Source organism: Mauremys mutica, chromosome 9, assembly GCF_020497125.1.
Source record: "Mauremys mutica isolate MM-2020 ecotype Southern chromosome 9, ASM2049712v1, whole genome shotgun sequence".
NCBI classification, from domain to species: domain Eukaryota; kingdom Metazoa; phylum Chordata; order Testudines; family Geoemydidae; genus Mauremys; species Mauremys mutica.
Genome location: NC_059080.1, coordinates 42,408,763 through 42,530,643, shown reverse-complemented (window position 1 = coordinate 42,530,643; position 121,881 = coordinate 42,408,763). Strand labels below are relative to the sequence as shown.

The 121,881-nt window shown below is 50.5% G+C and overlaps 2 protein-coding genes across 2 annotated transcripts; one reads left to right on the top strand and one right to left on the bottom strand.

Moving 5' to 3' along the window:
• Positions 1-47,948: 47,948 nt before the first annotated feature.
• Positions 47,949-82,330, top strand: SASH3 (SAM and SH3 domain containing 3). The gene is made up of 9 exons (XM_045029833.1): positions 47,949-48,084; positions 51,025-51,260; positions 67,204-67,299; positions 68,050-68,199; positions 70,255-70,396; positions 71,933-72,096; positions 73,771-73,977; positions 79,017-79,167; positions 79,806-82,330. Exons 2-9 carry the CDS (start codon positions 51,204-51,206, stop codon positions 79,991-79,993), a joined length of 1,155 nt encoding a protein of 384 aa, XP_044885768.1. The 5' UTR covers positions 47,949-48,084; positions 51,025-51,203; the 3' UTR covers positions 79,994-82,330.
• A 702-nt stretch (positions 82,331-83,032) lies between these two features.
• ZDHHC9 (zinc finger DHHC-type palmitoyltransferase 9) lies at positions 83,033-121,511 on the bottom strand. The gene is made up of 10 exons (XM_045029834.1): positions 121,390-121,511; positions 118,449-118,714; positions 93,933-94,093; positions 93,169-93,327; positions 88,391-88,528; positions 88,185-88,233; positions 87,781-87,883; positions 87,103-87,206; positions 86,686-86,848; positions 83,033-85,050 (listed from the first exon to the last, which is right to left on the bottom strand). The coding sequence occupies exons 2-10, from the start codon at positions 118,613-118,615 to the stop codon at positions 84,946-84,948; spliced, it is 1,149 nt and encodes a 382-aa protein (XP_044885769.1). The 5' UTR covers positions 118,616-118,714; positions 121,390-121,511; the 3' UTR covers positions 83,033-84,945.
• Positions 121,512-121,881: the final 370 nt, after the last annotated feature.

Here is a 121,881-nt window from a genome sequence, read left to right as displayed (position 1 = left end):
TCCATCACTCTGTCCCTGTATTTGACATAGGGTGTTATGGTAGCTTTGTCATGGAGTCCCCGGGCGATGCTCTGGAACTGCTCCCCACAAAGCCAGTCAGGACTTTGGGGAGCCTCCTCTCCCTTGGAGCAGACTGTCTTCAGGGCAAGAAGCTCACATGGCTTCACCTCCTGGGTCTGACCTTGGAGCATTCAGCATATGCCCCTCCGTGCGCTTCCCACAGGGAGTCCACCCAGGTGGGGTTCTGGGGAAGCCAGAGGGTCCTGCACCCCCACTTCGCAGTCAGACATGACTCTCAGCCAGCCAGTAAAACAGAGGTTTATTAGATGACAGGAACACCGTCTAAAACAGAGCTTGTAGGTACAGAGAACGAGATCCCTCAGCCAGGTCCATGCTGGGGCCCAGTGAGCCAGACAACCCTCACTTCCCATCCCCAGCCAGCTCCAAACTGAAACCCCCTCCAGCCCCTCCTTTCTGGCCTTTGTCTCTTTCCCAGGCCAGCAGGTCACCTGATCTCTTTGTTCACCTTTAGCTGTCCCCTTGCAAGGGGGGAAGGGCCCTTGCCATTTATTGCTAGGAGACAGATTGTCAGCCACACTGGAGACTTTTAATGCATAGGGGAAACTGAGACACATACACAGTACTCAGAGGAAACATTAAGAACAGTCCCACTTTGTCACAAGCTTTAAGCCAGCTTTGCACTTCAGGGCCTCATACTCCATGGCCTCACATCTTGTGCACAGTGGGCGTGAATGCTCCCATCCTGATGATAGTGATTGACACCCACTTTGCACTACTGCAAATTACCAGGGTAATGGAAAATCAGGTCCCATGTATTCTGAGAAAGTGCAGGGTCCTTCCTGGCCCTGATGTAAATTAGAGAAGCCTCAGGGCTGCTCTCACACACAGTTCTCCCTGGCCATGCCCCGATCTACCCTCTGAAACAGGCCTGGGATCAGGGCGGCAGAGATCCCATAGGCCAGTGCCATGCCAGTGGGCACTCCCCAGTGCATGGGGAATCCCAGAAGCCTCTTTCTGTTTCCACCCAGTTTAATGTCCCTTATGTTTCTAAAGTGGCAGCTGGGGATGTGGGGGCAGAGTACCCCTGAAAACCAGGCCCCTGACATGGACTTTGGCTATAGCACTGTTGTAGCCCTTTTAAAGCAGGCCAGGGATCCCAGCTCCCTGTAAATAATGCTGGGAGCCTAAAGGCACACGAGGAAGCAGGGAGACCCACCTGCCCCACAGCTTGCTGCCCTGACCTGGCCTCTCCTGCCTGGGTGGCTGTTTCCTTGACTCCCCACTAATTATTTCACACACATTAGAGATGGGTGGGGGCAGTTCATTGAAAGATGGAGCAACACCCCCCCCCATGTAATCTTTTCTTAAAAACTCATGATTTGGGGGGCCAATCTCATGATTTTTGATCTCTTGAGAGTGGCAAAGCTGATGGGTTGCAGTGGGAGGGGCAGGGGAGAGCATGGCATGTGTGAGGGGGAGCAGCGTAGAGGGGGTGGGCTTGCGGATGCCAGCAGAGAGGGAAGGACAGCGGAGATGGGAAGAAGGGGACTAATAGAGCAAGGGGGAAGTTACCCCCCTGAAGATGTTGGGCCAGTTTCTATGCTGCCCCTCTCAGAGCCAGGCATCTTTGTGCCTCCCAGATGCCATGCTGCTCAAGGGACTGGCGTGGCACCTGGCATAGGTCAAATCAGCCCCAGAGAAGCAGGTGGCAGGGTCACATGGATAGGACACTGGACTGGGAGTCAGGGTTTCTTCCTGGCTCTGCTGCTGAGCCTTGGGCAAGTCACTTCTCCTCCTTGGTTTCCCTTATAATAATTGGAGATATACCAATCTCCTAGAACTGGAAGGGACCTTGAAAGGTCATTGAGTCCAGCCCCCTGCCTTCACTAGCAGGACCAAGTACTGATTTTTGCCTCAGATCCCTAAGTGGCCCCCTTGAGGACTGGGCTCACAACTTTGGGTTTAGCAGGCCAATGCTCAAACCACTGAGCTATCCCTCCCCCTTGCAAAACTTGCAGTATAAAGAAACCTGAGGGTGCAGGGAGCCATGTGAACGAGTGCAATCTGAATGCCCCTTGGCAAGGCCTCATGGCAAGGTGTGTTTTCCTGTATTTATCCATTCCTTCTCTTCTAGTTCCTTTACAGTCTACCTCATTGTTAACATACAATGCCACACCACCTTTACGGCTGTCTGTACCGAGCAACACACACCCTTCAATACCTGTGCTCCAGTCATCACTACTAGTTCACCATGTTTCGTTCTCCCTCTATATGACATACCAGGGCACAATCCAGGCTGGGGAGCAGGGGCTGTGTCCCCCTGCCCTGCAACCGTGGGTGCCTTCCAATGCCTTGTTGAAGTAGCTCCCGCCAGGGCCGCTCCAGCCAGCTACAGTCTGGCTCTCACCAGCCTTGGTTACACTGCAGGGTGACCCCTGCACACCCCCAGCCCTGCATCTCCCCCCAGAGATGTATGTCCTGTATCGCCCAGCCCTCAGCTCGAGGGTGCAGAAGGAATGATATGCCAGCTTATTATCTTAAATAGAGTTACCCAGACACTTCAGCTGGAGCACACTGGATTAGATAAAGCAATAAAAACAGGTCTATCAACTACCAAGAGCTAGACTTTGAGTGAGTACAAGCAATGAGGCATAAAAGTTAGAAATGGTTACAAGAAAAATAAAGATAAATTGCTTACTGGGGCCTAAATTAAGCTATATTAGAGTCAAGCAAAATTTCTCACCACATGCTTCCAGCACAGTTACTGACCAAACTTCAGGTCAGGAGCCCACCCCCGCCACTCAGAGTCCAACTGCTGTTTTTCTAGGTATGATGCCAGAGAGACAGGGACACACACGGGGCGGGGGAGGTTGCCTTGGGCTGTTTGCCCCTTCTTTTTATATCATAGAGGTAGCCGTTTAGTCTGGTTCTGTAAAAGCAGCAAAGAATCCTGTGGCACCTTATAGACCAGGGGTCTCAAACTCAAATGACCCCGAGGGCCGCATGAGGACTAGTGCATTGGCCCGAGGGCCGCATCACTGACACGCCCCCTTGCTGCCCCTGGCCCCACCCCCAATCCACCCCTTCCATGAGGCCCCGCCCCTGCCCTGTCTCTTCTCCACCTCCTCCCCTAAGCGCGCGGCTCCCCGCTCCTCCCCCGTCCCTCCTGGAAAGTGCTAAGCGCCACCAACAGCTGTTTGGTGGCTTGGCGGCGGGAAGCGCCTGGAGGTAGGCAGAAAAAAAAATGAAGAGTAATATAGTAGTATAGTATTAAAATATAGTATGCTATTAAAAGTCAATTTATTAACTTTTTTATTAACTTCTTTAACTGTAATGTGAAACGTCAGTGCTAATTTTGACAGTCATTTCATTTTTGGCCACTTAGCTGGCAGCGTTTTGCATCAACCAGAGCATCAATATTAGGTTTGATATCCTGAGACGAAACCAATCTCAGTGTTGCTTGCAAATGTTCATCAGTGAGCCTTGACCTTAACACAGATTTGTTAATCTTCATGGAAGAGAAAAACTGTTCACATATATATGTACTTCCAAACATTGCCATTATCCTTGCAGAAGCAGAGAATAACATGGGAAATCTTTCTTGTGAAAGAAACCTGTAGAATTCTGGAATTCCAACATCTGTATACTTCTGCTTCAAAATCGTGTCACACTGAAGCTCCACTAACTCCATCTGCATTTCCTCTGCAACACTGTCAATTTCAACAGCAAATGGTGTGGAAAAAAGTTGAAAATGTGGTTCAAGTGCCTTGAAATCTTTAAACCGCACATCAAACTGTTGGTGTAAGTTAGAAATGATCTCTGCATATTCTTTCAAGGATTTGGGTTCAACTTTTCCTAAGGAATTCAGAGTTGAGAAATGGACCAAATTGCCAGCAGTCAGCTGTTTCCCCCATAAAGTAAGCTTGACTTTGAATGACTTAATACTGTCATACATCTGTGTTATCACCTGTTTTCTACCCTGAAGTTTCAAGTTCAGTGCATTCAGGTGATCAGTTACATCTGTTAGAAAAGCAAGGTTGCAGATAAAAGTGGAATCAGCAAGCTGTGGAACCTCCTTGTTTTTCATTTTCATGAAGGAATCAATCTCCTCTTTAAGTGCAAAAAAACGCTTCAAAACATTTCCACGACTCAGCCATCTAACTTGAGTGTGATACAGAAGTTCCCCATATTCACTGTCCATACTTGCTAGAAAAGAAGTGAACTGTCTGTGATTCAGCCCTCGTGCACGTATAAAATTAACAGTTTTAACAACTACATCCATAACTTCTTTCATTTGTAGACTTTTACTACACAGGGCTTCTTGGTGCAAAATACAATGTATACTGGTGAAGCTAATTCCTGGTATATTGAGGCTGTTCAGTTTGGTCTTCAATAATCCAACCACACCAATGTTTTCAGAGCACATTGATGGCGCACCGTCCGTAGCCAAAGATACGAGTTTGTTCCATGGCAGCGCAGCTTTTTCAATGCACTCTTCCAATCCTTGAAATATGTCACGTCCCGTTGTGGTACCCTTCAGTGGCATTAAGTCTAGCAATTCTTCAGTTATATTCAAATTGCAGTCCACACCTCTAATGAACACTGCACACTGTGCGGTATCTGATACATCTGTACTCTCATCAAGAGCAATTGAAAATGCTTCAAAGTCTTTTGCCATTTGAATCAATTGTTTTTGCACATTATCAGCTAAATCCTTTATCCTGCAGGCAACTGTATTTGCAGACAAGCTTATGCCTTCAAAAACTTTCTTCCTATCAGGACATAAAATTTCACTGGCCTTCATAAGACATTCTTTTATGAATAAGCCTTCTGTAAAAGGTCGCGATGATTTAGCTATCATTTCGCTTATCACAAAACTTGCTCTTACTGAATCTTCGCTAGACTTGTTAATCCCTGAAAATAAATTTCTTTGCTTGGCAAATGCTGCTTTAAGTTGCTGAACTTTTTCCTCTCGGATTTTTCCGGTGAATGCATCATATTTTTCACAGTGCATCGTGTCATAGTGCCGACGCACGTTATACTCCTTGGGAACAGCAATCGTTTGCTGACAAATAAGGCATTGAATTTTATCTTTTACCTCTGTGAAAAAATATAAATTCTCCCATTTGTCTTGGAAAACTCTCTTTTCTTCCATGAGTGTTCTTTTTTTTGACGAAGTCATTTCCAAGCTGTTTTAATAAATATATACACTCAGTAATGCACCTCACTCAAAGGACAAAACACGCACTTAGATTTACTGCCTAAGGCTCTGGGAGGGAGTTTGGGTGGGGGAGGGGGTTTGGAGTACAGGCCCTGGGCTGGAGTTTGGGTGGGGGAGGGGGTCTGGAGTGCAGGCTCTGTGCTCGGTGCAGGCTCCAGGCTGCGGCAGGGGATGGGGATGCAGGCTTTGGGACGGAGTTTGGGGATAGGAGGGGGTGCAGGGGTGAGGGCTGTGGGGCTGAGGGTGAGGGGTTTGAGGCATTGGAGAGGCTCGGGGCATTGGAGAGTCTCAGGACTAGGGCAGAAGGGCAGGGGAAGGGCAGCCTGCCCTGGCCCTAGTGAAGGGGGGCTCTAGGACCCTGCGGCAGCAGGTGATGCCGGAAGCTGGCATAGCAGAGGAGTGGAGTCAGCGTGAGCTCCCGGGCAGGCTCCCGGGCGGTGAGGGGGCAGCAAGTGGGGGCCGGGAGACACTGGGGGGAGGTGCGTGGGGGTGGCAGGTGGGGCCAGGGGAGAGACCCGGCCCCAAACATTGGGGAGCAGCGCACGGGGAGCTTAGGCACAGAAAATAACTCGGGGAGGGGGGCGGGGGTGAGGGGAGTTTGGCGGTGACGGGAAGTAACTGGGGGAGCTCCCGGGCCGCCCAGAGGATTCCGGGGGCCCGGGGTCTTCGGCGGCGGGGGGCCCTTCCGTTCCGGGACCCGCCGCCAAAGTGCCCCAAAGACCTGCGGCGGGGGGGGTCCCCGCCGCGGGTCTTTGGGGCACTTAGGCGGCGGGTCCCGGAACGGAAGGGGCCCCCCGCCGCCGAAGACCGGGCTGCGCTTCGGCGGCGGCGGCAAGTCCCTCTTTTCCCCACCCCGGCCGGTCCCGCTTCCCACCCCGGCCCCGGCCGGTCTCGCTTCCCTCCCCCACCCCCCGGCCCGGCCCGGCCCCGGCGGGTCTCGCTTCCCTTCCCCCCCCCCCGGCCCGGCCCCGGCGGGTCCCGCTTCCCTTCCCCCGGCCCGGCCCCGGCGGGTCCCGCTTCCCTCCCCCACCCCCCGGCCCGGCCCGGCCCCGGCGGGTCTCGCTTCCCTTCCCCCCCCCCACGGCCCGGCCCCGGCGGCTCCCGCTTCCCACCCAGGCCCCGGCCCGGCCCCGGCGGCTCCCGCTTTCCCCCCCCCCTTACCCGAGCGCGTCTCCGTCCGAGCGCCTGAGCTTCGTCCCGCTCAGAGCCGCGTGGTGAGGGGGCGGGGCTGTGAGCTCCACGCCGAGCGCAGCGCTCAGCCCAGAGCTCCCAGCCCCGCCCCCTCCCCACGTGGCTCGGATTGGGGCGGGGCTCAGGCGCTCGGACGGAGACGCGCTCGGGTAAGGGGGGAGGGAAAGCGGGAGCCGCCGGGGCCGGCTCAGGCGCTCGGACGGAGACGCGCTCGGGTAAGGGGGGGGGGAGAAGCGGGAGCCGCCGGGGCCGGGGCCGGCTCAGGCGCTCGGACGGAGACGCGCTCGGGTAAGGGGGGGGGGGAGAAGCGGGAGCCGCCGGGGCCGGCTCAGGCGCTCGGACGGAGACGCGCTCGGGTAAGGGGGGGGGGGAGAAGCGGGAGCCGCCGGGGCCGGCTCAGGCGCTCGGACGGAGCTCCAGGAGAGGGGCGGAGGCGGGAGCCTCCGCTTTTCTCTTGGGGGCCCGGGGCAAATTGCCCCCTTTGCCCCCCCCCCCCCCGGGCGGCCCTGGGGAGCTCCGCGGGCCGCAGGGAAGAGCTCCGCGGGCCGCATGTTTGAGACCCCTGTTATAGACTAATAGACGTTTTGCAGCATGAGCTTTCGTGGGTGAATGCCCACTTCGTCGGATGCAAGAGTGGAAATTTCCAGGGGCAGGTAAATATAAGCAAGCAAGAAGCAAGCTAGAGATAACGAGGTTAGATCAATCAGGGAGGATGAGGCCCTGTTCTAGCAGTTGAGGTGTGAAAACCAAGGGAGGAGAAACTGGTTCTGTAGTTGGCAAGCCATTCACAGTCTTTGTTTAATCCTAAACTGATGGTGTCAAACATCAGTCTGTCCTATCTCAGGGACTCTCCTTCTGCCCTGCCACCCCCACCAACATGATACAGTTCTGCGGCGATCTGGAAGCCTACTTTCGCCGTCTCCGACTCAAAGAATACTTTCAGGACAACACTGAACAGTGCACTGATACACAGTTACCCTCCCACCAACAGCACAAGAAGAAGAACTCCACATGGACTCCTCCTGAGGGTCAAAATGACAGTCTGGACCTATACATTGATTGCTTCCGCCGACGTGCACAGGCAGAAATTGTAGAAAAACCACATCGCTTGCCTCACAACCTAAGTCGTGCAGAACGCAATGCCATCCACAGCCTCAGAAACCATCCTGACATTATAATCAAAGAGGCTGATAAAGGAGGTGCTGTTGTCATCATGAACAGGTCTGACTACCAAAAGGAGGCTGCCAGACAACTCTCCAATACCAAATTTTACAGGCTACTTCCCTCAGATCCCACTGAGGAATACACTAAGAAACTGCACCATCTACTCAGGACACTCCCTACACTAACACCAGAACAAATCAACATACCCCCTAGAACCCTGACCAGGGTTATTCTATCTACTACCCAAGATCCACAAACCCGGAAATCCTGGACACCCCATCATCTCGGGCATTGGAACTCTCACTGAAGGACTGTCTGGATATGTGGACTCTCTGCTCAGACCCTACGCCACCAGCACTTCCAGCTATCTCTGTGACACTACTGATTTCCTGAGGAAACTACAATGCATTGGTGACCTTCCAGAAAACACCATCCTAGCCACCATGGATGTAGAGGCTCTCTACACAAACATCCCACACACTGATGGAATACAAGCTGTCAGGAACAGTATCCCTGATGATGCCACAGCACAACTGGTTGCTGAGCTCTGTGCCTTTATCATCACACACAACTATTTCAAATTTGATGACAATATATATCTCCAGATCAGTGGCACCGCTATGGGCACCCGCATGGCCCCACAATATGCCAATATTTTTATGGCCGACCTGGAACAACGCTTCCTCAGCTCCCGTCCACTCACACCCCTTCTCTACCTACGCTACATTGATGACATCTTCATCATCTGGACCCATGGGAAGGAGACTCTGGAAAAATTCCACCACGATTTCAACAGCTTCCACCCCTTCATCAACCTCAGCCTGGACCAATCTACACGGGAGGTCCACTTCCTAGACACCACGGTGCTAATAAGTGATGGTCACATTAACACCACCCTATACCGAAAACCTACCGACCGCTATGCCTACCTTCATGCCTCCAGCTTCCATCCCGGACACACCACAAGATCCATTGTCTACAGCCAAGCACTGAGGTACAACCGTATCTGCTCTAACCCCGCAGACAGAGACCAACACCTAGAAAATCTCCACCAAGCATTCTCAAAACTACAGTACCCGCACGAGGAAATAAGGAAACAGATCAACAGAGCCAGACGTGTACCCAGAAGCCTCCTACTGCAAGACAAACCCAAGAAAGAAACCAACAGGACTCCACTGGCCATCACATACAGTCCCCAGCTAAAGCCCCTCCAACGCATCATCAGGGATCTACAACCCATCCTGGACAATGATCCCACACTTTCACAGGCCTTGGGTGGCAGGCCAGTCATCGCCCACAGACAACCTGCCAACCTGAAGCATATTCTCACCAGTAACTGCACACCGCACCATAGTAACTCTAGCTCAGGAACCAATCCATGCAACAAACCTCGATGCCAACTCTGCCCACATATCTACACCAGCAACACCATCACAGGACCTAACCAGATCAGCCACACCATCACCGGTTCATTCACCTGCACATCCACCAATGTAATATATGCCATCATATGCCAGCAATGCCCTTCCGCTATGTACATCGGCCAAACTGGACAGCCTCTAAGGAAAAGGATAAATGGACACAAATCAGATATTAGGAATGGCAATATACAAAAACCTGTAGGAGAACACTTCAACCTCCCTGGCCACACAATAGCAGATATTAAGGTGGCCATCCTCCAGCAAAAAAACTTTAGGACCAGACTTCTATGAGAAACTGCTGAGCTTCAGTTCATTTGCAAATTTGACACCATCAGTTTAGGATTAAACAAAGACTGTGAATGGCTTGCCAACTACAGAACCAGTTTCTCCTCCCTTGGTTTTCACACCTCAACTGCTAGAACAGGGCCTCATCCTCCCTGATTGATCTAACCTCGTTATCTCTAGCTTGCTTCTTGCTTGCTTATATTTACCTGCCCCTGGAAATTTCCACTCTTGCATCCGACGAAGTGGGCATTCACCCACGAAAGCTCATGCTGCAAAACGTCTGTTAGTCTATAAGGTGCCACAGGATTCTTTGCTGCTTCTTTTTATAGTTTCAGTCCCCCCTCTTGAAAACCATTTTCATCTGGGCACTAGGAGACAAAGTCCGTGTGGAAGGATGTTCCCTGCTGTTTCTTCTTCACCTGTTTGAGCTGCCTTTGTTTTCCCTTCCTGCTTCCTGACTCTGTTTACTGCTTGCATGCAAATTAAGGCAAACACACTCCTTTGTTCAAAACAAACAAACCTCTTCTGCTTGGCCAGGGTAGTGGGATTTGAAACATATGTTAACACCATACAGGGGAATCTTATAACTTTACATACAGTGTTGTCACACATTTTATCAGGACAATACTGACCAGCAAATTATGAGTTGTCAAATGATTCCTTACTAGGCATACCTTGTACAAAGATTACAATAGTCCACAGGGTGTGAATAAAGGAGTATTCTGTCACACTAGAATATCTAATTTCACTTCAATGTGATGTGGCCATAAAAAAGGCTAATGCAACTCTAGGATGCATCAGGCGAGGTATTTCCAGTAGAGACAGGGAAGTGTTAGTACCATTATACAAGGCACAGGTAAGCCCTCATCTGGAATAGTGTGTGCAGTTCTGATCTCATGTTGAAGGAAGATGAATTCAAACTGGAACATGCAGAGAAGGGCTCCTAGAATGATCCAAGGAATGAAAAACCTACCTTATGAGAGGAGGTTCAAAGAACTTGACTTGTTTAGCCTTACAAAATGGCATGATAATCCCTCTGATGTATTTATAGAGAACAAACACTAGAGAGGGAGAAGGGGTATTTACGTTAAGGGCCAATGCTGGATATAAACTGGCCATCAACAGGTTTAGGCTAGAAATTAGAGGAAAGGTTCTAACCTTCAGAGGAGTGAAGTTCTGCAACAGCCTTCCAAGGGGAGCAGCAGGGGCATAGGCGCCAACTCCGTGGGTGCTCTGGGGCTGGAACACCCACAGAAAAAATATAGTGGGTGCTCAGCACCCACCAGCAGCCAACCACCGATCAGCTGTTCAGCGGGCTCCACCGATCAGCTCCTCCCCCTTCCAGCACCTCTGTGACTGGGGTCCCAGTGGGGGCCAGCTGTAGTCATTCAATTAGGGTGAACTGCAAAGAATGGGGCAGACAATCCCCCAAAAGCTGGTGGATATTCCAATACCTAGATTTACCAAGCCAGCATAAAACAGCTTCTTTATTACCTTATTGGTTACTCAGAAGTCCAAACAACACAGTTCCCTTAAAGTGATCCAGCCTGAGGCCTCCATACAGGTACCCACGTCAAATATGATGAAAATGTCTTATTTCATCATATAAAAGAAAAGGTTCTACCAATCCCAAAGGATTAGACACAGTACCTCACAGATAGAGCCCTCACCCCCCATGCCCCCACACCCCTGCCCTCCCCCTGAGCCCCTCCCACACCCCAAACCCCTCATCCCCAGCCCCAGCCAGAGCCCTCATCCCCCTGCATCCTAACCATCTGCCCCAACCCTGAGCCCGCCCCGCATTATAGACCCCTCATCCCCAGCCCCACCCCACAGCCCTCACCCTACACCCCAGCCCTCTGCCATAGCCTTGAGCCCCCTCCCACACCCCAAACCTCTCATTCCCAGCCCCACCCCACAGCCCTCACCCCCTACACCCCTACCCTCACCCTGAGCCCCTCTTACACCCCAAACCTCTCATCCCCAGCCCCACCCCAAACCCAGCCCCACCCCTGCACCCCCTCCCCCCACACCCCTTCCCATCCCCAAACTCCCTCCCACTGCCTGCACCTTGCACCCCTCCTGCACCCCATACCTCCTCCCCCACCCAAACTCCCAGAGCCTTGGGCAGGTGGGGGGCAGAGTTTTTTTGGGGGGCAGAGTTTGGGCAGGGGTGGGTTCTGGGCACCACCAAAATTTCTACAAACCTGCCGCCCATGGTCACACCTCCAATGTGAGACTGGTGTGGAAGGGTGAAATTAGAGCTCCTGGATACACGTTAAGTACCTTCCAACATAGATAATGAGTTGTATTTATATTGAATTCTTTGTAAGGCCAAATTATTGATGCATGCTTTTGCCTCTGCCAAAAACTTAGTCCACACTTTGTGAAACACTTAAGTGATTCCAGGGTTTGGTCTATGTGTTAACATAGCCATTAACATTCTTCAGAGAGCACTTACTCTGGCATTCAGCCATAAAGGTGTTGTACCTGAGTTTCCCTTTGTGCACAGCAGTTCAAGCTTGTAGTGGCTTTTCTGCTGTGGAAAGTTTTAGAAATATGTCTATGCATTAGCTGTGAAACCTCAACATCATTAGGCTTTTTAATACAAAGTGTGTTTTTGTTAAACCAAACAGCAAAATTATAAGGGTTTCTATTATGTACCACTCTTAACTTGTTCAAGGACTTTTCCAAAAGACCATTCACATTGTACATTTTAACAGTTCTTGGTATCAGCAACAAGTTAGTTACAATAATTAGCACTAACATTGTCAGTCCTATCACATGTGTACATTTAAAATTATTTTTGTCATGCCAAGCCTTTGGTTTAGACAAATCATTCTTTAGGTCAGGTTGTTCAATATCCCTTTTGAATCTTTGTAACTTTTTATTGACCTCAGGGTCTTCCTTAACATAGGCTTTCAGTTTAACCTCTTCCTTGGTGTTTTGGTATTTTAGGGTTAATCTGTGGCTTTTCTTTGCAAAGTTTAATCCTTCCCTTCCTCCTTGTCCAGTAGGGTCAAAATCTGAACTCTTTTGTGTAACAGAATTCACTGGCTGGCTGTGTCCTTTTTGCTAACAGCTACAGACAAGTCTTTCTCCCCCCCAGTCAGTCAGGTAATTTTGCATTAACACAAACACAAGCTTGTTTACTAGTTTTCAGATCCTCAAGCTTTACCAATTCCAAGGCTGGACTCTGTCTTAAAGAGATACCATCCATTTTCACTACCATGTTAGACTCAAGGTTCTTTTACCCTTCCATTACCAACCTCTGCTTCCACATGGAATCAGATGTCAAGTCCACTAAGCGACTACAAGTCATATCCAAAATATCTAGAGATGAAAGTTTGTCTGCACTCCCCTGCATTCTTGTAACCGAGTAACCAGTAACCTGATCTTTCCTCATTACCTGAGTCACAGACTGCTTACTTAAAGAATCAACATGGAGACATTCATCTTCCAACAACATTGTCTCCCCAACAAGCTGGTTAAGCTTATAGGGCTGTTTAAATTCCCTAACAATTTTTATTTCATTTGAAACCTTATCAAAGCTATCCACACTGGGTCTTTCTAAAGCAAAGTCAGTGGATCTAGACACCTCAGAAAGACTCTGGTAGTTAGGAACTTGAAGAAGTCTTCCAAACAAACTCTTGCTTTCTCTACACAGTGATTCACCCTGAGTTATCAAATCACTTCCACACCCATCAGTTGCAGCAAACTGCTTGGAAAAACTACCCTGAAGATTTTTCACATAAATTCTTCCCTTACCCTTTTCACCCAGGGCTTGCTCTAAAGGAACATTTTCCTGAGTAACAACAGACTCTTTCTGGGTTTCACTTAAATCCAGAATCACCTCTGTCCCATCAGGAGGCTTTTCATAAACCCCCCTTTCAGGTAAACTGCTAGACTTCTTGATTAGAAGTATTCTCTTTCTTGTTACAAGTTTTCACACTGTCAGTGGGTAACACAGTCAAATCACCTTCATGCTTTCCTTGTGCCCTGGCTATATCACATCACCCTGATCAGATAAGGTTGTCATATCTTTACCCAGCAACATACTAGCAACAGGCAAAATAGAAGCACCAGAATAGCTTGGTCTCTGGGAGCTATTTATGACATTAACTGGACGCAACCTAGTTACAATGTCATCATCCCTAGCAGACACAAATTTAGAACCACTTCCTTCCTGGGCTTTAGCTGTATCCAGAATCAACTCTGGGTCAACTGATAAATTTTCAACCATCATAGGCTCTACAAACAGAAAAGAGGTGGAGAAATATTCCCCTTTAATAGACACACAGCTTGGGATATCCTTTCTTTTGTCCCAGCACACATGCCTATTCACAGACATCTGCTTGCAGATTGGGGTAGCTCTCTTCATAGGCAAATCTGTTAGGGCTTTAACCTGATCACCAACTTTAATCTGCTTTAGAGAAACATTTCCCTGAGCCCTATCTAATGCCAGATTCACTTCTGAGATACCAGACAGGCACTCAGAAATTTCTTCCACATATACACTGCTTCTTTGCACAGATAAACAGCTATCTTCCTCATACAAACATTTGGAGAAACCCTCCATAGGCAAATCCTTGCCCCTAGTAGACATAGGTTCAGGATTATTTCTTTCCTGTGACTGGTTTATGTCATCAACTTGACTGAACAAAGTTTTAATATCATCCCAATCAAAAGATCCTTAGGCAATAACTTCCTTACACCCGCTATAACTTTATGTTTAACACCATTCCATTCAAGATGGATTCTGGCTAAAGGCACACTTACAGCAAAGTAAACTCAGAGAGGATTGTGACATTCCCTTCTGGTGTTATCCGGACCAGTGATCTGCTAGGTCACTCCAGTCCTTGACTCCGGGAGCCAGCCTTACCCTGCTCTGCTGTGAGAACCCTCATTCCTGGGCTGTTCACACATAGCCTCTGGCATGTAAGCTGCTCCCAACTATTTGCAACCGAATGACACTAGCCAACATCTCCAGTCCCAGACACAACTCTAGGAACCTCCATCTTGCAGTGTCCAGTTATGCCTGCTGGACGCTGCAAGCTTATATAAGTTCATCAATTTAACAAAGAAATTGATATGTACCAGGCTTGTTATCCCAAGGGGAGTCTCTGACATGCTTCATACCAAATGCACTGCTTCAGGTAGAATAAACAAACAGATTTATTAACTACAAAGATAGATTTTAAGTGATTATAAGTCAAAGCATAACAAGTCGGATTTGGTCAAATGAAATAAAAGCAAAATGCATTCTCAGCTGATCTTAACACTTTCAGTGCCCTTACAAACTTAGATGCTTCCCACCACAGGCTGGCTGGTTGCTCTTCAACCAGGCTCTCCCTTTTGATCAGCGCTTCAGTCGCTTGGTGGTGGTGTCTGTAGATGGAGGTGGAAGAGAAAGAGCGAGCATGGCGAACGTGTCTCCCTTTTATCATGTTCTTTCTTCCCTCTTGGCTTCCCCCCCGCCCCTTCAGAGTCAGGTGAGCATTACCTCATCGCAGTCTCAAATTGAACAAAGGAAAGGGGGTGACTCACTCAAGAGTCCAACAGATCTTTTTGTTGCTGCCTAGGCCAGCGTCCTTTGTTCCTGTGAGGCTGGGCTGGGTTTGTCCCATACATGCCCTGATGAGGTGTGAACTGCCTCTCTGCTCTTGAAGAGTTTTTGCCTGGGTTTATTTTAAGCCATGAAGACACATTTTCAGCCTCATAACTATCTAAATGAAATTATAACCTATAGCATTCTATAACATTACTATAACAACAATTACTATAACAACAATGCTCACAAGCCTTCTGAAGACACCCAACATGACAAACTTTGCATTGGATACCACACAATCATTTTACAAGGATGAACATGGGGGTCCTGGGTGTTCCCACGAGGTACAGAGCATCACAAGGATTAAAATATTCACACTCTGATTTAGTAAGTAATCTGCCTCTTTGACAAAATCTTCTTTAACAAGAGGGATGTTAGAAGCTGTAATTTGCCCTAAACAGCTTTTACCATTGACTTTTACATTCTCTGCACAAGTTATGACAGGGGTCGGCAACCTTTCAGAAGTGCTGTGCCGAGTCTTCATTTATTCACTCTAATTTAAGGTTTCATGTGCCAGTAATACATTTTAACATTTTTAGAAGGGCTCTTTCTATAAGTCTATAATATATAACTAAAGTATTGTTGTATGTAAAGTAAATAAGGTTTTTTAAATGTTTAAGAAGCTTCATTTAAAATTAAATGAAAATGCAGAGCCCCCCGGACCGGTGGACAGGACCCGGGCAGTGTGAGTGCCACTGAAAATCAGCTTGTGTGCCACCTTTGGCACACTTGTCATAGGTTGCCTACCACTGAGTTATGGGGTTACCTTCACCTGAGCTCACAGTAAAAGTATTTACATAACAGGTGGCAGTGTTGGGGTAAATTTGGTTACACACAGACAACTGCTTAGAATCAAACAACATACTAACGTTACAAACTGGACAGATTTGATCCCCATCTTTACTGTTGAGAGGAGCTAGTTTTTCAGGATGATACAGTTCCTGTTGTTCCTTTATTCTCTTGAGTTGGAGCTTGTCCGTCCACTTTTGCCTTAGCTTCTCGTTCCTGCAATTGAATATGTGCCATTTTTTGTTCATGTTCAAAACACATGCATTCTCTTTCAGCAGCTTCTCCTTCCATATCAGCTATTTTTTGCTTTTGTTCAAGTTCTAGCTGCTGATTTCTCACTGCAAGCATTTTCGCTGGGTCTGCTTCCTTACCACTGGCAATTAACTGATTTTTCAGTTCCTGCTCTGGGGCCTTTTTCCTAAAAGACAACCTCTTCTGTGAGCACAATTCTTCCAGGCTTTTTCTGTCAGGATCTTGATTGTGGGTCACTCACTGTAACTGATTTTTAAACCTTAAACTCTCCAATATCAAAATTAAATTTTGACAAGCATGTGGTTCTGATACAAAAACACAATTAACTTGTGGTAATGTGTATCCAAGCACAACTATGCTACTGTGACTGAGGTCCTAGTGGGGAGTCAGTTGTGGTCACTCAATTAGGGTGAACTGCAAAGAATGGGAAAGACAAACCCCAAAAAGCTGGTGGATATTCCAATACCTAGATTTACCAAGCCAGCATAAAACAGCTTCTTTATTACCTTACTGGTTACTCAGAAGTCCAAACAACACAGTTCCCTTAAAGTGATCCAGCCTGAGGCCTCCATCCAGATACCCACGTCAAATATGATGAAAATTTCTGTAAATCTTATTTATCATATAAGAGAAAAGGTTCTACCAATTCCAAAGGATTGGAAACAGTACCTCCCAGGTTAATGAATGTTTCAGATCTTACCCAAATACACACTGCAGCCAATTCTTATTAACAAAACTAAATTGTATTAAAAAACAAAAGAGAGAGTATGGTTAAAATATCAATATACAGACAGACAGGAGTTCAGTTCATTGAGGTTCAGATTCATAGCAGAGGTGGTGAGCTTCGTAGTTGCAGTTCCTTTAGTTCCTTTAGAATTCAGTTCATAGGTTATAGTCCAATGTCCAAATCTCATATTCAGGGCGTACCCGCATAACTTGGACCTCAGTCTTGCGACTCAAACATCCCCTGATGAAGTCAAAGCAGATCTGAGATGACAGAATCAGGACCCAAGCATCTTTTATACAATTTCATGTCTTTTGACAAGTTGGAATTCCTCAGGGAACAAAAGGTAATTAGGATGACTTTGAAGGAGGTCTATCACCAGTACTTAGCTATATGAATTAACATAAGCCCATTTGCTTGTTCCTCCACCATTCACAGTACATTTCAAAGAGAGATGAAATTTAATACTGAAAAGTGCAAGGTCATGCATTTAGGGAGTAATAATAAGAATTTTGGTTATAAATTGGGGACACATAAGTTGGAAGTAACAGAGGAGGAGAAAGACCTCAGAGTATTGGTTGATCACAGGATGACTATGGGTATGTCTACACTATGAAATTAGGTCAAATTTATAGAAGTCGGTTTTTCAGAAATCATTTTTATACAGTCAATTGTGTGTGTCCCCACCAAAAATGCTCTAAGTGGATTAAGTCGGCAGACTGCGTCCACAGTACCGAGGCTAGCGTCGACTTCCGGAGCATTGCACTGTGGATAGCTGTGAGTAGCTATCCCACAGTTCCCGCAATTTCTGCTGCTCATTGGGATTCTTGGTTCAGATCCCAATGCCTGATGGGGCAAAAACAGTGTTGCGGGTGGTTCTGGGTAAATGTTGTCAGGCCCCCCCTCTCCCTCCCTCCCTCCATGAAAGCAACGGCAGACAATCATTTTGCGCCTTTTTTCCTGGGTTACCTGTGCAGACGCCATACCATGGCAAGCATGGAACCCGCACAGCTGACCGTCACCGTAAGTCTTCTGGGTGCTGGCAGACGTGGGACTGCATTGCTACACAGCAGCAGCTCATTGCCTTTTGGCAGCAGACAGTGCCTTATGATTAGTAGCCAGTGTTGTCATATTCCTGGGTGCTCTTTTAACTGATCTCGGTGAGAGGTGCCTGGGAAAATGGCAGACGTGGGACTGGATTGCTACACAGCAGAAGCTTCTTGCCTTTTGGCAGCACACGGTGCATTATGACTGGTAGTTGTTGTTGTTGTATTCCTGGGTGCTCTTTTAACCAACCTTGGTGAGGTCAGTCACAGGCGCCTGGGCAGACTCCTTCTGCTGAGCACCCAGGAGATGACAATGGCTAGCAGTCGTAATCAGTGATGAGCTGCCAAAATATTAACAACCGGTTCCCTCCTCCTCACCTCATGAGGGGGTCGTGCCCCCCCGGGGGGTCATGCCCCATCCAACCCCCCCATGTTTTTTGACACCCCCGCCCCGTGACCCATGACCCATCCCCCCCTTCCCTGTCCCCTAACTGCCCTTTGCAGCCCCATCCAACCCCTCCTCTCATTCTTGATGGCCCCCCAGGACCCCTGCTCCATCCAACCACCCCTTCTCTCTGTCCCTGAGTGCCCCCACCACCTCATCCACCCCCTGTTCCTTCCTGACTGCCCCCCGGGATCCTTGCCCCCATTCAATCCCCCTGTTCCCTGCCCTCTGACCGCCCTGACCCCTATCCACCCCTCCACAACCCACCGAACACCCCCTCCCTGCTCCCTGCCCCCTTACCACACTGCCTGGGTCCGGGACCGGATCCGCTCCGCCAGGACCTCGACTGGCGCCGCGGTGCCTGACTCCCTGGGCCGGGCCGGGCCGGCACCGGGGCCGGAGCCGCAGCCACGGGGCCCGACTCCCTGGGCTGGGCCGGGCCAGCACCGGGGCCGGAGCCACAGCCGCAGCCGCAGGGCCCGACTCCCCGGGCTGGGCCGGGCCGGCACTGGGGCCGGAGCTGCGGGGCCCGACTCCCTGGGTCGGGCCAGCACCGGGGCCGGAGCTGCGGGTCCCGACTCCCTGGGTCGGGCCGGCACCGGGGCTGGAGCCGGGCCAGCACCGGGGCCGGAGCCGCACCCGCGGGGCCCGACTCCCCGGGCTGGGCTGGCACCGGGGCTGGAGCTGTGGGGCCCGACTCCCCTGGCCGGGCCGGCACCGGGGCTGGAGCCGCGGGGCCCGACTCCCCGGGCTGGGCCAGCACCGGGGCTGGAGCCGCGGGGCCCGAATCCCCAGGCCGGGCCAGGCCGGAGCCGCTCGGCCGGCACCGGGGCCAGAGCCGCAGGTTCCGAGCTGGGCCGGGTCCGAGCCGTGCAGGCGGGACCAGCCCGAGCCAGGGGTGCTTGGCTGGGACCAGGCTGGGGTGCTCGGCCGGGGCCAGGGGGAGCCATCCCGCCCCCCCACCCTGCGCCCGGCTTACCTGCCTGCTGCTTTTTTCAGGCTTCCCGTGAACATTTGATTCGCGGGAAGCAGGGGAAGGTGAGGAGAAGGAAGGCGGAGCATTCAGGGGAGAGGGGGAGGTGAGCTGTGGCCGGGGGCCGGGTGGACAGCCTTTGTTAAGTTTAAAAGCTTTTTAGAACCAGTTGTCCTGGAACAACCGGTTCTAAAAAGGCTTCTAAATTTAACAACCGGTTCTTGCGAACCGGTGCGAACCGGCTGGAGCTCACCACTGGTCGTAATGCAGCATCTTCTGCTGAGCACCCAGGAGATGACAATGGCTAGCAGTCAAACTGCACCATCTGCTGCTACCCTAAAGATGTAAAAGATAGATGGAGTGGATCAAAACAAGAAATAGACCCGATTTGTTTTGTATTCATTTGCTTCCTCCCACTCTCAATGAAATCAACAGCCTGCTAAACCCAGGGTTTTGAGTTCGATCCTTGAGGGGGCTATTCTGTGTGTGACAGTTGTTTGTGTTTCTTCTTGATGCAAAGCCATCCCCTTTGTGGACTGTAATTCCCTGTAAGCCATGTCGTCAGTCAACCCTCCCTCCGTCAGAGCAGACAATCGTTTCACACCTTTTTTCAGCCCAGATGCCATAGCACTGGGATCATGGAGCCCACTGAGATCACCACGGCAATTATGAGCACTGTAAACACTACACACAGTATCCTGGAGTATATGCAGAACCAGAACCTGCCGAAGCAAAACCAGGCGAGGAGGCGACGGCAGCGCGGTGACAAGACTGATGAGGACATAGACATGGACACAGACTTTTCACAAAGTACAGGCCCTGGCAATGTGCACATCATGGTGTTAATGGGGCAGGTTCATGCCATGGAACGCCGATTCTGGGCCTGGGAAACAAGCACAGACTGGTGGGACTGCATAGCATTACAGGTCTGGGATGATTCCCAGTGGCTGTGAAACTTTCGCATGCGTAAGGGCACTTTCATGGAACTTTGTGACTTGCTTTCCCCTGCCCTGAAGCATCAGAATACCAAGATGAGAGCAGCCCTCACAGTTGAGAAGCGAGTGGCAATAGCCCTCTGGAAGTTTGCAACACCAGACAGCTACCGGTCAGTCAGGAATCAATTTGGAGTGGGCAAATCGACTGTGGGGGCTGCTGTGATCCAAGTAGCCCACACAATAAAAGATCTGCTGATATCAAGGGTAGTGACTCTGGGAAATGTGCAGGTCAGAGTCGATGGCTTTGCTGCAATGGGATTCCCTAACTGTGGTGGGGCGATAGACGGAACCCATATCCCTATCTTGGGACCGGAGCACCAAGGCAGCCAGTACATAAACCACAAGGGGTACTTTTCAATGCTGCTGCAAGCACTGGTGCGATCACAAGGGACGTTTCACCAACATCAATGTGGGATGGCTGGGAAAGGTACATGACACTAGTGTCTTCAGGAACTCTGGTCTTTTCAAAAGCTGCAGGAAGGGACTTTCTTCCCAGACCAGAAAATAACTGTTGGGGATGTTCAAATGCCCATAGTTATTCTTGGGGTTTCAGCCTACCCCTTACTGCCATGGCTCATGAAGCCATATACAGGCAGCCTGGACAGTAGTCAGGAGCTGTTCAACTGTAGGCTGAGCAAGTGCAGAATGGTGGTAGAATGTGCATTTGGACGTTTAAAAGCATGCTGGTGCAGTTTACTGACTCAGATAGACCTCAGTGGAACCATTGTTATTACTGCTCGCTGTGCGCTCCACAATCTCTGTGAGAGTAAGGGGGAGACATTTATGGTGGGGTGGGAGGTTGAGGCAAATCGCCTGGCCACTGATTACACGCAGCCAGACACCAGGGCGGTTAGAAGAGCAGGACGCGCTGTGCATCAGAGAAGCTTTGAAAACCAGTTTCATGACTGGCCAGGCTACGGTGTGAACTTTCTGTTTGTTTCTCCTTGATGAACACCCCCCCACCACCGTGGTTCTCTCTACTTCCCTGTAAGCTAAACACCCTTCCCTCCCCCCTTCGATCACCGCTTGCATAGGCAATAAAGTCGTTGTTGCTTCACATTCACACATTCTTTATTAATTCATCACACAAATGGGGGGCTAACTGCCAAGGTAGCCTGGGACAGGTGGGGGCGGAGGGAAGCGCAGTGTGGGGTGGGGGAGGAGGGAAGGACAAGGCCACACCGCATTTTAAAACTTACTTAAAAACTTTAAAACTTATTGAAGGCCAGTCTTCTGTTGCATGGGCGATCCTCTGGGGTGGAGTGGTTGGGTGCCCGGAGGCCCCCCCACCGTGTTCTTGGGTGTCTGGGTGAGGAGGCTATGGAACTTGGGGAGGAGGGCAGTTGGTTACACAGGGGCTGTAGCGGCGGTCTGTGCTCCCGCTGCCTTTCCTGCAGCTCAACCATACACTGGAGCATATCAGTTTGATGCTTTATCAGTCGGAGCATCGACTCTTGCCTTCTGTCAGCAAGCTGATGCCACCTATCCTCTTCAGCCCTCCACCTCTCCTCGCGTTCCTGTTGTGCTTTTCTGCACTGTGACATCGTCTGCCTCCACGCATTCTGGTGTGCTCTGTCTGTCTGGGAGGACAGCAGTAGCTCTGAGAACATCTCATCCAAAGTGCGTTTTTTTCACCTTCTAATATTCGCTAGCCTCTGCGAAGGAGAAACATTTGCTGCTGCTGGGGAGAAAGGGAGATTGGTGTTGAAAAAGACACATTTTAGAGAACAATAGGATCACTCTTTCCCGTTAAACCTTGCTGTTCATATTACACAGCACATGTGCTTTTGTTACAAGGTAGCATTTTGCCTCTTATATTGAGGGCCTGCCGGTGTGGTGTGAGAGATCACTCAAGCAGTGCCAGGCAACAGAATTTGGCTTGCAGGCAGCCATGGTAAGCCACAGTCTTTTGGCTTCTTTAACCTTCATAACATGTGGGAATGGTTTCAAACAGCAGTGCCCTCATTTCCCATACCAAGCGGCCGTTGGATTGGCCATTTAAAATGGGTTTGCAATTTAAAAGGAGGGGCTGTGGTTTGCGGGTTAGTGTGCAGCACAAACCCAAATACCCCCCCCACACACACACACACGCTATTCTCTGGGATGATCACTTCACCCTCCCCTTCCCCACCGCATGGCTAACAGTGGGGAACATTTCTGTTCAGCCACAGCCAAACAGCAGAGCAGGAACGGGTACCTCTGAATGTCCCTTTAATAAAAGCACCCTATTTCAACCAGGTGACCATGAATGATATCACTCTCCTGAGGATAACACTAGAGAGAGATAAGGAACGGATGTTGTCTGAATGCCGGCAAACACCGGGATTTGCACTCCATCCCCACACACGTTAACAGACTTTTGCAGTAGCTGGGGCAGATTAATCATTAAACACGCTTACTTTTAAACCATATGTAATATTTACAAAGGTACACTCACCAGAGGTCCCTTCTCCACCTAGAGGGTCCGTGAGTATGCCTTGGGTTGGTTCGGGGGGTACTGGCTCCAGGTCCAGGGTGAGAAACATATCTTGGCTGTTGGGGAAAACAGTTTCTCTGCTTCCTTGCTGTGAGCTATCTTCAATCTCTTCATCATCATCTTCCTTGTCCCCAAAACCCGCTTCCTTGTTGCATGATTCTCCATTGACGGAGTCAAAGCACAGGGTTGGGGTAGTGGTGGCTGCACCCCCTAGCATAGCATGCAGCTCAGCATAGAAGTGGCATGTCTGCAGCTCTGCCCCCAACCTTCCGTTTGCCTCTCTGGTTTTGTGGTAGGCTTGCCTTAGTTCCTTAATTTTCACGCGGCTCTGCTGTGCGTCCCTGTTATGGCCTTTGTCCTTCATGCCCTTTGAGACTTTTTCTAATGTTTTGGTGTTTTGTTTACTGGAACGGAGTTCAGCTAGCACGGATTCGTCTCCCCATATGGCGAGCAGGTCCCATACCTCCTGTTCGGTCCATGCTGGAGCTCTTTTGCGATCCTGGGACTCCATCATGGTTACCTCTGCTGCTGAGATCTGCACTCACCTGCACCTTGCCATGCTGGCCAAACAGGAAATGAGATTCAAAAGTTCGCGAGCCTTTTCCTGTCTACCTGGCCAGTGCATCTGAGTTGAGAGCGCTGTCCAGAACGGTCACAATGGAGCACTCTGGGATAGCTCCCAGAGGCCAATATCATTGAATTGCATCCACACTACCCCAAATTCGACCCGGCAAAGCCAATTTTAGCGCTAATCCCCTCGTCGGAGGTGGAGTAAAGAAATCAATTTAAAGAGCCCTTTAAGTCGAAAAAAAGGGCTTCGCCATGTGGACGTGTCCAGGCTTAAATCGAGGTAACACTGCTAAATTCGACCTAAAATCATAGTGTAGACCAGGCCTATGAGCCGCCAATGTGATATGGCTGTTAAAAAAGCTAATGCGGTCTTGGTATGCATCAGGCGAGGTATTTCCAGTAAAGATAAGGAGGTGTTAGTACCATTATACAAGGCACTGGTGAGACCTCATCTGGAATATTGTGTGCAGTTCTGGTCTCCCATGTTTAAGAAGGATGAATTCAAGCTGGAACAGGTACAGAGAAGGGCTACTAGGATGATCCGAGGAATGGAAAACCTGTCTTATGAAAGGAGACTCAAAGAGCTTGGCTTGTTTAGTCTAACCAAAAGAAGGCTGAAGGGAGATATGATTGATCTTTATAAATATATCAGAGGGATAAATATCAGGGTGGAAGAGGAATTATTTAAGTTTAGTACCAATGTGGACACAAGAACAAATGGATATAAACTGGACACTAGAAAGTTTAGACTTGAAATTAGACGAAGGTTTCTAACCATTAGAGGAGTGAAGTTCTGGAACAGCCTTCCAAGGGGAGTAGTGGAAGCAAAAGTCATATCTGGCTTCAAGACTAAGCTTGATAAGTTTATGGGGTGGGGGATGGTATGATGGGATAGCCTAATTTTGGCAATTAATTCATCTGCGATTATTAGCAGGTAAATATGCCCAGTGGTCTGTGATGGGATGTTAGATGAGGTGGGATCTGAGTTACTACAGAGAATTCTTTCCTGGGTGCTGGCTGGTGAGTCTTGCCCACATGCTCAGGGTTTAACTGATCACCATATTTGGGGTTGGGAAGGAATTTTCCTCCAGGGCAGATTGGCAGAGGCCCTGGAGGTTTTTCACCTTCCTCTGCAGCATGGAGCACAGGTCACTTGCTTGAGGATTCTCTGCACCTTGAGGTCTTTAAACCACAATTTGAGGACTTCAATAACTTAGACATAGGTTAGGGGTTTGTTACAGGAGTGGGTGGGTGAGATTCTGTGGCCTGTATTGTGCAGGAGGTCAGACTAGATGATCATAATGGTCCCTTCTGACCTTAAAGTCTATGAGTCTATGAGTCTATGAGATTAATACTGAGATATCCCGTGTTTACAATTCATTTACATGATAGGATGTTCTTCTGACCTCTGAATTATCAGAATACAGCAAAGACAGAGACTGTTGATTACATTGTCCACTCTACTCATACATATGTAAATACACAAAAACACAAACATTAGCTCCTCACATGTCTTTTGAGGGTTATTTATTTTGCAGGATGTTTACCCCTTGTAGCTATGCAGGTGACCAGACAGCAAATGTGAAAAATCAGGACAGGGGGTGGGGGGGGGTGACCAGATGTCCCGATTTTATAGGGACAGTCCCGATTTTTGGGTCTTTTTCTTATATAGGCTCCTATTACCCCCCGCACCCCCTGTCCTGATTTTTCACATTTGCTGTCTGGTCACCCTAGCGGCATGTGGAACAGGTCACTTGCAGGTTTGAACTAATCATAGAATCATAGAATCTCAGGGTTGGAAGGGACCTCAGGAGGTCATCTAGTCCAACCCCCTGCTCAAAGCAGGACCAAACCCAACTAAATCATCCCAGCCAGGGCTTTGTCAAGCCTGACCTTAAAAACCTCTAAGGAAGGAGATTCCACTACCTCCCTAGGTAACCCATTCCAGTTCTTCACCACCCTACTAGTGAAAAAGTTTTTCCTAATGTCCAACCTAAACCTCCCCCTCTGCAACTTGAGACCATTACTCCCTGTTCTGTCATCTTCTACCACTGAGAACAGTCTAGATCCATCCTCTTTGGAACCCCCTTTCAGGTAGTTGAAAGCAGCTATCAAATCCCCCCTCATTCTTCTCTTCTGCAGACTAAACAATCCCAGTTCCCTCAGCCTCTCCTCATAAGTCATGTGCTCCAGCCCCCTAATCATTTTTGTTGCCCTCCGCTGGACTCTCTCCAATTTATCCACATCCTTCTTGTAGTGTGGGGCCCAAAACTGGACACAATACTCCAAATGAGGCCTCACCAGTGCTGAGTAGAGGGGAATGATCACATCCCTTGATCTGCTGGAAATGCCCCTACTTATACAACCCAAAATGCCATTAGCCTTCTTGGCAACAAGGGCACACTGTTGACTCATATTCAGCTTTTCGTCCACCGTAACCCCTAGGTCCTTTTCTGCAGAACTGCTGCCCAGCCATTCGGTCCCTAGTCTGTAGCAGTGCATGGGATTCTTCCGTCCTAAGTGCAGGACTCTGCACTTGTCCTTGTTGAACCTCATCAGATTTCTTTTGGCCCAATCCTCTAATTTGTCTAGGTCCCTCTGTATCCTAGCCCTACCCTCCAGCGTATCAACCACTCCTCCCAGTTTAGTGTCATCTGCAAACTTGCTAAGGGTGCAGTCCACACCATCCTCCAGATCGTTAATGAAGATATTGAATAAAACCGGCCCCAGCACCGACCCTTGGGGCACTCCACTTGATACCGGCTGCCAACTAGACATGGAACCATTGATCACTACCCGTTGAGCCCGACCATCTAGCCAGTTTTCTATCCACCTTACCGTCCATTCATCCAGCCCATACTTCTTTAACTTGCTGGCAAGAATACTGTGGGAGACTGTATCAAAAGCTTTGCTAAAGTCCAGAAATAGCACATCCACTGCTTTCCCCTCATCCACAGAGCCGGTTATCTCATCATAGAAGGCAATTAGGTTAGTCAGGCATGACTTGCCCTTGGTGAATCCATGCTGACTGTTCCTGAGCACTTTCCCCTCCTTTAAGTGGTTCAGGATGGATTCCTTGAGGACCTGTTCCATGATTTTTCCAGGGACTGAGGTGAGACTGACTGGCCTGTAGTTCCCTGGATCTTCCTTCTTCCCTTTTTAAAAGATGGGCACTACATTAGCTTTTTTCCAGTCATCCGGGACCTCCCCCGATCGCCATGATTTTTCAAAGATAATGGCCAATGGCTCTGCAATCTCATCAGCCAACTCCTTTAGCACCCTCGGATGCAGCGCATCCGGCCCCATGGACTTGTGCTCGTCCAGCTTTCCTAAATAGTCCCGGACTACTTTTTTCTCCACAGAGAGCTGGTCACCTCCTCCCCATACCGTGCTGCAGAGTGCAGCTGTCTGGGAGCTGACCTTGTCTGTGAAGACAGAGGCAAAAAAAGCATTGAGTACACTAGCTTTCTCCACATCCTCTGTCACTAGGTTCCCTCCCTCATTCAGCAAGGGGCCCACACTTTCCTTGACTTTCTTCCTGTTGCTAACATACCTAAAGAAACCCTTCTTGTTACTCCTAACATCTCCGGCTAGCTGCAACTCCAAGTGTGATTTGGCCTTCCTAATTTCACACCTGCATGCCTGAGCAATACTTTTATACTCCTCCCTGGTTATTTGTCCAATCTTCCACTTCTTGTAAGCTGTTTTTTTGTGTTTAAGACGAGCAAGGATTTCACTGTTAAGCCAAGCTGGTCGCCTGCCATATTTACTTTTCTTCCTACACATCGGGATGGTTTGTTCCTGCAACCTCAATAAAGTTTCTTTAAAATACAGCCAGCTTTCCTCGACTCCTTTCCCCGTCATGTTATTCTCCCAGGGGACCTTGCCCATCAGTTCCCTGAGGGAGTCAAAGTCTGCTTTTCTGAAGTCCAGGGTCTCTGTTCTACTGCTTTCCTTTTTTCCTTGTGTCAGGATCCTGAACTCGACCATCTCATGGTCACTGCCTCCCAAGTTCCCATCCACTATTGCTTCCTCTACTATTTCTTCCCTGTTTGTGAGCAGCAGGTCAAGAAGAGCTTTTCCCCTAGTTGGTTCCTCCAGCACTTGCACCAGAAAATTGTCCCCTACACTTTCCAGAAACTTCCTGGATTGTCTGTGCACTGCTGTATTGCTCTCCCAGCAGATATCAGGGTGATTAAAGTTGTTGTGTATTTGGTTGTCATGGTTTTTGTTGCTATGGCAACTGAGTTAGATTATTATGGGTTAGCTCAGCCAGCTTCAGCCGGCTGAGTGAGTTCTCTGAGTCTGTAAATAAAATGGTGGTTTTGTTAGCTGTCTGCTGTCTGGCCTCAAGTGATTTCTTCCTAAACCGGCTGCCTCCAAGGATATAACAAAAGTCACCCATGAGAACCAGGGCCTGTGATCTAGCAACTTCTGTTAGTTGCTGGAAGAAAGCTTCGTCCACCTCATCCCCCTGGTCCGGTGGTCTGTAGCAGACTCCCACCACGACATTACCCTTGTTGTTCATACTTCTAAATTTAATCCAGAGACACTCAGGTTTTTCTGCAGTTTCATACTGGAGCTCTGAGCAGTCATACTGCTCTCTTACATACAACACAACTCCCCCACCTTTTCTGCCCTGCCTGTCCTTCCTGAACAGTTTATATCCATCCATGACAGTACTCCAATCATGTGAGTTATCCCACCAAGTCTCTGTTATTCCAATTACATCATAATTCCCTGACTGTGCCAGGACTTCTAGTTCTCCCTGCTTGTTCCCCAGGCTTCTTGCATTTGTGTATAGGCACTTAAGATAACTCGCTGATTGTCCCGCTTTCTCGGTCTGAGACAGGAATCCTCCCCTCTTGCAGTCTCCTGCTTGTGCTTCCTCCCGGTATCCCACTTCCCCACTTACCTCGGGGCTTTGGTCTCCTTCCCCTGGTGAACCTAGTTTAAAGCCCTCCTCACTAGGTTAGCCAGCCTGCTTGCAAAGATGCTCTTCCCTCTCTTCGTGAGGTGGAGCCCGTCTCTACCAAGCAATCCTTCTTCTTGGAAGACCATCCCATTGTCAAAGAATCCAAACCCTTCTCTCTGACACCATCTGCGTAGCCATTCGTTGATTTCCACGATTCGACGGTCTCTACCCTGGCCTTTTCCTGCCACAGGGAGGATAGACGAGAACACCACTTGCGCCTCAAACTCCTTTATCCTTCTTCCTAGAGCCACGTAGTCTGCAGTGATACGCTCAAGGTCATTCTTGTCAGTATCATTGGTGCCCACGTGGAGAAGAAGGAAGGGGTAGCGATCCGAGGGCTTGATGAGTCTCGGCAGTCTCTCCGTCACATCGTGAATCCTAGCCCCTGGCAAGCAGCACACCTCTCGGTTTTCCCGGTCAGGGCGGCAGATAGATGACTCAGTCCCCCTGAGGAGAGAGTCCCCAACCACCACCACCCTCCTCCTCCTCCTGGGAGTGGTGGTCGTGGAACCCCCATCCCTAGGACGGCGCATCTCATGCCTTCCAATCAGTGGAGTCTCCTTCTGCTCTGTTCCCTCAGATGTATCATCCACTCCACTCTCTGCACTAGTACCTGCGGAGAGAACACGAAAACGGTTGCTCACCTGTATCTGTGTTTCTGGTACATGGACGTTTCTGGTACTCTTTCCTCTTCTGGAAGTCACATGCCGTCAGTTATCCTCGCTGGCCTTCTGTCCCCGCTGCGTAGCCTGCTCTGAATCTTCAGAACATTGTGCCCACTGAAGCTGATCCTGACGTCTATCCAGGAAATCCTCATTTTCTTTTATGGAACGCAGGGTTGATATCCGTTTCTCCAGACCTTGAATCTTCTCCTCCAATATGGAGATCAGTTTGCACTTTGTACAGACATAGTCACTTCTATCCTGTGGAAGGAAGACGAACATGGCGCATCCTGTGCAGGTCACGACGGCAGATCGCTCAGCATCCATGGTCTCTTCCTTCTAAGAGCTCTCTCCAGGCGGACTCCCAGGCAAACTCCTTCTGTTTGCCTCTCTGCTATTCGCTGCTCAGCTGGTTCGCAGCTGACTGCCTTTTTATAACAGTCAGGCCCAGCTGGAACAAAGCACTCCCAAATCAAACTGGTCAAACAAGCAATCAAACAATCAAGCACACAGTCAAACTGCCAAACTGCCCCCCCAACAGACACTCAGATACTCACCAGCGCAGTCCCCCTACTGCAGCACTTAGCGTACCTCTGCTCAGAGGGATCCCAGGCAAACTCCTTCTGTTTGCCTCCTTCTGTTTGCCTCTCTGCTGTTCGCTGCTCAGTTATGTTATTTATATACCATTGGGCATCTGGTAAGTCCCTTCTTTTTCGCCTGAAATTACGGAGGTGTTCTCGTGGGAAGGACCCTAGCACTCGGAATTGTGGGAAGAGTTGGGCGGGATAACAGATACCTGACCAGTTAGCTGGTAATGCAGTATAAGCTTTGGTTCCACAAACCCAATGATGGCCTATTAAGGCCGGGAAGGGTCGATTGCATCCATTTATTACATAGGTGTCTGCAAATGAGGAGTAATATCCTCCAAAGGGAACAGGATAATTCTCCTTACGAGGAGTGGTAGTGTTTGTATGGCATTGAAAGATTGTATTATTTTTACTAAGATTACTGTAAGGGGAACATGAGATTGATTTTTCTGTTTGATCCCAGGTTGAGAAAAAATTCATATCCCCATACCCGGCCCGCCACTCTTTAGTTTTGTTTGAATAATCCCATACACCATTGGCCATGATATGCTGAAGGCAACGGCTTTTTCCCAGATCCAGCCCTGTCCCATTACACACCCAACACCAGTGACCCTTTCCCTCCACCACACTTATCCATTTAGATACACTTATTCCCATTGCTTCCCAAGTGTCATTGCTGTTCCATGTTTTGTTAAACGGACGAGGTCCTCCAGTGAGATCTGGGGAATTGAGTGGGATAGCCAGGACAGGAATACCAGCTTGAGAGTGGGCTGGGATGTGGCTGCAGACCCAGCATTTAGAAATATTAAGGGTCTGAGCTATCCACACTTGCTGCTGGATAAAATAATTGTCATTGTGGGCTCCCCAGACCTTAAGACACCAGCAGCCGAGGAACAGGCACCACCAGAGGTGCATGTTGGAGGCAAGGCCCTTCTGATTCTGACAACCTCAACTGAGGGAACCGCAGTCACGATTTTACATCCACCAGGCAGCAGGCGCTAGGCTCACTACTGCTTCTTTTGGTGGGCCTTGCTTTAGGTTGTCGTCTGCTTCTGGCAACCCTTACGAGAGAGTAGATTGTAAGGTATTGCAGGCTGTTCCTCTACGTCTTCTTCTGGAGTCAAAATTGACTCTGCGCGGTCCTGAGGTGATGATTGGTTCGCCGGGGAGGGTGTCTTCTTACACTGTGAAGCATGTATCCACGCTGCGATGCCAGATAGTTTAACAGCCGTCTGGGTAGTAAGCAGTACCTGATGAGGACCCTTCCACCGGGGTTCCAAGGTGTGTTTTCGATGATGGTGCCATACGTAGACCCAGTCACCTGGCTCGAGGTTGTGGCAAGCGTCGGAGGTGGGTTCCGTCGGCCAGGCGGCTCGAACCTGTGAATGGAAGTGACTTACAGCTTGCATTAATACCTTGCAGTATTGAAGGAGCGTACTGTGAGTCAAGTTCAAGTCTGGGACTGGAGTAATGGTAGCCACAGCTCGCATAGGGCGTCCCATAACAATTTCAAAGGGACTCAGTTTATGCCTTTGGGATGGAGTGGATCGCATTTCCATAAGGGCTAGTGGTAAAGCTGCTGGCCAGCTTAACCCTGTGGAGTCACAAATCTTAGCAAGCTTATTCTTAAGTACACCATTTCGCCTTTCCACAGCACCTGCACTTTGTGGGTGGTAGGGACAGTGCAGCAGGTGTGTGATATGTAATATATGATCCAGGTGTTGAACAATTTGTCCAGTAAAATGTGTACCCCGGTCACTGGACAGAGTGGCAGGAATTCCCTTGGCAGGCATAATATGATTTAACAAACATTTAGCAACAGACAGTGAGTCAGCCTTGTGACAAGGAAAGGCTTCAATCCAACCAGAAAATAAACATACCATAACCAAAATGAATTCATATCGTTGGCACTTAGGCATTTGTACAAAATCAAGTTGCCAATGCAAGAATGGTGCTTGGGGCAGGCCCCGGAATCCCTGAGCCACTTTTACAGGTTTACCAATATTGTGGCTTTGACAAGTGGTACAGGCGGCACAGTGGCGGGCTGCAAAAGAGCTGAAATGGGGGGCCCACCATCCCGCCTTAGTTACAGCAGAGACCATCCCCTCCTTTCCGACATGCGAAACACCGTGTAGCAGGGCGGCCAGAGACGGGTATAGTGAAAAGGGAGCCACAAAAGCACCAGTAGGCGAACGCCAAAGAGAATCAGGATGCAGAGAGTAACCCTGGGCAACCCAGGAGTCTTTTTCGGCTTCTGGGGCAGAATCCTGGAGCAGGGGGAGGTCAGTGAGGGACGGCGGTGGTATAGAAACAGAAAGGGAACCTAGAAATGCATCTGGGGAAGGTTCTATGGCAGCAGCATGTTTAGCAGAGGCATCAGCAAATGCGTTACCCTTAGCAACATCAGTATCTGCCATCGAGTGGCCAGGGCACTTAACAATAGCTAGGGCAGAGGGAAGTAAAACTGCATACAGGAGAGCAGCAATGTAGGGGCTGTTTTTAATGGGGGTACCAGCAGAGGTAAGGAAACCCCGAGCTTGCCACAGGGTGCCAAAGTCATGTACAACCCCAAAAGCATAGCGGGAGTCAGGATAAATGGTGGCGGAGCGTCCCTCCGCCAAAAAGCAGGCACGGGTGAGGGCGACTAATTCGGCAACTTGCGTTGAGGTTACAGAAGGTAAAGGCGCAGCTTCGAGGGTTTCAGAGAGTGACACAACAGCGTATCCTGCAAGGAGACGACCTTGGCTGTTTCGAAAACAGGAACCATCAGTAAACAAAACAAGGTCAGAGTTAGGGAGAGGGTCATCAGAAAGGTCAGGGCGCGGGACAGTGACAGCAGACACAGTTGCAAGGCAGTTGTGGGGATCACCGTCATTAGACAAGGGAAGGAGAGTGGCAGGATTTAACTGAGAACAACGCGTTATGGTGATATACGAAGCCGACAGCAGTAGAAGTTCATACCTGGTAAGGCAAGCGGAGGAGAGGTGGCTTGTGTTACGTTGTAACAGCAGAGTTTCCACAGAGTGAGGGACCATGAGAGTAAGGGGAGAGCGAAGGACAAGGGATTCAGACATTTCGACTAGGCGCGCTGCGGCAGCCACAGCACGCAGGCAGGGGGGTAGGCCTTGGGCCACAGGGTCCAAAGTGGCAGAGAAATAAGCTACTGGGCGGTTCTTTTCTCCGTGCACCTGAGTAAGAACTCCAAGTGCACATCCAGATTGTTCATGGCAGAAAAGGGTAAAAGGCTTAGAATAGTCTGGCAGCCCTAAAGCGGGGGCAGAAGCTAAACCTTGTTTGAGGGAAACAAAGGCAGAGTCTGCTTCAGGGGGCCATGGCATGGGATTAGGCACAGAAAGTCGAGTGAGTTCCTGGAGAGGTTTTACAAGGGAGGCATATTGGGGAATCCATTGCCGGCAAAATCCAGCCATGCCCAAAAATTTTTGGACCTGGCGTGGGGAGCAGGGTCGGGGAAAGCTAAGGATAGCCTGGACATGGGTGGGAGAGAGCATACGGGAACCCTGGGAGAGGAGAAAACCAAGGTATGTGACAGAGGCTTGACAGAGCTGTAGTTTAGAGCGAGAAGCCTTGTGACCTTTGTTTGCTAAGGCAGTAAGGAGCACTAAAGAATCAGTTTTTGAGGCAGATAACGAGGGGGAACAGAGGAGTAGATCATCTACATATTGGACTAGAGTGGACTCGGATGGGAAAACAAGGTCAGCTAGGTCTCGGGCTAATGCCTGGGAAAAATAAGATGGGCTCTCCGTATACCCCTGAGGAAGCGTGGTCCATGTACCGGTATATTGCTGTCCCTTGTAAGAAAAGGCAAAGAGGTACTGGGAGTTAGGGTGAACTGGAACAGAAAAGAAAGCAGAACACAAATCAACAACAGTAAAATGCGTTGCAGCTGGTGGGATAGAAGCCAGAATCGTTGCTGGGTTTGGGACAACAGGAAAGGCGGGTATGACAATACGATTAATGGCTCGGAGGTCCTGAACAAATCGCCATGATTTGCCATCAGCTTTTCGAACTGGGAGGATAGGGGTGTTACAGGGACTGGAGCAGGGAACAATAATGCCTTGCTCCCGCAGGGCAGTTATGACCGGAGCAATGCCAGCCTCTGCCTCAGGGTTTAAAGGGTATTGAGAAAGGCGAGGCAGGGGTTTGGAGGAGTCCACAGTAATGCAGACGGGGTCAGTGTTTAAGCGGCCCACCTCAGAGGGATGGGTTGGCCACAGAGAAGATGGGACCTGCGAAATTAGGTGTTCAAGGGATGGGACCAGTGGGCAACAAGGGACTGGAGTGGAAAGGGAAGTTTCAGACAGCAGGGAGGCTACAGAATCACTCAGAGAGGACTGGGGAATTTGTAAATAGACCCCATCCGGGGAACAGTATATGGTGCAGCCAAGCTTACATAACAGATCCCGACCCAAAAGGTTTACCGGAGTGGAATCAGAGAGAAGGAAGGCATGATCCGCAGAAAGGGGACCAACCTGGACTGGTAGAGGTTTTGAAAGGGGATAAGGGGTTGGGACTCCCGTAATGCCCACAGCGGACACAGTTTTTCCGGAGCAGGGAACCGCAGGCAGATCAGTAGTACGAACTGCAGAGAGCGAAGCTCCCGTATCAACAAGGAAAGGGAGAGAAAGATCATTGATAGTTAACACACACTCACCCGTAGGAGTGAGTGGTAGTAAAGGAGTTAAAATTTCCTGAGGTTCCCCGGCATCCCATCATTGCTGTGAAACAAAGTAAGGCTGGGGACTGACTGGCTGTGCTGGCAGGGGGTCTAGCTGGTTATTTACAGAGTTACCAGGCCGGCTGGGACATTCATTCTTCCAATGTCCGGGCTGTTTACAGTAATTACAAACATCCCCATAACCCGAAAATCCAGTTCCTTGGCCCCTCCCTCGACCACGTCCCGTCCTTGGTATTTTCCCCATCCCTGGAACTGTTTGCCCTGCCCTGAATAATGCTGTATTTGCAGGGCCATTAACTGTTGAGCTGATTGTTCCTCCTTTCCCTTTAAAGTACGTTGGCAGTGCTCTGCCACTGTTTGCAATTTGTCCATGGTTTCAGTCTCCCACCCAACACTTATTCGTTTTAGCATATTGCCAATAGCAGGCAGGAGGCCATTAACAAACGCACTAGCCAGGGCGCCCTGTCCATTTCTACCTAGCTGCTGTATACCAGAATGTTGCAGAAAAATGTCAGTTAGCCGAGTGCGATAGTCACCCGGGTTCTCTCCCTGTCGTTGCTTACAGCCATTTATGACCGTCCAGTTGGTTTTAGGAGTCCATACCTGAGGGATGGCTTCAAATAGATTTTTAGCTCGCTCTTTACACTTTTTCCGGTATTCAGCATTAGGACCAGTGTCTGGTAAGGTAGAGTGGCGGTCAGCAGCGAGCCAATTTGCTGCTGTGAGCCATTTTTCATGCTCACTTGGGGCTGCTACAAGTAGCTTGCACAGCTGCAGGAGGTCTGCCTCAGAGGGTTCATAGGTGTCACATACTAACAAAAATTCCTCTGCGAATTTGGTAGGGTTTTCCCGGGGCTTTGGAAAGCCTTTTACAATCGAAAGGAGCTCTGTGCGAGTCCAGGGTTTATAGCTCCAAGTGGGACCCCCATCTTGGCCCCCAGTATGCAGGATTCGGAGGGGAGCCTGGACATTTTTAAGGCCCAAGCGCGAGCTTTTACGGGGCGGAGCGAGTCCAGAGGAATGGGCCTCGGCAGTACTGGATGATCTGGACGGGTCTGAACTGGAGATCTCTGGGAATTGTTCCTGAGCTGAGAAATCTGGTGACAGTTGTTCCTGAGCTGGGGGCGTGGGTGGCTGTCTATTGATCCGACGCAAGGCTGCCAGGCCAATTAATGCGTCTTCCTCATCATCGTCCCCGGAATCTAGCAAGGGGTTTTCTTCGTCTCTTCCCACCCGGAGACACGATATGAAGGGGGATCTGCTTGGAGAACTGGATAAAGGGGAGCGCTCGGTCTAGTGGTGGGAGAGGAGGTTTCCAATAAAGCTTTTAACTTATCATTTGAATCTTTGAGAGAGGTGAGTTTCGATTCTGTCCATCTACGATTTGCCTCTTCCCACCATTGCATGAAACAGTCAACCTCTCCTTTTGCCAATTTAGTTTTAGATTGGCCGAGTTTGTCTTTTAAGACGTCTACTCGGTCCTTGTCCCAAGATCCTAACAGTGGCCACTGAGTTTTGGGATCTCCCTGAGTTAGCCTAGACCATTTTTCCAGAAATTTACAGGAGTCCGGACCCTTCCTAAAATGCATAAAATGAGCCTGGGTTCCTTTAGGGAACTGTCCCGACTTAGACGTCTGGTTACCCATACAGGAGGACTTTACACACCAATCACACAAGAAGGAAATTCGGGTTCGTCAGAGTGATGCCCAGTGCAACACACAAAAGGAGCCCACAGGCTACTGCCTCAATCGCCCTTGCTTTCACACCAAGGGTTTTACCCAAGGTGCGGTGCGGCTGCGATTGTGCAGATTTCACTCACTCAGACCATGGGGACAGGAACCCCTTGGTCGGCCAATCCCCGGATGGAGACTGCACCCAGACTCAAACACTCCACAGAGAGGACAGATAGACACAGAGACAGGACAGTCCTCAGTCCGGACAAAACACAGATATAATTACCTGACCAGATTCCTGATGCCAGATCCTGGGATCCCTACCAGAACAGAGTGGGAACCAACAGGTTCGATGGGGTAGACTTCACTGTGGTCATGCACCCTTCCGTTCAGAAGGAGGACCGCTTGGGCCAAATGCCCAGGTGCCGGCTGCCACGGTCGTCCCACAAAACGGTCAGGAATCACACAGCCCCAGTGAAGATGGTTGCCATCTCGGTGGAACCTCCAAATTGTAGTGGCCATGCAAGACCCAAACAGTCTTATTTATACAGATAAAAGAGCGGGAATTAAACAAAGGGACAAAGAGAGAAAAACAGCAAAATTCACCTGGGGCATAGCATGCATATCCTACTTCCTTACTAACTCCTATCGATCTAAGGCTAATGCTTCACCAATTGCCCTTAAACGGTGCAATTGTTCTATGTTAATGTCTGTATTCCTGACACCTGGACTCCAGCATTCCAGTGATTTTCCTTAAAGGTACAGACAGCATTTCTTTAATCCTATCTATTTTTGTAATATAATTCATTCTACTTTCACACTGGTTACTCCAGACTGCTACCAATCGGTCACTAACCAGTTCGGAGTGGGAAAGTTGACTGTTGGACTCATGTTGACGGAAATCTGCAGGGCCATTAATCTCATCCTGCTCTGAAAGATCATGACTCTGGGCAACGTGCTTCCCTAACTGCAGAGGGGCAATATATGGTACGCATATTCCAATTCTGGCACCAGACCACCTAGCCACCAAGTACATTAATCGCAAGGTGTATTTCTCAATGGTTCTCCAGTGCTTGTGGATCACCGTGGGTGTTTCACAGACATTAACACAGGCTGGTCTGGAAAGGTGCATCTTTCGGAACACTGTCCTGTTAAGGAAGCTGCAAGCAGGGACTTTTTTCATGGAACAGAAGATAACCATAGGAGAAGTCAAAATGCCCATTGTGATCCTGGGAGATCTTGCCTACCCCTTAATGCTGTGGCTTATGAAGCCATACATGGGGCAACTTGACAGCAGCAAGGAGCAGTTCAACAACAGGCTGAACAAGTGCAGAATGACTGTTGAGTGTGCTTTTGGCCATTTAAAGGCCCGCTGGCGCTGCCTCAGTGGGAAGCTGGACCTGGCCGATATTCCTATGCTTATAGCCGCGTGCTGTATGCTCCATAATATTTGTGACGGGAAGGGTGAAAGCTTCACTCAGAGCTGGACCGCAGAGGCTCAGTGCCTGGAGGCTGAGTTTGAACAGCCAGAGACCACTGCTATTTGAGGGGCGCAGTGCGGGACCATAAGGATCAGGGATGCCTTGAGGCAGCAATTTGAAGCTGAAACCCACTAATATTTGTTGCTATGCTTAGGAGTGCAGTTCTTGTAATGCTAGGAGTTGATTGGTGCAGACGATGCAATATGAAGGATTAACAGTTGTCTGTTGCTTTTCAGGGATCTGTTTGCTTTCAGTTAATAGACTAAAGATTGCTTTCAAACCAACACAATTCTTTTATTAAAAAACAACAACCAGAGGAGAGAGTCTGCTTGGCACTCCATAACATTTAAGAGCCACTCTGTGGCTTCATTCTGGCGTGCTGCGTTCTCCTTTCGGTCCTTCTTCTCGCTGTCCTGCCGATAACAAAGAGGGAGGCTGGGCTCCCAAGGTCATCTCTGTGAAGTTTAAATGTAACATTTTACAGAAGCAGTATTGTTTGCAACACAGAGAACACTGATTCGGTGATTTAAAACATAGCCAGTACTCACACGCCTGTCACTAACTGGCTGACCCCACATGAGCCACAAGACCCCCAAAATGGTGAGTAGCCACAGAGGCAGGGTAAATCACTCTTCCCGGACGCTGCTGTACACTGGGTATGTGGATCTTGGGGAGAGCCAGACTGATAATCATTCCTGTCCCCACACTTTCCACAGGATGTGATCATTATGGAAGATATCTCGCTGCTGAGGGTGAGCAGGGAATCAAGGGAGAGTCTTCTCCAAGGGAAAAAGGACAGGTGTGACTAACTTTTCCTCAGGCAACTGACGTATTCTCCCTTTCCGTTCCCCTTTCCCCCTCCTGGACCTAGATTCCTCTCCCCCCACCATCCCTCCTCTCCTCTCGGTAAGATTGCTGGGGTGGGGAGGGGGAAAGAATAACTGAATTGTATAATCTTCCAACAGGCAAGAGACAGCTGTTACTAACTTTAGACAAAACTATAAAAAAACCTTTTCTTCAACTGTGCCATCCTCAACTGGGGCCTTACTAAACCCATCCCCTTCCTTTCTCCAGTCTGTGTGGCCATGGGACCATCACTGCCAGTCGGACAATAAATGCAGACAAAGGCACAGAGATTGCTTGGTGATCTGTTTTAGAGCCTCTGCCAGATGCATAATAGTGGCTTATCAGAAATTAATAAAAACCATTGATTTATAGCCATGCCTTGCTCATGAGCCATTTAAGGGCTGAAGTGGAGTAGGGGCTGGGCTGAAAACCAAGGATGTAGCACTGGAGGAGTGAGATTGGCAGGTAGGGTACGGGTTCATTGTAATTTACCAGCCTGGAGTTCCAGTTCCTGCTGCAGCTCAATATCCTTGGCTTTGCCAAGGAGGCTTCTGCAACCACTGCTCTGGGCAGAGGTGCAGAATTCCATGCTTCTCATTCTTGGGGTCTTCTGGGGCATCCTCCATGGTCCCTGCTGCCTCCTCACCCTGGTCTTCATCAGCCCCCCACTGGACAATCAGGCCAGTTGGGTTGAGGAGGGGGACATGAGCCATTCCAGGCTCTGTGCTGGGAGCACTTGGCAGCACTCAGTCCAGCTCATCACAGAATGAGCAACTGTTTGAGTCTTTGGCTTTCCTGTGCAGGGCCTCAAGTGTTTGATGCATTTCCAGCATTGGGCTGGAGTCTGCTCCAAGCTTGCCTGCTCCAGCTTCCATGACATTTCCCAGGAGACATGAATGGTCCTGTGACCCCAGGCAAAGTCCTGGAGAACAGTTTACCCCAGCCACATATTATCAGCACCTGGTTGTGGTCAGTGGGCCAAGAGCTGGCCTACCTCATTTGGCTCCTGCAGCAGTGTCACATCTTAAACTGGGGGAAATGGCCAAAGAGAGCAAAGAGATCAGGTTCTGCCCTTCCTAGTGTAACTTCCAAGAAGCTCACCTAGTCCCTGGGGCTTTGTGTGGGTGTAACTCAGGGAGGGGCGCTGTTCCGGGGACGAAGTGGGCAAGGGCAGACTCAAAGTCTTCTTGGCAGCCCGGGGAGGGTGGGGGGGAAGAGGTAAATACACTGCAGGGTAGGGGTACGGTCCAGACAAATTAGAGGATTGGGCCAAAAGAAATCTGATGAGGCTCAACAAGGACAAGTGCAGAGTCCTGCACTTAGGAAGGAAGAATCCCACGTACTGCTACAGGCTGGGGGCCAACTCGCTAAGTGGCAGTTCTGCAGAAAAGGACCTGGGGAATTACAGAATTACAGTGGATGAGAAGCTGGATATGAGTCAGCAGTGTGCCCTTGTTGCCAAGAAGGCTAATGGCATATTGGACTGCATTAGTAGGAGCATTGCCAGCAGATTGAGGGAAGTGATTATTCCCCTCTATTCGGCACTGGTGAGGCCACATCTGGAATATTGCATCCAGTTTTGAGCCCCCCACTACAGAAGGGATGTGGACAAATTGGAGAGAGTCCAGTGGAGGGCACAGAAAATGATTAGGGGGCTGGAGCACATGACTTACGAGGAGAGATGGAGGGAACTGGGGTTATTTAGTCTGCAGAAGAGAAGAGTGAGGGGGGATTTGATAGCATCCTTCAATTACCTAAGGGGGGTTCCAAAGAGGATGGATCTAGGCTGTTCTCAATGGTGGCAGATGACAGAAGAAGGAGCAATGGTCTCAAGTTGCAGTGAGGGAGGTCTAGGTTGGATATTAGGAAACACTATTTCACTAGGAGGGTGGTGAAGCACTGGAATGGGTTACCTAGGGAGGTGATGGAATCTCCATCCTTAGAGGTTTTTAAGGCCCTGTGGTCTCTTCCAACCCTAATCTTCTATGATTCTAGGAGAGACTCTGTTCAGAGCGACCGGGTCCCCTTGGCGTGAGGCGGATTGTAGGGCGCCCGTTTCAGGGAGGGGCAGTGCCTGAGAGAAAGGAGGGTCTAATGACTGACAAGGTCTAATGACTGACAAGGGAAAGCCTGAGAAGAAGAGCTAGCCTGACCAATAGGGAGTGAGATGCCTGCCCTGGGAGCTCTGGAGAGGAGAGAAGTCAGTCTAGAGGAGCTGGAGCCAGCCAGGGAAAGGGCAGGGCTGGCTGTGGAGGCTGGTGACAGGGCTGGCCTTACCATGAGGCGAACTGAGGTGGCAGTCTCAGGAGCCAGACTGGGGGATGGGGGGAGCAGGGGTATTCTTTCTGCTCTAGATGCACAGAGATGGTGGAGTGCTGTGCTGGAGGAAGGAGGGCACAAGAGACATAACAGGCAGGCAGGAGAAAAGGTGAGAGGGAATAACAGAAAGCAGCAGGAGCTGCAGGGAGAGAGAGGAGGAGGAGCCTCTTATGTACCTCTCTAGCACCCCCAGGAGCCTGGACTGATTAACACCAGCTTCTCAGGGAGCTTCCTGTTTCCTGCTGCTTCCCTGAACCCACTTGAGGAGAACAGGCAGTCAACTGAAGTAGTAGGAGCCAGTTAGGCCCTTAAGATGCTGATATCTTCCCTCACTCAGGCCCTGCTACCAGCCTGCTCATTTGTCCCCTTCAATTGAGTGTTGAGAGCCACTATAGCTGGCACAGAATAGCAGTCATGAGTGAAAGAAGAAAACATGCCTCTGGGGCAGCATTCAGAAAAAGAAAGAAAGCAAAGGAAGCTTTTCTATCTAAGCAAGAAGGAGCTCACCTGAGATACATAGACACAAATGTTCACAGTGAGCCTTCTGGCCCCAGTGAGGATGTGAGTGGTGAGGAGATGCCTGATCTTCCAGTTAGTCAGAGTGCAGGTGACCCAGCAGCTACTGCAGCATCCATATCTCCATCTCAAATGGATGTAACCATGCACATTCCTGAAGAATAGTGTAGATCAGAGAAGAGTGTGGTGGAAGCGCAAGAAACAGCTGCTGCTGAGTTTAGTTCCTTAAGTCTAGATGATCCAGGACTGTGGACCCACTTGAGCAGTAGCCTGAGGGACTTCCTTGTACTGCATGGGCCACAGCAAGTGAAAAACTTTGTGTTCCCCAAAGACAATGAAAATAGAAGTTTCCATCCAACACATTACTGGCGTCAAATCCCCAATGGTGACAAAGTGGAGAGGCCATGGCTTATGTACTCAAAAACCCAGAATGCTGCATACTGTTTTTGTTGCAAACTCTTCCAGTCTAATGTTCCAGCCACATTGGGTTCTACAGGAACTGGAAAAATCTGACTAGAAATCTGACATGCCATGAGAAGGCAGCAAATCACCAGAGAGCATTCCATAGGTGGAAAGAGCTTGAGATGAGATTAAAGGCCACCATAGATGATCAGCATCAAGAGAAGATTGCATCAGAATCTCTTTACTGGCAAAATGTTCTGAAAAGGCTCATTGCCACTGTGAGAATTCTTGCTACTCAAAACCTAGCACTGCGTGGCACTTCAGATCAGCTGTGTGTACCAAACAATGGAAACTTCCTTAAAATTGTGGAGCTGATGGCTGAATTTGATGCTATACTCCAGGAGCATCTAAGAAGAGTCACCACCCAAGAAATGTACACACACCACTACCTTGGAAAAACAATTCAAAATGAGATCATAAAGTTACTGGCAACAAAAGTCAAACATAAGATTGTGGCAAATCTGAAGTCAGCAAGATATTACTCTGTTATTCTGGACTGCACACCTGACATCAGCCATACAGAACAAATTACTTTAATGGTGCGTTTTGTAACAACAACTGAACCCAGTGAAAATGTCCATGCAATGGTGGCTGTCAGAGAGCATTTTCTAGAATTTATTGACATTGATGATACTACAGGAGCTGGTATGACAAATGTGCTTCTTAAAAAGCTGGAAGATATGGGAATTGCGATAGCTGACGAGAGGTCAGGGCTACGATAATGGTGCCAACATGAGAGGAAAGAACAGAGGAGTGCAGACACGGATCTGAGAGTTAAACTCTCTAGCTTTTTTTGTCCCATGCAGTTCTAATTCATTGAACTTGGTGGTCTAGTGAGGCTGCTGATTTTTTTAATGTAATTCAAAGCATCTATGTATTTTTCTCTGCATCAAGTCATGAATGGCAAATTTTGAAGCAACATCTGGGAACATTCTCTCTGACACTGAAACCACTGAGTGCCACATGATGGGAAAGTTGAGTGGAGGTGATAAAGCCTATCAAACACCAGATTGGGAAGATAGATGATGCCATAGTTGCCATTATGGAGGATAATGCTATGACATTTGTGGGAGAACAGTGGCAGAGGGAAATGGAATCACCAGAAACATACATAACTTCAAATTTCTGTGTGGCTTGGTGTTGTAGCATGACATAGTGTTTGAAATAAATGTTATAAGCAAGAGACTCCAAGGTGTTGACCTTGATATATCTGGAGCAATGGAACAACTGGACAAAGCAAAGTCATTCCTACAGTCTTACCAGTCAGATGAGGGATTTCAAAACGTTCTGAACAGTGCACAGAAGTTGGCAGAGGAACTTCACACTGAAGCTATTGTCCCACCCATTCAAGAATACAAGAGTCACCGAAGAAGAAGCCATTTTGATTATGAGGCACGGGATAATCCTATAAGAGACCCCAAACAACAATTCAAGGTTGAATTCTTTAACCAGGTGCTAGATTGTGCAATACAGTCAGTTGAAGAATATTTCATGCAGCTCAAGGAACACAGCAGTATATTTGGGATGTTGTATGATATCCCAAAACTCCTCACTATACCTGAAGAAGACCTACACCAGCAATGCAGGGCACTAGAGACAGTGTTGATATATGATGACATGTGCGATATTGATGCAAGTGATTTAGGTGATGAACTGAAAGCCCTTTCAAGATACATTTCAGCAGGATCATCTCCAAAGGCTGTTCTGGAATATATGTGCACAAATAAGATGACCACCCTCTTTCCAAATGTGTTTGTTGCTCTGCACATACTTCTAACACTTCCTGTAACAGTTGCCAGTGGAGAACACAGCTTCTCCAAGCTGAAGTTAATAAAAACACATCTACGCTCCACAATGACACAGGAGAGGCTGGTCAGTCTTGCAACCATCTCAATAGAGCATGAGCTGGCCCAGACTGTGGACCCTCAGGAAGCAGTTCAAATCTTTGCAACCAAGAAGGCACGGAAAGCACCTCTTTGATTAGTCAAACAGATAAAAATGGCAGTTTTTACTATGCAGACAAGAAAAGTTACATTTGCTGTTCAGGCATTTGAAATTTAAGTGTTACTTAAAATTTTTGAACAAGGCATTTTAAGTTGTTAGTTCTCCTTTATTGGGGTAAGTAGCAGAGCAGTACCATGAGAGGAGTAGAACACGAAGAAGGCAGAATTGAGACCTTTCAAAGTTTTGGCCTAAGTGAGGGGACATGGGAGTGTCATTTGAGCTCCCCGTCTCAGGTGTCAAAATGCTGTGGGCCAGCCCTGGCTGGTGAGGCTCAGGCTTGCCTGCAGGGTCCCCCTGAGAACTGGCCTCTGGGGCCCGGCAACAACATCCCTCAGCTTGGGCCTCTCCCTCTTCAAGGCAACTCACAGTTTGTAGAGCTTTGTTGGGAAAACTTCCCTTGCCCAGCCCGGCTGGGTTAGCCCTGCAGCTCCCTAGGTGAGATCAGTCACCACATGGCGAGCTCTGCTCTGGCTGTGAGTGTGTCTGAGCGCTGGGGTGGGAGACTAACACTAAGATTTTAGTAGAGTTTTGTAACCTGCACCCTGAGCCCTGCACTGCTTTGTGGTGTGGGAAAATCCTGACACCAAAAGGAGCCTGACTCCTGCCAAAAGAGATCAGCCCCTCTGCAGTGACTGAGGAGCCCAGAGCCATCTCTGAACCTGAGGATCATTCGCTGAGTTGTGAGTCACCATCCTTCAGTTAGATAGACTGTTTGGGAGACTCCCACACCTCAAACTTTGTCCTCAAGCCAGGGGTGAGGGTTTGGGGATTTTGTTACCTGCTGCCTATTAAACCTGTGAAGGGACTGACCATCTTATCCCACGTGAGTCTATTGTGCTGTACTGAACCCAGTCAGCCATGTCACTAACTGCTGCACATGTAAGGGGACTGTTGGCCCCTTACTAAAACTCAGTGGGGGTGTTTTGGTTGGCTAGCTGCCAGTACCAAAAGGAAGGGGCAGGGTCGATGGGAAATCAGGACCCTGAGACTGACAGTCCCCAAGAACAATGGGGAGAGGCCAATGCTCCAGGTCAGCCTGATTAACAGGGCAGGCAGGCCAATGAGGGAGTCAGGAGGTCAGGGGGGCGGGTCCCATCCTCTGTGGGAGCTGGAATTGCCTGGGTCAGACAGAGTGGGGCCGAGCTAAGGAGAGAGCAGGGCCTCTGAGCTGAGCTGGGGAGCAGAGCTGTGTCAGCCACAGAGAGTCAGAGAAGCAGCCCAGGGAGCAGATCAGTGCTGGGAGCAGAGTCACAGAAGCAGCCCACAGAGCAGACCTGTCCTGTAGCAACCAGAGCCAGAGGGGCCAGAGAAGCAGCCCAGGGAGCTGGGGGCAGAACAGCAGCCATGCTGAGTCAGAGTGGAGCTGGAGCTGAGGCAGAGTGGCACAGGCCCAGCGCAGGGAGATGCCCCAGCCAAGATGCCTGGCAGGCCAGACTTGGAGGGGGATCGTAACCCCAAGAGGGGAGGCTGACGCTGGGAAGAAGGGTCCTGCCACCTGGAGCCTGAAGGCATGTGGCCGCCACCAGAGCTAGCGTCCAACCTTCAGCATCCCTGCAGCACAGCCAGGGCCTGAGAAGGGGCCTGGGACGTGTGAGGAACAGACTGAACTTCCCTTACATTCCAAAGATGCTGGTTGTGATGTTCCCATGCTGCAAAGCGGGGTGATGTGTTTTCCTTTAACCTTTCCTATTTTTTCCTTATTTTTTTAATTGATTGCTGTTTAATAAATTGTATTTGCTTTTAACTGTATGTAATGATCAGTGGGTCAGGGAAGTGTCCAGTGCGGAGAGAGCACCCCGGAGTGAGGACACCCTAGCTCAGCCTTGTTGGGGTTACGAGGACTCTGCCACACAGGAGAGTGGAAGAGGAGCCCCCGAGGTCAGGCAGGCCTCTGGGTAAAGGAAGTGGGAGCAAGGACTCAGATTCTTTCACTAGCCCATTTCACCAGGGTAGTGTATAAGCCAGAAGAGTTCCCCCGAATAGTGCGACCATTCCCCCACTTACACACAGAAGATTCATGGCTACAGGCCATCAAGGGCCCCTACAAAGTGAATGTACCAGTGGGACTCTAATGGTACATTTGCTATATCAGGTCATGTGACTGGGGAACTTCACAGGTATTATTGGTGTGGGCTCCTGAGAGTAGTGTTTTACCCGGTTATATTTTTCTCCTGTTTAATATAACGACTGTGTTGAATATATTGTGTGTGTTGGTTATTTCTTGGGAGTCTGCAACTATCCAGCAAGTTAAGTGGGGGTTACCCTGCGGTCAGAATTTTCCTCCCCAGCTGCCCTGGTGTTGCTGCCAGGAAGGAGCAAGTGGGGTGGAGGTACTGCCACATAAATTCATATGGGAAGAAAATAAGGAAGTTACCCTTTGCGGAGAGGGAGGCAGGATCCAGAAGAACCCGTAAGGAGACTGGCACTAACGGAGATAATTCAGTGGATAGCGGGTGCTACAATGGCCATTCAATCCCTCAATCAGGTGAGTCCCTGGGAGTCTCAACACATGACTGGAGTCGTACCAAGTGACTCCATTGCTAGGCAACCTCACCCCTGCTAAGCAAGGTCCTCTGGGAAGGGACCAGAAGGGACCTTTTGTCTGGACTGATTACATTCCAGTGGTCAGACACTTAAGCTAACACCCCTCCACCACTAACCCTTTGCCACTCACCTCTGGATTCCAGTCCAACAGGAAGGCACACAAACAATGCAGAAGGCAAAGGGGCTGCACATTTGAAATGGAGGTTGCAGTTTAGTAAAAATACATACAGAGAATTCATAATCTCATCCAAGTTTCAGGGATTGTCCAAGCAGATTTCCCAAGTGTTCACAGGTGGGCACAAGGAACTGTACACGGTGCTCTCCTGTGCCACTCACAAGCCCATGCAGTCTTTGGCCCAGTGGTTTCTTACCCCTTGATCCCAGCCATCACTAACCATGCAACACAAAAGGACAGTGATGTGGCATGCCTGCCTTGCTTTGTGATTGTTCCACCCCAGGTGTCAGGAGCCCAACAAGGGCAGTTGGGGCCAAAGGTCAGACCAGGGGCAAACCTGATTCTGGGAGTAGCAGAGGAGTTCATAATCAGGGTCGACACCAAAGTCCAAATCAGGGTTTGGGTCAGGAGGCAAAGTCCTAATCAAGCCAAGGTCAAAGCCAGGAGTTCAAGAGCAGGCATAGTCATGGCTGCTACAGGATAGCCACACAGTTGCCCAGACACTTCCTGGAATACCCTTGGAGTTTATATAGGGAGGGGAGCCAGCCAGGAGACTGCTACCTGTCAGATCCCTTGAAGTGGGACTGCCCCTGGTTAGTGTCCACAGCAGATCATAAGCAGTGGAGCACAAGCTAGTAATAGCTGCCCCTGGATGGCAGCCTGGTGATGTCAGCTGCCTGGCAGTTCTTCTGGCCTGAGTTCTAGACCTGCAGGACCTTATATTACACCCTTCCCCAGGAGGTGTCCCCCTGCTAGCCTATGTTTGTTTGGATGGGCTGCTATGAGATCAGGTACATAGACTTGGGACACAGGCTCCCATGATTATTCTTCTGGGCCATAGCCCTCCCAGTCAACAAGGTACAAGAGGGAGCTGTATCTGATTTTTGAGTCCAGTATCTCATCGACCTCATACTCATCCTTGGCTCCACACCAGAAGAGGCAGTGGTTGAGCCAAGTGAGCGAAGGGGCCGTTGATGTAGGGTTTTAGCAAGGGTACGTGAAACACTGGGTATATTTTGAGGGATCTGGTTAACTGAAGCTTTCTGGTCACTGGGTTGATTACCTGGCTGATGGAATACAGCCAAGGTATCGGTAGTCCAGTTTACAACACAGCCAGTTGGTGTAAAGGTTTTGGGCTGAAAGCCACACTTTTTGCCAGATAGTGAATGCCAGGCCTTCCTGGCACCAGCAGTGGGCACACTGTGTGTAGTCCTCCTTGTCTTTGTCCAAATGAGGCTTGAGTTCTTCTTGGACTTCATGGATCTGCTGTACCCAATTAGCAGCCATGGGATTGGTGGAGATGACAGGTATGGCTAGGTGGAAGCCACAGGTTGCATAGAACAGACTCTGCCCAATGACAATGTGGTTGGTGTTGTAAGCAAACTCTGCTTGGGGTAGGAGGCCTGACCAGTTGTCTTGGTGGAAATTCATGAAGCAGCCCAAGTGTTGTTGTAACACTTTATTTGCTCGTTCCGACCGACTGTCAATTTGTGGGTGACGTGCGATGGATGTGTAAGTGCAGGCCCCAAACAATCGTAGGGGTTCATGCCAAAACTGCAACACAAATTGCGGACCCCAATCAGTTGTGACTTGCTGTGGGAGTCCATGGAGATGGGTGACATGAGTCACCAGGAGCTGGGCCGTTTCTTCCGCACAGGGCAGGTGCGCAATGGGGACGAATTGGACCATTTTTGTCAACTGGTCAACCACAGTGAGGACTAGAATGTGCCCGTTAGAGATGGGAACCTTGGATATGGAGTCTAGGGTAATGGCCATTCAGGGTCTAGATGGGGTTTTGGAAGGCATTAGGATGCTCGGGGGTTTCAAGCGCAGTCTATTGGTGTAGGTGCATGTCTTACAGGAATCAGCATACGAGTGCATGGTCATGCGTATTTGGGGCCACCAGAAGGCGCAGATGGCCAAACAGAAGGTCTTGAGGTGCCCAGATGGCCTGCTAATGGTGAGTCATGACAGAACTGTAGTATCTCTAACTGGGGGGTCCTGGCAGAACATACAAGGGGCCTTTGACACAGAGCAACCCATCCTGGACCTCCAGATAGAGGCATCACTCTTTAAAGGCCACTTTGATGTCTAGAAGCTCCTTATTTAGAATTTCATAATTCTGTTCAGCTGGAGTGAACGTCTGTGAATAGTAGGCACAAGGGTGGAAGTGCTGTTGAGAACCATGCCTTTGAGAGAGTATGGCCCCAATTGCCACATTGGAGGCATCGGTCTCGACAATGAAAAGTCATGCTGGGTCAAGATGGACCAGGATTTAGGCACTGGTAAAGGTCATCTTGAGCTGGTTGAATGTTTATTAGGCCTCCGGAGACCAGATGAAGGTGGTGTTTTTACAGAGAAGCTCTGTAAATCGGGTGATTTGGCCTGACAACCCTGAGATGAAGTGCCTATAAAGATTAGCAAACCCCAGGAAGCACTGCAGCTTCTTGATGTTTTGGGGGGACACCAAGGTCAGTATCGTTTCCACCTTCTTGGGGTCCATTCATAGGCCATCAGGGGACAGGATATAGCCCAGGAACACCATGGACACTGGTCAAAGCTGTACTTTTCCAGCTTTGCATACAGGGCATGTTGACAGAGCCATTCCAAGACCAACCGGACATGCTGGGTATGTTGTTTGGGATCCTCAGAAAAGATGAGGATATTACAGGTAGACTTTACTGGTCTAGTATGCCATGGAAGACCTCATTCGCAAAGTGCTGGAATGTTGCCAGCTCTGGTTCTAACTTTGCCAAATATGGCCAAACGACAGATATGGCCAAACGACACCCTGGCCCCTCGTTGCAGCTCAATTGGGCAGTCATCATCACGGTGTAGTGATAGGGTGTCAGCATTCTTCCTTTTGTACTGGAGAGAAAAGTGCTGGAGTCTAGTCTAGTGACTGTCCCACCTGACCCATGGCCAGGACCACGGGGGCATGTCTTGGTTCTCGGGTTCATCAGACAGTGCAGGTAGGCAGACTTGCTGGCAGAACTTGGAGCAGAAGCTAACTTTGTGCTCATGCCAAAGGATGTGTGGATCATGAGTTGCCAGCCATGAAATGCCAGCAATTTTGGGGAAGTGTGGTGAGCAGATCATTCCAAACTGAAGGACCTCCTGATGGTCCTGAACAGCAACTCCCAGAGGCACCGTCTCCTGTGTCACTGGCACTGATGACAGGAGAGAGCTATTTATAGTCTCCATTAGGTTGGGGACAATCTTCATAGAGGCCGTATCAGCATCTATGAAGTTGTCCGCTGCCCCAGAATCCACCAGTGCCCACTCTGGGGCAATTCAGCAAGGCTCCCCGGAACATGGAGTCAGACCTGGACTTGAAGGTGCAGGAACGGCTCACCATACCTGGCATGCCTTGGTGAGGAGTAGGGGAGCATTATCTTGGGGCTCACCCAGGCCAACCTCCTGTACCGGGCCTGGGCATGGTGATTTCCTGTGCTAGAGTTCAGGATAGCTGTTGGCAAGAGTATGGCCGGACCCTCCACAGTAGAAACACAGCCCATGGCAGTGGTAGCACTCTTTCCTTGGGGTCACATGGTGGCGGGCTCTATCCAGCTACATGGGTTTGGGGTCTGGGTTGAAGACAAGTATTGAGGGGCACCAGCCAGGTGGTAACACGGACCCCTTACTTTCCTCACATTGTTCACTGAGCCTATTGTCAAATGCATATGACAAGGTAGACAAAGGCATTTATGTTGGTCAGGGCCGCCACACGAGCTTAGTCTCCTTGTGTAGTCCCCACTGGAACTGGTAGAGCTGGGCTGCTTCATTGCATTGTGTTGGAGACTAGTCACTAAAAGTAGGCAGCATAAGAGGAGATCCACACCTCAGATGCCAACTTTCATTTTTCCGTGTGGGTGCTCCACCTCTGCTCAACCCTGAGGCCCCGCCTCCATTTTGCCCCTTCCCCCCAGGCCCCACTCTCGCTCTGCCTCTTCCCACCCCTACTCCACCCCTTCTCCCCCGCACCTTCCGTCCACTGCTGAACAACTGATTGGCAAGGCCCTCCGAACAGCTGATTGGCGGGTAGCTGGTGGGTGCTGAGCACAGTTTCCTGGGACACTTTCTGGATTGTCCCTGGGATTTATATAGGGCAGGGAGCCAGTCAAGACCCATGAGGCTGCTGCCTGTCAGACCCCTTGAGGCGAGATTTCCCATGTCTGTGTCCACAGCAGTGGAGCGCAAATTGGTTACAGCTGCTACTGAGTGTCTGCTGCCTGGCAGCTCTGCAGGCCTGGTTGCTAGACCTTACACCAGCTGCCCCACTCTTGGCATGGACGAGACCACTATAGCGTGGGAGTCCTGAGGGTAGGATGACTGCAAGGCAGGACACGTGCTCTGAATCACTGCCCCTTCCGTGCACAGTGGCCCTACAGGAGTCGGTGCAGGAGGCACTCCAACTGTGCAAGGAACCCTGGGGATGGCCAAAATAGCGCTGTGCAGAACGTGGGGGGGATTATCTGCATTCAGGTCTATGAATGTTCTATAGTTGTGAGGCAGGTGGTTATTGTTTCACTGGCTGAAAGGTGACTAAGGTTAAACCCTGGAAAACCCCAAGAAATGGTTGTGGACAGAATTCAACTGCCCGGTGCTCATGTGGACAAAACCAGGAATCCACTGCATGAAGGCTACCTCCAGCCCCTCTGGAGAAATGTATAAACCAGTCTGGAGCTGGGTCAGGGAAGGGTCCCCCCAGAGGGATCTGTGCAGCAACTGGGGGGGAATGCGCTGGTCATGAACATCTGTAGCAGTGTCTGCTGAGAGGGCATGGAAAGAATCCTCTGGCTGTGTCTGGGCACGTGGGCAGTGCCCTCCCTGGCATACAGGACACCGGGTTCCATGGCAGGGAGACCGTTCTCAAACTACTTCCTTCTTCCTCCCCCAGCACCAGCTGCCCTGGAGCAGCAATTGCCGTAAGTGCAACTCATGTGACGCCGCAGCTTCCTGTGCATTTCCCAGTGTCTGCTTCGGCTACGGGTGCAGTAAGTGACACGCTGGGTGCTGTGCTCCGCGGCTCAGGCTTCCCCTTGCTTGTCCTGTTCCAGCCTTTCTGGAGAGAGCACCATGCTGCGCCGCAAGCCATCCAACGCCAGCGACAAGGAGCAGGCGCAGAAGAAGAAGGTGAGTGTGAGAAGCGCCTCTGCCCACTCCAGCAAAGGGCGGCCCACAGCCCAGCTGTGACCAGCCCACCAGCTGCAAGCTCTCTCAGTCTCTCCCCTCCCCCAGGTCCCAGCTCTGAGCAGCTCCATGCTGCCTGCGGGTTCATGGCCCTGACACTAGATGCTGGCAGAGCTGACCGATCCAGCCAGTTCCACAGAGGGATGGTCTCCCATCAGACCCTGCTGGGGTGGACGGCGCCAGCCTGCGCCCCACAGAAGGACTGTGCTGAGAGCAGACCCCCTGTGATGGTGGGTGGGAGGGTGACTAGTCTGGACGAAGACCCTGTGCCATGTCCAGGGCTGGCAGTGAATTGTGGAGCTACAGGAATTAGAAATGGCAAAGTCCTCTCGGCCCTTGGTGCCACTCATCCCACTCCCTGGGTGCTGCAGGAATGTCTCCAGGGTTTGGTCCAGGCTAGACTGCTTAGTGGTAAGCCATGGCCCCCATCACCTCTCTGGGGGAACGACACTATTCCAGTGCCAGCAAAACATTCCTGATATTCAGCCTACATTTCCTCTGCTCGTGTCTCCCCATTGTGTCTACTTAGCTGCTCTCCACACATCTCCCTTCCCTTCCCCCTCAGGTAGCACTCGGCTGCACTGCGAGTCTCCTTGGCCACAGCTCCTGGTTTCCCAACCCCACCTGATCATTGGGGTTGCTCTTCTCTGAGCTCACTCTCACTTGCCAAGACCTGCATGGGGCTGAAGAGCTCAGAACTGACAAAAGTGCGGGGTGAAAATCCAACTCTTGGCTTCTTGCTCCATGGGCCAATGACCTGGCATTGGGATCCCACGGTGACAGTGAGGCAGGAGGATGAATCCTGCTGCTGGGGCCCTGGGTTGTGGAGTTTGCCTTCGCTTGCTGGTCGGAGGTGGCCCCCGGCACCAGATGAGCTAGGAGGGTGAATCGTACGAGTTGGAGCTGGGAGTTAGCAGATCCCAGCACTAGTGCATTGCCTTGTAGGCACTGCTGCATTTCAAGGCTGGGGGGCCAACTTCAGCTGCCTAATGTCACTGAAGTCCATGGAGATCTCCTTGGTTTGCACTGATGTGAGTGAGAGCAGAATCCAGTCCTGGAATGATCCTGGCGCTAGTGTACTGGAATGTGGCTCCTGCCCAGCGTGGAGTGCAGGGGTGTGAAAACCCCTGCTTGTGCATTTGTGGGTGAGGGGGATGGCACTTGTCATTTCCTTCCTGTGAGGGTGCTGAAGGGCTGGGCTGCGTCTGCAGAGAGCAGTAGCTGCTCCGCTCTCAGGCTGGTGAGAAACTTTTGCAGAAACATCACCAGGGTTTTAGCTCATGGATCAAAGCCCTTCAAGGTGTTTGTGGTGCAGGCAATTCTAGGCTGAGCTGATCACGTGCTGCTAACCACTTCCTCTGGCAGCCTGCAAGGACTGGCTCCAGTGTGTGCTCAACACCAGCTAGCACTGAGCAACCTTAGGCAAGAGGAGGCTGAAGAAGACACGGCTCCTGAGTCTGGCCATTGGTAGGCACCTGGACCCATTCCCCAACACTTCAGGGTCAAGCAGCCTAGCTCTCCCTGATCCGGCAGAGTCCCATGGGTTGCAGGGGGCCTGGTGTGCAGCCAGCGCAGGCCTTTCATATTGGCTCCAGGGCCTGCCTAGAGCACACACACAGCACCAGACCCATCTCCATAAGGGGTGGCTACAAGCATCGCCACAAGCCATTAGAGTGATACAAAGGATTTTCCCCAGGATGCGCCTCCCCAGTGTTGTTCATGACCTACACACAAAGAAATTAGATAAAGACATCAAATACTCCTGCTGGAAGGGTGCAGCATAGCACTACTTTTATTCTTAGACGCCAGACAGATCACACACGGTAATCAAAACCAGAGAGAAAGAAACTGGGCTGCTCCCTAAGGCAGGAGGCACTACTTACCCCACCTTGTTCTAATCTGGCTTTTTCCAGAGTGACTCTGATCACACGCTTTCCTACAGAGCCCATTAGACTGGAAGCAAGACCAAGAAAACCTCCACTCTTAAAGTGATAGCTTGCAATTCCAACACAGTCCTCAATACACCACAGCCAACCCCAGGATTAACCTCCCCAGGAACCTGTCCCCTATCTAATCTCCCCAGACACACTGCCCCTGACTGCACTTCCCAGGAACCCCAAACCCCGACTAACCTCCCCAGAAACCCACCCCCAATTAACTTCCCCAGGAACCTGTCCCCTATCTAACCTCCACAGGAACCTTGCCCCGATAAACTTCTCCAGGAATCTGTCCCCAATTAACTTCACCCCAGGAACCCACCCCCTAAGTAACCTCCCCAGGAACCTAACCTCCGCAGGAGCCCCACCTGTATCTAATCTCCCTGGGAACCCTGCCCCCGACTATGGTTCCCAGGAACCCCAAACTCCAACCAACCTCCCCAGGATCTCCGCCTCTACCAAGGTGTGATCTCCCTCAGTCTTCCTCCTACTCCCCACGCCTCAGATTCCAATTTCTTAACCCACTCCCCCTTCCTGGCACCTCCATATTTTTATGTCTCCTGCCTGGGCCTCCTTGAGGGTCTACCATCTTCTCTGGGGGCAGCCTGGCTTCAGCTCCATTGGAAACAATGGGGGATAGTGCCCATCTTTACTAGGGGAAGTCCAGGGCTAGCATTAGGCTGGTACATGGTACTGCAGTGTATCCATCTTCCCCAGGCTGCCCTCTTGTTCTTCAGAGTCTCAGCTTTCAATTTAAACAATAGTGCCTCTCTAGCAGTTACGGCTGTGACATAAAACTTGACCTGAACATAACCAAAGGGGGGAGGGATAGCTCAGTGGTTTGAGCATTGGCCTGCCAAACCTAGGGTTTTGAGTTCAATCCTTGAGGGGGCCATTTAGGGTTCTGGGGCAAAAATCTGGGGATTGGCCCTGCTTTGAGCAGGGGGTGGGATCTACTGAGGTCCCTTCCAACCCTGATAGTTTATGATTCTATGATTGATGCAGCCACATCTGTGGAGAGCCTCAGACAATAGCTCTGAGATATGATCTGAACCACTTATTTCAGTAGGTGCTAAGTCAGATGTCAGTACTGATGTTGTCATTGTTAACACTGAACTATTTCAGTGCCCATGCAAGGAGAGTAGCCAGTCTAATATGGAGACCTGAGTGATGGTTCATTTTGGAGGTAGGAGCAGGTGGGGTTGGGAGATACCACCACTTCTGTGTTTCCTCCTGCCACAAGGAAGCCCAGCCCAAGGTCCCATGGAGTACAAAGAGCTCACATTATGAACTTTCGATAGCTACTGAGAGCAGTGCCTCATTCTGGCATTGTGAGTGGGTGGGGCTTATTGTATAGGCAGAACTTGGAAGAGTACCCACTACATCCCCCTCGTCCCCGTAACCCCTGTAGGAGCCTCTCTGTTATCTGCAAAGACGGTTGGAAAACAGCAGCTATCTTGGCTGAGGGGAGCTTTGGCTTCAGTCCCATTGAGAGGAATAAGAAGGCGCATTTTGCATAGGGCAAACATTTCACAAGTTTTAAGACAACAAATCAGGAGCTAATGAGAACCCAAATCTGTCCTCCCCCAACACTATGAGAGTGGGCAGCTCTGCAAGGGAGAGGATGAGGAAGAGGAAGCCACTATTTGTGTTGACCTCAGCCAGCTGAATGTGGGCATCGCCCCACTTTGGAGGTGATATATTGAGGCCAGGCAGTGGGCTCAGGAGTGTCTGTGGAGGGCTTAATGAGGATTTGGTTTCCACATAGCATGGGAGGTTACAAGCCTCATGCAATCAGCAGCCCTTGGAAATATCTATCCCACCACTGCTGTCCTGACCCAGGAACAACAACCCACCCCTGCAGGTGCTAGACTCCACTGCTACCTCTGGGGTGCTCTGCAGAGAGTCTGTCCCTCCAGGCTGACACAGCAGGCCCTTGCAACAGCCCTGCACAGAGTGAATGAGATATTGGGAAGTACCACATCCTTCCTCCTCTCACCATGGAAACAGGCCCTCTCTGGGGAAGGCAGGGCAGGCTGAGGCAGCATCATAGCTGCAGGCTTCGCTGGGCATCCCCTCCCCTCTCACTGCCCCACCCTCCACTCTCACTTCCCCTCCTCTCAGGGGCCTGGGCTCTTAGTCCTCTGGCCCTACTTTCCTTTTCTAGCTCTTGGCACCCTGCATTCCACCACCCCCGCTGAGCCTCTCACTGATGCTAGTCAGTCACTTTCCATTTCCCCATTGCTACTGGCATTGAAACTCCTGCCTGACCCCGCTTTACTTCCAGTGAGAGCCAACCTCTGCCAAGGCTTTCTCCAGCTGCTCTTCCAGGCACTTGACATTTCCAGCACCCACCCCCTCCGCCTCACTCCCAGATGGGTGGCCTAGCGCCAGCCCTGTGTGTCCCCTAGCGCCAGCCCCATGTGTCCCCACTGCCTCATTGATAGACGGGTCGCCTAGCGCCAGCCCTTCGTGTCCCCTCCAACTCACCAACAGACGGGTCGCCTAGCGCCAGCCCCGCATGTCCCCTCTGACCCACTAACAGACTCATTGACTGACGGGTCATCTACTGCCGGCCCCCTGCGCGTCCCCTCTGACTCAGCGATAGATGGGTCGCCTACCACTGGCCCTGTGCATGTCATCTCTGACTCACCAACAGATGGGCTGCCTAACTCAGGGTCTATATGTGTCTGCTCTGCCTCACTGACAGACACCATCTCCTAGCACTGTCCTCCTATGTGTCCCCTCCAACTCATTGACAGACACCATGCTGTAGTGCCAGCCCTGCACGCATCCCCTCCAATTCAACAATGGACACTGTCCCCTAGTGCCAGCCCCATGCACATCCCATCTGACTTGCTGACAGATGCTGATCTGTAATGCCAGCCCCATGCACGTCCCATCTGACTCCCTGACAGATGCTGATCCCTAGTGCCGACCCCGTGTGTGTCCCCTTTGACTTGCTGACAGATGTGTCACCTGGTGCTGGCCCCGCATAGTGCCCGATTTATACAGCGGAGCTGCTCAGCCCAAGAGGCTAGAACTTAAACTTTTGTCACCATAATCAAATTGTAGCCTGACCCAGCCCTACTCACTCACCACATCCCACAAACAAAGCCAGATGAGGCTGCAGGGCCATGAGTTCCCAGGAAGTGCCAGATGCTGGAGGAAGTGCACTCAAAGGAAAATACAGCTACTCACTGCACTGGTTTTCATAGAATCATAGAATCTCAGGGTTGGAAGGTACCTCAGGGGGTCATCTAGTCTAATCCCCTGCTCAAAGCAGGACCAACACCAACTAAATCATCCCAGCCAGGGATTTGTCAAGATGGGCCTTAAAAACCTCTAAGGATGGAGATTCTACCACCTCCCTAGGTAACCCATTCCAGTGCTTCACCACCCTCCTAGTGAAATAGTGTTTCCTAATAGCCAACCTAGATCTCCCTCACTGCAACCTGAGACCATTGCTTCTTGTTCTGTCATCTGCCACCACTGAGAACAATCTAGCTCCATCCACTTTGGACCCCCATCCCTCCTTCCGGTAGTTGAAGGCTGCTATCAAATCCCCCCCTCATTCTTCTCTTCTGCAGACTAAACAAGCCCAGTTCCCTCAGCCTCTCCTCGTAAGTCATGTGCCCCAGCCACCTAATCATTTTCATTGCCCTCCGCTGGACTCTCTCCAATTTGTCCACATCCTTTCTGTAGTGGGGGGACCAAAACTGGACGCAATACTCCAGGTGTGGCCTTACCAGTGCCGAATAGAAGGGAATAATCACTTCCCTCGATCTGCTGGTAATGCTCCTACTAATACAGCCCAATGTGCTGTTGGCCTTCTTGGCAACAAGGGCACACTGCTAACTCATATCCAGCTTCTCATCCACTATAATCCCCAGGTCCTTCTCTGCAGAACTGCTGTTTAGCCAGTCAATCTCCAAACTGTAGCAGTGTATGGGATTCTTCCTTCCTCAGTGCAGGACTCTGAATTTGTCCTTGTTGAACCTGAAAAGATTTCTTTTGGCCCAATCCTTCAATTTGTCTAGGTCACTCTGGACCCTATCCCCACCCTACAGCGTATCTACCACTCCTCCCAGCTTAGTGTCATCTGTGAACTTGCTGAGGGTGTAATTCATCCCATCATCCAGATAATTAATAAAGATGTTGAACAAAACTGGCCCCAGGACTGACCTCTGGGGCACTCCGCTTGATACCTGCTGCCAACTAGACATCGATCACTATCTGTTGAGCCCAACAATCTAGCCAGCTTTTTGTCCACCTTATAGTCCATTCATCCAGCCCATACTTCTTTAACTTGCTGGCAAGAACACTGTGGGAAACTGTATCAAAAGCTTTGCTAAAGTCAAGATATATCACATCCACCACTTTCCCCATATCCACAGAGCCAGTTATCTCATCATAGAAGTCAATCAGGTTGGTCAGGCATAACTTGCCCTTGTTGAATCCATGCTGACTGTTCCTGATCACCTTCCTCCCCTCCAAGTGCTTCAAAATGGATTCCTTGAGAACCTGCTCCATGATTTTGCTGGGGACTGAAGTGAGGCTGTAGTTCCCCGGGTTCTCTTTCTTCCCTATTTTAAAGATGGGCACTAGATTTGCCTTTTTCCAGTCATCCAGGACCGCCTCCGATTGCCATGAATTTTCAGAGATAATGGCCAATGGCTCTGCAATCACATCAACCAACTCCCTCAACACCCTTGGATGCATTAGATCTGGACCCATGGACTTGTACATGTCCAGCTTTTCTAAATAGTCCTTAACCTGTTCTTTTACCACTGAGGGCTGCTCACCTCCTCCCCATACTGTGCTGCCCAGTGCAGCAGTCTGGGAGCTGACCTTGTCTGTGAAGACTGAGGCAAAAAAAGCATTGAGTACTTCAGCTTTTTCCACATCATCTGTCACCAGGTCAGTAAGGGTCCCACACTTTCCCTGACCTTCTTGTTGCTAACATACCTGTCAAAACCCTTCTTGTTACCCTACACATCCCTTGCTAGCTGCAACTCCAGTTGTGCCTTGGCCTTTCTGATTACACCCCTGCATGCTCTAGCAATAATTTTATACTCCTTCCTAGTCAGCTGTCCAAATTTCCACTTCTTGTAAGCTTCCATTTTGAGTTTAAGCTCACCAAAGATTTCACTGTTAAGCCAAGCTGGTTGCCTGCCATATTTGCGATTCTTTCTGCACATCAGGATGGTTTGTTCCTGTGCCCTCAATAAGGCTTCTTTAAAATTCAGCCAGCTCTCCTGGACTCCTTGCCCACTCATATTAGCTTCCATAGGGATTCTGCCCATCAGTTTCCTAAGGGAGTCAAAGTCTGCTTTTCTGAAGTCCAGGGTCCGTATTTTCCTACTCTCCTTTCTTCCTTTTGTCAGGATCCTGAACTCAACCATCTAGTGGTCACTTTTTAAGGGCTTGGCTACACTTGAAAGTTGCAGTGCTGGTGGAAGCTTTCCAGCGCTGCAATTAGTAACCGTCCACACCTGCAAGGCACATCCAGTGCTGCAACTCCCTGGCTGCAGCGCTGGCTGTACACCTGGTCTGGTTGGGGTGTAGCGATTGCAGCGCTGGTGATCCAGCGCTGCTCGTCAAGTGTGGACACACACCAGCGCTGTTATTGGCCTCCAGGGTATTAGCAGATATCCCAGAATGCTTTTATAAATTACTCTCTTTGTTTTGTTATGCAGCCTCTCTTTGTTTTGTTGTGAACTCGGAGCTCCGGAGCTCCGTTGATCCCGGAGCTGCTTATCTAAAAAACAAACACCACTCCTGTTTGCTGTGATCAATCTGTATCTGGCTGTGAACAATCAAATGAGATAATCCCTGTGAATGAGGCAGGCAGGGAGTGAGTGTTTGCTTGACAGAGAAAGGGAGTCCGTTTGGATGCAGGCTGTTTGCAATTAAGAGTTAAGACTAAGGGATCGGGAACATTTTCTGATTTTTCAAGGCAGGAAGCTAAACACACAAAAATCCACTCTCTCTCTCTCCCCCTGCTCCCTGTCACACTACACCACCCACCACCCCCCTCTTTTGAAAAGCACGTTGCTGCCACTTGAACGCTGGGATAGCTGCCCATAATGCATCACTCCCAACAGCGCTGCAAATGCTGCAAATGTGGCCACACACCAGCGCTGGTAGCTGTGAGTGTGGCCACACACCAGCGCTGTCCCTACACAGCTGCACGACCAGCGCTGTAACTCCCAGCGCTGCAACTTTCAAGTGTAGCCAAGCCCTAAGGCTCAGGTTGTTTAGTCCAGTGTGTAAAATCCCCCCAAGTGGCACACACAGACTCCTTCCAGCAATGATGGAGAGGCACATTAGCTTGATACTTTTGCTAAAAAGAGGCTGTAAAATAGCCAATGTGATTGAAAAAGTCACCTTCTAGCTTCAATGTTAAAACCCTATAGAAATGAATGGGGCTATTCCCACCTCTCATTTAAGGTTATCCACAAACTCTAGGAGATAGCTGTGTGTTAGTGTAACACATGTATGGTTTTGTCAATATATGGAGATATACCTATCTCATAGAGCTGGAAGGGACCCTGAAAGGTCATTGACTCCAGTCCCCTGCCTTCACTAGCAGGACCAAGTACTGATTTTGCCCCAGATTCCTAAGTGGCCCCCTCAAGGATTGAGCTCACAACCCTGGGTTTAGAAGGCCAATGCTCAAACCACTGAGCTATCCCTCCTTCCTGCTCCTGTTGCAAGCAGATAAACTGGAAATGCTATTTGCTGGTTCCTCCCTCCCATTAGATGTTTAAATTCTACAGAAATGATGGGCTTGCTCCTAGGTTACAGGGTGGGCCCGACCGCCATGAACCACCGCTGTACCCTGCCCATCTTCTCCCCCAATGGTAGTGTTTTGTTTGCCCTTGTGCCTGCAGCTGGGCCCTGGGCTGACAGCTCACTCCCCCTCCTCCCCCAATGCACCCCAGACACTGTTCCCAAACCAGGTGCTGCACAGCTCCATGCAGCCCAGCTTACTGTGTTATTTATAGTAATACACCAGATGCTTGACAGTGCTATGTGTGAGCCAGGGATATTTCCACACAACTGGAAATACCATGTCACTTGGCTTCGGACCCAGCTGGAGTGTTTTTTTGGGCGGGTGTTAAAAGCAAGTTCCTAGCCTTTATGGTTGCGCTGATGGGGCATGTACCCCACACTCTCCCTGAAAGGGTTAATGAAGGCATGAGAGGTCACTTATCTGGCTGCACCTGGAGGTGGCCCAGGCTCACACAAGCAGGAAGGTGAGAGTGGAAAGGGGCTGTGGCAGTAGAGAGTGAGGAACTCTGCAGTCACTCCATGGGGCCAGTGGGGTGACTTTGGGTTCCTCCCGAGCGGGCGAATCCTGGCAGGAGGCCAGGAGAGAGAAAGCAGCCCCTGAGAGTAGAGCAGCCCCAGTAGCAGGATTTGGACAACCAGGGAGAGAGCCTGGGAGGTGCCCAGTGGAGGAACAGTGCAGCAAAGAGGGAGACAAGGCCCAGGCCAAGGAGGGCTGAAATTGGTTTGTGTCTGTATGCTTAGTTTGGGATTTTCATTAGGGGACCCAGAGGAGAGCCTTGGGAGTCCTGAGGAGGGATAAACCATGGTGAAGGTTGTGAGCACCACACAACCCAGAGCAAAGACCCTTTGGTGAGGACATTAGACTGTTGGACTTTCTGTTACCCTAGAAGGAGAGGACTGAATTGTGACCTGGCCGGAGAGTTGAGTGGCAGGAAGAGGCAGATTACCAGAGGACCAGGGCGACTGTCGGCAAGGGGGTGTTAGGCAGAGAGAGAGCTGCTACACAACGCCCTGCCATGAGGAGGCACTGTAGTGGTGAGGGGTCTGAAACCCACAGCCTCCAGGCTGTCTTCACGACCTCCCTGGAGGAGCAAAGTACAGAGAGAACTCCTGGATATGCTGAGTGGGCTGAGCAAACCCAGGGGTTACAGCACAGCTGTCAGCCAGGAGGCTCACTATACAGCCAGGATCATCACTCCTGGCTCACCTCCAGCCCCTCATACAAGCTGGCAAAGTCTTATTTTCTGGTATGTACACATTACGGAAGGGAACAAGGACCTTTGCTCACACCTGCCAGGGACCGAAGACCTTTATTGCCAGCTGCCAGGATTGTGGGGCTTTTTGATTACAGCAGCCAGCCATTGCAGAGGACAGCCCGGCGGTGTGGCTTTCCCAGGTGCTCCCAAGCAGGCAGGATCCTGGAACATCAGGACAGATCAGGCAGTTTTGGATGTTGTTAGATCACCAGTGCAGAGACTGTCCAAGGGGTGAGACCAGCAGGTGTGGCCTTACAGCAACGGACTGACTGCGCTGGCACCACACGAACCTGTGCTTTGTGAAGGCAACCACCCTGTGGCCAGGATTTCCATGGGGTCCCATCAATGCCTGCAGAAGTGACAGCAAGTGGGAGGGGCCTAAGGCAGCTGCTGTTGCACCAGCCTCTTTGGAAGTGCTTGAGTTTGTGACCAGCCCTCTCCCTGCGCTGATTCTGAACAAAATCACTGTGTTTCCCTGCGGACAGTTTTCCATACTGTGTGGTTGTGCAGAGACATGGCCTGACACCTGAGTCAGCCCAACCCTCCCTTTATGCCCAGGGGTGCGCCTTCCCCTACCATTCCCACAGCCTGTTCTGCCAAGTGGGTTCAGTACAGCGTGGGGCACACGTGCAGTGCACTAGAGAACAAAAACTCCCTTGACAATCCAGTGTCACTTTGCAGGTATAGCTGTTGCAGTGCTGCCAACCCTACGCGTTCCAAATCAGGGGGCAAGACCCCAAAATCCTGAGATAGGCTTAAAAATCCTGAGACTTTTAAAACCTAATAACATGTGTGTCTGTGTTTTTTCCCTTCCGGTTTTTGGGCCTTTGGGAATCATGTTCTCAAGCTTTTCTCTTTAACCAAGAAGGCTAATGGAGCATATGGGAATAGGGTCATAGCCCTTTAAATAGTTTTTGCTCTCTACTGGTGCCGTCTGTGTTCTTAAAACTGCCAGCCACCAGCCAGAGCAGCAGGGTATGTGTAAGGAGGCCTGGCATGGTGTGGCCATTTGGAGCCCACCATGCCCAGTTGGCTCGTTCATATGACCAATGTTGTATAAAGAGCACAACCCACAATGACTGGTGGTGAGGATGGGACCCTGATCCAGGAACACAGGGCACTAGGGGCTGAGTGACAGTGAAATTGCAGCTACTGTGACTGTGAGTGACAGGCTCATGTAGCGGTTAAAGGCTGTTTGGAGAAATTTGACTTGTTTGGGAGCTCAGCAAAGGCCTGGCCCACCTATAATGAGAGACTGGAACAGCCTAGCATAGCTAATAGGATAACTGATGAAACAAGGTGGAGGTTTTACTGAGTGCAATGCGGCCAAAACATATTGCATGCTGCATAGCCTAACAGCTCCGCTTAAGCCTGCAGCCAAAGCAGTGGTTGAGATTCTACAAGATCCCCTGTTCCTCAAAGCCACTGGGCATTGCAGAGCCTCTGCTTTTATTAACAGAATCAAAAGGGGAAGGAAATGATTCCAGATTCTGTGGCTGAATTAAGGCCATTAACAACATTGCTGCTTTGGAGCAAGTTTCAATGATGCATTAAGGGGCTAGCTAGTGTGTGGGTTGCACAATGAAGCCATCTGAGAACAGCTATTGACTGAGACTGAGTTGACCTTAAAACCTGCAGTAGAAGTTACTGTATCAATGGGCACAGCTACAAGGATGCCAAGGAGCTGCGACAGCCTCATACAGGGCCGGTGCAAGGATGTTTTGTGCCCTAGGCGAAACTTCCACCTTGCGCGCGCCCTCGCCCTGAGGCGCCCCCCTTGCGGCTGATTGGCACCGCAAGCCTGGGAGGCGGGAGAAGTGAAGCAGCCACGGCGTGCTCAGGGAGGAGGCGGGGCAGGGGTGAGCTGGGGCGGGGAGTTCCCCTGCATGCCGCCTCCCCCTTACTTGCTGCAGGCGGCCCTCCCCACGCTCCCCTGCCCCAGTTCCCTCCACCTAAATGCCGTCAGCAACCGAGGAGGCTGAAGATCCGGCCGCCGCGGTTGCTGTAGAAGAAAATGGTGCCCCCCCAAATCCTAGTGCCCTAGGCAACCGCCTAGGTCACCTAAATGGTTGCACTGGCCCTGGCCTCATATCATCTATGCAGCAACTAAAGTGAGGGACAAGGAGGAAGTACAACCTGAAGAGCACCCAGACCCTATTATTTCTTTGTGTGAAAGAGTCTTTTAGTGACTGTTGGGTCAAGAACAAAAACTGCAACAAATTGGGCTCTGCAGAGAAAATGTGCAGGTCAACACAACAGCCCCCTCCTGAGGGCAATGCCAGAGATTTGAACATTCATCAGTTTGCAAATGACAGCCTGGAGTCCAGTGAAGATGTTACAGCACCACTACAACTGATAAATATGGAAGACCATAACGGATGAATTTCTTTACAAGTGGAAGGAGTAGGAAATGGATCTTGGTACAGGGGTCCGTGGTGTCTAATTTTAGAGTAGGGTTATTAGAGACAATTTAAAGTGGTGAAGTTGTAGAAAATCTCGGTGCTACTAAAAACACACAGGGAAATCCTCATTTCCTGGGTGTTATTAAAGTGAAGGTAACAGCTAACTGTAAACAGCATCTGCTAAACTGCCGAGTTGTAAAGAGAGGAGGTCCTGCATTGTATGCCTGACAGCAGACAGCCCCTAAGTGCACTCTGACACAATGGACAGAGAGGGTGCTGGTCTCCAGACTAACCCACGGCTTTTGATGAGGCTATAAAGCTTTTGATATCCAAAGGGGCCCTTCTATACTGTGGTGCAGCTTTGCCTGTAAAATCAGCTGGTGACATTTCCCTACCTGAAACAGGAGAAGTGATTTCTCATGTGAGAGAAGATCAGAGGGGACAAACCAGGGGCGGGAAGAGGCAGAGCGAGGGCAGGGCCTCAGTGGAGGGGGTGGAGTGGGGCCTTGGGTTGGAGAGGGGGTGCAGCAGCCCCTGGTGAAAAAAAAGTCAGCACCTGTGGTTCACACTGGCCATTGGAAGTTGCAGGTAGGGATATTGAACTGAACCAGACAGTTGATATGTTCTACATAGCACAAAGTGAAACCTTGCCTGCAACAAATGCCAGAGTACAGCAGGAAAGTGTCTGACATTACAAGGGGTAGATGGACTCATGCACAAAAACAGCTGTGTTCCGCTTTCTTTGCTCACAGGGAACAGTTAAGCATACCTCAAGGTTGCCTAATATGTGGCACCCGAGTGTTATTCCTACAAAGCCCAGGGCCTGTGTATTCCAAGAATTACACGAGGCCATTTGGGACTGTAAAAGAGAGTCTTGGCCAGGAGTGTGTGGTGACTGGAGATTAATGCACAGAAAGAGGAAATGGCAACACGGTGAGATGTCTAAACATGCTCCACTGCATCCTTGGAAGTCATCAGCTATGCCATGGCAGTGACTCCATGTTGACTATGCTGGATCACTTATAGGGCATTCGTTTGTGATTGCAGTAAATCACTTCATCTTCTAACCTTAGTTCTTTCTATATCAGGTCAGCTCTTCGATCCTTCTTCTCTATTCCAGCCTGCCTTGAAGCAGTTCCTCAGAAACTCCACCATTAATCAAATAATTTTGTAGAATGTTCATCCATCTAGTCTTGGGTTTTTCAACCCTTCTCCCACCTCCACTTCTCAGTTTAATACCCTGTTTCCTACAGACAGATGTTCCTAAGGAATAGGGTGATCAAATGGGCACACATAGTCACACCCTACTGCTCAGTTTTCACATGGGAGAAAAAAATCTCCGTAAAGAAACACCTATAATAATTGATGGAGACGTGAAGTGTCCTCTGCCTTGTCTGGTAAATGTGACTCTGAGCATGCCCTGGAGTTGACATGTAAACCAGCTCTTGAGCACACATTCTGCAGGACATACTACACCAGTGATGCCTGTTGAAAACTCAGAGCTACAACAAAGCCTCAGTAACTTGTGACTGCCCCAGTGTGTAAGGGACCAGGTTTAGGCAGTCTGGCCTAGCGGTCACAGCTGGGCTGTGGTCTACTCATCAGGGATGGGTAGTTGGAGTACACCGGGCTGTAGTTGGAGGAATCACAAGGCCAGGTCAAATAAGAGTCAGGGTCAGTCAGGCCGGGGTTGGAGACCAGAGATCAGAGGCGGTACCAGATTAGAATCGAAAGGCAAGAATCGGTGTCAAAGTCTGGCTGGAATCGGAGGTCACTCTAGCAGGGAGCAACAGACTAGGCATGTTTGATGATGATGTTTGCACCCCTCCATATCCATGTGTTCCCTTCGTATTATTATTGCCGTGTGAAGAGGAAAAGCCCGAACATCTGGACACATATTCTGTGTCAAGGCGAGCAGAGAGTTGCCCAGAGTCGCCTGTTGCCCAGCGCTGGGGCGTCTGGAAACCACCACTGACTGCAACCCTTGCTAGAGCATTGTGGGAGTTGGGCAGCGCTGCCATTGGGCTTTGGGCCTGCTGCCATTGGGCTTTGGGCCTGCTGCCAGAGAAGCTCTCTGGGCACCATCCTACCAGATGATTACCCTGCACTGGGTGGCAGGGTGGTTCCACAGGCTGGGAGAGACCTGTGTGTGGGGCTCTACCCCTCCCCACACAGGATGATTGGCCTGGAGAGGGAGCACACCCTACCCACACAGTGCCAGGCCACGGATGCTGCAGCTACCCTGGAGCCAGCAATGGATGGGGCTGCTGGAGGGACAGATCCCGATAGCTCCTCCTCTTTGGGCCTGATGCTCCCCTCAAATCCTCTGGTTTTACACCACCGACTACAAACGTACCCAGGCGTGAGAGGGGGCCCAGGTCCTGGGTTTAGATTACAAACTCCCTGGAGCAGTGTGGGTCGTGCAGGCTCAGCAGCCACTTCATGGCAGCAGCAGGAAGGGGCTGGCTAAGGGTCAGAGCCCAGCAAGCTGCAGCCTGTTGCAGCCTGTTCCAGCCTCGGAGCGTGACCCTGGGAATGGGCCGCATGTTTTCTCTGTCTAAAGTGCAGCCATTGAGCATGGGCTCAGGCTTGTTAAAAAGCACTTGGTGTGTCTCCAAGCAAAGGGCAGAGGGTCTGTGGCTGTGTGTTTAGTTAGCTAAAGGGAGCAGGGCCTGGGGCACGTCCTCTCCCACACCAGTGTGGCAGTCGATGGGCCTTGGTCCAAGGGAAACAGCGATCAAGGGCAGGGGAGAGCGGATGAGGCAGGAGGGACAGCGGAATGGACATTAACTGTAGTGTACAGCGCAGCTGCGAGGTGGCACTATGGTGCGTGCTGTATCTGAGCACACCACCGCTGCACCTGGCCGCGCCTTGCGGGTTGTCCTGGAAGACAGTGCCTCTGCCCTCCAATAAAGGGAGCGCTGAGGGCAGCCTATATCTGGTACCAGTCTGACCTGCCAATCATGGCCCTGCTACCCCCATGTCTGAGCAGTTCCTGCAGGATGGGAGAGCCCTCCAGCCAGGGTGGGGCCAGGGAGGGGCAGGGCGACATGCAGAGGTAGGAAAGGGCTTTGCGTGATGGGGACAGATCTGCTGAGCCCTGGTCTGTTCCTGGCCTTGCTGGGGGCCAGGCTCCAGGGAAGGGGCAGAGTGTAATGCTGCAGAATGAGGAGGCCCCTCCTGAGTGTCATGTCAGGGTGGGGCAGCAGGCAGCTCTTAGAGGGAGGGGGCAGGCCCGGGGCAGCAGGCTGCTCTCAGCAGGAGGGGGCAGGCCCGGGGCAGCAGGCTGCTCTCAGCGGGAGGGAGCAGGCCCGGGGCGGGAGGTGGCTCTCAGCGGGAGGGAGCAGGCCCGGGGCAGGAGGGGGCTCTCAGCGGGAGGGGGCAGGCCTGGGGCGGGAGGGGGCTCTCAGCAGGAGGGAGCAGGCCCGGGGCGGGAGGGGGCTCTCAGCGGGATGGGGCTTGCTGGCTCATGCTGTCCCCTGCTCCCTCACAGCTCTCCCTGCAGCGCTCTAGCAGCTTCAAGGATTTTGGCAAGGCCAAGCCCAGCTCCCCCGTGGTGAGCGAGAAGGAGTTTAACCTGGAGGAGAACGTGAGTATCTGTGCCACAGGGAGAAACCGACTGCACTCACGGGCTGCCAGGCCCCATGGGCATCCCATCCTAGCCCACTCCGTGCCCTCAGGGAAACCCCTCCAGCCCCACTCACACAGGGGGACTGGCTCCTGCCCAGTCCCTGCTTGCCCCAGGCCCATATAACCCCAGCCCTGCCCCACCCACTGCCCTCTTGTGCCCATATATTCCGTCCAGCCCTGCCCCACTCACTGCCTGCTCCAACCTCGGGCCCATATAGCCCCAGCCTGGCCTCACTCCACCCACAACCCACTCGCCCCTTGGGCTCCTACAGCCCCAACTCCACCCACCACTCCACGCCCAGACACATATGGTACATACACTGCACCCGTCCTAGGTAGACAGCTTCTCAGAAGAGTCAGAAGTGCCCACGACACTGACTGCTCTCTGTGTGGCACTGCTCCCCAAGCTGGCTCTCACCTGCTGGGCGCACCCCCATCGTCTCTCAACACAGGGACAGCGTGTGGCAAAGGTGGACTCTCGGTGCTCACTGAAGACGTGCCTCTTCCCCACAGTCAAGTGCCTGGGCTCAGCTGTGTGGGGCACTGGGTTTCCCTGTGGAGGGTTCTGCTCAGGGCATCCTCCCAACCCTCAGGCGGCAGCCCAGCTGGCTCATCCTTCCTTAGTTTGAGGGGCAGAGGGCAGAGCAGGGCACTCGCTTCTCTGGCTCTGTCCCCCATCCCTCACTGCCAGCTGTGACGGTCCCTGCAGATTCCTGAGGATGACCTGGCCAATGCACCTCCTGATGACACTGGGAAGAGCAGTGGCATGAAGCTGGGTAAGAAGTGGAGAGCTGTCATTTCCCGTACCATGAACAGGAAGATGGGCAAGATGGTGGTGAAGGCACTGGCTGAGGGGAAGGTAAGGAGCAGGGTGCCAGGTCTCTGTGCTCAGATCCCAGGGTGTCAGCACAGGACAAAGACCTGGAACTCAGAGAACCCACAGAAAAGAAAGGACCAGTGCCCAGAGTGGGGCACTAGGCGAGCTGAGACAGAGCTGGTGCCAGCTTGGCTGCCAGCCTGGCTCGTCTCTGGTGGTTCCTGTACAATCAAGGTTTTCATTTCCCAAAGTAGAGTTCCCAGTCCTTCTGATTGCAAAGAAAACCTTGTGAACATAACCTGGTGCATTAGGGCCTGGCTGAGCCTGCAGGGGGCAGCCCGCCCAGCAACTCCCTCCCCAAAGGTAGTTAACTCTGGGGCCTACTGATGACAATGTGACAGCAACTCTTTCACTGCTGTTCCTTTTAGGAATTGTGGGATCCTGAGCAAGACTCGAGTATGAATGTTCTTGCCTGTCTGACCTCTAAACCCCTGTGAGGGAGAGGGGGTCCTTTCTTAGTTATGCCTCCAGTGCAGGCATGTGGAAACAACGCCTGCCCTGCCCCAGTGCATAAGAACAGATACCACCAACATGCAGGTAGTGGTGGGCGGGGGACTCCCCAGCTGGCTCAGGCTACATAGTTATCCTGCAGTTGGGGCAGAGGGTGCTCCAGCCAGACTGTATCTCACTATTCCTGAACCACTGTCCCATTCATTCGCCTCACCAGCTCCCAAGACAGGGTACGGGCTAGTGGCTGCCTGGCGACCAGGGTAGTTGTGCCTGGGGTCTGACTCCCCTCATCCAGAGAGTGCAACACGGTTTATTTGATCACTCAGGCTCTGCTGCTTTCCACCCTTCACTGGACAAGCACCCATCACATGAGCTGGCTTGTCCCCTCCCCTCCTCAGGCTCGCCTGACTGGCCCAAGGTCAGGAGCGGCACCAGGGTTTTTGGCGCCCTAGGCGGGCGTCCTTCCGCACTCCCGGTCGTTGGCGGCAATTCTGCGGCGGGGGGGGGGGGTCCTTCTGCGCTCCCGGTCTTCGGGGCACTTCCCGGAGCGAGTGAAGGACCCGCCGCAGAATTGCCGCCGAAGACCCGGAGCGCAGAAGGCCCCCCCGCCGCCAAATTGCCGCTGAGGGCGGCAAAAAGCCCCCCCCCCCAAATCCTGGTGTCCTAGGCGACCGCTTAGGTCGCCTAAATGGAAGCACCGGCCCTGCCCAAGGTTCCCCATGGGCTGGGCACCTTTGCCCCCACCTCCGGAGCTTGTTTTGTGCCAGCCCCTTTTCACCTTTGTCCTCTGCCCCAGGCTGGCTTCCCATAGCTCTGTGCCCAGCTTTGGATCAGGTTGGGTTTCTGCTTGCTAAGCCATTCTTCGAACTCTGAGAGTGGTGCCTACATCCTGGAGTGTGCACTCCCCCTACCTGCCATCCCCTCCCTGATATACTCGCCCAGCTCACTGCAACTTTAGACTAGTTCTTATCAGGCCTTCTCTGAGCCCCGCACTGTCCCTTTCTGTAAGCAACAAGGGTCATCTCAAACTTCTGTAGCAAAGTGATTTTAAACTTACTCCAGCACTCTTCATCGGCCCCGTGAATGGCCCATGTCCGCTGAAGGCTGGGTGGACAGCGTGAAGCTGTCGGGCCACAGCAATCCGAACAAAGGCAGAGGAAATTGAATGACTAGATTGGGGGGGGGGGGAGGGCGCTGACAGCTCTAGATGGACACTTCCCATCCACTAACCTAGACACCCCCCCCGCCAAGCAAGTGAAACAGGAAAGTGAACAGTTTACACCCCTGGCCCCTCTTTACTCCACCTCTCAGCATCACTTGCTGCCAGGAGAACCCCCCTCTGAAATACCTGGACCCAGTTTTCAAGCTCCAGGAGGCCCAGGTCTGGGGATTCCAGATGGTGATCGCATTGCTCCTTTCTGTAGCAGCTAGCCCGTGTGCTCAAGGCGGCTGGATGCAGAAAGCCAAGCCGGGGCCCCTGTTACATTGCTTTTGTGACTGAGTACCAGCCCCTCTGACACAGCTGTGCTGCAGCCTTGCAGCCCCTCTGCCACAGCCTGCACTAATTGCCTTGGCCTCTACCTGCAGGGAGAAGTGGGGGAGGAGGGATCCATGTCCCCCATGTCGCTGGACGGCAGCCTGGAGGAGCCAAGCCTCGAGAAGATGCCCTTGTCATACGTGGAGCTGGACGAGGACATGCACACACCACTCAGCCGCCAGACATCCAGTGGTGAGCGCAGGTGCCATGCTGCTCCCCTGGGCTCAGTGGGAGGGGGCATTTTCACATGCCACCAGCTCCCCTCCCATGGCCAGCTCTCCCCAGGCACCTCTGGAGGCAGAAGAGGGCCCACCCCCAGCAGGAAGGGCAGAGGCCAGAGCAGTCTCAGCCTAGCCCACATGGACACAGCACCCTGTCACCTTCTGGCCCCTGCTGCCTGCCCCAGGGACATTGTGGCATGAGGGCCAACAGGGCTTTGGTGATTGCCAACACCACCACCACCCTGAGGCCTCAGCCTGCTTGGGGCAGAGCCCTGGCCGGGAAGCTGCCCCAGGCAAAGGTGGGAGAAGCCCCACCCGTCTAGTGCAGCCAGAGATGGCTGGGACACACACGCTACCATGGATGCAGGGGCTCGGGGCCGGCTCAGTTCACTTACAGTGCATGTTCCCTGCCTTTAACCTGCGTAACCAGGCTCAGAGCCGAGCACTCGGGCTCATGGGTAGACCTTGCGGCTCCCCCACCCCCAGACTGCAGAACCCTTGCTGCAGGTGGCACCTAACCATGAACACAGGTGGCCTTAGAGCTGTGTGCAGAACCAGGCTCAGACTTATTGGCGCGGGTTTGTAATTGCAGTGCGCGTATATGTGCCCTTTGGGTTGCCAGGTGTCTGGTTTCAACCAAAACGCCCGGTCGAAAAGGGACTCTGGCAGCTCCGGTTGGAGCTGTGGGGGATGGCGCCTGCGGGAGCAAAGGCAGCACGCACCCCACAGATCTGCATGGCTGCCCATGCACCTACAGGCCGCAGGGACCTGGTGACTGTTTCAAACCCCTCATCCCTGGCCCCACCCCAAGGCAAAGCCCTCACTCTCCCCCAAACTCCAGTCCCAACCTGGAGCACCCTCCTAAACCCCAAACCCCTCATCCCAAGCCCCACCCCAGAGCCCATTCCCCCAGCCCAAAGCCCATACTCCCTCCTGAACGCCAACCCGCTACCCCAGCCTGGTGAAAGTGAGGGTGGGGAACAGCGAGCGACAGGAGGGGGATGGAGCGAGCGAGGGGCAGGGTGTTTGGTTTTGTGTGATTAGAAAATTGGCTACCCTACGTGCCCTACATACTGCTCATGGAGTTGTGGGGGTGATGTCGGGCGGCAGAATTTCACGTCAGGCCCTTGTCCTGCCTCCTTACCCCGTGCTGCGAGAAGCAGCTGCGCTTTCCTTCACTGTGCAGAGAACAGGCAGTAGCAGCGCCCAGGCGGTGACGGTCCCTTGCAGAGCAGGGGGAACCAGCTCTGCCCACCATGGGGGAGGGGCACCCCTGTGTTACGTGTAGGTCTCTCACGTGGCACTGGGGCTCTTGCTCATTGGCAGCTGGAGGGTTGTGGCAGGCGCAGTGGAAAAAAACTCCTAAGCCCAGTGCAAATGACAGCGGCACAGTCACTTACCCCAGTCAGAGGCTGCCCTTGGGTGGGGCCAGCTCCCAGGGAAGGGAAGCAAAACTCCTGGCCAGGCTGGCTCAGCAGGAGAGGCTGACATCTTGCCCCCACTGCAGGGAGTGAACTGGGCTGCACCAGTCCCTGCACCACAGGCAGCAATCGCAACAGTGTGAGGCTGGAGGAGCCCAGCCTGCCCTACAGTGGCCCTTTCTGCGGGAGAGCCCGGGTCCATACAGACTTCACGCCCAGCCCCTACGACAAGGACTCGTTGAAGCTGCGGGTGAGTAAGGCCTGGCCGGCTGGGGCAGGAGGAAGATGGGTGCAGAGAGAAAGAGCTATTATTGAACACACACCACCACCGGTCCCTGCTCGCTTGGCCTCAGCAGGCTCAAGTCATGGAGCCGGCTCTCCCTGGCTCAACTGGAGGAGCTTCTGGGGCTGGGCCTTTACCATAGCTGTCCTTTCTCCAAGTGCAAATGGAAACAGAACAGGAAGGGCCCCGGTCTCCTTTGACAGCACTTCGCGTGTCATTCTCATGAGTCACAACCTCCATGCGACTCCCATGCCACAAGGCGCCAGGCAGCATGAACTGGGACTAACACCCCCTTCCCGGCTCAGCTGCTCATAGACACCCTGCAGCTGAGGGGCTGGACAGGCCCAGCTGCTAGGAGAGCCTTCTCCAGCCTCGCCAGGGCCTGCATTGCAGCAAGCAGGATCACCCCTGTAACCATCACAAAGGCACAAGCCCAGGCTGTCCCCCATGGCAGGCCCCTCCTGGCGACTTGCAGGGCAGCACAGAGCTCCGCTGCTGGTAGGCTAGCTCTGATGCTGGCTCTGCTGCCCCCACCAGCCCCCACCATTGGCTAACAGGCCATATATCTATATATCTTAGCCTTGTAGCCCAGCTAGGCTGGGGCCAGCAGCCAGCCCAGTGCCCTGCAGTCAATCCTGCAGCACAACCGAGTCGGAGAACAGCTGGCTCCCCAGGCACAGTCCCAGAGCAGCACAGAGCTGCTGAAATGACCCTAGCCTCTTCCTCATCCTCCCAGGAAAAGGGGTCAGGGGCACACCCTACTCTGCCCCCCCTCATCACAGCACCTGAGCATCGTGCAACTGGACTGCATGGGTTTCTCCTCCCACCTTCCAGGCAGCAGGGCCGTAGTCCCAGTGTACATGGGGGAACCAAGGCCCAGAGAGGCTAATGGGCCTGTCCAAGGTCCCACGGGGCCTCTGTGGCAGAGCAGGGAATTGAACCAGGGGCTCCCAGTTCCTAGGCTACTGCTCTAACCCCTGGACCAGCCTTCCGCAGGCTAGGCCAGGGTGCTACACTGGGCTCTTGGGAACACTGCAGCCTTGGCATCAGGGCAAGCAGCCCCAAACCAGGCTCTCACTCCCAGAGGCAGAGAGGAGGCTTAGAGCCACCTTCCACCTGCAGATACTGGGCCTCGGCCCAGCTCTTCTGCCCCAACCTCTGCTGCATGCTCCCACTGGCTTAGCTCCTCAGGTCTCCCCTGGTGCTCCCACCCCTGAGCAGCTGGCTGGCAATGTACTAAAACACCAGCACCTGGCTGAGCCCCATCTGGCACCAGAGGAGCTGACCAGTGATGCCAGTAGGGAAAATGTGGGGCAAAAAAGCCTGGCAGAGGCAGCCCCGACCCTCGCCTTCCTCAGTGCAAGGGTAGGAGAGAGGACGACACCTGCCCCCAACTGTGGGAACCCTCCCTGTGGCTCGCGACCACAGGTGGGCCAGCACCTTTGCCTGGCTGTCCCCCACAGCATGTCAGCGGTACTGTGGGGGGGCCAGGCCTCCACCCAGCTCCTACCTGTGCCGCTGCTAGGGGAGCCCGTGGGCACAGACCCAGCAACCACGGCGCAGGTGGGACAAGCCCAGCCCCGTCCCACCTGCCCAGTGGGTAGAGATTCTCAAAGGGATTCCTCTTCATGTTTGGCCCAGAAAGGGGACATCATCGGGATCATAGAGAAGCCCCCCGTGGGCACCTGGACAGGGGTGCTAAACAACAGAGTGGGCTCCTTCAAGTTCATCTATGTGGACATCATCCCTGAGGAGCCGGTGCCAGCGCGCAAGAGCCGGGTGCAGAGCAAGAGCAAGCGGCCCAAGCCCAAGACCTTACATGAGCTGCTGGAGCGCATAAACCTGGAGGTGAGAGCCTGGCCGCGGGCTCTGGGGAAGGGGAGGACAGGTGACCTGCACACAGGCACCAGCAGTAGGGTGACCATACGTCCTACTTAAGCCCTGTCCCGGCCATCCTGACTTTTTTCGCAAAAGTGAGGTGCGCAGGAATGTGGGGAGTGAGTGGGGATGCCAGCCCTGCCCAGAGAGGAAGGCAGGGCGTGAGGGAGCAGCGATGCCGACACCAGCCCCAGCCTTGCTCATCTCTCATATCAGTGACAATTCTGCCAACCTGCTCCATCTGATCCCTGCACCATTCAGTGCAGCCACATCAAACACAGGGAATGTGGCTGCAGTGCATGGCATCAAAATGCTGCAATTCTCATCTATAGACCACAACACAAACTATGGCATGTCCACTTAACCATTCATTCCTCATTATTACCACACAGACCCCTTACTGAACCCTTCCCAGTGGCTATTGCCAGCTCCAGGGGGCAGAGTTAAGGTGGCCTGTGGGGGGCATACCTTTAACTTTGTATTTCCTGATTTTCAGAGGTTTAAGTTTGTGTTACCTTAACTTTTCGTTTGCTGGTTTATAGAGGTTTCAGTTTAACCATTCTTGGTATACTGTGGGGGGCACTAGGCAGCCTCACCTCTGCATTAACTGATTAGGTAGTTAATTTAGTGTTTAGATTAAATTCAGTTTTCACCTTCCCTCACATTTTCAGCTCAAGGTGCCATCAGAGATTAGACTGATAGTGAGTAACAATGCAGTAGAAACTGCTAGGAGGTAGCTGGAGGTTTTGGCAGCCACGCAGGGACAGCTGGAAATTCTGGCATCTGAGAAAAAAAAATGGGTGGCCCTTGGGATTGTGGAATAAACACATCAGCTTGATCTATAATATATAACTAATGGAAGAAAGGGGAAGTTGATAGAAATGAATTTAAATAAGAAGTTAGGAATTGTAGAAAACTGATAAGGGAAGCAAAGGGACACAAGGAGAAATAAATTGCCTTCAGAATTAAGGACAATAAGGAGTTTTTCAAATATATTTGGAACAAAAAGAATCCTGATAGTAGTATTGGTCCATACTAGATGGAAATGGTAGAATTATCAATAATAATGTGTGAAAGGCAGAAGGTTTCAGTATCTGAGGATAAAAAATGATATAGTCTCATCATATGGTAACAGTAGCACTCTTTCCATTCCACTAGTATCTTGGGAGGATGTTAAACAGAAACTATTAAAGTCAGACATTTTTAAATGAGCATGTACAGATAACTTGCATCCAAGAGTTTTAAAAGAACTGGCTGAGGAGCTATCTGGGTGTTAATGTTGATTGTAATAAGTCTTAGAGCACTGGGGAAGTTCTAGAAGACTGGAAGAAAGCTAATGGGCCAATTTTTAAAAAGAGAAAATGACCTGGGTAATTATAGACCTGTCAGCCTGACATTGATCCCACCCAGATAATGGAGTGGCTGATACAGAACTTGAATAATAGAAATTTAAAGTAGGGTAATGTAATAAATACAAATCAACAAGGCTTTATGGAAAACAGATCCTGTCAAACTAACCTGATATCTTTATTTGACGAGATTACAAGTTTGTTGATCAAGATAATAGTGTTGATGTAATAGACTTCTGTACGGGATTTGACTTGGTACCGCACATTTTGATATAAAAAAAAACCTAGAATGGTATCAAATTAACATGGCACACATTAAATGGATTAAAAACTGGCTGATAGGCCTCAAAATGTAACTGTAAACAGGTGTTTTTTCTATCTGACCCTTTTATCAATGACATGGAAAAAAGTATAAAAATCACTGAAAAAGTTTCAGATGACACAAAAATAGGTGTAGTAGTAAATAATGAAGAGGACAGGTCACTGATTCAGAGTGACCTGGATTGCTTGGTAAACTGGGCACAAGCAAACAATAATTGTTGTATTCATCTGGGAACAGAAAGTGTCAGCCATACTTACAGGATGGGGGACTCTGGCCTGGGAAGCAGAGACTCTGAAGATTTGGGGCTGTGGCAGCTAATCAGCTAAACACAAGCTCCCATGACGATGCTGTGGCCAAAGGAGCTAATGTGATCCTGGGAGGTATGAACAGGGAATCTCAAGTAGGAGCAGAGAGGTGATTTTTCCTCTGTATTTGGCACTAGTGTGACCGCTGCTAGAATCTTGTCTCCAGTTTTAGCGTCCACAGTTCAGGAAGGATGTTGGAAAACTGAAGAAGGTTTAGAGAAGAGCCACGAGAATGACTAAGGATATAGCTACACTGCACTAAAAGACCCATGGCACCATGTCTCAGAGCCTGGCCAAGTAGCTGTGGGGCTAAAAAGAGCAATGTAGATGCCTCCCTCCCAAAGTCTACTCTGCTATTTTTAGCCGTACACCTGAGTCAGTTGAGCCAGGCTCTGGGATTCAGTGCCATGGGATATTTTACTGCAGTGTAGACATACCCTAAAAGCTTAGAAAACATGCCTTAGAACAGACCTGCACAACATGCGGCCCGCGGAGCCTCACTGTGCGGCCCGCCGGGGGATTCTAAATCCCCCCCACACGGCGCTCTGCGGGCAGTCCAGAGCCCTTTAAATCTCAGCCGGGGCCGGGATTCAAAGGGCTCTGCGCTGCCTGCAGCCGTGGGGAGCCCAGAGCTCTTTAAATCTCAGCTGCGGCCGGGAATCAGAGGGCTCTGGGCTGCCAGCAGCCGCGGGGAGCCCAGAGCCTTTTAAATCCCAGCCGCGGCTGGGAATCAGAGGGCTCTGCGCTGCCCGCAGGGGCAGGGAGCCCAGAGCCCTTTAAATCCCAGCCGTGGCCGGGAATCAGAGGGCTCTGGGCTGCCGGCTGCAGCAGGGAGCCCAGAGCCCTTTAAATCTCAGCCAGGGCCGGGAATCAGAGGGCTCTGGGCTGCCCGCGGCTGCCAGCAGCCCAGAGCCCTTTGAATCCCAGCCCCTGCCCCTGCCTCCCTCCCCAGACCCCTGCCCCAACTGCCCCTTGGGACCCCAGCCCCTATCTAAGCCTCCCTTCTCCTTGTCCCCAACTGCCCCCTCCTGAGACCCCACCCAACCTCCCCCCAAGACCCCACCCCCTACCTGTCCCCTGATAAACCTCCTGGACTCCCATGCCTATCCAATTGCTGCCTGTCCCCTGACTGCCCCTCCGAACCTCTGCCCCATCCAACCCCCCCTGCTCCCTGTCCCTTGACTGCCCCCCGGAACCCCCTACCCCTTCTCCAACCCCCAAACCGCTTACTGTGCCACTCAGACCAGCGTGTCTGGCTCCTGCAGCTCCAGACAGTTGCTGCCATGCTCTCCCATGGAGCCCACAGCCCTCTCCCACCCCCAGTACCTGCCTTCCAGATTTGAACACCTCATAATTCAGGAGTGCTCAAGCTCGGTTTGAGCAGCTTTTACTTCATTTCTCCCAAAGCAAATATACTGATCCACTGTAACTTGCTGTAGAAAAAGTAGGATAAAATTGAGCAAGAAATGCTTATTAGGACTGGAATTGCTATTTTCAACAGCCATTGCCTTTTTGTTTGTTTGAAAGGAAGACAGAGATATTGCATTGGCAAATTCCCCATAGAAAGAAAGAGTGGAACAAAAGAATAATAAAGGCACCTCAACTTTTCCTCATTTATGGAGGACAGTCTTATAATATGCATCCAGATATCCTCCAATCACACAAGCTGAAAATTGTTCCACTTTACTGCAGCTCTGTAACCATATGGGAACCAATCCTGTCTGTGTTTTGTGCACATCCAAAATTCCGGCTGAATGACCCGCCCTGGGAGCGAGTTACCAGTGACCCAGGGCTGGGGCGGCAGGAGGTGTGGGGGGGGACACTGGTGGGGGGAGCCCAGGGCTGGGGCAGCAGCAGGGTGGAGGGAGGGCACTGGTGGGGAGGAAAGGGGGAAGCCCAGCACTGGGGTGGCAGGGGGTGTGTGTGGGTGGGAGGAGAGCCCAGGACTGGGGCAGCAGGAGGGTACGGGGGGAGCCCAGGGCTGGGAAGGGGGTCAGCCAAATTTTTTTTTGCTTGGGGCAGCAAAAAAACCTAGAGTCGGCCCTGCCGGGTTCCCCCAGCCGCCGGAGCTCCGGGCCCTTTAATTTGACCCTGAGGGCTCCCAGCCACCTCTTTAGCTGGGAGCCCCTGGTTGATTTAAAATAAAGTATCACCTCCCCACCCCCAACCTTCCTTTTTGGCCCACAGCTGTTTTGGTGGGGCGGCGCTGGGGAAGGAGGGTTTGTTTCCGCAGGGCTGGGTGGCCCTGGGGCGGGGTGTTTCCTCAGGCTGGGAGGTTTCGGCCCTCAGCTGTTTTCTTTGGAGGAATGTGGCCCTCGCCGCTTTACGAGTTGTGCAGGCCTGCCTTAGAATCACAGACTCAGAGAGCTCAATCTGTTTAGCTTAACAAAGAGAAGGTTAAGGGGTGACTTGATCCCAGTCTGAGTATCTACATGGGGAACAAATCTCTTGCAGAGAGACAATCCAATGGCTGGAGGTTGAAGCTAAACGAATTCAAGCTACAAATAAGGCGTAAATTTTAAGTTAGAGTAATTAACCATTGGAACAGTTTACCAATGGTCCTGGTGGATTCTCCATCACTGAACATTTTTAAATTAAGACTGGATGTTTTTCTAAAAGATCTGCCCTAGGAATTATCCTGGGGCAGTTCTCTGGCCTGTGCTGTACAGGAAGGCAGACTAGATGATCACAGTGGGACCCTCTGACCTTGGAACCTACAAATGTTTCTGTTAATCAAATTGGCAATACTGACAAGGGTGAAAGGCCATGATAAAACCAGCATCAGCCCTGGGAGTAAGAGGGCCATTCAGTATCCACTCACTGCAGTGGTCACACTCTTCCCTCTTGGCATGGGGATTTCTGCAACCCCATGTGCTAGGAACAGGGTTTTTAAATGAAAGCCGAGATCCTGGAGCCCGAGCCTGCCCAGGGTGAAGCTCTCAGCTGAGGCATACAAAGACTAGATGAGTGTCCCCAGGGATACACGTTCTACAGGCGTATCTGTTATGTGAGTTTGATTGTGTCTGTCCCCAGGAGCACATCTCCACCTTGCTACTGAATGGCTACCAGACCCTGGAGGACTTCAAGGAGCTGCGGGAGACCCACCTGAATGAGCTAAACATCATGGACCCCCAGCATCGCGCCAAGTTGCTCACAGCTGCTGACCTGCTGCTAGACTATGACAGTAAGAGGCAGACACCCGCTCTGCTACCTTCCTGCACCCAGAGACCCCCTCCCCTGCAGACAATTGCTCTAAAACAGCCTGTAAGCTCCAAGACAGGTCTGGCCCTTCCCTGGAATCCACCTGCTGCTTTGGGCAGACATCCACCATTCAAGGGTGTGGGAAGCAGAGGAGCCTGCAGGTGGGCTGTATCCACTGACTCTTAGCCACTAGGACAGACTTCCCCTACAAAGCCCGAGCTGGCAGCCAGAGCCAGGAGTGCCCTGCACTTTACCACAGCCAGTATTCAAATTACATCCCACATGGCAACTGCTCTGCCAAGGAGCCACCCCAGTGCCAAGCAAGGGCGAGCCACCAGGAGACATCCCAGCTGCAAGCTGCTCTGTGCACCTGGGGGAGAAGCAGCACAGGTGACGGAATAAGCAAAGGGGCCTCACCCAGTGCAGCTGGCTAGACTTGGAGCAAGTCACATTTCATTACCCAGAATGCCTCTGCACAGCCCCTGAGCATGCAGGGAACAGCCTCACCCTCCCACCCCCAGCTTAGCCCAGCCAAGGGCAGGCTGGGCCCTGCTCAGAGTTCCCTGGGAAGCAGCCCATGCCCTCCAGCTTCTAACGCTTTGGCTTCTCTTCCCCCTGCAGCAGCCAGTGAGGCTGAGGAAGGAGAGAGCTTGGAGCCGCACCCTTCCCCCTCGGACCCCAAAGGGGACATTCCCCGCGACTCGGGCTGCTTTGAAGGATCTGAGACACTGGAGAGTGGCCGGGACGAGGCGGAGCTGAACAGCACAAAGGAGCAACTTCAGGCCTTCTCTCTAGAAGAGTCCTCCTGAGCTTGCCCCCTCCTTGCCCCAACCCTCCCAGCACTACCCCACATCAGGGACTTAGCCTGCAGAGCAGGGAGGACAGGACACCCCAAGGGCACTCTCTACCCCCTGACCAACATCTTGGGAGATTCCTGGACCACAGGTGACCACTCCTCTGCTGGGGACAGTCATGTGAGCCCTGCAGGGGAAGACACTGGGGCTGTTTTATGGTTCCTTGGGGCAGCTGCCGAGGTCCCCACCCCAGGATACATCTCCCCTTTGGGAACTGCATAGGACCCCTCTCTGCGTTCCTGTCAAAGACAAAGGACCTGCTTCTGCAAATAGCTGAGTCTTCATTCTCCAGCCTCTCCATTAGAAACTCCAATCTCAGAGCTTGTGCATTAGCCATGAACGGGTGTTTGCCTGCCCCTCTGCCTGGCACCCACCGTCGTCTGCCCACACCCTCTGCCTGGCCTTACCAAATGGCCGAGGCCTTAGTCAGCAGGACACCCTTTGAATGGGACGGATCCAGGAAGCTCCTGGGCAATGCAAAGCCAAGCAGTTTAGCCAAGAGGGTGTCTGGGGCTGTGCAATGGGAGATGCCCACTTGCAGCTGAAGCTCCTCAACATCAAAGGCTCTTTGCGAGGGAGGCTACAGGTAACCTAGGAGCTGGTGCTAACAGGTCAAGGGAGCCAGGCACCGAACAAGAACTGAGACTCTTGTGTTTCAAACGCAAGTCTGGGGGCGGGGAGGAACAGGCAGCAGAGCAGGGCGATGGGTGCCACACAGGATCCTCGCCACTCAAGACTCAGCAAGCGCTGAGAGCAGGAGCCTGTAGCCTCCCAAGCAGGCATTTCTCAGCATGGGGCGAGTCCCTTTCAGGGCAGAACCTAGCCATGTGGGGACCAGCTTGGCCAGAAAGCATAGGGTTTAGTTCCAGGGGCTTTGCCGCTCCTTGACACAGAGCATTGAGTTATTAGAAATAAGGCCAGGCTGCAGCAGCTCCCGCCTGCCAAAGGCCTGGGCCAGCTCACTGCAGCAACCGACCAGGCCATCACTCCAGCCTGCCACACGCCCACTGGGGCCAACCTGGCTCAGGCCAGTGGTGACTTGTTTGGGAAGGTGGAAGGAAAGGAAGCACCCTGTGTCGGAAAGGCCATGCATTGTGCTCACAGTGTTCCCCAGTGTCAGTCCATTCTGCCTTCGTGTGGACAGAGTCCTCGCTTTGCAGCAGGTGCTGTGCGTCGGAAGGAGTGTGCCCAGAGGAAGTCGATACTGACTTGGTTTGTTTGAAACAATCCTTGCTGCTCAGTCCCCGATCCCACAACTGCTCATGAGCCCCCTGTGCAGCAGAGAACGGGGACATCCCCAACAAGAATTCATGTGTTCCCTACAGAGCTCACACCCCTGTTCAGGGCTGTCCCTGACAGACTAACACTGCAGCATTGGGGCACACAGATTACGGAAGCAGCCGACAGAGGCAAGAGGGTGCTGCGTTAAGAGCAGCAAGAGCCCACCTGGCTTTAAAAAGCTAGCAGGTTGGGTTCTAGTTGGGGCTTGTCCCAGGGCAAAAGGGCTGAGCCAGCTTTGGCACAATGGCACTGCACCAAGAGTTCTTCGGTTAGCTTATGTTAAAAGGCCAGGAAACGGTCTTGCACTGGAGCTGCACCCATATGCTGTTACCCACAGAATATGCTGAGTGACTGGGTAATGGGCCAATTCCAGTCCTGGAGTAAAGGGCTACAACACCCACTAATGCTGATAGGAGATACATCTGCTTACAGCAGTCACCTTTGGCCCCGTGTCTGCGGCAAGCTTAGCCCTGAATTTCAGGACTCCTGTGCCTGTAAAATCTCTGCCTTTCTGTTGCAGTAATGTAGGTTTGGGTGTTGAATTCACTCCCTTGTGCTTGACCCCAATAAAATGTGATCTAACCTGTAACTCTGTGTGTCGGCCTCCTGCCTGCACCACAAGCTTAGTGAAAGGGCTCGGGAACCTGGGGATCTCCCCTTTCTCAGGGGGAGGTTAGTACAAGGCCATTTTAACTTGGGCTTCAGCCAGTTGGATGACAGACCCCAGGTGGAGAGGATGCTGCCTTCCTCCCACCCTCCAGCATGCAAGTTTTTCTTGGCAAAAGGGCTCCCCACTTCTACAGCAGGTCCAGGAGCCTTTGTTCTTCCTCTCTTCAGAACGGGTTTTTTTAAAATCTGCTCCATTTTCTCCTCCACAATCCCACAGGTGCAGCTAGCACAAGATCATTCTCAACCCCACCCCACAAGTTCAGCTCAACCAGCTGACTTTCCCTTCAGCCAGGTATTGCCAAGGGCTCCCCACAAGGGTCCTGAGCTGCCCCAGTGACATTAAAACACACTGAAAAAAATCTGAAAATATGGTTCTTTACAAACAGGGCCCAGCCCCTCTGGTTTTCCAGAGTAAGGGATGCCTCAGGAAAGAGAGTTGACAGACAGACATACACAGGAAGAGACCACATCTCAGAGGCTTTCAAACTGATTAGGATTCCTTCATTTGTTTAAAAAATCCAAAACACAAAAAAAACTTCCTTCATTGAGAAACTTAACGGATCCGAAAAGGAGCCACGGTGCAAGAGGCACCAGAGGGGCCCCCCCCACAGTGGGCAGAGTTTGACACGGTACATTAGAAAATAGATTAGTAAAAACAAAAATACATTTTTTGCAACAACTTTGAGATTTGGTCGGTAGCATGTTGGGGGCAGGTGGAAGAGTTTGGCTGTAGCCTCCAACACAGTCCCCAGCAGGCAGGGGGCGCTAGCATGGGCAGGGAGTGGAGCACCACTGGAGTGGCAGAGAGCTGAGCCTATGCAGCAGGGACAAGTCCCAGCCACAGGACTAAGTCTTCCAGGGGGAGGGGTGTGGAGAGCCCAGAACCTGGCACAGCGTCGGTGATCTCAGAGGGGCCAGCCAGACTCAAGGCTCCTCCTCTGTGCTCTCCCAGCAGGGGAAGAGGGGACAGTTCTCCAAGGGACAACACAATCCAGCTGGAGCTAAAGGAGGCAGCAATTTTGAACTGTGCTCAATTGTAGGAGAGTGGGAATGCCTTTGTGCCTTCTACCCTGGCCATCCCACTTGCATCAAACCAGCATAGAGCGGGAGCTTTAAGGCTGAATGGGTCAAGAGGCTGGGCCACACAGCCAAGGGAGTAACAGGAAGGACCCTGCCCCCAGATCTCAACAGAGCTGCCCTCGAGCCAGAGAGGTAGGGCAGCTCCAACCTCCCCCACTACTCTGCAGAGCACTGCCCTTCAGGACTCTCAGCACATATCTGCTGTAAGGGGAGTGCTGGGAGACAGGGCACAGTGCAGGTCTCACATGCTAGGATCACCTCCTGTGCCAGATGAGACAGACAGTTCTGAGAACTAGTTACTAACAGGGCAGTAAATGTGGGACAAGATGGGGGGGGACGGACTCCTGCCTCAAGCTTGTGGGGGGGAAGTAGGTCAGACACCTCAGTAACCCCAATTCCTCCCTCCCTCCACACCAGGGTCTCACCCTAGGACATACCACAAGTGGAGGGGAATAAGAGTGCCCTCTTGAACAGAATCAGGCATTCCCCCTAGGTAGAGACTGGGAATTCCAACAGACAGGCAGGCAGGGGACACCCCTCCCCAGGGGGCGCAAGGGGTTGCCACAGAAGGGCTCCTTCTTTTAGCCCCACTCAACATCTCTTGGTGGGAGACAGGGAGTGAAGATGGCACAAAGAAGATGGCTGAGCTGCCTCAAAGCAGCCCTTGAGTTGAGACTGGGAGCCCCCAGGAGCCTGGCTCATGCAGACAGGAGGAGCAAGGAGTCAGGCTCCAAAGAACTCCTTCTCCCAAGGCAACAGCCCCTGTGAACGGGCCACCCATCCCTTGCCCCAGCTAGCGGAACCCCTCGCAGCCAGAGCTGCTCCAGGTGGAAAAGCACATGGGGGCCCTGGAATACTGTAGCAAGGCCTAGGCACCCCTGACAAAGGGAATTCAGAGCCAAACGGGCCAGAGAGAGGGAAAGAGCTTTTTATCATTTACTTCAATGGGGGCACAGCCTCCCCAGGGAAGGGGTGGAAGCCCCATTGCTTGGGGCAGCAAACACAGGAGTCGACAAGGCACTAGGGAACAAATCCTGCCCTGGCCCCAGGAACAGAGTGCATGACCCAAGAGGGCTCTTCCCTCACGATTCCCTGGTGCAACTGCTCTGCAGCTGATGCAGGGTCAAGAGAGTAGCGAGCTCTGCACCTGGCACTGCTCTCCCCCCACACTCCTGCAGTGAAAGGTGCACTCCCCAAAGGGCAAAGGAGGCTGCCCACTCCATGACTGTTCAAGGACCTCTAATGCCTGCTAGTCACTAATGGGGAAGTTTGGGAAGGAAGCTACAGAAAACCATCCCCAGGTGCCCAGGTGTTTCTGGCCCTCCTGGCACCCAAGACAGTATTTCCTGGCCACCCCACCACCTTAAACAATAAAATAATGCCACAGACGGAGGGAGAAGGGGGAGGGAGAGAGACAAACACTGCCACGGTCACAGTCACCTTCCCATCATGATTCCTCAATCCTGTCACTCCACTGCAGGGCAGCTGCCGATGTCAGACACGACTGCTGGGGCAGAAAGAGAGGGCCACGGCCAGGCTACCATTTAGCACTAAGGACCAACTGCAGAGCGAGAAGTCCTACCTGAGCCTGTTCCGAGACCAGCTGCAAGGGTAAAGGTCTCTACCAATGACTGACATGCTCTGCTCACTCTTAGAATCCATTGGCAATGACCTGAGCCAGGCGCACTCCTGTCCACAATCGAGGTGAATAAAGACTAAAGCAAAATGGCCATGAAGAATCACCTGCCAGCCAGCCCATCTGCTCCCCTCAGTGAGGGGTGGTCTGCTCGCCTGCCAGCCAGCCGGCCTTCTCCGCCTGGTAATCACTTCTGGCATTGATTGGACAGAACAAACAATGTTCTCCTTTCGGGCAGAGGTTAGTGCTCGGTTGGCCCATCATCCCGGGGCTGTGCTGGGAGCTCCACAGCAGAAGGCTGAGCCTCCTCTGGCATCCCAGTGGGGCTCAGCGGCAGCATGGGGACCTGGGAAGAGGAGAGAGAGTAATGGGATGGAGCAGACACTCCCAAACCCAGTGTTTTTTTCCCTCCAAAACCACAGCCCCGCCCACTGAGGTCAAGCAGGGATGGGAACAAAGGACAGGAAGGGCCCTCCTGCATCACTCAGTTCAGACCCAGCTCTTGCAGGCCACCCTGTCATGTAATCCTGTTTGACTGATCAAGCTCTGTCGTAAAACTAGCTGGGCTGTTCGCCCCACTGCTCCGACTAATAGGCTGTTCCAGAGCCACCTTCCTCTGCTCATTAAACTCAGTTTGTTCACAGACAGTTTGTCCCTACTTGTTCTTGCCCCAACATTGTCCTGTAGCTTCAACACCCTTCTCTCTCCCTGCTGCTTCCCCCATGGCCAGCAATGGCTTCAGGCTCCTGCTTGCCTTTCTTCACCTGCAGGCCAAGGTTAGAGGGGCCGGGTGAAGAGTGGAAAAGGGAACTAACTCTCTAATTGCCCCTGCCTACCCCCTCCTTCCAACGAGCCCAGCAGCCCCCTTGGCCACTGTTCTCTCTCATGAGGTTACACTCCCAGTTATGGTTTGGCACCACCGAGTGCTGCTGCAGGGCGAGTGGAGGAGCCGGGTTAGAGAGGAGGAAAGGGGCCCAGGGAACCAGGAGTGAGTGGACTACTCAGGTGCTGCCATAACACCCTCACCCAGAGATGGAAACGTGGGGAGGAAAAAAGGCTGCAGAGCGAGTGATAAATCAGGCCATGCCCAGGCTTCTGGGCCCCCTGCTCACTACACCATGGCTTCCTCCTACTGCAGTGAGTGCCCAGTGCCAACACTGGCAGGGTGTGATTCCCAGTGATTCCCCCAGCTGACCACACCTGCCTTCAGGGTGCCACAAGAGAGTGCAAAGGAGCCCAGCTGCTTGGAAGCTTCTTTTTAGCCACCCTGCTCTACCCCCACCACCGACATCCCTGCTGCCAGCATCATCTCTGCAGAAAGACTCCTTCCAGGAGGTCCCTCAGCTCAGGACCTAGCTTTACTCTAAGAACAGTTGCCTCACTCCCCCTATTGAAGGTTGTTCTCAGCCCCTTTCTGTCCTCCTGGCTAGAGCTGGAGCTTATGGCTACCATCACCAGCAGGAGAGGAGTGCAGGGCATCTGGCCGCATGGAGCAATCATAGAATCATAGAATCTCAGGGTTGGAAGGGACCTCTGGAGGTCATCTAGTCCAACCCCCTGCTCAAAGCAGGACTAAACCCAACTAAATCATCCCAGCCAGGGCTTTGTCGAGCCTGACCTTAAAAACCTCTAAGGAAGGAGATTCCACCACCTCCCTAGGTAACCAATTCCAGTTCTTCACCACCCTACTAGTGAAAAAGTTTTTCCTAATATCCAACCTAAACCTCCCCCTCTGCAACTTGAGACCATTACTCCTTGTTCTGTCATCTTCTACCACTGAGAACAGTCTAGATCCATCCTCTTTGGAACCCCCTTTCAGGTAGTTGAAAGCAGCTATCAAATCCCCCCTCATTCTTCTCTTCTGCAGACTAAACAATCCCAGTTCCCTCAGCCTCTCCTGAAGAGGGTCACTTACTGCACTTTGACGCGTGGGGCTGCTGCTGCCCTCCCGAACGCTGCCCACTACCTGCGCACCAAGTACCTGAGCAGCACTGGGCTCCTGAGTGCTGCTTTTCTCCGGCGCGCTGGGCTCCTGAGTGCTGCTCTTCTCCGGCGCGCTGGGCTCCTGAGTGCTGGGCCCCCGAGTGCTCTCCCCCTGCGCACTGCTCTCCTCTTGCTGCAAGATGCCCCGTCTGTCCAGCACACTGCAAGGAACAGAGTGGGGAGGCTGAGGGCACAGCCCTGCCTTGCCCAAGGCAGGACAGGGGGAGGGGGTGGGCTGAGGGAACAGCCCTGCCTCACCCAAGGCAGGACCGGAGAGGAGCTGCCCCTTGGCTGAGGAAGGATGAAGTGCAGCACAAACTTGCCTCACTACTGGCACATACAGAAGGCCCCCTCTCCCTCAGGTTTTGGGTACAGACACCACCCCCGTCTCTCCTAGAGAAAGCCAGGCTCTTACCTGGGGGGCAGGGGCCCACACAGCACTTCACAGCAGTTCTTCACAATGTTCCCATGGCTATAGGGATTCTGCACCCGGTTCTTCCCAGTCCACGCCCCCTTAATCTGCAAGCAGAGAACATCCCAAAGGGACGGGGTGTGAGCTCCCTGCCAGACCAGGGCCCTCGAGCATTCAGCTCCACTGACTGATGCACTGGGGCATTGCACAGGTGCCCCTTGTTCATCGCGGTTACACGCCACCTGGGCTCTGGCTGCCTCTCAGAGCAGGACTTGGACCCTGTTATTTCCATTGCTGACACATGGAGACCATCAGCACGAGCACGAACCTACGCCCCTGGGGACTGAAGAGTGGGGGCTCAGACTCCTTGCGCATCTAGTGGCCGGGCAGGGGCTGAAGAGAGGGGATTTGGGCCCTCCCCATTCATGAGCAGCAGGCCCAAGGAGGCCTCAGAATAAGCTTGAGTTGACCTAAACTGCATTTCTGGGAGCTGTGGCAGCAGTGGACCTGTGTGCTGCCCTGGATGTATGCCCTCCCTCCACCCCCAGCCTGTGCCTGGGGTTTGGCCTTGCTGCGTGCGAGGGGAATTCACCCAGTGATGAACTGATTGGGGGGGGGCGGGGAGATGGCTCTGAAGAGAAGCTGGGGAGCGGCAAGCAGACAGACAGGAACATCACTCACGTCTTCGTTGGTCGTCTGGTTCAGAGCCACCAGGAAGGTGTGGAATCCGGTTAACCCCACCACTGACCAGAGGGTGAAGAAACAGATAAGCACCTCCAGTACCGTGAGCAGCTGGTTAAGGATTCACAACCCCACAGCACAGCATCTATCTTCCACTGACCCTGCTCCATGACACTCTGTGTAGCTCCCCTCTACTCCCCCTAAACACATAGACCTGCTCCTCTCCCATCGCCCCATGGCCTATAGCCACCCCCACCCCCCAATTAAAAAGAAAGCCTCCAGAAAGCCCCTCGGCAGACGCTGCACACAAGGGCTGTGGCTGCTTTTCAGATACACACCTCCCTCCCTCACCAGGGCAGAGGGGTGGGAGAGGCAGGTATGCTCCACGCGATGGGGAAAGATATGTTCCAGGGGTCTCTTTCAACGTGTTCAGGAAGCCAATCTTCAGGGACTCTGGACAACACAAATGAGAGAAGTTAATGTACAGTGCTGCCCAGAAAGACAGGCCTCATGCCTCCTCCAATCTATTGATTTCTGTGCTGATCTTGACCCAACTCCCCACCCTGACAGCACAGCTCCCCACTCTGATCCCCCCGCTGGCAGGACTCACTGAGCGCCACGTAGACGATGTTGAAGGTGAAGATGTAGATGGTGAGGAGCGAGAGCGAGAGGATGAAGAGGTAGAAGTAGCGGTAGTTCCTCTTCCCCACGCAGTTCCCAACCCAGGGGCAGTGATGGTCAAAGCGCTCTGGGGGAGCAAGAGAAGAATGTCAGTGCACCTGCAGTGTGGGGCGAGGCAGGGGCACCCAAGCCCTGCCGATACATCCCACCAGCACAGCTGGGGAAGCCATAGCCCAAGCCCAAGCCCAAGCCCAAGGCAAGGGGCTTCCATAACCTGCTCCTCTGCACAGAAAACACTCCCCCCATACTGCAAACCTGGAAGAGGACGGCCTCTAGTGTGGGGATACCTGGCCTTTTCCAGACCCCCCATGCCACAACTGAAGAGTTTCAGGACCCCCTCTATCTACCACAAAGAGAGAGCATGGTCGATACACGGGCCTGAGCGTGGCCTCAGGTAGAGACCCCATCCTCCAACAAAACCAGGCAAATGGCCTAGCAAAGCTCCTCCACTGAGCAGAGTGCTCCTGAAGCAGAGAGGTCACTTCTAGTTGGGTATTCAGCTCTATGGGAAGTCTACTGAGCACTGCTATTCCTGCTCCCAGAGTGCACTGCTGTTTGTTTCCAGTATTAGATATAACACACGCAGCCCCATTAACCTAGTGTCTATTTCAGTTACAAAAATCAGCAACTGCTCCCCTTCATCCTCTTAGCTTCCCACAGTGTGCAGATCACAACTGTTGCAGATAAAAGGTGGAGGATATATTTATTAATTACACACACACACACTCTTAACTTTAAAAGAACATTATTAAGGTTGCAAAGTCAAACACTCACAAGTTAGGAAATGCCAGAATTAAGCTTGTCTGTGCAATCTTAATTTGCCTCCTGCATGCCTATGTATTATGACAGTATTTAATTCCATGATCATACTATTTTTTCCCCAAGAGAACAGCTGCTTCATTTTAAAGAGTCATTATTAAGGGCACAAGAGCAAACCATCTCAATCCATAGGAAAGATGGGAAGTATGTGGGGATGACCTTGGCTTAACCAGGAGATCTTCAACAACCTGAAACCCAATAAAGAGTGATACGAGAAGCGGAAACTAAGTCAAATTATTAAGGATGAATATAAAAAAAAGTATCAGAGGGGTAGCCATGTTTGTCGCTTTTTACAGATCCAGACTAAGAGTTCTGTGGCACCTTACAGACTAACAGAAGTACTGAAGCATAAGCAGCGTCTGACGAAGTGGGTATTCACCCACGAAAGCTTATGCTCCAATACTTCTGTTAGTCTATAAGGTGCCACAGGACTCTTTGTCGCTTATTATATATATATATATATATATATATATATATAAAAAAAAAAGCATGTTGGGCAAAATTAGAAAGGCCAAGATAAAACCAGGTAGGGACACAAAAGGTAACAAGAAAACATTTTACAAATATGTGAGAAGCAAGAGGCAGACCAAAGACAGGGTAGGCCCATTTCTCAATGAGGAAAGAAAGACAGTAATGGTTTAAGCATTAAATGCCTTTTTTGTTTCAATTTTCATCAAAAAAGTTAGCAGTGACTGATGACTAACACAGTGAACATCAGTGTAAATGGGGTAGGATCTGAGGCAGATCGAATCTACCTGGATTTCAGTAAGGCATTTGATACGGTTCCACATGGGAAATAATTAGTTAAATTGGAGAAGATGGGGATTAATATGAGAACTGAAATGCGGACAAGGAATTGGTTAGTGGGGAGAATGCAACAGGTTATACTAAAAGGTGAACTGTCAGGGCAGAGGGAGGTTACTACTGGAGTTCCTCAGGGATTGGTCAGACCAATCGTATTTAACATTTTTATTAATGGCCTTCACACAAAAAGTGGGAGTGTGCTAATAAAATAAAATAAAAGTTGGGAGGTGTTGCTAACAGAGAGGAGGACCAGAATATCACACAAGAAGATTTGGACGACCTTGAAAACTGGAGTAATAGAAATGAGATGGAATTTAATAGTGAAAGGTCATGCACTTAGGGATTAAGAACAAGAATTTGTGTTACAAACTGGGGACTTATCAGTTGGAAGTAACAGAGGAGGAGGAAAAAGACATAGTATATTGATTGATCACAGAATAACTATGAGTTGCCAGTGTGATGTAGCCATTAAAAAGGCTAATGCAGTCCTAGGATGCATCAGGCGAGGTACTTCCATTAGAGGACAGGGATGTGTTAGTACCATTATAAAAGGCACTGGTGAGACCTCATCTGGAATACTGTTTGCAATTCTGGTCTCCCATGATTAAGATGAATTCAAACTGGAACAAGTTCAGAAAAGGGCTACCAAGATGATCCGAGGAATGGAGAACCTACCTTATGAGAGGAGACTCAAAGAGCTTGGCTTGTTTAGCCTAACCAAAAGAAGGCTGATGGGAGATACGATTGCTCTCTACAAATACATCAGAGGAATATATACTATGGAGGGAGAGGCGTTAAGTGCCAATGTGGACACAAAAACAAATGGATATAAACTGGTCATCAACAAGTTTAGGCTTGAAATTAGACAAAGGTTTCTAACCATCAGAGGAGTGAAGTTCTGCAACAGCCTTCCAAGGGGAGCAAAAAAAAACCCAAAACAACTAACTGGCTTCAGGACTGAGCATGATAAGTTTATGGAGGGGATGGTAGGACTAAACTACTTACAATGGCATGTAGCCCATCTGCGACTGCCAGCAGCAAATATCTCCAACGGCTGGTGATGGACACTAGATGGGGTGGGCTGAGTTACTGCAGAGAATTCTTTCCCAGGTGTCTGGCTGGTGAGTCTTGCCCACATGCTCAGGGTCTAACTGATTTCCACATTTGGGGTTGGGAAGGAATTCCCCCTGGGTCAGACTGGCAGAGACCCTGGGGGCTTTTCATCTTCCTTTGCAGCATGACTCAGGGGTCACTTGCAGCTTTAAACTAGTATAAATGGTGGATTCTCTGTAACTTGAAGTCTTTAAATAAAGGTTTGAGGACTTCAGTAAATCAGCCAGAAGTTCTAGGTCTATTACAGGAGTGGGTGGGTAAGGTTCTGTGGCCTGCAATGTGCACAAGGTCAGACTAGATGAACATGATGGTCCCTTTCAGCCTTCAAGTCTATCAATCTATGAGACTTTATGCATAATCTTTGTAAATAAACAAGATTTTCCCTCATAGTGGGAAACACCCACAGGGCCCCAAAGTTTGACTAGCCACTCCGGTCAAAAGGGGATAACCATACAAAGTGTAGTGCTAAATACTTGGAAAAAATCAGGCCTGGAGGTCTCAAAATTGGGTACCCAAAATTAGTGGACACGTTTGACCTTAATCTTTCTGTGCCTCAGCCCTATCTGTAATATGAGGATAATCCCACCCCTTCACCTCATGGGGAAGTCACTGTGGCTGTGAAACACTCCGATATTGTAGTGATGAGTGCTACAGAAAATACCGCACAAAAATTAGTAATTCTGTCTCCAAAGCAGAGTTTGAATAGCATGCAGTAAAAAAGACAGGGAACATTGCCTGAGCAATGAGAAAAACTACTGAATAGCTGCCCATTAAGTGAGCACCATCCATCCTGTGCACTGAATGAGGTAGGGATCCTGCACCCAAAATAGTATTAAAAACTACCATAATGCATACACACAGCTGACCTTAATTGTGGCATTTCCTATCTTTCAACTGTTTGAATTTGCAACCTTAATGTTCTTTTAACAGATGTTGTGTGTATAATTTCCTAGGTTTTTTAAAAAGCAATCTGAAAATAAGTTCCATCATCTTGATACCTACATGGGTTTTCAGCAGGGTTGGAACCTTTAGTTCCACCCCCCAGACCTCTGCTGCTTGAGCTAATGGAGTAACTGATAGCAATAATAGATTGTTATCCTGTATTTGGCCCACCACTAGATGGGAAAAGAAACAAACAAGCACTTTGCAAGTGAGTTTCACAGATATTTTCTGACAGCAGCAGAATGGTGAGACTCAGGAATGTTGGGTTCTACTCTAGACGCAGGAGGAGAGCGCACTCTAGTGGGCACGGAATCTTCTGCCCACTCTTGCCACCTTCTGTCCTGTCCCCCGCAACCTGTCTCTGTCACAGTCCTGTCTCTTCCCCTCCCTGGCACCTCCACTCCTCAGGCTTCTCGGCCGAGTCCCAGTCTCCTTGCCCAGCCACCAGTCCCATTTCCCCTTCCTGCTCCTCATCTGATCTGTCCCCCCCTGACATACACATACAAAATAGCTCCCAGTCCTAGCCTCCATCACTGGGCTCCGCATCCAATCTCAAATTCAAAACTGATAGAAGGAAATACTTTATGCAACGCAAACTGTGGAACTCATTGCCACAAAAAGTTGTTGGCCAAGAATTTAGCAAGACTCAAAGAGGGACTGAGCAATTACATGGATAACAAGAATATCTAGAGTTAGAATAGTTAATGCTAAAAAAAAAAAAAAAAATTATTTGAAGGGAGAGAAAGCCTCCAGCTTTCAGATTTTAAACCAATCTCTGACTATCTGGGATTAGAATCAGGCCTTCATAGGAGGTAGATTATCCCCCATCTGCTATTGTGTGGTTTTCCTTCAAAGCAGTTGGGATTGGCCACTGGATTGGCCACTAGTGGAGACAGGATTTACAGGGCTAAATATACCCTCGATCTGATCCCATCTGGCAGTTCCTATGTCCCAGATGCTACCATGTGAGGCATGAGTTCTGGACTGAGGTCTGCCCCATTGCAAGGGCACTGTGCTCTCTTAACTCACCCACACAATTGTCGCAGATGCTGCAGTGCGAGGCACGGGGGGGCCGGAAGATCTTGCACGTATAACAGTACTTCAGCTTCACTATCTGGTTGTTGATCTGGAAGTTTTTGATACGCGGGGGCGGGCGCTGGCCCTGAGGCACAGTTCCATTGGTGGCCTCTGAAAGTAAAAGACAATCAGACACCAGAATTGTTAATCCAAGTCCACTGCACTTCAGCAATAACTGCTTGTCCCATCTCATTAACACCAAGACCAGGAGAGCCTGCAGTGCCCAGAGCCATCGGCAGCAGCTCTGTTCACAGCTCTAAGAACTTGGGGCCTGGTGAAGAGATGCCAAGGACTCTGCTGAGTGAAGGAACAGTGGCAAACCATTGCTAGGATGTACCTGCGCCTGACATCACCCTCCAGAAAGAGAGAGAACGACCTAGATTTGATCTCCCTGTTCCCATTCCCAATCATGGGAGTGAGTGGGATGTTGGGGAGGGAGAGAGGAATTCCCTGGGCAAACCCAGCACAGCAGGAGGAGAGAACACGCATGTGAACTGATGGATAGGTACTGGGGGGGGGGGGGGCTTCCAGGGCTGAGAGACATGTAGGGCACCACAGCCACTCTCCGGGCACACTCACTCCTCTCACAGAGTCAGTAGGGAAGATATGCCCCCCCTAGCAAACTCCCCACACCAACCCAGGCTCTAACGCACACTCACACTCCTTCACAAAGGCCTCGGGGAAGGTACTCTGGCATAGATTCTGTTGACACTCACCAATCTCCATTTCAACGAAGGCTGCCTCATCAGGCAGGGCTCTGGGGATCACACCGGGATCACTGAAACTTGTCCGCAGGAGCATGGCCATCGCAAATAGGAAAAGAACTACTGCAAAGACAGGGATGGCAGGAGACAGCTGAACTGCCAGGTAGCGACACCTACAGAGGGAGAGAAGCAAGGAGGTACTGAATCAAACCAAACAACAGCCTGGGCAAAACTCTCTCTCCAAAGCCTGGGAAGGTATCAGAGCCCAGACGCAGCCATGCAGGAGTTCTCCAATGGATCACTGTGAGGATCACGTCTGGAGAGACTGCCCGGTGTCCATGTTCCATCCCAGTCACCAGGGCATAACACTTTGGGGATTTCTACTTGCACCACAGCTCCTAAGGCTCAAAAAAAAAAAAAAAAAAAAAAAAAAGGCTGGTGAGCCCCTAATGCAGGGGTCGGCAACCTTTGAGAAGTGGTGTGCCGAGTCTTCATTTATTCACTCCAATTTAAGGTTTCACGTGCCAGTAATACATTTTAACGTTTTTAGAAGGTCTCTTTCTATAAGTCTGTAATATATAAACAAACTATTGTTGTATGTAAAGTAAATAAGGTTTTTCAAATGTTTAAGAAGCTTCATTTAAAATTAAATTATAATGCAGAGCCCTCCCCCCCCCCCCCCGGACTGGTGGCCAGGACCCAGGCAGTGTGAGTGCCACTGAAAATCAGCTTGCATGCCGCCTTTGGCACACGTGCCATAGGTTGCCTACCCCTGCCCTAATGAGTGCAAGACTGGAGGGTTGGGGTGGCCCCCAATGGCTGACAAAAGGGGTCAATGAAACTGGGTACCTATATGGCCCCCCTCAGCACAGTATTGGAGTGCTTCACAAATATTAGTGAACTTACACCACTTGTGAGGTGGAACATATGATCCATTTTTACAGATGGGGAAACTGAGGCACGGAATAAATAAGGAAAAATTAGCAGCCACCTCCACGTATTCTAGTGTCACTGACCTGGCACCATAGCATAGGAAGCCTGTGGCAGGAGTCAGTACAGAACCTAGCTCTGAATCTTAGCCCAATGTCTTGACCATCCTTTTTCTTCCTGCAGTTCCCCTCTTTCCCTACACACAAATGTCATCACATGCAACTCTTTGTTAGGCAGCCTCACCTGTGTGTCTCAGAGTGCTTTGCAGACTAGGGTGAGCAGATGTTCCGATTTTATAGGGAAAGTCCCGACATTTGAGGCTTTTTCTTATATAGAAGCCTATTGCCCCCCACCACCGTCCCGATTTTTCACACTTGCTGTTTGGTCACCCTATTGCCGACGCAGGAGTAGCCCATTTGTAGCAGCTTAGCTGAACACACACATTTGGCCTAAGCAATGCTGCCTCTCCGAAAGCTAAGTGGACAATAGTTTGTTCTGATATGAGGGACCTGGACTCTATTTGTAGCTCTGCCTGAAGGGATACTGTGGCACCTGTGTCAAGCCCCTGACCTAGCAATGTTAAGATTAATCTGACTTTTGGGGGAAGACTTTAAATAGAAATTTCATTGCAACTTTAACTGAACTGGCAATATGGAAATGATTTGGAATATGGAAGCACAATGTTCCCAACATGGTTTGATAGCAGGATTTGACACGGATGTTCAGATCTACACCACAGCTTCTCTTACCACTTGGGCTAAATCAAGGGTTCTCAAACTGGACCCCTCAGGGGGTTGCGAGGTTATTACATGAGGGGTCGCGAGCTGTCAACCTCCACCCCAAACCTTGCTTTGCCTCCCGCATTTATAATGGTATTTAATATATAAAAAAAGAGTTTTTAATTTAGAAGGGGGAGGGGGTTGCAATCAGAGACTTGCTATGTAAAAGGGGTCACCAGTTTAAAAAGTTTGAGAGCCACTGAGCTAAACATACTTTGCAAGTGCATTACATAACTATTTGCTAGACTGCAGTGGAAGGTTGAGATTCCAGACCCCTGCACCTGGCTTTGGAAGGAAAGGGTGGTCTGCTGGTTACAGACAGACTAGCCAAGCACAGCTTTGGCACATTCAGTCCAAAAGGCAGTGTGGCTGAGTGAGTGTCTTCAGTCTGCCGCGCGAGACCTGGGTCCTTGCGCCAAACCGATTACATTGAGCATGCCTGAACAGAGGGGCCATCAGGGTTTGTAGTCTTGAACATTTCACACCAACTAGATGGGTCAAGGGGATAAGCAGCAGTCCTTTGAACCTGACCCACACAGCCAGTGTCAATTCAAGCCCCAAGTTAGGCAAAAGACTCGAGAACATATTAAAAACTCTCTGGCAAGGTTTTTGTTTGTATTTTGGGGCTTGTAATCAAAGTGTTTTTGTGAAAAGAATTAAACGTGAATGCTTGCTGGGAAGGAAGTGACATTTTAGGGGGCGGAGGAGTGGGAGGGAATGGGGTGAGAGGTAATGGGGCTGCAATGAGGGAAATAAATAAGGACAGGTAAGTAAGGGAAGTAAAGGGTTGGGGAGGGACATGGGAAGGGGACAAGGGAGTGAGTGGCAGGGGAACTGGGGGAGAATAGGGGCAAGGCGTGCCTCAGCCCCACATTCTCTACAGTGTGCATGCCAAAATCTGGGGGGTCCTAATCCTTTGTGTATATGCCAGGATCTGGGGTGGCCCTGCCCATCTATGGGTTCTGACCCACTCCCTTGCCCGCCCTTCATGTGTGCTGGTTCTGGAGGGGCTTGCCTTTCTGCATTGGAACTCTCTCCATGCCCCCATGTGAGCTGGGATCTGGGGAAGCCCTACCCTACTGGGTGGAGGAGCTGAGGTCAGGCATATCTGGAGCATGCACAGGGTTTCTCAACCTGTGAGTTGGGATACATAATTGGGTCACCAAAATGTTTCAAAGGGTGCCCCATGGGGCTGGCTGGGCTTGCCTCCCTGCTCCAGACACTGCAACCTCTGGGGTCTCAGCACCACTCAGGTTTGGCCCTGCCACCATGACGACAGGAGTCCGGGTAGAACTGCAATCCTATGGGCCAGGTCACAACTCCACTCTCACAAATTTAGTCCAGTTAGTGGGGACAGGGGGAGGAACCTAGCAATGCAGCAACCCGGGAGGTTGCAACACCCGGAGCGCAGAGACAAGTCCAGCCAGGAGCTGCCAATGTGGGGGTGAGTGCCAGGCAGGAACCAAGCAAAACCACTCCAGGACCTTCACCCCCAGACTATTTACTGGGTCAAGACAAGCCATAAACATTTTTAAATGGTCCTGACCCCTAAAAGTTTGAGAATCACTGCTGGGGTGAAGAGCTGAGAATGGAGCCGTTCACACATCTCAGAGCTTTTGTTACAGGCTATAGGGAGTGTTCTCATTCAGCTGAGACCATCACATTTAGGTGAATGGGCCATTTCACACCTGTGAGCCTCCCATGCTTTCAGGATTATCCTGGGCTGGGGCTTTGACTATAGCAAAGCAGTTGCTGATAAATTTCATAAATATTATAGCAGAATAGCCTCTCTGCTTCAGTTAAGACGGTGTGATTTTTCTGTTTAAAGGACAATTTTTCTAAGTGTTCTAAAATCTGCCTGCCAACCTGGCTAATTTTGAAATTTGCTGTGCTTTGTGGTGGTGCAGGGTAGGCTTAGTGATCCAAATTGGAGGTCATTTGAGCAAGAGGTTCCTATGATACAGCCTCCCCTCCCAAACCTGCACCCCCCAAAAGTAGCTTTTCTTGAAGTTCACAGATTCCACCAACCTTTTTGTGCACAATTAGCTTCTAAAATGCTAATGGCTTAATGGGCTGGGAAGGAGAGGGTGACCTGGACAAGAGACTTCTCTCACATGCTTAAAAGTTACTGTAACCACCAGTATGAAACTGTCAAGTTCTTGGGGGACACAGGCCATGCCTGAGATTTCCTACAGACTCAGTTATCAATTACACACTCCAAAAGCATGACCATTGTCCCCATCCCACTACAACTAGGGCATGATATCTACAATTAAAAGCTATATTGTGCAGCTTTTAATAGCTATATTGTGCAGAGGTGGGACAGACCACACTCCTCGCCGTGACACACAAAGTCCATGCCAGACGCTAGGTCCACATAGCTGCTTCCATCAACCTAGATAACTTAATTCAACACTGTTGGAAAAACCCCTTCCAGCAGTATAGGCTGCATCTATGCCAGAGGTGGGCGAACTACGGTCCGCCGGCCACATCCAGCCCGCAGGACCATCCTGCCAGGCCCCTGAGCTCCCGGCCAGGGAGCCTAGCCCCCGGCCCCTTTCCTGCTGTCCCCTCTCCCCTGGAGCCTCAGCGCACCGCACCGCCAGCGCTCTGGCCCGCCACTCCTGTTGGGCAGCATGGGTGGCATGGCTGGCTCCAACTGGCTGCAAGTTCTTGCTGCTCTGAGCAGCATGGTAAGGGGGCGGGGAAGTTGGATAAGGGGCAGGGGGTCCTGGGGGCAGTCAGAGGACAGGCAGCCTGCCTGCCATGCTTGGGGCGGCACAAAAGCTAGAGACGCCCCTGCTCCTAAAACCTGGGCTCTATTCCCAGCTTTGACACTGAGGGTATGGCTACACTGGAGAGTTGCAGCGCTGGAAAGCCTCCACCAGTGCTGCAATTAGTAAGTGGCCACACCTGCAGGGCACTTCCAGTGCTGCAACTCCCTGGCTGCAGCGCTGGCTGTACACCTCACTCGGCATGGGGAATAAGGATTCCAGCGCTGGTGCTGCAGCGCTGGTCATCAAGTGTGGCCACACACCAGTGCTGTGATTGGCCTCCAGGGTATAAGGATGTATCCCAGAATGCTTTTATAAATTACTCTCTTTGTTTTGTTATGCAGCCTCTCTTTGTTTTGTTATGAACGAGCTCCGATCGGAGCTCCGTTGCTTATCTAAAAAACAAACAGAGCTCCTGTTTGCTGTGATCATCTGTACCTGGCTGTAAACAATCAAATGAGAGGCAGGGAGGGAGTGAAACAGCGGGGAGTCGTGTTGGCTGCAGGCTGTTTGCAATTAAGAGTTAAGACTAAGGGGTCGGAAACATGTTCTGATTTTTCAATGCAGGAAGCTAAACACACAGTGTTGGCTCCAAAAATCCCCTCTCTCTTTCCCCCCGCTCCCTGTCACACTAGACCCCACTCCACCCCCCTCTTTTGAAAAGCACGTTGCAGCCACTTGAACGCTGGGATAGCTGCCCATAATGCATCACTCCCAACAGCGCTGCAAATACTGCAAATGTGGCCACACACCAGCGCTGGTAGCTGTGAGTGTGGCCACACACCAGCGCTGGCCCTGCACAGCTGGATGACCAGCGCTGCAAACTACCAGCGCTGCAAACCGTAAATGTAGCCATACCCTGACTGTCAGGAAGCAGGGCCTGCAGCAGAGCCAGTCACCAGGCAACTCAAAGAGGACAACTGGCCTGCAGTAGGCTGACTGATCGGTGGAAAGAGTCAGCAGACCAGATCTTAAACCCAGCAGCAACAGCAGTTTGGCGGGTGCTCAAAGCATTCCTCCACAATTGCAAAAGCTCCTGTGCCAGCTTGTTCCCAGTCCAGCTCCTGCCTAGTTCCAGCCTTGTTCCTGCCCCACTCCAGGTAACCTGGCTCTGACATCTGGCATCCATCAGTGATCCGGCACAGTATACTTTGACTCCCCGTCTTGCTGACAATCCTGTTTGCCAAGAGCGGAGCTGGAACCAGCAACCCTTTGTAGCTTACACAATCCTCCAGAGACACAAAGACAATCCAAAGGTGCCCCCAGAAACCCTGTTAAATATCAACATTATGTTGACAGGTTTGACCAAAAAAAAAAAAAAAAAAAGCTGACACCCTACCACCCCATTGCAGCTACATCTACCCCATTGACCTCTAGCCAGGAGCAGAGGTTCCCTGGGGCGCATTCACTCCCTCTCCAAACTCAAACTTACTGTCACTCATGGAGCTATCTGCATGAAAACCTGCAAAAGGGATTCATTTACCCTTCCACAACCCCAGCAAGGGCCTCAAACTTCTTTGTGGTGAAGATGCCTCCCTCCAGCTTTGTGTGGTTTACAGAGCTCTGAACAAGATTACAATCCCAAAACCAATACTCCTGACTGCTTATTAATGAACTGTTCTAAAGACTCTGTCCTTCACAAAGATGAACCTCCATGCAGGGCCAGCTTTACTAACTGCAGGGCCCGATTCGAATACTGGCGGCAGTCCGGGGCTTCGGCGGTGGGGGGTCCACTCCGGGTCTTCTGCAGCACCAAAGACCCCGGAGTGGACCCCCCGTCGCCAAAATGCCATTGAAGACCCCTGGAGCGGACCCCCCACCGCCGAAATGCCACTGAAGCCGTGGACCGCCACCGGGTAAGTAACAAAATTTTTTTTTACAGGTGTCTAAGGTGCGGGGCCCGATTCAAGGGAATCGGGCGAATCGGCCTAAAGCCAGCCCTGCCTCTGTGGAGCTTATAACCTAGTGAAGGAGAAGATGATGAATGAACCAGGTATGAGCACCTGGAATATTTAGTTATGCCATTTGGGTTGTACAATGCCCTGGCGACCTTCAAGCATTTCCTAAATGACATCTTTTGGGACATGCTGGACCAATTTGTCGTCATTTAACTGGATGACATCCTCATTTTCTCTGAATCTCCACAATCATCATGTTTGCACAGTCTTAGAAAGACTTTGCCAAAACCATACCTATGTGAAGCTTAAGAAATACAAGTCTGATAAGGACACAGCGGAATTCATGGGCTATCTCATCATGCCTGAGGGACACACCATGGACCCGCATAAGGTGGCTGCAATATCTGACTGGACCTCATCCAAGGATGTACACGGGGTGCAGCAATTCCTGGGATTTGCCAATTTCTACAGGCGAGTCTCTAGCTTGGTTGCACCCATAATGACACCCCTCCAAAAGGGGAACCAGTTCACCAGGTCCACAGTATCTCAGTCAGCCTTTGACTGGCTGAAGAGGATGTTCACCTCAGCATCCATCCTGATTCTCCCAGATCCCACTAAACCATTTAGGATCGAAGCAGAAGCCTCGAATTTTGCCACTGGTGCAGTTTTATCTATCATCCCACAACCAACTCCACCCCTGAGCCTTTTATTCTTGGAAGCTAACCCCAGGAGGAAAAAAAAAAAGAGATTTGGGACCAGGAGCTACTGGTTATCAAGGTGGCTTTCAAGGAGTGGAATTACATACTAGAGGGAGCCCAATTCCCAGTCCAAACTCCTGACAGCTCACAAGAACCTGGAATACCTACAGACTACAAACACCTTAACCAACACCAGACCTGCAAGCTTTGACTTTGCAGTAGCCTTTCGCCCAGGGACAAGAAACAGGAAGGCAGATGCTCTATCCTGCAAAGACAAATATCTCAAACCCAGTGAAGAGCTCTCTTCCACTATGCTCATGGTGTCCAACTTTGTCAGTGGAATGACCGACAACAGTCTGCCATCCTCCTTCCATTCCCTGATGACCCATTCGCAACCCAGATCTGCCAGATCCTGAATTATGCAGGTACCAGGCTAATGCCAAGTTCCAACAAGAGAACTCTGTCGCAACGGTTGTATTTATGTTCTGGAGGGACAACCTAGGCTTCAGGTAGGAAAGCCATGCTATGATTTGCCACTTGTGGGCCATTTTGGCCAATTCTAGACCTGGAATCTGATCTCAAGTTGCTTCTAGTGGCCAGGCCAACGATCTTACATCAAGGATTATATAAAAGGTCTGCAACCTCTGTGCCTGTACCAAGACTGCACCCTCAAAACCCCTAGGTCTCCTCCAGCCTCTGCCGAGGCCTCCATAGCCTGTCTACTATATCAGTGGACTTCCAGACTTCACTATAGAACTGCCACACTCTCAGGGACACACAGTAATCTGGTTGTCACTCACCTCCTACCAAAGATGGCACACTTCATTCCATACCATTACTGTTCCTACCACATAGGAGATAGCTCGGCTTGTCCTGGACAATGTCTTCTGCAACCACAAGTTACTAGCAGATATTGTATAGGACTGGGAACCACAGTTCATTTCCTGATTCTGGTGGCATTCTGACTCCTTGGCATTGAATCCCTTGCCTCATCCAGCTATCACCCACAGACTCATGGGCAAACAGAGAGAGTCAAATCTTGGCACAGTATCCTTGCTGCTTTCTGAGTTACCACCAGGACAACTGGTTCCCCCTACCGTGCCACACCAAATTTGAGTGTTAACAATGAAATCCACACCTCAGTCCAACATAGCCCATTCTTTGAAAACTATAGCTTTCACCCCCACTTCCACTAAGACTTACTGGTAAGTTCCCCAGTCCAGCTGCTGTGAACTAGCCTCCATCCTATACCAAGTGACTATACCGGGAGATCAAGGAATACTTTCAGTACACCAATGAAGCCTATAAACACCAGGCAGACCAAAATTGTTAGGGTGGCCCCAATCTGGCCATAGGGGACAAGGTATGGCTCTCTGCCCATCTGCCAAACTAGACTACCAATACCTGGGCCCTTTAATATTTTAAAGAATGGGTAAACCCAAAGGCCTTCAGGTTACAGCTGCCAGAGTCCTTGAAAATCCACCCATCTTTCACATCTCACCTTTTAAAGCTGTAAAACGGGATCCTATACCCAAATTGATCAACTCACCACACACAGGTTTGCAGACAGCAGGAGTGCTTGGTCCACCAAATCCTTGACTCTTGGCGAGTTAGGGGAAGCCTCCAATAACTGGTAGACTGAGGAGATTATGGTCCAGGAAAGCAGTCTTGGGAATTGGGAGAGAATATCCATGCCCTGGACATATTTGAGAGTTCCACTGGCAGTACCCCGAGAAACCGGGCCATGAGGCTCCTAGCAGGCGCCCTTCGGTGGGGGGAGTACTGTCAGGAATCAGGTCCTGCAGCAGAGCCAGTCTCTGGGCAACTTAATGAGTGCAGCTAGCCTGTAGTAGGCTGCCTGACTGTCTACACCGCCTGATTGGGTGGAAGTCAGCAAACCACCTCTCCACTTTGGAAGCAGTTTGGCAGCTGCTCAAAGCACTCACCCACGGCTGTGACAGTTCCTGTGCCTGCTTGTTCCCAGACTTGCTCCCACCTTGTTCCAGCCCTCTTCCTGCGCCCAACACAGCCCTGCTCCAAGCCTTGCCTCACTCCAGGTTACCGGCTCTAACCCTGGGCTCAGATTCCTGACTTCATCTCTGACCCCAGCTGCAATCTTGGGCTCCAACTCCTGATCCAACCCCTAGGCACAACCACCCATGTCCCAGTCTCAGACACTGGCCTGCTGGATGACTTTGGCCAAGTGACTTCATCTCTCTGTGCCTCAGTTCACACATTTCTACAATGAAAATAATTATGTTTCCTTCCTTAAGGCTACTAGCCCTAAGTAAGATCTAGGTATTATCGTCACCTGGCCACAAAAACATCTGGGCTGCACTCCTACATGATAACTACAACTGCCTACATGACCACTACGTCCTACCAACCCTTCTCTTTGTTAAAAAAATTAGGAAATTAAACAACAAAAAAGAGTTTGTTAATGCAGAGTGAAAGTTGTCCAGTGATAGCTCATGCCCTTCCAGAATGTCTAGGTCAGTAAAACTCAAACTTATGAAAATCAGGAAGTACAGAGTCAAGGTGCACTCCCACGCAACCGTAACTCTACCATCTTTGAGCAATGTCCCAATAAGCCCAGAACACACACACACAGTCTGCCTTTGCCCTGTACTGAACAAGAGCTCCCTACACTCATACTCTTAGTAGATGCGGGGGTCTTTTCGTGGAGTAGCCTAAATTATACAACTCCTTCAAATCCTTTACCCTTATGTACATACCATCACACACACAATTTTCACTTACTATAATTAAACCCACAGGCCACACATGTTCCAACTAACTGCTGATACCCCCATGGCAAGAAGGCCTGTGCCCTGCTACTGACACAGTGCTGATATGAGACATCCTGGATCTCTCATGGTACAGATGCACCTCTTTCCTTCTGTCACACACACAGGGGGTCAAGGAGAGGGGCTCAAATATACCGACATAGGGCCACAGACATTCAGATCACCTCATATCACAATCACAGCTCTTCCAAGCTGCTCCAACTAATTTCTCTACCATTCAAATACAGCTACACCGTGAATGCCTCTGGAATTCATGCAGCTAGTGGCTATCGCCAATTCCAGGAGGGTGGAGTTAAGACTGCACAGACCTTTACCTTAACTCTGCATTTCCTCGTTTTCACAAAGCTTTTCTCAAGTTTGAATAACTAGTCACTAAACTGAACTAGTTGAATAAACTGAAATGAAGAAAGCATTCTCTGCACCTGCAGAAGAAACTACTCCTGTCAAAAGCTGGTGTAGCACTTCAGCAAACCCTAGTTTTCAGGTGCTCAGCCAGTAACTTCTACTAATTCAGTGCTTTGACTTTCTTTAAAACTTCAGCAGTAAACATGTACTGCTTGATTTATTAAAATTTTATTTAAGTGATTTTAATAGTTTATAGTAAGCTTGACTTAACATAGGCTATAACTTTTTAAAATGTATATACATTTAAAAAATAGGATTTAAATAAAAACATTGTTTTAAACAATGGTATCTACCCTCTCTCTATAAACATCCAGTCCCTCGCTGAATCTTACTAAGCTCTTGGCCTCAATGAACTCCTGTAGCAGTGAGTGTCCAGTCTAATCACACAACGTGGGACAAAGTCTTTCCTTTTATCAGTTTTAAGCTTGCCAACTTTCAGTTATTTAACATCCCTTTGTTCTTGTGCTATGAGACAGGGAGAGCAAACGTTCCCGATATGTCTTCTCTAGACCAGTGGTTCTCAAACTTATTTGATCAGGCCGGCCCCCATTCTTTGTGTATTTGTTTACACTCCCCTGCCAAAACAAGTAAATATACTGCTGCCCAGGCAGAATAGAGAGCAGCTAGGTGCCCAGCTTTGAAGGCAGTGCTGCGCCAGCAGCAGTGAAGAAGTAAGGGTGGAGTGGCAATGTTAAACATTAAATGGGAAAAGCCCCATTGCCACCCTTACGTCTGTGCTGCTGCTGCCACCCTAGGGCTGACAGCTGGAGCCCCACCGCCCAGGGCCTACAAGTGGCACCCTGCCGTGTCCTCCAGGTGAGGGACTAGTGGGGGAAGGGGGGGGCGTGCAGGAAGGAGAGCCTGAGCCCAAGCCATCTCCTGGTGAGTGATGTGGGGGGAGAGAGAAGGAGAGCCCAAGCCAGAGCTCTCTCCTCCCCCCCAAAAGGAGGGCACACAGCTCATGACTCCCTTGGAACATTCCTGCACCTCCCTTGGGAGACCTGACCCATAGTTTGAGAACCGCTGCTCTAGACCATTACTTTATGTTTTGTATCATGACACTTCTTCATCATCTTTCTAAGGAAAACAACCCCAATATTTTCAATCTCTTTGTGACAGTGCACCCCATAAGGCTTTATGGGGAGGTGCTCATAAATGTATGTATGATATAACTGGATTAGGGTTTTGCTACATATGCCATGTAACATATCTGTGTAAAGGTTATGATCTACTGGTTATGTTCATCCTAGTTGTATGCAGGCACCATTTGTGTGTTCAAAGTTATGAACATTGGCTGTATAATTGCTTGATTTCTAAGTAGCCTCAATTAGAACATTTGGTCACTTCTTAGGAAAGGAATGTGCAAGTTAAGTGCTCAATCAGGAAGCACTTAACAGACAAAAGAGCTTGGAAGACACCAATCCACATAAGAAGTCTACCTGAGGATGTTCAAGGTAGCATGTGGGTAATAGCAGCTACCTGCAAGCCCTGAGTCATGAATGGGCATGTGACTTGCCCATGTGATTCCGAATCTCTATTTTGTGACTGGATTCTACACAGGGTGAGGAGGGGGTCTCCACCCACAAGAAAAAGTCTATTTAAACCCGTGGGAGACCCCTCCATTTTGTCTTCAGCTGGCTAAAGAAAGAGCCTCTCCACCCGCCAGGATACTTGAAGGAAACTAGAACAAAGAACAGTAACTACAGGGGGTGTGAGTGATTGCTGGACCCAGGCTACAAGGAGATTAGTCTGTAAAAGGGAGCATTCTGGAACTGGTGAGGAACTTATCTGTATTTAGTTTGTTTAGACATAGATTTGTGCATTTTATTTTATTTTGCTTGGTAACTTACTTTGTTCTGTCTGTTAATACTTGGAACCACTTAAATCCAACTTTCTGTATTTAATAAAATCACTTTACTTATTAACTAACTCAGAGTATGTATTAATACCAAGGGGAGCAAACAACTGTGCATCTCTCTCTATCAGTGTTATAGAGGGCGAACAATTTATGAGTTTACCCTGCTTAAGCTTTATACAGGGTAAAACGGATTTATTTGGGTTTAGATCCCATTGGGAGTTGAGCATCTAAGTACTAAAGACAAGCACACTTCTGTGAGCTGTTTTCAGTAAACCTGCAGCTTTGGGGCAGGTAATTCAGACCCTGGGGTCTGTGTTGGCGCTCCTGAGATGGCAGGGAAAACAAGAGCAGAGGTAGTCTTGACACATCAGTTGGCAGCTCCCAGGGGGGTTTCTGTGATCCAACCTATCACACTCTTCTCCTGCGTTTTTCCAGACGCCTACTCATTCTCATCACTCTTCTCTGAACCCCTTCTAGTTCTGCAGTCTCCTTGTTGAGATGGGGTGAACAGCACTGCTTATAGTAATCCAGATGAGGTTCCACCATTAATTTATATAACCGCTCTATAATACTCTGTGTTACTTTTCATCCCATACCTTGTGCCTCCTAACAGCTTGTTTGTTGTTTTGACCACAGCTACACGTTCAACAGAAGTCTTCACAGTGATGGCCAGATCCCTTTCCAACGTCAATACAGTTAATTTAGAACCATGTAAGATGTGAGTTCAAAACCACCAAGCAGAGTTTTGAACTTGAGAAGGGAGAAGTGCTAGAGATTCCATGAAGTCCTCTAGGGACGTTGCTTCTGATTTTACATGGAAGGAGCTCAGATACTACAGCGACGCATGGAAGTAAAAAACAGACATTCTTCCCTCCTGTATGGTGAATTTCACTTGCCGTCATGTTGCTCTTTCCCCTACCTTGATTAGGTCCCTCTGAAGTTCCTCATAGTCCTCTCTGGACTTGACTAACCTAAGGAACTTTGTGTCATTTGCAAATTTTGCTACCTCACCACTCAACCCCTGCTTTCCAGATCGTAAATATATTAAACATTGGCTGTACCATGGAAACTTGAGGCCCCACAGCTAACCTTTTGCCCTGATGAAAGTTGACCATTTATTCCTACTCTTTACTTCCTGTCTCCTAGATTGTTTTTGATCCATGACAATAGGTGATGTGTCTCCAAGTGTGACCTGTGCCTTTACAAGGGCTACCAGCTCCAAATAGCCTCCACTGTTGCCATCTAGTGGTTTATTGCTTGAACTGCTTTCCCTAATAATAAAAAAGGCAGAGAAGGTCTTTGGTATTTGTGTGCTACTATCTGTTCCTACTGTTAGAGTTCCTTGCAAAGCACTGGAGGGATTCCTAGCTGGTCTGCTAGGACACCTAGCTGGCCACTTGTTTACTGGCTAGTTGCTGGATTTATATTTTCTCTATGTAGCCAAGCCACTGTCTCATTTTGGATTCCCAAAAGGTGACAGCTTGCACAGATGATAGGCTGGTTTCTGCCTAATAAATTCATATCAAGGTTTCTATTGAGAACATGGTTCTCATCCCTTGTTGATGCGTGAGCTCTAGAATCGCTAATTCCCCTGCATGATTTCAGTATAGGAGTCATAGGTATGTCTAGAGTGCAATTCAAGGTGATTGGCAGCATGAGTTGACATACATATCCAAACTAGCTTTAGTCTGTCTAGCTCGGGGTACTGGTAGATTTGTAGCTGTGGCAGCATAGACTTCAGGACAGGCTAGCCACTCAAGTAAGAGCCCAGGGTCCCAGGCCGCATTGCGCAGCTCACATTAAAGCCCATGCTGCTGCAGCATCACAGCTAGTGGTACTTGTGCTGAGCGGAAATGCAGTCAGAGCAACAACTGATAGATAAACCACCACAGAAAGGAGATATGATGGAAGAAGCCAAAAGGTAACTGTCATAAACAGATAGTTAAGGGTTAAGGTCTCTTTTACCTGTAAAGGGTTAACATGCAGTACCTGATGACCACCTGACCAGAGGACCAATCAGAGACAAGATAATTTCAAATCTCTGTGGAGGGAAGCCTTTGTCTGTGTTCTTTGTGTAAGTGTTCGTTCTCTTTTTGGATCTAAGAGAGGCCAGACATGTCTCCAAGTTCTCCTGGGGTAGTTCCTACTATTCAATAGTGAGTATTAATTAGAAAGGCGGATTAGTCTTATAATTTGATTTCTACATTTGCAATTGTGTGTTTGCAGAAGGAAATTCTTTATTCCTGTTTGCTGTTACTTTGCTTTTATTGAGAAAGAAAGGAGGGGGGGATTCTCTCCAGAGATTGATAAGTTTAGACCCTGTGTATTGTTCCATCTTGGATTACAGAGACAAGTTACTTTCTTTTTATTTTTTAATAAATCTTTTCTGTTAAGAACTTGGTTGATCTTTCCTTGGGTGGATTCTCAGGGAAAGGGAAGGAGGGAAGCATCCCTCTGTAGTGGATCCCGGTATCTCTCCTAGGAAAAGGGAAGGGGGAGGAAGCAGGGGGGAATGGTTTATTTCTCCTGGGTGTAAGAACTCCATGGATTTGGGGCTCTTGGGATCCCCAAGGATTTTGGGGAAGGACTGTGTCCCAATCCACGTACCTGATTGGGTGGTGGCAGCTTTTACCAGATCTAAACTAGGATTTTTAGTTTAGAGGGAAACCAGTGCAGGTCCCCATTTTGGAACCCAACAGCTCTAAGTGGGGGTGAGACCTATGACAGTAACTATGACATGTAGGACAGAGACGAATTTGGAGCATGCCCTTCAAAGGCTCTAAAACACCACCTACATAAAAATACCGAATGAAAGCATTCAGGCACATGAAGAAGTGACATGCAGAAAGACAACTACATTCAGAAACAGCTTATTTTAGACCAGATTTTTGTTTGTTGCTTTATAATACTGGTATGATTTCACTTATATCTCATTGATAGGGGCAGGGGAGAATGGAGACAAGTTATATAGACCTGGCCTCAGCAGGATATTAAATTCACTTTGAAATGTACCTTATCCACTCAGCTACGCAATCTAATTACTTCACTGGGGAAAGTCAGAGGGATTATTTTGGCCATAGAAGGAAGTCCATAGGTTCCCCCCTCCCCCCAATAATGCATTACACATGGAGAATTAAACCAAAACCACAGTAGAAGGGCCACAAAGCTGAAAGTATGATCCATAAAGTGATCCACATGCAAACTCCACTTATTGAGGCCTTCTGCTACAAAAGTGAGAAGCAATTCATCACATTTTGGTTCACCACAAGCCAAGCTTCTATCTATACGCACTTTGAGCCTGAACCAAATCTCCCCATTGGAGACAGGCCTGTATATCTGCTCTGGGTGTATGGTCAGATGGTTACAGGAAGAACAAGTGTGTTTGGTAATGTCAGGGCCATTCCCCCCTCAGGTTTGAAGCAGTACACAGAGCAATAGGAGAGCTCATCCTCTCATGCAGCCCAGTCACTGTTGCTTCTAAATTACACAGGGCAGAGAACATGCAAGATTCAGAGCATCATAAAGCAAGAGTGCACTGAGCATTTCCTTTTAACACAGAGTCGACAGAGACACTCTCAGCCAGGTCACCTGAGGAGCAATAAAAGGGAGCATGTGTAATGAAAGGCATCAGTACCCACATTACCAACCTCCCCTCGGAGTGAGTGGCAATATGAACTAGCCTTGTTAGGGTTCTGGTCCTTCAACAGCACTCGCTTGGAGTGTTGATGGGGGTGGTACAGTTGCTCAAGTGGGGGTGCCCAGTAGCACTCCAAAAGGGATGCAGCCTCAGCCCTCTAGCCGCTTCCCTCTGGGTGTTCCCCCCTCTTGAGTCATAGGGGGAAAGCAACTGAGTAGGAGGAAAATAAACAAAAACATGCAGCCAGTTCAAGCTGGGCTGCTGGCCTCTCTTCCTTCAGAGGGGACACGGATGGGCTGCACACTGGGTCAAAGGCCACTGGGTCAGCAGCAGAGGAATATGATACAGCCCCCTTCACCTCAGAGGACTTGGGCCTCCTTTTAGGCAGGGGTAGGCTCTGTTTTCCGCCAGGCTTCTCCCTGAGAGCAGGGAGGCCCAGCACTCTGCCCTACTCTCAGGCTACATTTACATTAGGAGATAGGGGCGTGTATGCATATGTTAGCACACATTGAGCTAGCACTAGTATAAATAGCAGTGTAGCCATGGTAGCACAGGCAGCTGGAAGCACAGGTCAGCTGTGCTGAGTACAAACCAGCCTGAAACTGGTGGGTATGTACTCAGCTCGGCTCAGCCATGCCTTTGCTGCCGCTACCTGTGCTACCGTGGCTACACTACTATTTATACTCAGGCTAGTTCAAGCAGCATTAATGTACATGTACACAAGCAGAGGAATCACATCCCTAGCTCACAGCTTAGACATACACTCAGAGCTGCCCACTGCTCAGCTGAGCTTCCCCACTCTTGAACGCCTCCATTCTTGACATGACTTGCAGATGCAGTGGGGTGGGGCCACTCCAGAGCACCTTCTTAAATCTTTCCTATCTGTTGTGGAGTTTATCCATCTCATCACACACCTTTGGGGTGGGGGGGGGGGGAGAGGAGAAGAGGAGGAGGACCAGGGTGCTGTTAGCTGGTGTTTGGATTTCCACCATCATATTAAAAAAATTCAGCATTTCGATGCATCTCACCAGCCCAATGGAATATTTGGAAGCTATAGGGTTGTAGGGACAGGTATCAGATTGGTGTTTTTCATGGTATTCAGCCACCTAAATGGTTTATGATCAGAGAAAAAGGGTCCCCAGCAGACGATACCTTGGAGTTCATGGCCCATTTCACTGCCAGGGCCTTTTTCTCAATGACAGAATAGGTTCTCTCTGGGGTACAGCTTTCGACGTAAGTAGAATATGGATGTTCTCCCTCAACCTCTTGAGAAAGAGCTGTCCTCCGCTCTATCTCTGAGGCCTGTGTTTGTAGTATAAAACTTTTTGAGAAGTCTAGATTATAAAGAACTGGTTTCTGAGCCATATAATCCTTTAGTGTCTTAAAGACCTCGTCACAGGCCTCAGACCACTGAACCTTTTTTGAACATCCAACCTTTACAACATGCATGAGCAGAGCTATAACAGTGACTAACACCGATGATACCAGGCCAGTCCCAAGAAGCACCATACTTGTTTGTCTGTCAGGGGGCTGGGACAGGCTGCCAAAGCATGAACCTTGTTGACCAGTGTTTGTACTCGGCCTTCTCCAATAGTATAGCCTAGATATGTGGCCTTGCGGTTCCCCACTTTACATTTTGCTGGGTTTGCCATCAGGCCTGCAACTGTGAAGGACAAAAGGACTGCTGAGACCTGTTTTACGTGGCTAACCCAATCTTGGCTGTAAAATCATCCAAGCATGCATTGTCTATATGGCTGTAGAATGTGGTCCATTGGCCTCTGGAAAGTTACTGCTACTCCACAAAGGTCAAAGGGCAGTGCTCTTAACTGATATAAGCCAAAGGGCGTGGAAAAAGCAGGTCCCTCACACACACCCCTCCAGGATCCTGGCATCCAGGGTATTTACTAATATCCTTTTGTGAAATCTTAGGCACTTATATATCTGGCAGCTCCCAGACTTTCCAACAGCTCATCTATCCTTGGCATTGTGTGTGTGTTGAATTTTGATACTGCACTGATCTTTCAAAAATCAATGCAGAAATGTACTGTGCCTTCTGGCTTTGGCACAAACACAATGGGGCTTCTCCATTCACTGTGCAACTCTTCCCAGGGTAAGCATAGCCTGTGGTTCATCCCAATTGTGTCCCACATTATACAGGGGAGAGCCCAGGGAGTCTCCCGGGCACACTGTCACGGTGCCATCTCGATATGGTGGTATGCCAAGTTGGCTGGTCCTAGTAAGGATGAGAACTCAGTGGGGAATGAGTCAACTAGCTGCTGTACCTCAGCTTTTTATTTGGGTTGAAGCATCTCTCCCATCTGTACAGGGTTGGTTGTTTGGGTCAAGGGTGCCTGGGGTCCTAATTCAGGAGCCAAAGGAAAAGGGGCTACGAAGCCCCTTGAAGACTTTCCAGGCTTTTAAAAAGATTCTGGTGGTATATATGTGGGTTTTTTCCTTTCTTTTCTTTGGCTGCTGGACCTCGGGGCCAACTTGTCTCACCACCTCAAATGACCATTGCCATAGGCCAGTAATTTGGATTCTGAGCTAGGCAGCAATAATAGTACCCAATCACTTGGTTTGAACACCGCAATCAGGCCCCTCAATTGTAGGCTTTTTTGAGCCCCCTGGGCATTTAGCAGATTTTCTTTGGTGAATGCCCCTAAAACAGTGGTGGGCAACCTGCGACCCGTCAGGGTAATCTGCTGGCGGGCCGCGAGACAGTCTGTTTACAGTAACCGTCTGCAGACAGTAACCATCTGCTCAAGGCCCGCCAGCAGATTACCCTGACGGGTCGCAGCCCATGGGCCACAGGTTGCGCACCACTATCCTAAAGTCTTAAATTGCTCCTAGCTGGTGAACATACTGTACTATGTTCGTAGTCTGTGGTCCTTGCTCTTCCCAGGTTTTGCAAAGCAGAGCTAGGATACGCCGTGACAGCCAGCCATATAGGAGCTTGAAAGATAGCATATGAAAAGGGGAGGATAGCTCAGTGGTTTGAGCATTGGCCTGCTAAACCCAGGGGTGTGAGTTCAATCCTTGAGGGGGCCATTTAGGGATCTGGGGCAAAAATCTGTCTGGGGATTGGTCCTGCTTTGAGCAGGGGGTTGGACTAGATAACCTCCTGAGGCCCCTTCCAAAGCTGACATTCTATGATATTAGTTCCCTGATTGGTCAGGATCTCCTATGGTATTGCTATCTGGACAAAGAGCTTTATGAGTTCCACCACGATGCTAGCTGCATTAGAGTGCAAGGGGGTCGCTTTGGGATACTAGGTCACGTAGTTGAGGATGACCAGAATATGCCAGTACCCCCACAGCATTCTTTTTCAGGGGTCCCATGAAGTCCATCCCTATTATCTCAAAAGGGTCCTCAACTAAGGGGTGCTTTGGAAGAATTCTTTAGGTGCTTTGGGAGAATGGCTAATTGGCACGAGGCACAGTAGTCAGACATCTCTGCATACACTGGGCCAGTAGATGTGGACCACTACCCAACTTATGTTTTTTTCCCTCCCCAAGCATCCTGCAAAGGAAATTCAATGGGCTAGTTATAAGACTTCCTGTCTTTAACTCCCAGGGCTAGGAGTTGAGTTCTTACCTCCCATCTGCCCATTTCATTCAAGGCTGTAAATCCATTCATCCCTGACCTCAAAGTACAGCCACTGCCTTAGCCACTGGGGATCTACCACTACTCCATTCATCACAGCCCAACTTAGCATCTAATCAGCTCACTGCTCTTGGACAAAACCGGTGTTTTGGGCTAGAACATTAGCCTCCTGAGGCTCGGGGAGTTGAAGGTCCCCTGATTTGGCTGGAAGTCCCCTCACTAGAGTCCCCTTCCTTTGCTATCCCCACCAGTTTTGATGGTTCCAAAAATGCTTCTGTCTGTGAAAGTGAGCTGTTCCATCAGGTAGCCAGCCAGTCAGCCACCCCATTCTTTCAGGATGTCGCCAAACCAACTAATTGGTCCCTCACTAGGATCTGGCTATACCCCAAGTCCAACAGCCCAGTGACTGCCTTCCCATCAATCCATACTGGTTCAAACAGGTTGGCAGGGGCCCTTTTCTGCATCTGGATTTCTGTTCTCCAGTCTTGACTATAGCTACAGTTGATAAAGGGGCAATCTCAGTATAGTTGTCCTGGTTGCGCACATGAAAAACAGACCACAGGGACTAGACAAGAGGTATATCCCAAGTTGTGGGTAAGGCTTTTCCCAATGGGGTGGCCCCTTTTTGATGTCCAGGTGCCCCCAATCTTGATCTGCCCATACAGGTTTGGCCCTAAGTTGCACTAGCTTCTTGGGCACCTCCATTCAAGACTTCACTCCTTTACCTATACCCCTCACAGCCCTTGAGGTAAGCCTGGAGTGCCTTACTGGAGGGTTATTGCACCTTGGCTGTCCTTCAGTTCAGACTGCACTGGACCTCGGTCTTCTGGCTAGGTACCTGCCTGCATCCCTGGAGGGCTATCAGCAGACATATAGTTCTTAACTGTGTTAGCTAACATGGTAATTAATGAGGTAAAATCCTAGTGAAGATAAGGTAGTTTATAGTTTGAATTTACCTCAAGTTAGTTAACTCCTTTTTTCCCCCTAACGAAGACAATGCCCTAGTGTTTCCCAAGACTTTGACCTCCCTGTGTAACCACAGGAATTGCCAGACTAGAGAGGCATGGAAGCCAGTATCCCATCTCTGAGAAAGGCTATTAACAGATCCTCCAGAGGTAGCTTCAAGGAACCTACACATGCAATAAAAAAAGATGGACAACTCCAGAGGTTGTAAAGAAAAAAATTCAGCACTCAGATCATGTGAGACCAAGACCAACAATGGAGCGTTCAGCAGAAACTGTCAACAGCTACAGAATGTCCCTCAGAAAGAACAATCAACAGAGCAAACTCTACGGAACAAGAAGTCTCAAGGACTCGAAACCTACCACTGCCAGTTGTTGCAACTAATGGACAGACCGATGACTAAGTTATGATGTATTCAGGTAATGTAATTAGAAAACCAGTACAATTCAGAGACACTTAACAGATTGATCCATACTGAATTTCAAAGATAGTGCAATAGTGCAAATTTTGTAAATGTCAGGAATGTAGAACTTAAAGGGGGAGATGTAATGGAATGTTAAGATGCATTATATTGTTCAGACAGAAGGTTGCCATGTGTGTAACACCTTATTAAGCTTGCCTCAGCCATACCTCGCAGAACATTGAAAAGGACCTTAGTGTCTCTCTCTGGGAAGGAAGCTCTGTGGCTAGTCCATAGTTGGTACAGAAGTCTGACCTGCTAGTAGCAGCCCTGCAACCTACCGTGTACAAAAAAAATACATGACAGTCATCAAGACCAGCCTCTGAAGCAGGAAAGTTTGCATTCCTTATACATTTTCCCTAATGTAACTGGGAATATTCTCAATCTATGACAGCAAAATTAATAGAAGAATCTGACTAAATGCTTGGCCTCAATCAGGTCCACAGGCTAACAATGTATTGTGTAAAAATCTACATCCTTAACAGTTTTTAAATTACTGCCTATCAATTAAATGGGATGTCCTTTTATTTCTATATTATGAAAAAGGATAAATACAAGTGCACAATTTACCTTCTCTATACTATTCATGCGTTTGTATAGGTCTCATTTCCCCTTTTATTTCTCACTCTTCTTTATTAAACTGCTCTCTTTGTTCAGAAGGATTCCCATCTCTGGACCCCAATTTCTGAATATATTACAATGCCATATCACTCAAAGGGATGGCCTCCAGTACTATTTTCAGGATATCAATCTATTTCTTTCAGCCTAACATTGCTTTTTTTGCCATCCCTATATGGTGAATGGAGATTTTCACGAGCTGTCTGCAATGACAACTCCTGAGGAGTTACTGTGAACACTTACATTGCTTCAGCACAATTTCAAAAGGACACTTTGGGTAGCCCAAATGCCAGTCTCCTGTGTCATTCCAGAGACACTCGGATCCTCAGAGTGGAAGAATGCAAAGAATATTTGCAAACAAGGGTGATCTGTCCCCAAGTCATTTGACCAGAGACGCAGCAAGACAGCAGCATTTGGGATCTAACCCTTTTTTTTTGGGGGGGGGGGGGGAGACACTAAAAGAGGGAAGTGTTGAAAACATTAACCCACAAGTCAGAGGCATTAATCAGAGCCAAGCTGAGGGGTTCTGATTCTGCCCAGGGACAGCCTGCACAGGACAAAGTTCACAAGGCACTGCTGACTCAAAAACTACATCTGACGCTTCCCCATTCCAGGCATTCCAAAGGCTTGTTTACCTCTCAACTAAGGTGTGACCATACAAATGCTTCGGCTAAATTAAATACGCATTCATACCCCTCATTAGTGTGGTTCTGGTCAGGAGATACTAGAAAAGCCACTTCCGCCCATGACATTCATTCCCCTCTCTTCAAAACAATCAGTTGTAACAGATGGAATTTTCTTCAGAATCTATGGCATTAAAAGAGAAACTCCAAACTACTGCAGAAAGAGAAAGACGCCCCAGCATCTCCCCAGAGCACAGGAAAATTTAGCCCCTCCCCCCTCACACACTCACTCTCACACAGGATCAGGGCAGACAGCCCTTGAGAGGTGTGTCTCATGGATTCTCTTGACAGGAATGGATTGAAGGGAGCCCTCCAGAGGCCTCTGGCTCACCTGAGTGTGTGGAGGGGAGGTAATCACACATCTTACACATTTAAAAGTCAAATGCAATCTTGGTTCAGTAGGCCTCAATACACCATCACCAATAATAGTGACTGCCTGCAGAGTGTGCGAGGCAGAGTAACATGGCTTGCTCTTCCACTGCTGGCCAGACTCTGCAGGGATCCATCATAATAAGCACTTACACAACAGCAGCACTTTATACACATTCATTCATCCTCACAACATCTTGCGAGGCAGGAAGTCTTAGCCCATTTTACAAAAGGGGAGGAAATGAATAAAGAGAGGTAAGTATCGTTGCCTAAGGGCACAGACTGAGTCAGTGATAGAGCCAAGATTAGAATTCAGAAGTCCGGATTCCCAATGTCATGCTTACATTACACCCATTGTACAGAAACAGACAGTGTCAATGAAGCAGAAAAGCCAGTTTCATATAGGGTGACTAGATAGCAAGTGTGAAAAATCGGGATGGGGTGAGGGGTAATGGACGCCTATATAAGACAAAGCCCCAAATATCAGAACTATCCCTACAAAAATCAGGACATCTGGTCACCCTAGTTTCACCGGTCCAAGCTTGTCTATGACCTGACAGTCCCTTCATTGCTACTGCTAAGACACGAGACCTGGCAAACCTCTCTATACCAGGGGTTCTCAAACTGAGGGTCAGGACCCCTCAGGGGGTCTCGAGGTTATTATATGGGGGGGTCATGAACTGTTAAGGCTCCACCCCAACCCGTTTTGCCTCCAGCATTTATAATGGTATTAAATATATTTAAAAGTGTTTTTAATTTATAAAGGGGAGGGGTCGCACTCAGAGGCTTGCTGTGTGAAAGGGGTCACCAGTACAAAAGTTTGAGAACCACTGCTCTATAGGATGTTCCAGAAAGGCCATCAACACTGAAGGGGTTTCAGCCATATCCATTATCTAGAGGAGCGAGCCAGGTTCAGGTAAAGTTTTGAGGAAGAAGTCAAGAAAAGATACCTAACTGGGGTGACATATCTAGGCTAGTGAATGAGCAATCCATAAACGCCTGGGTTACCAGAGTGGAAATTTTGTTTGCCAAACACTGTACATCATCTCCAGCAAACAGCAGGTTTTAGAAGTGGCAACGTTGGTTTAGTTTGCAGAAAATGATCTCAAGAGAGGTCCCCTTCCTCTGCTTTCTAAAGCATGCACTGGCCTATCAGCTCAGAGACATCTGGCTAACATGATGGGCTTTACAGAGTACCATTCAGGACAATCAGATACCTGCCAGCATCACAAATACCCTGAAGGAGGCAAGGCTCAGCAGAGCTGGTCCCCCAGAAAGCAGCTGTAAATGAGCCCTCAAGAGACAGCAGAGAGTTGCAACAATCTTGAGACAATCACAAGCCATTCACAAACTGAGTCCTCTTCCATTAAGTCTCCTTCCCCAATGCAGGCCACATAAGATCAACTAACTTTCACTCCATTCACAGTAACCATGACACAGTACACCACACTGGCCAATGAGGTGGCACCTCCAGCAACCCTCTTCACATCAGACTGGACTGACAGCCCACTCCCACCTTGGGAGAGGAGGGAGAAATGCAATGACAATGAATCAAGGCCTTGTCTACACATGAAAGTTACACTGGTTTAACCAAGAGAAATTTTTAAACCAGCAAAACTTTTGTGCCTATACTAATTGTAAGAGGAGTACCACAGTAATACAGTGTCATGCACGATCAAAGACAACCCTGATGAGCCCAAAACCTCACATAATTACTGGTTCTATCTTTCCAATAAATGGTCACATGTCACAAATTGAGACTCCCTAGGAGATTTCTAGCTTTCAGAAAGGATTGAGCGGAACCCAGCAGGTTCCCTGCAAAAACTGGATTTTAATCTGGTGAGCTACACCAAAAATCCCAATATACTAGTTAGCCCTAATAAGAACCTGAGGCTGGCAGGAAATTCCTTCTTTCCTTAACCCAAATCCCAACCCACAGGCCCCCAGGATAGGGGGCAAATTCCTTCCCTCACTCTCAAGTTATGGCAATTAGTTCAGCCCCATAAACCCTCCAAAAGCAGGGATCTCAGACCACCATGAACTCACTCAAAAGCAAAGAAGAGGGCACAGGTGCCAAGAATTAAGAAGAGCGTCAGGTAGAAGATGCCCTTCTGCCGAGCCATCATGATGCGACCATCGCAACAGAAGGTGTTCCTGCCTGGCAGCTTCTCCCATTTCCGCATCGCCTTCTTCCTCACCACCATCACCGACATGACTGCTTCTTCACAGGGCGTAGGGCAACCAACCAAAGCCCAGCTTCTGCTCCACTCTCGTTGAAAAACACGGCATCATCAAAAGTCCAGCCACGGCCACTAAAGAGATGAGAGACAAGGACATCACCATGGGCTTGAATGCTATTCAGCAGTGCCCTCGAACAGCACATGGATCAAGGGAGCTGCCCAATTTACAATTAGAGGCACAACATTCTTCCCACCACCTCAGATCCAGCTCCTCCACACACAACCAGCTCTCACAGCTTGAGTCATTCTATGCAGGATATCTGCAGCTGACAGGAATTGTCAGCCTTGCCTAATGGGGAGAGGACAGCCTTTGTAGCTCCAGAGTTCCGCCTTTATATCTACCCTCATGAGGTCATGGCACACAGCATATCTTTGTAGAGAAATCTTAATATCTTGCACTTTGTCTAGGTACTTATATTGCCCCATCACTAAAATACACGTGTGTCACACAAACATTAGTGAAGTTATATCCAGGTAGGGATGTATTATCCCCATTTTGCAAACAGGGAACTGAGTCACAGACTAATTAAGTGACTTGCCCATGGACATGCAGGGAAATTTGTGACAGAGCCAGGACTAGAACCCAGGTCTCCCAAGTCCAAGTCCCAAGCCCCTAAACATCACACCATCCCTTCTCTCTCATCCTTCTTTCAGCCATGGAACTCACATTATTTAAAGATCATACATATAGTTAGGCAGTTGCAGAGGCAGGATTAGAACCCAGGTCTCCGGACTCCCACCTTCTGGACCTTAGCCAGCAGACCACTACTTACACTTTATAGTCTGGAATGGGGTTTCCTGGTAACGTGGGTCCGTTATAGTCCCTCTAAGATGATTCAGACCCTGTACCCCCATGCAACATGTTAGACCTAAATTATGTGTTGCATGAATCATTCATTCTCTGATTCATGCAGCAAAGACCCTCCCCAAGTTCTCTTCCCATCACAATTATCCTCAACTAGCTAAAAATGCAGGGTGCATAGAGGGAATAAAGACAGGTGTGCACCACATAGCTAAAGCTACTTTAGTTGCAAAGATTTACACACTGAACTCATAAGGGGTGGAACTGTGGGATTTTCTTTGGTCTATCCATTCTTCCCTCATTCTACTGCTTTTCTAATTCTCTGCCAACCACAGCACCCCTGCTACTGCAGACCTCCTGAAGTTTGCAGGAGAGGAGCCTCTCACCCAACCACCTTAGGAACATGGCCTCCTGGTTTGCAGGGCACACTGGTGTTACACCCTGGACACTTTGAGGCAGATTCATATAAATGTAGAACTGAGGTTTATAGTTAATTCAATATGAAAATACAATCAGTATAGCATCCTCCTCCTGGTTCTTAAAAATATATTATATTACTGTTTTACATCACCATCAAGTTTTTAGTTTGCAGCATTATTTTGATATTACCAATAAAAACTGCTTTGTAAAAGATGTTTGGCGGATGCCTTTAGCATGTGGGACAAGATGCAGCCCTTCATTCCCTGCCTCCTGTGAGAAAGGTCTGAAGGTAGTAACTCTCAGGAGTTAGAACTTCTAGTTTCTCATCTCAATAATAAGCAGTTTCTGAGGTTTTTAAGGTCAGGCTTGACAAAGCCCTGGCTGGGATGATTTAGTTGGGTTTGATCCTGCTTTGAGCAGGGGGTTGGACTAGATGACCTCCTGAGGTCCCTTCCAACCCTGAGATTCTATGATTCACTAGACTCTTCCCTACCCAAATATCTTTCACTGCAGTGGACAATCTGGCTAAGTACATTAAGTGGCAGAGAAACAGTTAATGTTTACATTTAAGCTGCCATCATTAGGTTTCAGGTCCATCCCCCACCCAGATAAGGGAAGGGAGCACTTCACACACTCATCTTGGGTGGAAAATTTGTTTTTAAATGAAAGCTAAAGATATGGAGCACAATTATAAAGCCATTTGTGTAGCTACATTACACATGAACTCTGACAAGTGCAAATCCAGAATCTGCACAAAGCCCCTTCAGCAGAGAAAAACAGAGAAAGGGGGCAAACAAAACCAGCAAAACAAAAACCACAGATTTGGTGGGTGAGACAACAGAGATAGAAACTAATGAACAGAGGAGAAGAATGTCTTCCCCAGCTCACAAGGAGAGACAACCCATCATCCCACACAGGGCTCTCTGGACTTTTCTGCACAGCCAGACAGGGCAGTACAGAGGCATCTACAGATACCGCACGCCAGGCAAGCTGGATCCAAAGGAGAGCAGGGAGAGTGGCAGCACACACCTCGGCCCCTGCAGAGCCCATCACCTGAGGAAAGGAGCACAATGAGTGGGGAGCAGAGAGTGGGGATGGGAGCTAAATGCCTGCTCCGCTGGAACGGGGAACTCCAGGCCTCACACTAATGGCCTCTAAGCCCTGAGCCAAGGACTCCGGGGACTGGAGCTCTGCTGCACCCCGGGAGAGGCTGCTCCGTCTAAGGAGACAAATCACAACCCCCAGACTCAGCCAGCCCCCACCCCCAACTGGGTACACTTGGCTGTGACACCTCTCCCCTCACCCCAACCGTGACCCGCCGACTCCTGAGCGGTAACCCCACGTCGCTCCCCCCCACCCCCCGGAGCCGTAACCCCCCCCCCCCGCCTCTCCCCCACTCCACTCCCCCCCGAGCCGTGACGCCCCCACTCCGCTCCCCCCCGAGCCGTGACGCCTCCCCAGGCACCAGGAGCCACCCCACCCCGCTGCCGTCCTTCCGACCTGCTCGGCCCCAGGGTCCCCTCACCTGGCGGCTGGTCACGCTGCCGGCTCCGCAGGCCAGGCCGAGCCGAGCCGAGCCGAGCCGAGCCTGGCCGGGCCGCTCACTCCCTCCAGCGTCCGGACTCGGGAGAGGCCACCCCGATGAGGTGGGGCGCGGCAGCAGCTACCATTGGCCCGTCTCGACCTGACTCTCCGCCCCCAACACCTGGAACGCATTCCTATTGGCTGAGACGTGTGTCACTCTCACCTCCACCCCATCCTACGTCACTGGGTCCTAGAGAGAGAAATGACCAGAGACGGGGGTGCGGCTCAGGGGCTAGGAGATGAGGGGCCCGTGGGCGCGGCCTAAGGTATGTGGGAGCCCAGGATGGGTCCGGGGGTGCGACCCAAGGACTAGGAAATGGAGGGCACGGCCCTGGGCCTGCAGCCCAGGCGGTGCAGCACACAGGTGGGGCCACGGGCCCAGGGATGGGGGCATGGGGCTGGGGGCACAGGGCCAGAGCATAGTCAATGGGGC

Excerpts from the sequence above, each read along its gene's own strand:
- SASH3 (XM_045029833.1), top strand. The coding sequence starts at position 51,204 with ATGCTGCGCCGCAAGCCATCCAACGCCAGCGACAAGGAGCAGGCGCAG. Across the intron at positions 67,300-68,049 it reads AGTTTAACCTGGAGGAGAAC|ATTCCTGAGGATGACCTGGC; the intron begins GTGAGTATCTGT and ends CGGTCCCTGCAG. Across the intron at positions 72,097-73,770 it reads AGGACTCGTTGAAGCTGCGG|AAAGGGGACATCATCGGGAT; the intron begins GTGAGTAAGGCC and ends TGTTTGGCCCAG.
- ZDHHC9 (XM_045029834.1), bottom strand. The coding sequence starts at position 118,615 with ATGTCGGTGATGGTGGTGAGGAAGAAGGCGATGCGGAAATGGGAGAAG. Across the intron at positions 87,884-88,184 it reads TTGAAAGAGACCCCTGGAAC|GGTACTGGAGGTGCTTATCT; the intron begins ATATCTTTCCCC and ends CCAGCTGCTCAC. Across the intron at positions 85,051-86,685 it reads AGGAGCCCAGTGCTGCTCAG|GTCCCCATGCTGCCGCTGAG; the intron begins GTACTTGGTGCG and ends TCCTCTTCCCAG.